The 132422-nt window shown below is 38.9% G+C and overlaps 1 protein-coding gene across 2 annotated transcripts; it reads right to left on the bottom strand.

The window, feature by feature from the left end:
* Nucleotides 1-19456: 19456 nt before the first annotated feature.
* Rnaseh2b (ribonuclease H2 subunit B) lies at nucleotides 19457-98607 on the bottom strand. Of its 2 annotated transcripts, XM_076872165.1 has the most exons (11): nucleotides 98261-98607; nucleotides 78620-78691; nucleotides 76544-76651; nucleotides 71928-72004; nucleotides 69253-69367; nucleotides 61162-61226; nucleotides 59586-59691; nucleotides 57116-57197; nucleotides 55422-55464; nucleotides 32921-33001; nucleotides 30684-30833 (listed from the first exon to the last, which is right to left on the bottom strand). In XM_076872165.1, exons 1-11 carry the CDS (start codon nucleotides 98322-98324, stop codon nucleotides 30702-30704), a joined length of 945 nt encoding a protein of 314 aa, XP_076728280.1. In that variant the 5' UTR covers nucleotides 98325-98607; the 3' UTR covers nucleotides 30684-30701. The 2 variants fall into 2 exon arrangements, with proteins under 2 accessions (XP_076728281.1, XP_076728280.1); XM_076872166.2 differs by lacking the exons at nucleotides 30684-30833; nucleotides 32921-33001 and adding an exon at nucleotides 19457-20043.
* Nucleotides 98608-132422: the final 33815 nt, after the last annotated feature.

Raw genomic sequence — 132422 nt, 5'->3', positions numbered from 1 at the left:
TGAGCCGGGTGCTCGTTCTGTGCACAGTGAGCGCCACTGTGGACTCAGTCTGTTTGCTTCCCACAGGAGCCAGGGGCTCAGACTCTCAGCCAGGGCTCCCCAGCAGGAGCTCTGGGGCTGACTTCAGAGGACACCTTGACCTTGGAGACTCACTGTGTGCAATGCCTTACTTTAAGGGGTGATCAGAGGGAGAGGAGAAAGGAAGGAGGCAGGGAAAGGAGGAAAAGGGGGAGGAAAGAGACCCAGATCCTGCAGTTTAGAAATCACTCTGTCACAGCCGAGATGTGAAAGGCGCCCAGCCAGGGGTTGAGAAAGGAAATCATTTTCATTCCCAGCCCTGGGAAATATGCAAAGCCATAGAACAAAAGCTGCATTCCCCAGAGATTTTGTGAAAGGAAAATGTGAAGATCACTGAAAAGGCTGAGTTTGGAAAGATACAGAGACAAGTGGGGTGCAGCCTGACCGCAGGGCCCCCCCCCAGCTGGCTGCTCTGGATAGAGCTGCCTGCAGCAGAGGAGAGCAGGCAATGTCCTCAGAGCCTCCCCTCTGGCTCCAGGGCTGGGGAGACAGAGTTTTCTGTGGGCTACTTGTCTGCATTTGTGATGATGAGAAAAACATTTTTTGAACCTAGGTAATAAAAGAAAATCTAAGGGCACATGAGCTTGTTGTGACTCCTTCTTGCTCACCCCAAGAGGCATTGACTATCTCTCTGCATCTCCCAGGAGGGCCTGGGCAAGACCTGACTCTGTCCCCAGCCAATCTCAGGAGCAGGTGAATAAGGCAAGGTGACAAGGGCTAAAATTCTTGCTCTGAATTTTCTAGGTGGCAATCAGGTTTTATGTCTAGAAATAGACAGGTGTGGCCCATAGTCCAGCAGGGCAGAGCAAATTTGGGTTAGAATAAATGGAGAGGGCAGTGTCATGAGATTTGTTCTTAAAACTCAGGATCTATATCCTTCAACAGATGAATGGATAAATGAATGGTGTATATCTACACAATGGAATATTACTTAGCCATAAAGAATAACTGGAGACTCTTTTGCTAAGTATAATAAGCCAGTCCCCCAAATCAAAGGCTGAATGTTCTCTCTGATATGTGGATGCTAACCCACAAGAAGGAAGAATTAATCAGACATAGCTTTCCTAGCCTTCTATTTGAATACACCACCACAAGAACAGGATCCTGATTAGAATAAGTCATGTTGCATGTATGTATAATATGGCAAAAGACACTCTACTGTCATGTATATCTAAAAAGAATAAATGAAAAAGGGAGAGAGGTCTGCTCTTGCCAGCTCCACCACTTCATGCCTTGTGTTTCAGTTTCGACAGGTGTAAGATGGGGTTCGTGACTGCTGCCTTGCTTACCTCACAGTGTTTTTGTGAGGATTCAGTGAAATATAAGAGCACAGAGATAATAGCAATACTCACACTAATAGTGACTAGTAACACTAATTGAGCATCAACTGTGTGCCCTGCATGCATGGATGTTACATGTTTGGCTCCTGGCAAAACCCTGTGAGATAGCTCCTCTAGTCCCAACTGGGTGGATGAGGAAATGGGAACTCGGGAAGATTCAGCAGATTAAGATGACAGTGCTGGTGAAGAGCCAAAGCAGGATGCCTTGTGCTCAGAGCGATTACAACATCAAGAGAGGCAGGACAACCTGAAGGTATGGACCCAGGAGCCAGATAGAGTTTTAATCCCGGCTCTACCACTTACCAACTGTGTGACTTTGGCAGAGTTGCTCAACATCTCCGTGCCTTGGCATCCCTTTTGCAACATGGGGATATCAGAAGATCTGCCCCACAGGGTTGTCATGCAGATTACATGAAATATATACAAGGTACTTAGATGAGTTACTGACACATCATAAACCCTCTCTAAATACCAGCATTTTAAAGTTTTTAAACATGCTTCTATTTAGCAAATGGATCTCCCTGCCCAAATGAGGGAAAGAAAGAGGGAACTCAATACTCTTACTTCCCCTATATGTTTTCCTTCAAAACCCCTAGCTCAGTTGTGAGAACCCCACCTAGAACAAGGAGTCCTGTTAGGCAGTGGCATTGCTGGGCAGAGGGAGAGCAAAGCAATTATTTGGTAGTGGGTGCCTTTGGGTTTATTTTTGAAAAAGAAAAAAAGCCAGAGCTGGTGGTCTCAACTCTCAGCAGGTAGCTTGTTTGCTTCCTGGGCTCTGAGAATATGGCAGTTCTGATGCTCAGTTATACCTAAAACTGCCAAGATGGGTGAAGCAGGTGCCCTAATCCTGGCTGAAAATGGAGAGGATTTTTGCTTAACGTTTATTAGGATTCAAATAATCATTTACAGATGCAAATGGATGATGAGATCTCCCTCCATTTGGTATCACCCTGGAGTGTGCTATTTATTCGGTTAAGTAAATCCTGCTGGAGACAAATTTCAGGTACTCTAGAAACCGAGTCCAGTGCTCCCAGGGCCCTGGTACTCCCCAGAGCACCTGCCTTCTTTCTTGGATCAGCCTCTCAGGAGGCAGACCTCCCGAACCCTCTGTACCCACGCCTGGTGCATAAACACCATTAGCTTATGGGAGGCTGGCACCTCTGTGCACATCTACAAATGTTATGCTCTAACACCAGCATCTGACAACCATCCGCTGGATGTTGGGCTGTCACTCAAAATCACAGACTTATTGAGGAGCAGCGAGTGCTTTGTTAGGCAGGGTGGACAGTGTGACTCCAGGGGGAACCCCTCCCAGGCTCAGAACACCCAAGAAGGGGAGTCCTCCCACGCCTACTACCTGCTAGGCTCACTTTTGTCCTGGGACCCTCCTCACCCTGGCCCCTCCAACTTCTTCTGCCTCCGGGCACCTGTCTGGGGACACGGCCTATCCAAGCTGATCTGCAGGCCAAAGACTGACAACTTGCACGCCTCTAGCAGAGGGAAGTGGACACTTTCATTGGGAAGAACTTGAAGACCCTGTCCACAGTCCCTCCCCTGTGGGGGACAGAGCTTAATCCCAGGGCTTGTCAGCCAGCCCCTGCCCTTCTTGTGACCTCTTGCACACCAAGCCCTCTGGACCACTCTGGGGTCGTGGAGGGAAAGTTCATGGCTGACATGATGTGCTGGGCCCTTGCCTGCTGCCTCCGCTCTCCCGCGTGGCATTTTCCTTTGGGGACATCTGAAGCATCCTTGAAGGCTCCAGCCTGGCGTCTCCCCACTCCTTGGGGCTGTGACTTACTCATTCTCTTCAGCCAGCTGATTTCCCCTTCTTTTTTCACCTTTTCTCTCTTTCCCAACTTTCCTTCAGCTCAAGTTTGTGTGTGAGAGAAACAAGGAGAATCACTGGTGGCTGAGGAATGAGATCATTTCTCTCCCCTCTGAGCCGGCTCCCTGTTTGCTCGCTGGGGTGACACCAGCTCGCTCTGCAGAGAGCCATCTGGCTCCACCAGACTCACGCGGATGCTAATCTCTGGGTTCTCTTTCTTTCTTTTGTTTTGTTTTTGTTTGTTTGTTCCTGGGACACACTGCATCTGCAGCTGTAAATTCAGACCTGGTCCCTGTGAAGGCGGGTGTTCATTTGGCCTAAGTGTCTGTTCCCCCATTATGCCCCGCCTCCCACCGCCAGCCCCCACTTTCCTCTTGTAGGTGTCAGGAAGCCATTGTTACCATCGGTGGGTCTATGTGGTTTTAATGTCAGGGCTGCACTTTCAAATGGAAATCAGGCAATTATGTGCCACATGGAGAAATCTGACAGATGCAGAGGTTTTACACCACTGGTCCTGTCTCAGGGACAAAGGCACCCAGTGTTCCCAAGGGACCGTTAAATAAATAGAATATGTTTCAAGAGCCGTGGAAAAATTCAGGAATAATTAACTGTGTGATGAGAGTTCATAGATCCTGTGGCGATTCAACTTCAAAATGTGATAATGATATGTCGACCAGCCACTTAGCTCATCCTGGTAAAGCCGGCATGAGGAAAACGATTACCATGTGCATTGAAACAGAGGCAGCGGTGGCTCTGGGCATCTGCTTTCTGGGCTCCAAATACAAACTGTCAGAGGATTTCCCCCGACAGGGGCCCCACCAGGTGTGAGGGTAGGAGGGATGCTAGCAGGTATTCGATGGAGTGCCTCATGTCTATATTCGGTGCTCTCCTTAGTGATCTGTATAGATTAGTGGTCGCTACTACCCCTGGTGATATAGCCCCGTGGCTACTTATTTCTGGTGCCAGGTTGGGGTTGGAGCCCAGGACCTTGTGCATGCTAGGCAAGCTCAGTCACTGAGCCATGCCCCAGCCCTTCACTGTGACTACTATTAATTGACACTTTTAGGTGTCCAGTGCCCAGCCAAGTGCTCTCCACACTGGCCTTCGGCAGTCCTGTGAGAGTGGAGTAGGTAGTTATTATCCACATTTCACAGGGGAAAAACTGACGCTCGGGGGTAAGTGGAAGAACTGACCTTCAGACCTATCCCTGCTCAATTCTGGCCTTGGCTCTCAACCACTGGCTGGATCCCCTTCTGATGTTCCATCGGAGAGTAGGAAGAAAGACACCTACTCACACACTCTTTTTGAAGCACCTCATGTCCGACACAGATCACCTGTATCTCTCAGAGAAAGTATTTTTTAAACTGAGCATAAATAAAATAGGTTTATAGGAATCTGTAATCTTTTCTCAGATCAAGAAGTGTGATTTTAAAAGCTCACCAGGCCCCTTTGTAGAGTGAATGCATTAGTCAAATAAAGTTAAGGTACCAGGAGCAAAAGACTTACTCATTTGCTACCGACAAACAAACAAATCATACCTACAATACCCTCCCATGAGACTTATTCTATCTTATCAATGGCAGAGAAACATTTGAGGAGATTTAACACCTTTTACAACATCAGATTTGTCTTACTTTAGAAAAAAAAATAGTTTCTAGTTAGGGAGGAATTTGCTTTACTTTTAAAAATCTCTATTGAATGCATTGGCTTTGCAATATTAGTACAATAAGCTTGCATTGTAAATTTTAAAGTATGATTAAAGTGTCCTTCTAGGGCTCAGAAAATGATACCCCAAAATACCATGCATTGGTATGCTGATTATTTTAAATTAAAAGCAAATGCTTTTCTCTGAAGTGACCTTATCTTCTTAAAGAGGAGACAATTAAAGAAGAACACCATTGCCTTCAATCTTCTTACTGAAATTTCATTAACCAAGGAAGATTAAAATCATATCACAGAAAAAGAGACCAAATCAACCACCACACCTAAAGCACAGGCCATTGTCTGTTTTTTGGGCACACAATCTCCCCTAAAAATGATTCGCCCCATCCCTCTATAATAGCCTACAGTGCCCCAGTTTCCTCTGGCCTGGGAAGAGGTATTTAAGCTTCAACCATCTGGCCTTTCTTTGAGTCTCATATTTTATGTGGCTCATGCACATGTTAATAAATTTGTAGGCCTTTTCTCCTATTAATCGGTTTATTGTCATTTTATTTCCACTGACTCAATTATTGAACTTTTGGAGGGCAAGTCTGAACTTCCCTTCCTTCTCAATAAATCCCTTTATTAAAAAGGATTGAAAAGATCAGTGACACAAGAGATCGGTCCAGAACACATTGGTTTGAAAATATTAGTATAATAAGCTTGCATTGCAAATTTTAAAATATTATTAAAGTGTTCTGTTAGGGCTTAGGTCACTCATGGATCACTGGGGGGGCTTAGGAAAGAAACAGGAACATCATCATGTGGCCTCTTGTTGCCCAGATGAGACCACTTTTGCCCCACAGCTACTCACTGCCAAAGATGAAGAGAGAACAAGTTGGAGAGAAGAAAATGGGAAAACCAAGTTCTAAAGTGATCGAACATTTAAAAATCAGGAAGAACTAAAATTGAAATCTATAGTCCTCAAATTATATAGCTAATGTCATTCAGTCGGTTAATGGCCATGATCAATTATTAGCATACCATATATCTCCACAAATAACTTTGTTTAGTATCTTCATTACAATTTCTTTACACATCAAAAGATAATTAAATTTTTTTGTTTCAATTTTTTCAAAAAATATTTTTGAGTGAGCATTTGATTTAAAAATCATTTTACAGAGCCATCTCTAACTCTTTTCTGGATTTAAAAAATCACCGTTTTGAAGTTTAAACTGTACAACTGCAGGGAGATGACTTATTAATTCTACAAAACCCAAGGTGACAACTAATTTGTCTGTGATTAATAAAGATCAGAAACTCACACACACACACAAACACACACACTTAATAATTTGTCACTTAAACTTCTTGAGTATAAGAAATCATTTAGAAAATCATCCAAAAGTTTTTTGACCAACAAGTAATGATATTAAAATTTTTTAAATTTTTGATTAAAAATGAATTGTTTTCCCTTTTTTCTTTGGCACATTTATTTGAAAATACTATTTTAATGATCTTGTAGTTGGGATGTTTTCCAGTGTGAATGTGGTTTACAAAATCAAAACTTATCCAGCTCTTCAAGAGTGTGTGTGTGTGTGTGTGTGTGTGTGTGTGTGTGTGTATTTTAATAGTAACCAGCCTCTTGAGTAATGTATGTATTTTGACTATGTAGGTGATTGTATATGCATATCACCATGAAACCTCAGCATCTTAAGAAAAGTAAAGCACATGTCTGCAAGAGAGGGTCCAGATAAATCATTAGTTTTGCAACAGAGCAGGAAAGGTTTCCATTCGTCATTCCAATAAAAAGCATATCAAACCCATACCTGGTCATGGGCATTGTGAACTCTGAAAAACCATTCCTTTTATTAGAAGAATAAAATCAGTCAGTATACAGCACATATAAAAACACACATGGGATTTTGCAGAATGTACCCTTCACATCCTGAGAACATCATTTCAGAATATCACAGTTAGTCATGGAAGTGAGTCACAGGGCTTAGATGGATTCGGGTGGAGAAATGGTAGAAAGCCTCTGATTTAGATTAAAAGTGAACAGTGGAGCTAGAATCATGAATAATATTACTTTTCTTCTTCATGCTTCTCTGTGATGGTGTTTCAACATGGTGCAGAAATGAGTAGCACTGGAGCCAAACCACGGGGTATAGAGTTTGGCTCTGCAGCTCTTTGGCTTCTGCAAACCGTTTTCTACCTTTGGCCCCTCAGTGTTATCCCTGTATCAGGGAAAACAACGTAGTTTCAAAAAGTTGTTATTATCAGTGAGGTAATACTGGCAAAGCACGGGGTGCCTTGCACATATAACAGCAATAAATCCTTATGGCGTCCATGTCTGCATAGAAGTAGAAAAAGTAGACATTCTCAATCTCACTGAAGTCGGTGCAACTTTCCAATGCCACATTGCCTGATTGCTTGGTATATGTGAGCACTCCCCTCTCATTCCTTCTCTGCAGTGTTTTCCATTCAATGCACACATCGCAACCTGAAATTATTTTGTTTATGTACTTGCGTCTGCCACCATGGCTGATTTTTAAGCTACCAGTGGTTTAACAAATGGCTTGCAGAACTCTTGAATATTTAATAAACCGATTTCATGAGACAGCACACCACTGGCTGATCTTCTGTTTTGACATTTTCAACATTTTAAATTGCATGTTAAATGGTAATTTTGATTTGACAATAAAGGGACATAAACTCCTTTCCATACCCTCAGGCAAACACAAATATGGCAATTAATTTACAGGCCATATTACCAGTGGGGCCATTAGCTGGTAATATGGCCATATAAACATATGACCAAATGGACCGTTTTCTAGGCTAATTTTTATTACTCTGGTTGCAAAATGTAAGATTCCTTGGAAACGAATGAAATTGTAAAAACAGGACCTAGCATTACTTCTCCAAATAACTTCATCACCCTAAGGAAATGAGCAAGTTGGAGAATCTTTGGGTTTTTTAAGATGCAATATTTTATTTATTCAATTCATTGTAAAAGATGAAAAGATTAAAAAGGCACATATTAAGTGTTCTCACTCCTACCCTCATCCCTATTCGCCATCGTTCACTAGCAATAATAATTTTTATTGATTTACTCATATTTTCATTATGAAAATAGAAGACATACATAGGTATTCTTATTACCCATTTCTACTTTTCTTACTCAAAAGATATAGTGGTTACCCCTTTATCCATGACAGATACATTTCAAGATCCTCAGCAGATGCCTGAACCATGGATAGTACAGACACTTATGCATACTTTGATTTTTCCTATACATACATACCTTTTCACTTAAAAGAAGCATTTACAGCTTCTCTTTGGCATATCTGCATTGACATCATGATCCTTTCAGGCTGTTATTAAGTAAAATAAGGGCTACTTGAACACAAGCATTGTGATACTGCAAGAGTAGACATGATAACTAAAATGACTACTAATGGGTGGGTAGTGTATATAGCATGGATACACTGGACAAGAGAGTGACTCATGTCCCTGGCAGGACAGGGCAGAATGGTGAGATATTTCATTGGGCTACTCAGAATAGCATGGAGTTTAAAACTGCAGGACGCAATGGCGTATGCCTATAATCCCAGAGGCTCGGGAGGCTGAGGCAGGAGGATTGCAAGTTCAAAGCCAGCCTCAGCAACTAAGTGAGACCCTGTCTCAAAATAAAATATTAAAAAGGAGTGGGGATGTTACTCAGTGGTTAATCATCCCTGGGTGCAATCCCTGGTATCAAACAAACAAACTTAGAAGCTATTTACTTCTGAAAATTTTTCCATTGAATAATTTTTAAAATTTAGTTTTTAGTTGTTGATGGACCTTTATTCATTTTTGTATGTGTGGTGCTGAGAATCGAATCCAGTGCCTCACACATATTATGCAAGCACTCTATCACAGAGCCACAACCCCAGCCCCTCTATTTAATATTTTTGAACTTCAATTGACTCTGGGTAACTGAAGCTGAGGAATGAGAAACTATAGGATGGGAGGGGGCAGCTCCCTTACTTGATTGTTTGTACTGTTCTGCACTCAACTGTTTTCATTTAATAATAAAGCCTCACTTTCTCCATGTTAGTGTATAGAAATCTTCCTTTTTCTTTTTTTTAACTGTGTATTTTTGCATTCTATGCTACATGAAATATGGCTTCCAATTCTTAGCTCCTCTTCTTTTTGACAGGAGGTTCTGGTTCCCCTAGTTCCCCTCCCTTGAGTGTGCACCAGCCTTAGTGGTTAGTTCAACCTCCAGAACCCAGTGCGAGTGAGAGGCTGTGCCAGTTCAGGCACAAGGAGTGGTTGTTTCCTCCCCCTGCCACTGGGCACACTTGCTCATGGTGCAGCAAGGTGTTAGGAAAGAAGGCTGACCCCCTGACACCATCATTTCATGAGGAAGCCCAAGCTAGCCATGTTTAAAGTCAATGTGGAGAGAGATGGTCAGTCAGTCCCAAACTGATTCAGCCCTGCCCGCTCACACAGCTCTGTGCTTTCTTTATCATCCTTTCCTCCCCGGCACCTTTAATTGCATGCTTATTTCTTTGATGGCTTACTTTTTCTCCAATGTCTACTCTGCAACCTCACTAGTTCCAATCTCATCTCTTGCCTTTCTATTGCTTCCACGGACTCCTACACCTCTGCTTTGTGCTCAAGCATTGTAGAGGTCACAGTGTCATTAAATAATGTGTGCTTGCAGTTAAATACTCCATTTTCAACTGCTTTCTGACCATATTTTGTCTACCATTTTTCCTGAATTTTTTCTTTTTTAATGTCTTGCAACTTTGAAACAAATTGAGTTGGCGCTTTTTGATTTCTCACTTTTGGGGCAGACAAGGTTTGGAGTGGGGATGGGTAGATATTTGCAGGAGCACATCTAGGAATTTTCTTTGTGAACCAAGTTTTGCATGTGAGTTCTCGGTCTATTTCTCCCTTATAAGTACAGAGGGGGAGCTATGGAGTTCTGCAAAAGCACTGTCTCTTCTTTCTTGCTGGCATGGAGATAGAACCTTCCCTGCAAATGTGGTATGTACATGTACCTTTTTTTTTTTTTAACACCATCAAACTAAATAACAGAGTGAGATTCTCCAAAGATTCATAAGTTTATTTGGGAGTGCATTACAATGGGAACACACATGTCGCTGTAAACTACAAGGAGGTAGGGGCTAGAGGAGGTTTGTATTAGCAAAAAGAAAGAAAGTCAAGTAAGCTGCTTCGATACAGCAGCCAAAGGACTTGGAGACTTGGGGCAGAAGTTGGCATTAGCTTTGGCGACTGCTGATCCCCCCATTCGTTTTTTGTTTTTTTTTTTTTTAATTTTTTAAAAACATTTTTTTAGTTGTATGGACACAATATCTTTCTTTCTTTATTTTTATGTGGTGCTGAGGATCAAACCCAGTGCCTCACACGTGCGTGGCAAGTGCTCTACTACTGAGCTACCGCCCCAGCCCCCACCGTTCGTTTTTGTGGTAATCAGTGTTGTAGATGTCATAGTAGGTGCTGGGTATTTCATATACATTTTATATAATGTTTTAATATGCATTTCACATATATTTTGTACATTACATATATAAAGTACTTGGCTTCAGATTATTGGTAGAGGTGCCATTCTTGGACCAGTATTCTGTCAAGGACGTTTTATCTGGATTGCTGCAGTCTTAAAGAATATTAAAGATAAACTCTGTTACAGAAATCTGTGCAGACGTGCGAGGCGTGCAAAACATGGGGTGTGTATAGAATGTGCAAGAGTTTCTCGTAGGGATTTTAGAAAGTCCTTCAGATAGTCATTATCTCAGACAGGCAGGCAGGAACTCTCCTCCTTCATTTCCCGGCTCCAGTTTTGTCTGGGTCCAACAAAAATGATTTCATCTTGGTGTCAGCAATATTTATATCCCATCATCTCTGCTTTTCATGACGGAATTGGGCGCTGGGGAGTTCTTGCTACCCTGACGGGTATGTTGCTCTCTCTGGTGTAAACGTGGGGCTTAGAATCAGCTCCTTGCCTCGCCCCTCCCTGTTTATGAGTGTGCATTTGCTGACATGGTGTGATTCTGCAGCCATGTGATCTCCCTTCTTCTGTCTCCTCAATGCTCCTTGCTTTGTGTTTCTAGTTGTTGTCTGTGGTTTTTAACTGCCTCCTAGTTTTGCCAAAAATGAAAATTTTATTTTCATTTCATCTTTAAAAAATCTCAAGGAAGAGAAGGGGAAGGACAGACTTCCTACATCCATTTCCAAACAGACACATGGGTGTGAACATTTTTAAATTTCAGTGTGCATAGTCTAAAGGGCTGGAGGCAGCTGATTTCAAAAATCTTGTATAGGAAAACAATATGGGATTCACCTTCCAGAACATATGGATATTTTGGATGGGTTTACAGTGTTTGAGGTACTGTCTTTGCCTATCACTTGAGCAACTATCGAGTTCCTCTGGACCTCATTTTCCCATTGCATGGGTTTAATGAGAGGATTGCTAAAGACTTAAGGCAAAGTGGACAACCCCAGGTTTAACTCCAAGAGATGAATCCCTGGGGGTGGAATTTAGGTTTGGAATTCTTGGCTCGGGGAGAAGTTAAGGGCCTTGGAATAGAAAGAGAAATAACTTGAATTGAGCAATTACTATGTGCCTGGCTCTGTTCATATTCTTGGAAGACAGGGGTTATTATGAGCTCCATTTTAGGATCATAGAAAATGACTCTAAGAGTGTATTAGTTAGCTGTTCATTGCTCTGACGAAAACACCTGAAAAGAATAACTTAGAGGAGGAAAAGTTTACTTTGGTTCCCAGTTTCAGAGACCTCAGTCCATGGTCAGCTGACTCTGTTGCTGTAAGCCAAAGGTGAGGCAGAACATCATAGCAGAAGGGTGCAGTGGAGGAAAGTTGCTCTGCTCTGGTGGCCAGGAAGCAGAGAGAGAAGGTGGAGCCAGGAGTACAGGCCAAGGGCACGCCCCCAGTGACCTCACTTCCTCCAGCCGCACCTCACCTACCTAGAATTACCAGCCAGTTAGTCCATTCAAAGTGGGATGGGCTGATTAGGTTCTGGCTCTCATAATCTAATCATTTCTCCTTCTGCATTAACACATGGAGCTTTGGGGGACATCTCATGTGCAAAGAGATTAAAGGACTTTCTCAAGATGGCAGAGCCAGAATTGAAATCCTGGCCATTCTGGGTCTGGAGCCAAGAGTTCTTTCCAGAGGGATATGCAGAGGTGTTCAGGCCCCTCCTGCCTGAAATCCACCAGCAGTGTTCATGTTTCCAGCTACTACTGCCTCTGTCCCCCGGCCTTCCACCCATCTTCATGGCAATTATTTTAACAGCAAGCTTTCTAATACTCAACATATCAATTTAGCCTCTGATCATGGGTTGAGCTATTGTCTTTGCTTATCACTTCAGCAACTCATCTAATTCCTCTGGACCTCGTTTTCCCATTGCATGGGTTTAATGAGAGGATTGCAAAAGACTTAAGGCAAAGTGGACAACCCAAGGTTTAACTCCAAGAGATGAATCCCTGGTGGTAGAATTTAGACTTGGAATTCTTGGCTTGGGGAGAAGTTAAGGGTCTTGGAATAGAAAGAGGAGAAGTAATTAAGAGGACTGGATCACTTTGTTACGACTTCCTGGTAATCAGATCCAGGCTGTGCTAAGGGTGACTGCGTTCAGCCTGCTCAGGACGGCGCTCTGGAAACCACACTCCAAATAGGAGGATATTTGTTTACTAAAACTTTAATAAAATAATTGCAGACAAACTATTTTTCGTTTTTTAAATAGACCGCATTGATACCTTTGAAGAGCCAAGGAATCTTTACCCAGATCATTTCCTTGAAACAAACAAACAAAAACACCCATGGGTACTTTTGTTCACTTTAAAAAAAATAAGATGTTAAAATTTACCACTTGTCATGCTCAGTAATGAAGCCAACGCAAATAGCCTTTCTATTAAAAAAATTAATAAAAAAGCATGCCAAAAATACATTGCTTGGAAATTCTTTTTACCTTTTGAACTTCCTTGGCCCTTATAAACCTGTCGGCAAAGGAAAGTAGGGGCCACTCTGTTATAGTCATAAACAACGCCACCCTTTTTATGAATCTTTATTCATTGGAAAGGTACACATGTGTGTTGAAAGGTGTTAACTGAGAAAATAAATGAGCAGAAAAATGATTAGTTTGCATTTAGTGATAAGCTGACCTGGTCCGCTTGTTAACAAAGGCCAAAACTTGATCGGCTTGGGAAGCTGACGCCTGTTTTCTCACCTGGGTAAAAGAAGTCTCCTGACTTTGCACTTGTTCTGCCTGGACTTGTCCAACCCAAGAGCCCCATATAATTGCTGCCCTACCAGGGTGTGTCCCTGTTGGCCTCTTTGCCAGCTCTTGTAGTTCTAATCCAATTTAAATTGGAATTTTCATGGTACCTTTAGACTCCAGCACCAGGTAGAGAAAAGGTGAAAATAAATCCCATTGAGTTCTCTAAACCCAAGTAGCCGAGGAGGCCTCCTGTCTGAATTCTCACTGCTTCTGACTCTGAGGGACAGGAAGGCCGGATGTGAACAGACTGTTCCTTCCCTTCCCTTCCTTGGCCTTGTCTTAGGTGGCACCTCCTATGTGCTCCAGTCTAGGTCCACCCTCTCCGTGGAGCCCTGCCTGTCTACACCTGGCAACTCTGGCAGGTGAATGGATTTACCTTCACTGGTGGAGAGGGCTTCCCCTTTAGAGTAGATGACATGCATCCTTGTCATGACAACCAGCCATTACCAAATATTCAAAATAAATCAACTAACTTCATTTTATATGAAAGTGAAGTGTATATTTTCCAAGTCAACTGATAATGGTCAGCTGATAATGTAGACGATTGATCATTGAGGTCTATTCTGTACCACAGTGATGTCCTTGAGTGTGACTTTGAGCTTGTCCCAGGTGCTCCAGTCTTTTTATGCAGTTGAGGAACAGGGTGCAGAACAGGGTGCCTGCTTACTGACTGTGAACTAGGTGTGTCAGTCAGCTCATCATGGCTGGGAACAAAACACCTGACAAGAACAACTTAGAGGAGGATCATGTTTACTTTGGGCTCTTGTTTTCAGAGGTGTAGTCTACGTTCGGCTGGCTCCGTTGCTCTGGGTCTGAGGTGAGGCAAAACATCATAGCAGAAGGTCATGGCAGAGGAAAGCTGCTCAGCTCATGACAGAGAGGAAGGGGAGAGAGAGAGTAAGAGAGAGAGAGAGAGAGAGAGAGTGCGCACACGCGCAAGGGGAGCATATATAGCCTCCAAGGTCACACCCCCACGCCCATCTGCCTGTAGTTATCACTTTGTACAGTTGTCCTTTGATTTATTAATCCATCAACTGGACTAATTCACGGATCAGGTTTCAACTCTCATGATCTAATCATTTCAGCTCTGAACATGCTGCATTAACACATGAGCTTTTGGGGGCCATACTTCATATTCAAATCCTAAGACTCGGCAACTAGAAAATTGAAATTTTATGAAGCATTTGTAAAGTAAGAATAAACTGGACTTGGTGGAAGTGTGGACCTCACCTTGTGAAGTCTGATGGTCAGAGATGGGGTGGAGGAGAAAAGGATGGGGGTGGTGTCAGGAGGGAATGCCAGTGAACATCTGGACCACACCTCAAACCAGTGATGGCGGCACGTCCAGGGGTGGGCCCCCGCGTGGGGGTTTCCTCAAGCTTTCCAGACCCTTCCCAATGTGCAGCCATGTTGAGAAGCACTTGCTCTCTTTGCCCTCATCACCCATACTGAAGTGTCACTCTCGGTGACCAAATTGACCAACAGTGCCAACACATGGTACGGAGGGAGGTGACGGCAAGCTGGGGAAATAGCTTCCATGCCAGTGGAAGCCCCTGGCTCTGCTCTTCCCACGGCCACTTCAAATACAGAAAGTCCATCTTCACGAGAAAGGCTTTGCCTGAGCTAAACATTCAGAATCATATCTTAACTCCGCCCTTTCCAGAGGGTGTACATTTTCCATTGGGGTCCTCAGGATGTCATCGATGCGTTGTAGTACTTCTTGGTTTGTTTGAGAATTTTTCAGAGGACAGATTTAGTCCTCGATCTCTGAGTCATTTTCATTTCCATTTCAGAAAACATGTAGTAAGCCACTTACTAAATGCCCAATGCTGGGCATGGTTGTGGGGACATGTGGCATGTGGAGGGTCCTCAAGACACTCCCATCACTAAGCATGTGCTATAAGGAGTTGCAATACAAAGTCGTGTTCACAGCTAAGATTAATTCCAGTGGTGCGGTGGAGACGCCTAGCCAGATGGGAAAAGGACTGGGGCAGTGTCTGGGGAATCCATGCACAGGTTTCCTTAAGCTCCCTCCCTCCCGTGAGGGCCAGGCAGAGTGCCTGCAGGTGAGTGACAATTCAGTGTCATGCCTGTGATGCTTCTGCCCAGGGAAGCCCATTGTAGACTCCATGCCTAAGGCCGTTTGGGGGGCTGCTGGTTGTAGGCACTCTCTGCTTGCCTTGTACCAAAATTTTAGACCCCAGAAGGAAAGCACATGGTCAGCATAAACCATGCTGCTTGTCCCAACAGGATGGGTACAGGGAGTCACTCTGATCTTCTCAGTATTTCATTTCAGTGTGAGGAACTGTTTACCAGATGCCAGCTGAAGACCAACTTTGCAAGCAGACCTTTCTAAGGACCCTACCCCCGTCCTGCCATGATAATCATCTGCAATAAAAGGACACTAAAATGGACCCTGCCTTCACGAAGCTCTGTGTAACTGGGAGATAAACATTAATCTAATTGTTAGACCTACAAATAGAACAATGTCTTCGATAGTCCCATGAAGGGGAGGTCGAGGGTGCAATGACAGACTGGTTTGTCTTGGGCTGTGCTGTTAATAAAAAGCTATTCTAAATATTGTGACTATCACCTGTGCTAGCATGGATGCAAGGGAGGTGCCAGGGAGGTCCCCAAAGGGGAACCCTGGTTTATCAAGACACTTAAAGGGACAAAGGATTCGTTAGTAAAACACGGTGACGGATGCTGAAAAGAGTGGGCACTTCTAGGAGTTTTATAGTGTCTGTTAAGATTTGTGCTCCAAAGTCAATCAGGAAAGAACTTTATTGAATTTAGCACAGCCCACGACTCTGCCACGGCCCCTCTGCCTTTTCACAGGATACTTAAGGCTACCTGGCCTTTTGGCAATAATGATACAAAGAAAAACGTGTCTCAGTCTCCTAAAAATGCCTCAGCAATAATAAAGTTTTATAATCTCCTTCATTAAGTTATCTAATCAGGAAAAGGATGAGGGTGGAATGAGAGACACTAAGACAAAATTCTAGAATTTTACAGAATTCTAGAAGTGGCCTAGACAACTTCAAAACCACTAATGCTCCATCTTGATTCATTTCAATAAAGTTTTTTGGAAAAATTGACCACTAGTGCTTAGGAATTGAATCTAAAGTTCTTGCTATGAAGTCGAGCACTTTGGCTAAGGTTATGGTTTGGGCCTGGAATGTCCCCCCAAGACCCCTGTTTTAGTGGCTTGGCCTGTGGTGCAATTGGGAGGTGATGGAGCCTTTAGGGGGTGGGGCCTAGTAGAAGGAAGTTAGATCAGTGGTGTCTGTGTACTTCAAGCTGCTTCCTGTCTTTCTCTCTGATGAACAGGCCTCCTTGGCCTCACACCTCCACCATGATGTACTGTGCCATCACAGGCCCAAAGCAATAAGACCAAAGTGACCATGGACCCAAACCTCTGAAACCACAAACCAAAATGAACCTTTCTTCTAAGGTGCTTGTCTCAGCTATTGTGTCATAGCGACAGAAAGCTGACTAATAGTTACTGTCTGCTAAGGGGAAAACTATAAAAGCTGAACATGAGCTAATTTGAAACATTCTCTTTTGTGCCCTCCTCAGTTGGTTGTATGTTTTCCTGTCTCCTCAGTTTTGTGGATCAGAATAGTCACTCTCAGGCCTGCTTGTGATATACCCTAGAGTATCTCCTATTATTTCTAGGGCTCTAAGGAGACCTTCAAAGCAAAATTAATTGATTTCAGCAGCCATGTTCATGTCCCAAACACACCATTAAAAACAAATCATATATTTTTGACTAGATAAGGGGGAAGGGATCAGAGAATCACATAGTAGGTATCTGAAACCTTGGAAGCTATGGGGATGGAAGAAGAACCACTATTTGATTATTGGTAGCTAAGCATCCTTTTATTATTTACTAATCTTCCACTTGAAGACAAAACATAGAATAGTGAAATATATGTACCATGATTCTCCAAAAAAACTTATTAAATGAGACACAACCCTTTTAAAAAGATTATAATCGCAAGAGAGAAAAAATTTTAAGGAACTAATGGTATGACTTAGAATAGTCATATTTTAAGATTGTTTTTGTATTAATGCAATAGTATCATAGAAAATTGCTAAAAGAAGGAGGGAAAGAGAGCAAGCAAGCAAGAGAGAGGGAGGAAGAAAGAGAAAAAGAAGAAAAACTGAGAAAGGTTGGGCAAGGGAAAGTGGAAGGAAGGAAGAAAAGAAGGAATGAAGGGAGACAAAGGGGAGAGGAGGGTCCTTGTATTTTCAGAACTGAATTTTAAATACAAATTTTCTCAGCCCTCCCATTTCAGGGTTTTTCCTCCCCATTATTTGCTATTTTAACAATCCCACAATGAACGTTCTTGTAGCTCACTCTTTGCACACATTTATGACTCTTCCTGAGACTGTTCTTTTAGCAGTGGGTATTGCTGAGGCTCGGGGGAGCAGAATCTCCAGGCTGTTGACACTTATTTCCAAGTTGGCCTCCAGAAGTCGGGCCAACTTGGAAATAAGCCTGGCCAGCAGTGCCCGTTTCCCACTTCCTCTCTAGCTCTGAGCACGACTGCTTTCTAAAAGTCCTTGACAAGTTGTGGGAAAGAGGATCTGACTGTGTCCATCGTGACTCACGCTCTGAGCGTGGGGCCCACACCGCGTGCTCATCGCTGTGGGCAAGACTCTATTTGAGACCCGAGCCATATGGTCTCTGGACTCCCGGGAGCTGGCCATCCAGCTGGAGTGGCTTCCTTTTGGAAGCAGTGGGCGTGGAGAGGAAAGGACTTGAGAGAGGGCTAGGGTTTTATATCTGTTATAATTTTCATTTTCCCATGAGACATTTCTGAAGGATAACTCAATAGGATTTGATTCTGAAATAAAATGACAAAGTGAATTCCAGGCACAGTAACTCTAGGACTGCTAGTTAGAAGAAGGACAGACAATGGACCTTGGATTGGGTAGCTAAGAGAAGGACCTGATTTAGGGCCAAGAATGTAGTTAGCAAGAGGGGCCTGAGCAGTGCTGGTAAGAGGCAGGGTACCTTTTGCTTTTTCTTTTAGTTGCAATGTGTCATGAATTACTTCTCCAATTAAAAAAAAAAAGGACATAAATTTTTGTCATTTTAATTGTTTTAAATTTGAAGTGTTGGTAGTTTTTCAAAGTTCAGAGGCCAATGGAAGGTGAACTTGGGGCACAAGTAAAAGAGCAGGGCTTCTAGTGACCACCTGGGCATCATCATGTCCAGTGGCTTTGGGGTGTGTGCATGGAGACAATAAGAGAGACTGGGGAGAGGGGAGGAAGGCACAGAAGCAGAGGGTCAAACACATGGTTGGTAAGTGAAGACACTGGTAGAAAGAGACGTCTTTCAGAAACTGGGGGAGCCTTATACTTCGGGGACCATGGAGTCCACCCAGAAATCTACCAACAGTAAGTCTCTCCAGAGGAAGGAGAGATAAGGGCAGGGGTCTACCTGCATCTGACAGCCATTGTATTAGGAGGCTTTCTGTCCCTGGGATGAAGTTCTGAGAGGATAAACGATTTGCTCAGCCACAGAACCTACTCAACCTACCTAATTGCCTACCATAGAGTTGGCAATTGCTTTGGGCCAAAATGTACACTGACCTCCAATGACAGTGTGCGGGACTGTACAAGAAGAGGGTGGGAAAAGCCTCATTTTAAACTCCTCGGCTATGTGCAGAACCACACATCAGGCTCTTGATCCTTACCCTAGACGGCCTGGGTTTCAAGCAGCTCTTTTTATAGCGCGCCCCCTCCTGGAAGCCAGAATTCTACATTGACTTTCTGGAGCTGGGGCTCTGGAGAGGAAGATTGACTTCTCCACTCTGGAAGCACCGGAGTGTTAAAAGTTCCTTGAGGTGAACGGAAAATTTTCAACATATGAAAGGAGGCATTGAAAAAATATAGACTACTTGCCAGAACTACATTCAACTAACCTGATGGAGTCAGAAATTCAGAAAAGAATTATTTCCTGCAAAGGAGGTTGGGGGTCCCATTAGAATACAGGAAGATGAACTGAACCGTAGCAACCCCATTCCTTCTGCACGTCTAGTGAATGAGCCTGCTTGAACCCCCAGACACGTTCATTCGAACGCCCATCCCCCGCCTCCTGAAACTCATTCACTAGGCACTAGAATTTCCCACTAAATTACTTTTTGGCACTGACTTCTCTCTTTCTCTCATATCCTATGCCCTTGCTCTAAGAAAATAATAATACACATACCAAACAAATCTTTTAAAAATGAAGCAATGTTTATGACTCCATAACTCTAAGCCATCATAAAATGCACATGTTTAGATATTGTTCGGAACCAGAAGCTGCCAAGTTGGTAAGGAGTAAGGAAAGTTCAGGTTTTGGGTAAGTATTTAAAGAAAGGGTTGAAACCTGGTTTGCTAGTGCTGCTAGCGTAGAATCCAGTGTTTCCATCACCACGTACACACCTAAAACATGCTGATCTGACCCAAGTGGAACAAGCCGATGTGGTCAGAGGCCTAAGAATGACCGTGAAAAAGAGTTGTACCCTCAACATTTTGATATGTGATGCACCATACTGGAAAGAGCCACATTGTTATGGGGATAGGCCTGGGCAGAGGTGAGGTGGCTTGAATTCCTCAAATCCACTCTGGGGATCCTCCATCTTGAGGGCAAATGTCATGGCCTGTTATTGATCAAATAAATGAAGCTTTCATCATTGGCCCCTTAAAATGCATCTATTGGCAATTGGTGGTTTTCTAGAAAGGTGGGAGACAAAGTCTTAGCTTTTAGGGGTGTCTGAAGTTGTACAGGAAGCAGCCAAGCCTCATGTGGAACTGTGTCACTTGTCCCTTTTCACTCTTCGCGCTGCCATCTAGAGAGGAAAAGAAAATAGTCACCTGATAACTCGCGCACCATCTGCAATCTCTAGAACAGAGGAGCAAGGCAGACTGGTTTAGTACTGAGTTGGTAGCTGTGCATTTTCCCTTCCAAGAGAGGCCCTCAGGTGGAGCACGGGGTTCCCATGGTGACCGGCACTGGTGATGTCACCCTAGGGCTAATATCAGGCTCCTGGACAACTGGCCAAGGAGCACATTTCCCCCGCCCCCACAGTGTTCAAAGGCATTATAAAATAATGCAAAAAATACAAAATAGTGTTAGCATTACCCAAACTTCTGGCCCAAACCATCATTTTAGAAAAAAAAAATACATACACACACAAAAATAACATGAACATAAGCTTCTGAGATGAATAATTCTTAAACCATTTTTATATTTTTGGCTTTTATTTTTCAGATCCTGTTTTAAAAAGCATGAAGCATTATGTAGACTCCAATGTCGAACAAAATAGAGGGGCATAGACTTATAGTAGACTTAGAAATCCCTAATGTTTCTCTGAAGAATGTAATTGGACAAGTGTAATTACTACAAGTTTTAAAAAATTTTTTTTAGTACAATGTTAAAATTAATTCATTGTGGAACTGTAAGTCACGAAAAAAATGTGGATGGAAATCAGATTTCTATGTTATAAGGTGGATAAGATACAAAGGCAGCAAGCCTTCCTCGACTCCCTCTCCCCAGACCCTGTCCTTAACCTGCTCAGCTTTTCCCAGAGCCCCCACCCTACCTGATACGCCATCTGGCCACCCACCCTGGAACCGAAACTTCGCAGAACAGGGATTTTTGTCTGCCATGTTGACAGCTTCATATTCAGTACCTAGAACATTTGGCATGTAGCAGGTGCTCCGTGCAAATTCTCAGAGGAACGAAAGGATCTAAGCTTATTCCTTGGCTTCTTTTTTTCTTCAGCAAGAACTAACAACACAACTTTAATTTTATACACATTCTGATCAAGACCCACGTGTAACGTAACATTTCCTTCATTGTTTATGAAGGTGCTCTGATTCCTTGTGTAAATCTCATTGGGCGCCTGCTCCCTTCGCACAAGGGCTTCATTAGGGTCAGACCATCAAATGAATGAATGAAAGTACAGTAACCGCTAAAAAGCTGACAGCTGAAGGATTGATTGGACATGCAAATGCACCAGCTAAGGACTTAAAATTCTGGCTTGCCACTCTGCCGAAGATCAGTTGACCTGTAGAATTCATTAAGAATACAGCTAGAAGATGAAGCAGAATAAATCTGAGATTTTTTCCTTCCTTAAAATGAGATTTGTAATTAGGACAGCCTACTTAAGGATGAATGGCCATAACCCAGACAAACATGAATAAGAACCTTGGGTAAAAAACCAAAGGGAAAGCAGCCTGGGCTTGTAGGGAGGACACGTGGGCTCTGGCACCTACAGTCTGGAAGACTTTAACCACCTGTACAACAAGGGTACCACCCCTTTTCTTGTGTACCTTGAAGAGTTGTAAAAATTAATTTAAATTCAGATCAGAGATTGCTGTGAAAGATGTAAAATACTGTTGCACATTGCAAGAAAACCTTTTGGTCGGTCTATGGCCCCAAGGAATGCCGAAACCTGAGGAGTTTATAAAGAGGTACAAACATCAACTCAGTTCTGATTATTCAGACAAGATCAAAGCCACAGGACATCTTCCAAGTACACTAAGACAACCCCCTCCTGCCTCCCTGGGCCTGGGCTCTCTTCCAAGGGAGAGGCTTTGCTGCATCATGCATCTAACTCCCAGGATCACTGAATTTGGGGTTAGTCCTGTAGAAAGGAGTGATTGGGAGAAATAACTCCTTGTGATACAAGATGGCTAGTCAAATTAGACTGATTTAAGAACAGGGAGAGAGGGTTAATCCCTAAGCTATATATATGAAGAAGCTATCGCTCAAATCTGGTGTTCTGGTTTGTAGCAGGTGCTCACCTGTGAGACAATGCAAGAAGGTGTAGGAGAAATGATTGGGTTATAGGAGTCTTAACCTAATCAATGAATTAATCCCTGGTGGGATTAACTGAGTGGTAATTGGAGGCAGGTGGGTGTGGCTGGAGGAAGTGGTTCATGGAGGGCATGGCTATGTATCTGGCAAATGGAGTCTCTCTGCTTTCTGATCACCGTGTGAGCTGCTTCCCCCTGCCACACTCTTGCTCCATGATGTTCAGCCTCACGTCCAGCCCTGAGGAATGGAGTTGGCCTTCTATGGATTAAGACCTCTGAAACTGTGAGTTCTCAAATAAACCTTTCCTCCCCTACAATTGTTCTGGTCGGGCTTTTTAGTCACAGGAGTGAAAAAGTTGACTAAAACATCTAGTGAGATGGACTTCCTAGGATGTGGGAGCAATCTAGGGAAAGGGAGTTTGGGGTGGTGGAAAGTCCACAGTCAGAGGTCCCAAATTCAAGTTCTGGCTCCTTATTTGTTAGCTGAGTGATCTTGGGCAAATAAGTTGGTTTCACCTTGTTCGACTGTAAAATGGGAGAGATAATACCACTTGTGCCACGTTTCTATATGGATTAAGCACATAAAATCCTAGGAAAGGTGCTTTAAAAATTACAAAGCACCTTGCTAGACTTTGTGATTACTTTTCAGTAATTGTGCTCTTTGGAAACTGAAGGCAAGAAAAACAAACACACAGAGACTATAATAGTCAGTATTTGTTGTATTCCCTTCAGACTTTCTTCCAGCAAAACAGATGATCTTTCTAAGGGGCTTAGGGAAGTGCTGCGTGCACTGTCCCATGTCATGAATGCTCACTCTAAAAGCACCTTCCTCCCAGGCGAGAAGGAAATGAGGCACCCCAAGAACCAGCGATTGTAGGAAAGGTCATAAGATGGCTTTGTGAGTTAATACCATGTCACAGAGCAGGTGGCTGCAGGCCAGCAATACCAGTGATTTGGCCAAAGCTCAGAGTTAAGGCAGGATGGAGACTTCAACCAGGAACAATTCAGCTACTTTAAATTCACCAGTCCTTTTGGTACTGAAACATGGTATTGCTCATTTAAAGTCTCTTTTTCACTTCATTTACCCTTAAAATTTAAGATATGTGTACTGTTGTTATGAATTGGCCTAAAACATTACATTTAGTAAGTAAATGGACATGTCGACGGACCTACTTCCAGATTGCTTTCATGTGTATGAAGGTCCCCTCCAAAAAGATACATAATGTCTACATGTAGACATTATGAAATAGACAAGAAACAGCAAAGGACAAATTCCCCCTTGACATCTGCCTTAAGCCTACAGAGAAGAATCTCCCTGGGAGTGTGGAATCAAAGTATAAACCTTGAAAGATCAAAAGAGCCGAGGACTGAAAATACAAGGAACAATTAAATTGAAGATATTAGAGACATACAAAAGGAAAGAATGTAGGTAACCTGGGATCAGTTTCAAAAACATGTATGGTCTGATGAAAACAACAGAAGCCCTGGTGTGTGTATGCAAGTGGTTTTATAGTTTGCAGAAATTTTTTGAAGCTTTCCCAAACTCATAATAATAATAATAATAATAAAATGATGCAAGAAAAAAAAGGGGCCAAAGAACTTGAGTAAGCTAAAGTATCCTAATGTTTGGTATAAAAAGTACAAAATAACTCTTATTTGAAATTCCTTTAAAAGTTTGAAAGAAGGGTAGGTTATACATGAATGTGCACAGGTGTACATGTATGGTAGATTCATACTACCCATACATGCTTTCATATAAGCCCAGATTGATTTGTTCTTAATATTATTTCCCCATGTGGCACCTGGCATGTGTAACATCTTTCGTCTTTCATTTTTCAAGCATTATCCAACTCTTGATTAATGTTGCACATTGCAATTAAGATTAGAATCTTCATCTTGGTGTCAGAGGTTGCTACGGTTTAGTTAGGAGGTTTTGCCCACAAAGCTCCTGTGTTCACGTTCAGAGGTAAAATGATGAAATCATGACAGCTGTAAGCTAATCGGTGATTAATTCAGTTGATGGACTAGTAATTTGAAAGGACTACTGTAGAGGGTGCCAACTGTAGGCAGGCAGGGTGTGCAGGCAGGATATGGCTGGAAGTAGGTCACTGGGGACAGGTCCTTTTGGATTACATCTTGTCCCTCTGGCTCCTCCCTCTCTTTCTGCTTCTGGGCTGCCATGAGCTGAGCAGCATTTCTCCGCCATGCCCTTCTGCCATGGGGTTCTACCATGGGCTCACAGCGATGAAGGTGGCCAACCGTGGATTAAGACTTCTGAAACCATGAGTCAAAATACAGTTTTGCTGTCCTAAGTCGTTCCTGTCAGGTTTTTGCTCACAGAAATGAAAAGTGGACTAACACAAAGGTGAAGTCAAATATGCAAGAAAACAAAGTTGCTTATTTCCCAAATTCCCATTTAATTTGTGGCTAAGCCATGATGTAAGCTCCTGTTTAAAACTCCTGGGGAGACAAGGATTTTATAAACTTACATATATTCTCAAACTTTAATAATTGAGGTTGTGGGCTCAGTAGAAATCTCTAAATGCCACGTGAAAGCAAATTTATTAGCATTGGCACAGTCACACTTGGATATAATGTCTTGGCTGCAGGTCTTGAGAAGTAAAATGACTGCAGCAAATGTCTAATTCACAGCTCTTAATCCAGAGAGATTAATGATTCTATTTCACTTAATGACCAGCATCATTAGCATACAACTTTAAGGCCCATGCAAGTTTTGCATGAGTTTATGAATACGTCATCCTTGGAATTCAAATACTAGAGCACCACAGAAAACCCATTCACAGTATGAACCCTGAAGTTCAAGTTTCAGCCAGGAGGCTGTTGAGAACTTCAACGTACTGCAGAATACTTGCCTGGGTATTCAGCAGCAGGTTAATCCCTAATGCAACACCCACCTCTGTTTGCTATCCCCAGCTGAGTGTGTATTTGTGCAGTAGTCAGGCAGGGGTCTCTGGAGAGAGGAAGGCAGGAAAATGGGATGGAGGGTGTCTGAGTAGAAGCATGATGGAGGCAGGCAAGGAGGGTTAGTTAGGATTGCTTCTCTGATTTTGGAGTGATAATGACTAGACAGAACAAATCACGTGAAGAGCTGGAGAAGAGATAGAAAGAAATTAGTCATACAAAGGCACCAGTGTGGGGGGAGTGCGGTGTATTCAAGACTAAAACAAAGGGCAGAAAATAGCTTAGGCGCTCTGAAGAGCCACAGTGGATAAAGATCTTGACTTTGTCCCTTAGGAAAAAACAGTCCTCTCAACTAGTGAGGATACTGGTTAGGTTGTTCAATCGTCTGCTTATCATATATGTGCCTAGCATTGTGAAACATGCAAACTTGAATAGTCCCTGCTGCTAGGAGCTGACCTCCAATAAGGATGATAATGCAAATGTTTCAGTGGCCTTTCCTTTTGTCCTTTGCTCTCTGGGTTGGTGTCACTATTCTGGCTCCTATCACATCTCGTCCTGCCACCAGAGGGATTAAATGAGTTTTTACATGCAAAGTGTGTAGATTAGTGCCAAGCACATCAATGTTATCCAGTGTCTGTTACTATTGGTTGTTAGTAGTGCTATGAAATGATTACACGAGAAACAGCATATTAGCACAGTTCCTAACTATCTAAAAAATTGAGGATCATTTTTACAAAATAACCAATCAATACTCTCAAAAGTGTCAAGGTCACTGAAAGACAAAGAAATATTAAAAGACTCTCATAAATCAGAAAATACTGAGGAGATATGACAACTAAATACACTTTGAGATCAGGGATTGGATTCTGGAACAAACAAGTGACAATAGTATAAAGATAGGTGAAATTCCAATAAGGTCATGAGTTAGCTAATAGTATAATTGTAAATTCCCTGGTTTTGATAATTGTACTGTGGTTATGTAAAGGGTTAATATTGGGGGAAGCCAAGGGAAGGGTAGACTCTCTTTAGTATTCTTGCAACTTTTCTATAAGTCTAAAGTTATTTCAAAGTAAAAAATAATAATAAAGGGAGAGAAAGAAACAAATCGACACAGAAATGACCAACTAGCAGACATCTATGTAGCTACCTAAAAAGCTATAAAGTATCTAAAGGAAAACACAAATATATGAGCAGAAAAGTGAGAAGACATAAAAAAGGTCCAAATAGAACAACTAGAACCAAAAATTATAATATTTGAAATAAAAATTCACTACTGGAGGTTAATGGAAGATGAAATCCTATATCCAAAATAAACTTGAAAATACGTTAAGAGAAATCGCTGTCTACAAATGGAACAAGGAAAAAAAAATCAGAAGTTCCATGTCAGGACTGCTATCAAGAGGCCCAGTATACATGTAACTGAGGTCCCAGAAACCAAGGAAGTGGAGAGGAAGGAGGGAAAATAACTGAAAAATATCTGAAGAAATGTTGGCCAGAAGTTTTCCAAATTCGTTGAAAACTATAAACTCAAAGATACAAGAAGCTTAACTGACTCCAAAGGAATATCAAGAAAACCACACCAACATGCTGGAAACTATTAGGACACATTATAGGAAGTAGGAGAAATGTAAGAATTAAAACAGATGTCTTATCAGACATGATGCAAGCCAGAAGAAAATGGTTCTTCAAATGGATAAAAGGAATTGGTAAGCTTTGCTTGAGCTAATGAAGAAAACCAAAAAGACACAAATGAAAAATATCAGGTATGAAAAAAGAAACTTTGTTATAGAAACACAAACAGTAAGAGGATAATATAAAATATGCTCTTACTGTTACTATATTACCACAATATTTATGCCAAGAAATTTGACAACTGACATGAAATATAGACATTTCTTAAAGCATATAAATTACCAAAACTGGCGCAAGAAAAAGGAAAAGACTGGAATAGCTCTATTTTGACTACAAAAATTGGAATAGTAATTAAAAACTTTCCAGAAAGAAAATTACTGGCCCAAATGGCTTTGAAACAGCTTCTTCCTCTAACAGCTGCTCCTATAAACTTGACAAATTTGACACAGTACTAATCATTGTCCTGCTAATCTGTTCTTCATTTCTGCATCTTAGCTTCCAACAAGTTTTCATGCTAAGAACAAAAGCAGAATGCACCCCAAAGCCCTGGTCCCTGCAGCCAAAAGGATGCCACTGAGATCCAAAGAACCCGAATTACAACATACCTCTGGCCCATAAAACTAACTGAATATACATGTGCAAGTCTCTCCCGACACTCTCCACACTCCCCTGACTACTTACTTATATTCTTCCCCTATTTAATCGGACCCTCAGTACCATCTTCACAAGTGAATTCTGTTCAACACATAAAGTAAGAAACAAAATGAATCTCACACAACTTCTTCAGAAGATAGGTTATGTAAAGGTATTTCCCCACTCATATTATAAGGCTGGTTTTACTGACATCAAAATCAAATAAAATCATTACAAGTAAAGAAATCTACAAACCAATATTTATTAACAGAAGATATAAAAATCCATAACAAAATATTAGTAATAAAACCCAACTGTTAATGAAAAGAATAGTGCACTATGACAAAATAGGGTCTAGTCTAGGAATGCAAGGTTAGTTTAACATTAAACAATCATTATGGGGCTGGGGTTGTGGCTCAGCAGTAGAGCACTCGCCTAGCACATGCAAGGCCCTGTGTTCGATCCTTAGCACCACATAAAAATAAATAAAATAAAGGTATTGTGTCCAACTACAACTAAAAAATAAATTTAAAAAATCATTATAACTCAAATATTAAAAGGTACTCTCCTTTATTAAAGGAAAACTGCCAGGCAGGGTGGCACCTGACTATAATCCCAGCAATTTGGGAGGCTGAGGCGGGATGATCACATGTTCGAGGTTAGCCTCAGCAACTTAGCAAGGCCTTAAACAACTTAGTGAGAACCTGTCTCAAAATAAAAAATTAAAAAGGCTGAGGATATGGCTCAGTAGTAACCACCCCCTCCCCTATTCAATCCCTAGTATCAAAAAGGGGAAAATTCTGATCATCTCAATAGATACGAAAATTATTTGATAAAAGTCAATAACTAGGATACAAACTCTCATACTGGTAAGAATAGAAAAAAGCTTCTTTACCCTGATAAAGTAAATCTACATCACCATCTAAAGTGAATCTACTATCACACATATACATAGCTGTTGATAAACAGTTAGCTCTAGAAATGTTGATATGAGTACATAGTTATATATGTACGCATGCACACACACACTTTCTGGCTTTCGACACTTAGCAATGTTGTATCAGTAATGGCACAGCTACTGCCTAGATGTTGGTTTCTAAACACCATTCTCCAATTAAAGGAATAGGGCTCCTTGGAAAAAAGGCTGATTCAGGCTTTGGGTAGGGAAAGTGCAAAAAGAGCCTGGAATTCCCTGCTGCAGAAATAAGAAAGTACTAAAGAACAACAACAACAACAACAACAACAACAAAAAAAAACATTAAAAAGATGTAGGAGCAAGCTTAAAGGGTCTCCTTCTAGCCATTTTGGAACATTATGAGCATCAAAATTACTACTACTAGTACTACTACTACTACTACTATAATTCCCTAGATAAAATGAAAATCTAAAAATTCATACTGATATAAAATCATTAATGAATAAATAAATGGAGAAGGGAAGGCTCTTCATTACCAAAGGATGCCAAACAATGCAAAATACATGCTAGAGTTAGAAAAATCATTGGTAGATCCTAAAAATAGTGAGTCAACATTTGATGTAGAATAGGATATTTAAGAGTTTCAGGATATTTACCCCCAAATACTAATTAATTACAAACATAATCAATAATAATTTACAGTGAATAAGCTTATGCACACCACTCTGAGTGAGGAAGTCAACAAGATTGGTATGGGGCAAACTGTGACTCCTGATAGTTCAGTAAGAAAGACACGACACTCCTTCTGTGGGTGTCTCAAGTGTATAGTTTGGATTTAATCAAGAGGAAAGTTAGACAACCCCAAAGTGAGAAATATTATACCAAAAAAAAGTGGCTTGTATTCTTAAAAAATGTCAAATAAGACAAAGGAACAGGTAAGAAATTCTTCCTGTTTAAAGAAAGCTAACAATAAATAAAGACTCCAGTGCTAGACAATTTTACTTCTGATAATCTTTTCAGAAATAGAAACATGGAAATCGTCAAAAGATTAAGAATGGAACCATCTAACAAAGTGGCTAAAACACATCTCTTTTGCATAACAATTAAAACCAGCATCCTTGAGAGACACATGCATACCCCTGTTTATCACAGCACAATTCACACTAGCCAAGTATGGAATCAATCTAGGTGTCCGCCAACAGATGACTGGACAAAGAAAATGTGGTGCTTATAACACAAAGGAGAGTTATTTGGTTATAAGGGAGCAAAATTATGTCATTTTCAGGAAGAAGGTTGGAACTGGAGAGCATTATATTAAGCAAAATAAGCCAGACACAGAAAGTCAAGGGTCATGCTTTCTCTATATATGGAAGCTTGAGATAAAAATGTAAAAAAAGAGGAGATCTTATGAAAATAGAGTAGATAGAGGCAGGGGCTCAGGGGAAGAGAGAAGGAGAGGAAAGGGAAGTTAGCAGGGAATTAAACTGATCAGATTATATGTATGTACAAATGTCCGGCCCACCATTTGTTAGAGTGCAAATTTCTGACAACTTTTTTGGAATATATTTCCATAAGTATATATTTGAAAAACTTATTTTTGAACCAGTAAACTCACATCTAAAAATCCATTCTAAGGAAGCAATAACATATCTAAACAAATATTTACATACAATCTGATTCTTCAAAACATGAACATATGTAAAGAAATGTAAGAATATTTATTAAATAATCAAATGTTGAATAATTAAAAGGGATATTGTCATTTAAAAATCATGTTTGTGAAAAATACCTAGTAGCCTGGGAAAAATCTCACAAAATTATGTTACAAAAATTGAGGTTATAGGGGCTGAGGTTGTAGCTCAGCGGTAGAGCGCTTGCCTTGCACATGTGAGGACCTGGGTTCGATCCTCAGCACAACATAAAAATAAATAAATAAAATAGGTATTGTGTCCAACTAAAAACAAAAATAAATATTTTTAAAGATGGTTATAAAATTGCTATTATAATTCCTTTAACTTTTTTTATTGTAAGAACATGCACCAAATTATTTCTGGGTAATGAAAAGATAGATTACAATTTTAGCTTTATTCTTTTCTCTCCCCCCCTTTTTTTTTTTAACCAAAAACATGTATTTGTAAGAACAGAAAAATTCCAATAAGATTTACAAAAACTAGTCAATTAAAAAGTAGCAATTTACCTGACAGTTTTGTTAGCTAGTTTCTCTCAGTATACTGGAAACCATGTTGTTAAAGCTACTGTGTAGCAAAATTACATAAAATAACAATAACTCAAATATTGTCATAGGTCAGTTAGCAGAGGGCACTGTGATGCTACATGTTAAATTCTGTTCACTTGATTACTTTCTCAAAGACACCAAAGGCCACCGTCATGAAATCACACAATAACTTTCCCATATTTTGTTCAGAGACACAAATATCAAATCCTAAAAAATGTTCAAGAGAACCTGAACATTGCCATCTTTCTCCAAAAGGTGGTAATCAAGGGTCAGGAAGTACCGCGGCATGGAGGAAGAATGAAAATGGAACATGTAAAAAGAAAAGATGCTTTTTGCTTTATTAGGCTTTATTTTTTAGAGTTTTGAAGGTTTCCAATTTTTTTAGAATTTTTTGCACCAAAAAAGGCATCAATACTTTTCATTCCACTCTTGTCAACTTTAGCCAAAGCCTTCTGAGCTGCAGTCATTTTGCTTGTTTTCTGTTTTCGAAAATAAGAGAGAAATATATGTTATGAATATAACATTAGTAAGTCATGCATGCAAATCAGACAATATTGTGTATGTCTCAAGGTTCGTCAAGGGAGGAAAGCTCTGCTATTAACGTGCTTCCCAAGAGAATGAATAAAATTCGGATATCAATTCATAATTCAGACCCAGAATATGTTAAGATAAGACTGCTGCCTTCTAAGGAGTGGACGGTTACAGCCAATGATCTACTGCAGGGGGAATAATTCTGGAGGGTGCATTAGTGCAATAACACAAACAATAGAACTGACACAGGCAGAGATTGGAATTATAGCCTTATATTACCACACGATGAATAATTCACATCAACTTACCATCTGATTTTATTCATTTGCTCTATGGGAAATCAAGCACAACTCTATTATATTCAAAAGATGACCTGTATTACAAAACATCCACTGGTCTTCAGCTAGTACTGAAAAGTACTTCTTCAACAAAGAAATACTCTCCAAAAAGCTGACTCCAAATAACTCTGCCCTTTAAATTTTTCTCTTTCCTGGTTACTGTATTGTTCTCCCCTTTCACCTGAACTATGTCCTTTAAAAAGCACTAGAAGATGGTAAATAGCAGCTGATTTTGCTACAATGCATCAAAACTTGTTGAAAAGAAGCACAAATAATGGGAACCAGTAAAGAAAAAAAAAATCATCTATCTCCCTGGGAACTGTAAGATTAGTTCAAAGGCAGAGCATATGATTCCTGCAATCTCGCTTCCCACATTCTATCACACTTCATGTAGGAGGTTTAATTCTTGACTGGATAGTGAAAAGTGGCCATCTCATCCAGACAAGTTGTTCTGGGTATTTACGCCTCAATAAATGACACATAAACTCTAAGGGGACCTATATACTGTTAAAATCTAAATGAAGTTAAGCATGGAAACAATAGGGAAAAGGAAACATACATTCTTCAGAAAAAAACTTAAAACAACTAAAAAATCAAATAAAAAGGCTAAAAACATTCTGGAAAATTTATCTGTACCCTGTATCATAAAAAGTGTTAATAATCTCAATTTAGAATAAATTCTTACAAATAAATAGAAAACATTATTATTACAACATGAAAACAGAAAAGGGACGCAACTTTGCAAAAATTGTAAATTAACAATAAACAATTGGGAAAACAAATCTTTCCAGTTAAAGAAACTTGACAGGCAAATATTTTCAAGAATAAAAATAATGCTATCCAGAATGCAAGATAAACAGTCATTGGCAACCATGTTTGGGATTACAAATTTTTGTTAGATCTTTGGAAAACAATTTAGCTATATATTTTATGAAAGAGTTCATGTTCTCTAAGCATTTACTCTTAGTTCTAAATTGTGTCTAATAAAATAAACTGATATAGACTGGAAATGTCTATAACTTCATTAAAACAAACAAAAACCCCAAAATTTAAAAGCCAGAAATAACCCATAAATCCAAGACCAGGGGACGTATTACATTATATTCAATATGATGAAGTAAATTAACACTCATGATTGGATATGAAAGGATGATCAAAACTTCAGAGTGTTTAATGATATGTGAACATTTTCACAACACAATGATAAAAGGGCAGAACCAAAAACTATGTAAGCATTATAATGCCAATTTTAAAAGCTACATGCTATTTATAATATGTGTCAGATAAAACTTAGTACGAAATGTTACCCAAATAACATTTATGGGTAAATGCTGAATGGTCGAGTTATTAAAAATTTTTGTTATCATAATTTCTGGGAAGATTCTGGGCAGTAATATTGACCAAAAATTTACCTGTAGAGGCTTCTTCCCTTACCACCCATCATCGCTCTATGAACACATGGCTAAGTGTAGGCACATTCTTGCCAAGCATATTGCTCTTCTCTGTTTTGTAAAAAGTTTAAATTGCTTAACATTTTCATTGTCATGCACAATTTTATATAAATTAAGCCACAGAGCTAGAAATTAATAATTTTCCATAATCAAAAACTAATCACAATCAAGTGTGCAATTGTTTCTGATGTCTATACAGGTCACCCATTGCAAACGTATAATATGCCACTACACCTGGACACGTACCTTTTCAGTCTTGAAATCTTTTGTGTTAAACTTAGTGTAATCTTCTTTTGCTTCTACAGGCTCATCTGATAACTTTAGTTTCTGCAACGTTAGAGCAGTGAAGTGGTGTCAAATGTCACCTTGCCACTTATATGATGCATTAAAAACAAACAAATGTGCAATTTGGACTCACACTGGACAAATGGAGCACAGCCCTGGCAATGGATTTGCTTTTTACAAACTCCCTACATTTTGACAACTATCTAGTGAACTAAGCCACGTACCACTTCCAAGAAGCAGCCGGGGTGATGGGATTAGGTAGATACAAGACTCAATCTCTCATCCTGTGTAGCAATAGAAGCAAACTCTCACTTTGTGTGTGCCAGGTACAGTGAGAACCTAGGTGGCATAAGACTTCAAGGACAGTCTGGGGCTAAACACAATGCATGGATGTCAAAGACAAGAATTCCTTTAAAATGGATCAGGCATCCAATTGTAACTAGGCTTCCGTCACCTCCTAGGCTGATTAATATTCACTGAGGAATACAGGAGCAATATTATTCTATTATTACCATAGTTGCAAAGCTTTATCTCCTTACTTCCTTTCAATTTAATTATCTTATCCACACAAGAACAACTGCACAACAAGCAGCAGGAGAGGGAAGCGAAATGAATAGCTTTAGAGGATGTGGGGTGAGATTTCTATTTTTAGACAAGTGTTCTTCCCATTAGGTCCAATGCAGCTAAGCTGAACCTTCCTTAAATATTTTCGCCTTTCACATGGGTGTTTTGCAGCAATGCGTGTGAAAATTCTGTCAGGAGCTAGACTGTGACCTTAATGACCATTAAAAAAAAAAAAAAAAAGAAGAAGAAAAAGAAAGCATGTCATTCTTATGGTAAAAAGGTGCAAAGGTGGGCAGACGAGTCTTGATTGACATGGTGGATTACTGTACAAGACCACTGCATGTCTTCAAGCTCTTTGTGGAGATACCATGTGGGTGAAAGCCAACATGGGTGTCCCCTAGGTAAACAGACTTATCATCAGCTTCATTCTTCACACCCCTGCTTTTCCTAAGCAATGAACTGTATTAGTTAGTTTAGTGCTAACATATGCCACCACATGAACCACACGGGGGCGTAAAACTAAACAAAATTCTTAAATTCTTTGCTGTAAAGAACAGATGAGCATCCTGAGACTATATCACATATTGTGGGAAAATCTTCTCTTGACCACACAACAATCTATAGCAAATGAGCTGTCAAAAGCAAGACCACTGATTCTCAGCAGAAGGAAAAACAGGAACAAAGACCCTGAGGGGACTCTGCAAATGACAGACTTGAGGGACCCAGTGAACAGTGGCTGCTTTTGAGATTGCAGCTGCAGGATGAGGTGGGAGAGCTGAGGGAAACCCCTGAGGTGCAACCGGTGAGTCAGCAGTCACCAGGTGAAACCCAGAAATAATGGTTCTTGGAATAAGAGGACTGATCAAAGAAACGGTGTGCACCAGGGAGGGGAACTCCTCTCTGTGGAGCTGAAGCAAACCCTCATGGTTCAAAAAATGCAGACTCAGGCAAACATGGAGTCTTGGCAGCAAGGAGATTTCGAGTCTGCGAAAGGAGCCAGTCTGGGAATGGGGTTGCCTCACTGTCCCCAGAATTTCAGTGACAATTGGGAAAGGGGCTTCATTGTCCAGATGAACTATGCCAGAGATCACAACTTCTGTGGTTTTTTTTCCTTTCGTCTTCAAAACCCAATGGCCACTGCTTTTCTTTCACTGGGTCAGCAGACACCTAACTTGAGTCTCAAGCTGGGATCAGGAGGGAGACTGTGGCACTGACCTGCTGACAGCTCTGAGAGCATAAAGTGGAGCAGCGTTCCCTTTGAAATTGGTGTCTAAGCTGGGTGACAAGAGGCAAACCGGTGGGGTGTGGATTGGGGATGAGATTCAGAATGGAAGAGATGAGACTGGATCTGGTGAAAAGCTTGCTGCTTACAGCGCACCCCAGCACCCGTCACCACTGTGAGCTGGACACTTTCACACACACACACACACACACACATGCACACACACATTTTGAGACATTCAGGATGTGCAGTGCCAGATAATCCAGATCAGTTCACACACATACTGTAGCTATGCCCATCCTCTCCTCTGATACAAAAACCAGGGATATGTGAATTTAGCTCTGAGCAGACCACGTTTCCTCAATGCTTGCTGGTTGGTGGGCAAGGAGAGGCAGAGCCCAGCATACAGGTTTGGCCTCCTTGAGCCAGAGTTGAGAAGGAACCAACTGAATGGCCAATGGGAACTGTGAGAAAATTTAATCTTTTTATACTTATTTTTACATTCACTTTCTTGGTCAATTTTGTTGTTATCCATTATTGGGTTTTTATAGTTCTAACTTTAAATATTTTTATCAATGAATTAATTTGTTCTCAATCTCTTTTCTTCTTTATCATTTTAATTTTCTTCCCTTCTCTTTTTTCTTTCTTTCTCTCATTTCTTCTTTTCATTCCCATTTTAATTGTTCTTTTTAGATATACATGACTGTAGAGTGTATTTTCATATATGATATATGCATGGAGTATATCCTAATTAGGATCCCATTCTTGTAGTTGCACATGATGTGGAGAGTCACTGTGGTGTATTTATATATGAACATTGGAAAGTAATGACTTATTCCATTGTCTTCCTATTCCCTTTGAAACTGGCGGTCTAAGCTTCATAATTAGGGACAAACAAGTTGGGTGTGGATTTGGAATGGGAATCAGAACAAGAGAGATAAGATTGAATCTGGTAAAAATTTTGCTTTTCTTCATTAACCTTTGTCTAATCTACTGAACTTGAAGTCCCTCCACCCCACCCCCATTGTGAGTTAGCATCCATATATCAAAGAGAACATTCAACATTTGTTTTTGGGGGACTGGCTATTTCACTTAGAATGATAGTCTCTAGATCCATCCATTTACTGGTAAAAGTCATTTTTTTATAATCGAGTAATATTCCATTATATAGGGTATTCCACATTTTCTTTATCCATTCATCTGTTAAAGGGCACCTAGGTTAGTTCTATAGCTTAGCTATTATGAATTGAACTGCTATAAACGTTGATGTGGATGTGTCACTGAAGTATGCTGATTTTAAATTCTTTGGATATATATCAAGAAATGGTATAACTGGGTCAAATAGGTGGTTCCATTCCCAGTTTTTTGAGGAATCTCCATACTGCTTTCTTTCCATAATGGTTGTACCAATTTCCAGTCCCACCAGCAATGTATGAGTATACTCTTTCCCCCACATCCTCACCAACATTTATTGCTGTTTGTATTCTGTCCGGAGTGAGATGAAATCTCGGTATAGTTTTATTTTACATTTCTCTACTTGCTAGAGATGTTGAACATTTTTTTCATAAATTGTCGGCCATCAGTATTTCTTTGGTAAAGTACTTCTTCAGTTGATTTGTCCATTAATTGATTGGGTTATTTGTGGGGTTTTTTGGTGGTAAGTTTTTAGAGTTCTTAATATAGAGATGTTAATGTTATGACGGGCAGGTGGCAAAGATTTTCTCCCATTCTATAGGTTCTCCCTGCACATTCTTGATTGTTTCCTTTGCTGTGAATAAGTTTTCTAGTTTGATACCATCCCATTTATTGATTCTTTACTTCTTGAGCTTTAGGAGTCTTGTTGAGGAAGTCAGTTCCTATGTCAACATAACAGAATATTGGGCCTACATTTTCTTCTATTAGGTTCAGGGTCTCTGATCTAATGCTTATGTCCTTGATCCACTTTGAGTTTTGTGCAGGATGAGAGATAGAGGTTAAATTTCATTCTGTTTCATACGGATTTCCACTTTTTCCAGCACTATTTGTTGAAGAGGCTATCTTTTTTCCAATGTATGTTTATGGTGCCTTTGTCTAACATGATACCTGAATTTATATAGGTTTGTCTCTGTCTTCTCTTCTGTTCCACTGTTCTTCATGTATGATTTTTGTGCGAAATCATGCTGTTTTGGCTACTATAGCTCTGTAGTATAATTTAAGGTCTGGTATTCTGATGTCTTCTGTTTCACTTTTCTTGCTAAGGATTGCTTTCACTATTCTGAGCCTCTTATCTTTCCAAATAAATTTCATGTCTGCCTTTTTTATTTCTATGAAGAACATCATTGGAATTTTACAGGAATTGCATTAAATCTATATAGCACTTTTGGTAGTATGGCCATTTTGACAATATTAATTCTAACCATGAATATGGGAGATCTTTCCATCTTCTAAGGTCTCAATTTCTTTCTTTACTTTTAATAGTGGTCTTTCACCTCTTTTGCTAGATAGAATCCCAAATATTTTATTTTCTGAGGCTATTGTGAATGGGATAGTTTTCCTAAATTCTCTTTTGGTCGATTCATCATTGGTATAGGAATGCAATTGATTTTTAGGTGTTAATCTTATATTCTGCTACATTGCTGAATTTGTTTATAAGTTTTAGAAGTTTTGGGGTAGAGTTTTTTGGGTCTTCTAAATACAGGATCATGTTGTGGGCAAATAGGGGTAGTTTGAGCTCTCCTTTTCCTATTTGTATTTCTTTCTTTCTTTTGTCTAATTTTTCTGGCTTGAGTTTCAAGGACTATGTTGAATAGAAGTGGTGAAAGAGGGCATCCCTGTCTTGTTCTGGTTTTTAGAAGGAATGCTTTAAACTATTTTCCGCTGAGTCACAATCCCAGCCCTGATCCTGGGTTTTTCTTTGTTAGTAGGCTATTGATAATGTCTTCAATTTCATTGTTTGAAATTGATCTATTTACATTTACTGTGTATTCCTGATTCAATTTGGGTAGGTCATATGTCTCCAGAAATCTATTAATGACTTCAAAAATTTCTATTTTATTGGAGTATAAATGTTCAAAATAGTTTGATTATTGTATGTATTTCAGTAGTGCCCATGGTGATATTTCCTTTTCCATTGTGGAATATAGTAATTTGAATTTTTCCTCCTCTTTTTCTTAGTTAGTCTGGCTAAGAGTTATCAATTTTATTTATTTTTTGAAAGAACCAAGTTTTTGTTTTGTTGATTTTTGTTGTATTGTTTTCTTCTTCTTCTTCTTTTCAATTTCATTGATTTCAGCTCTGATTTTAATTATGTTCCATCCTCTTTTGCTATTAATGTTGATTTGTTCTTCTTTTTCTAGAGCTTTGAGCTATAATGTTAGGTTATTTTTTGGTGACTTTCTATTCTTTTAATGAATGAACTCAATGCAATGAACTTTCCTCTTAGAACCTTGTTCATAATGTTCCAGAGATTTTGATATGTTGTGTCACTATTCTCATTTACCTCTAAGTATTTTTTTTATATTTTACCTGATTTCTTATGGTCATTCAACAGCAAATTATTTAGTCTACATGTTAGAGTAGCTTCTATTTTTTATTTTATTGTTGTTTTCTAATTTCATTCCATTAGAATGCAAGGTATTATCTCTATTTTTTATTTGCAAAGAATTGCTTTGTGGCCTAATATCGTCTATTTTAGAGAAGGATCTGTGTGCTGCTGAGAAGAAAGCGTATTCAATCATTGATGGATAAAATATTCTATATGTGCCTGAAAAGTCTAAATTATTAACTGTATTTTTTAGTTCTATAGTTTCTTTATTTGGTGTTTGTTTGGAGGATCTATCTAGTGGTGAGATAGAGTGTTAAAGTTACCAAGTATTATTGTCTATTTATTCTTGAAATTGAGAAGAATTTGTTGATGTGTATAGATATTGCATTGTTTGGGGCATAAATATTTACAATTATTATATCTTGTTGGTGTATAATTCCATTAAGCAGTAAAAAATAAACTTCTTTGTCCCTTCTTATTTACTTTGGCTTGAAGTTCACTTTATCTGATATGATGACAGAAACCCCTGCTTGTTTACAATATCTATGTGAATGTCATTTTCCCATCCTGTATTTTCAGTCTGTAGATATTTTTGAGTCGCTTGGTGACAGCTTATTGTTGGGTCTTGTTTTTAATCCAATCTACCAGTCTATGCCTTTTGATTGATGAGTTTAGACTATTTATAGTCAATGTTATTATTGAAAAATGATTTATTCCCTGTCATTCTGATTTCTGGTTTTTAACTTGAATTAGTTTATCCTTTGATTGACTATTCTAGTAGTTCCTCCCTTTGCTGCTTTTCAATTGTATTTTTCATTAAATATTTATTATATTTTGTAGCGCAGACTTCCTAGTTGCAAATTTTTTAAACTATTGTTTTATCACGGAAGATTGCTATTTTATCATCAATTCTAAAGCTAAATTTGCTGGATAGAGTATTCTTGGTTGCAATTAATTTCAGAGCTTAGTATATATTATTCCAAGACTTCTTAGCTTCTAGGATCTGGGTTGAGAAATCAGCTAAGAAATGGACTCATTTACCTCTTAATGTAACCATTGTTTTCCCTCTATCAGCCTTTAATATTCTGCCTTTATTCTGAATGTTAGGCATTTTCATAATAATGTGCGTTGGTATGGGTCTGGTGTAATTTTGTGTATTTTGTGCCTTGTAAGCCTCCTTTATTGATTTTTCCATTTCATTCTTAAGTCTTGAGAAACATTCAGATATTATTTTATTGAAAAGATTGTGCATTCCTTTGGTCTGCATCTCTGAGCCTTCGTCTATCCTGATAAATCTTATATTTGGTCTTTTCATGTTATCCCATATTTCTTGGAAGTTCTGTTCATGGTCTCTTAAAATCTTTTCTCCATGGTCATTTATTTTCAAGATTATATATTTTGTCTTCATTGACTGAAATTCTATCTTCCAAGTGGTCTAGTCTGTTGATGATGCTTTCCACTGAATTTTTTATTTGGTTTATTGATTTTTTTCATTTTGAGGATTTCCACTTGATTTTTTTCCCCCCAGAATTTCTCTTTATTGAAGTGATCTTTCACTTCCTATATTTTCTGATTTCGCTCCTTACATCATCCTTTCTAACCTCCTTCTCTGACATTTCTTCCACTGTGGTGTCAATGGACTCTGTTATTGAATTATTTGTTTGTATGAGGTGATTTGTTCCCTTGCGTTTTTTCATATTGTTTTTGTGTCTACTCATCTAAAAGTATGGATCTGTGGATTTATAGTGTCCCTGGAAGTTTCTAGTACCTCATAGTTTAGGGGGAGGCAAATAATAATAACCAAAGCCAAAAATATACAGTATTAAACCAAATAGTTCCTACTATGGCATCTACAATGTTAATTGTAACAATAAACAGAAATGACGTGATCCGTTATTGCCCACATGAAAATAGTAAGTTTGTGAAAGGATTTACAATTTTGAGTGGAAAGTGGGGAGAGAACAGAAGAGATGTAGAATGTCATGATTCTGAAAGAGGAGGTGAGAAAATAGAATTTAAAAATTAAAGGAAGAGTGAAAGAGAGAACCAGAGAGGTTGGCTGTTAGCAGAAGAAAAAAGAATGAGAATCACGGGAAATAGATAAGTGAGAGAAAAAATATATAAAATAAAAAACATAATAAATAAAAATAGAAAAATACAAAACAAAACTGAAATATACTAATTAAAAATCCTAGCCCTCAAGAGATGGAGCCATGAAAAATAACCATCTTCAAAAAATGCTAGAAATGAGAAAAAAGAGACAAATACGCATAAGTGTCCTTGAACTATTCAGCTCACAATTAAACAGAGGGGGAAAAAAGTACTGATGAAAAGTTAAAGAGACCAAGAATTTAAAAAGCTGATCATTATATAAATGATCATAAATGATCAGAGAATTAAAAGAAGAACTAAGGAATGAGCTAAGGAAGTAAATATAGGAAAGAAAAATGCATTTCAATAGATACTCTGAAAAAGAATCGAACAAACCTTGCAAATAAAACTCAATAAATCAAACCAAAAAAGAAAAAAAAAAAACATATCAATAGTGAGTCTTACCAAAAGACTAAGCAGAAGAAAGACTATCAGGGCTCAAAGACTAGGCAGATGAATTAGAACACTCAAACAGTAACAAAGAAAAAAGAAAAACTACGGGTAGAATATATGAGAACTTTGGGACAGTGGTAAAAGGCCGAACTTAAAGACTCATAGGTCTTAAAGAAAGTAGAGACAGACAAATGGTATAGAAAACTTATACAGTGAAATAACAGCAGGAAATTGTCCTAATTTGGGGTATGAGATGGACACGCAGATACTGAAAGCATTTACAACTCCATATAGGAACAGAAAAGGACCTCTCTACAACATAGTTATAATGTAAAAAAAATTCAGAACAAAGAATCAATTTCAAAAGTTGCAAAAGAGGGCTGGGGTTGTAGCTCAGTGGTAGAGTGCCTGGCTAGCACGTGTGAGGAACTAGGTTTGATCTTCAGCACCACATAAAAATAAATAAATAAGAGTACTGTGTCTATGTACAATTAAAAAAAAAAAAAAAGCTGCAAGACAGAAGCACCAAGTCATTTATAAAGTCAAACCCATGAGAAAACAGATTCCTCAGAAGAAACTCTAAGGGTGAGAAGGATATGAAATTATACATTTCAAGTCCTAAAAGACAATAACTGCCAACCTGGACTACTATATCCAGGAAAGCTACTGTTCAGAATTGAAGGAGACATAAAAACCTTCCAAGATAAGCATAAACTAAAGGAATCTATGATCAAGCCAGCACCACAGAAACAGCCTAAAGGACCACTACACATAGAAGAAAAAGTTAAAAATAACCAAGAGAGCTTGGAAAAGAATATATTTCACTAGCAGTAATAGATAAACAAATGAGAATTAAGAATGATTCAAATATTAGAAATAAAGCAAATGACAGGAAGTTACACATACTTCTCCATAATAATACTGAAGGTAAATGGTCTTAATTCTGATTAAAAGACAGATTGGCAGATTGGGTTAAACTCAAATATGTTATCTCCAAGAAACACACCTCACAGACAAAATCCTTCATAGACTGAAAGTGAATGACTGGAATATGAGATTCCATGCAAGTAGAATTCAAAAGCAAACAGTACAAGTAGCTACTCTCTCTCATAACAGACAAAGCAGGCTTCAGGCTGAATATTAAGAGGAAAGAAAGTCATTACACATTGGTAAAGGGAACAATTCAACAAGAAGATATAATGATCATAAATATTTAAGCTTTAGATGTTTGTGCACCCTATTTCATAAAACAAACATCAAATATACCATTCTTACTACTAGGTCATTCAGATAGGGGAGGTAAAGGAGTAAAAACACAATAGATTTAAACTATTCTATAAATGAAATGGACTTAACAGACACCTACTGAATATTCCATCCAATGACAATGAATATACTTTCTTTTCATTCACTCAGAACTTTCTCCAAAATTGATAAAATATATATATTAAGCCATTAAGCGATCTGAGTAAATACAAAAGGAATGAAGAAATCCCCTGTATCTTTTCAAATCATAATAGGATGAAATTATAAATTAATAGCCAGGAAAGTTACAGAACTACATAAATACACAGAGAATGAATAATGCACTTTTGTTGTTGTTTCTTGTTTTTTGGCTTTTTGGTACCAGGGATTGAACCCAGGGGTGTTAACCACTGAGCTATACCCATTTTTACAACATTTTTTATTTTGAGACAAGATCTTGCTAAATTGTTGAAGGCCTTGTTAAGTTGCTGAGGCTGGCTTTGAACTTGTAATTCTCCTGTCTCAGCCTTTTAAATCACTGGGATTACAGGTGTGTGCCACCATACTCAGCTGAACAATGCACTTTTGGATGATGAGTGAGTCATTGAAGAAATCAGGAGAGAAATTTAAAAAAATTTTAGAAGCAAATAAAAACACAACACACCAGAATCTATGGGATACACCAAAGGCAGATCTAAGAGAGAAATTTATAGTTATGAGTGCCTATATTTAGAGAGAGAGAGAGAGATCTTAAATAACCTAATGATGCATCTCAAGGTCTTAGAAAACAAGAGTAAACCAATCCCCAAACTAGTAGAAGAAAAGAAATAACAAAGATCTAAGCTGAAATGAATGAAATAGAGATTAAAAGAACAATACAAATAATCAACAAAACAGGGTTGATTCTTTGAAAGGAGAAACAGGACTTATGAGCCCTTAGCCAAACTAACTAAAAGAAAGAGCAAAGAGACAAATTAACAAAATTAGAGACAAAAATGGGAATATTACAATAGACACAATTGAAATCCAGAGGATCGTTACGGACTATTTTGAAAACTTAGAAAATAGAAAAATAGAAACATAAAATATAAAAATATAAAATATAAATATATAAAATATATAAAAATATATAAAATATAAAAAAATAAAATATAAAAATATAAAAAAATAAAAAATACAAAAATAGAAACTCTAGAAGAAATGAATAAATTTTGAGAAACACAACCTACAAGAGTTGACTCGAAAGGATATGTAAAATAACAAGCAATGAGATTGAAGCAGTAATAAAATATCTCCCAACAAGAAGAGCCCAGGATGAGACGAATTCACAGCTGAATTTTACCAGATCTTAAAGAACTAACATCAATGCTCCTCAAATTATTTCATGGAATAGAAAGGAAGGAATTGCTTTAAAATCCATTCCTTGAGGCCATTCTCACCCAGATATCAAAACCAGATCAGGACACATTAAGAAAAGAAAATTACAGATCAATATCTTTGATGAACATAGACACAAAAATACTTATTTTATTATACAAGCAAACTGAATTCATTTTATTATATGAGCCAACTGAATTCATTTTATTATATGAGCAAATTGAATTCAATAATCCATCAAAAAGACGATCCATCATGATCAAGTTGGATGCGTAACTTATGCAAATCAATAAACATCACCAATAACCATATAAATAGAACCAACCAAGGACAAAAATCACATGATCATGTTGATGATGCAGAATAAGCCTTCCACAAAATTCAATACTCCTTCATAACAAAAACCCTGAAAAAACTAGTGGTAGAAGGAACTTAGCTCAACATCATAAAGGCGATGTAACAAACCTAAAGTCAATATCATTCTGAATGGGGAAAAAAACCATAAGAAACTTTTTTTTTTTTTTTTGTAGATGCACTTCCTCTGAAGTCGGGAACAAGACATTGATGTATACTCTAACCACTCCTACTCAGTATAGAACTTGAAATTTTAGCCATAGAAATTAGGCAAGAAATTGAACTAAAAGGGATACAAATAAGAAAGAAGTCAGATTATCCCTATTTGCAGATGATATGATCCAATACTAAGACCCTAAATGTTCAAGAAGACTTCTTTAGCTAATGAACAAATTCAGCAAAGAAACAGTATAAAACAAACCAACATAAAAAAAAAAAAACAATAGCTTTTCTATATACCAATAATGAATCTGTTGAGAAAAAAATCAGAAAAACAATTTCATTCACAAGAGCTTAAAACACACACACACACACACACACACACACACACACAAAACCAACAACAACAACAACAAAACCCCCAAACACTTAGGCATAAATTTAACAAGGTGAAAGACCTCTACAATAAAAATCATAGAAAAATGAAAATAGAAAACACTATTAGATGGAAAGACCTCCCATGTTCCCCATATTCATGGATAGGTAAAATTAGTAACATTAAAATGGCCTTATTCAAAAGTAATCTACATACTCAATGCACTTCTCATAAAAATACCAGCAATATTCTTCACAGATCTTGACAAACCATTTTTAATATTCATACGGAAAAGCAAAAGATCCAGAATAGCCAATGTAATCATGAAGATTGCGGGAGGCATCACATTATCAGATTTCAAATAGCTTTGAAATGGTGGTTGAAAAATTGGTTGTGTTGGAGCTGTGGCTGTGGCTGTGGCTCAGCGGCCCTGAGTTCGATCCTCAGCACTACATAAAAATAAAATAAAATAAATGTATTTGTGTCCAACTACTACTAAAAAATAAATATTAAAAAAATCGGTTGTTTTTTCTCTCATATGTAGAAGATAGTGGGGGTAGTTATTATACTACAGAGACATAGTAACTAAAACAACAGTACCGGCATAAAACAGGCACATAGGCAAATGGGTCAGAATAGAAGATACAGAAACAAACCCACATACATGGCTACAGTCATTTGATCCTTGACAAAGTTTCCAAAAACATACTTTTAAGAACAGAGAGCTTCTTTCAACAGAAGGTGCAGAAGAATGAAACTAGATCCCTCTCTCTTGCTCTGTATAAATGTTAACTCAAAATGAACCAAAGACCTAAGTATAAGAGTAGGAACTGTGCAGCCATTACAAGAAAACAAGAGAACCACTTCAACATATAGGCACAGGCAAAAACTCCCTCAATAGGACTCCTGTATCTCAGGAAGTAATAGCAAGAATCAATAAATGGGAAGGCATCATCTACAGCAAAGAAAACCAAACCACAGAATGGGAGAAAATCTTTGCTAGCTACTCTTCCAATAGACACCTAATACAGAATACATAAAGAACTCAAAAATTCAGGGGGCATAGGGTTAGAAATCATGGTGGAATGTGATGGACATTATTATCCAAAGTACATGTATGAAGACACCAATTGGTGTGAATATACTCTGTATACAACCAGAGATATGAAAAATTGGGCTCTATATGTGTAGTAAGAATTGTAATGCATTCTGCTGTCATGTAAATTTTTTTAAAAAGTAATTAAAAAATAAAATGAATAATAGGGAAAAAAAGAACTAAAAAATTCAACACCCAAAACCAAATAACCCAGTCAATAATTGGGCCAATTAATTGAACAGACACTTCTCCAAAGAAGTAAAAATGACCAACAATTCTATGAAAAAAAAAGTTCAACATCTTTAGTCATTTGGGAAATGCAAATCAAAACTATCCAGATTCCATCTTATTAAAGTCAGAATGGTAATAATCAAGAATACAAATAATATTAAATGCCAGTGAGGAAGCTGGGAAATGTGCACTAGTACAGCCACCAAGAAAGTCAGTATGGAGGTTCCTCAACCAACTAAAAATAGAACTATGATACACTCTTGGTATTTATCCAAAAGAATTAAAGTCAGCATACTTTAGAGATAGATGCATACCCATGTTTATCACAGCACAATTCACAATAGTAACGTTATGGAATCAGCCAAGGTATCCATCAACAGAGGAGTGGATGGAGAATATGTGGTTTATATACACAACAGTGATTTATTCAGTCATAAGGAGTTACGTCATTTTCAGGAAAATGGATGGAAACGGAAAAGCACCATATTGAGTGAAATAAGCCAGATTCAGAAAGTCAAGGATTGTATGTTTTCTCTCAAGTGTAGAAGGTAATAAGGAAAAAGGAAAAACAACGGAACATCATGAAAGTAGAAGGGAAGCCAATAGGGATAAAGACAGGGGATGGGGGGCAGGGTAGACAGGAGCGAAGGGGTGAAACTGATGAAATCATGTTATGTGCATGTATAAATATACTATACTGAAAGCCACATTCTACAAAAGCCACCCCCCCAAACATATTGCAGAGGGGGAAAAAATAGGCTCCTTCACCACATATGAACTACCTACCACTACAAAGTGCATGGATACATGCAACTTTCTTAATACATGTTTCTTTAAATTGAGACAGTAAAGGGTGGTCAGGCTATGTATATTTTTACTGGAAAGGAGTCTTCTTGTGGTTCATAATGCTGAAGGTTATTATTTTCAAAACTCAAAGAGCACAAGGTCAGGAGGATGTTTGTGTTCCTTATCTGTGGTGCAATGTTTCTAACACAGATGTCATTATAAACATTGGGACATTATTCACTTCTCTGATGATTCAAATAAAAAATATCCATGGCTAGAACTTAAAATAAATAAAAGTACTTCTGTCATCATACAGGGATCTGAGATTTATAGGAGCAGAGATCTCTACCTGCATCTTCCAGATTCTTGACCATGTTGCAGAAAATAATTTAAGAACATAACAGGTGCAAGATAACAGTGCAAGAGATTTATTAAAAAGCGGAAGTACACACACAGGAATGGAAATGCAGGAAGGGAGCCCGAGGCAAGCCTCCCTCTTTAAGCTGCCAATGTTACTCTATCATATGCTAAGTGACCATCACATATCTGTGGATATGAGGGAATGTGGGAAGTCCAAGTAGAAACCAGTCACTTGATTAGCAGCTCATATCTATCTCCTGCCATGTGGGTTAAAACTATTACAGTGGGAGATCTGGTCACATCTTGGTCAAAGATGTGCATGCTACAAGGAGTTGTGTGTTCCTCCAGCTGCCTTGGAGCTATCCAGCCACGGTGTCTTAGCCACTGTTTTATTGGCTAATTATTAAGTGGTGGTGAGGGCTTAAGGTGACAGAATGCAGGTAGGTCTGCTCACAGGTTGTTGTTCTGTACATCAATGGTTTCACAGGCATTCCTTTGTTGAGACTGAGTACTCTATGTACTCCTCAATTTACCTATCTTATCTCCTGCACCAGACTTAGATCCCTATTCTTAATGGGTTGCAGAAGGAAGGTGGTCTATCTTCCATAGCTGCTTCAAGCTGGAATGGGATGTCGTCCCTACCTATCCAGGGATCTAAAGTCTCTTCCTCCCTATCTGGAAGAGTCAGAGAGAGGCTAGTCTCAGTTGCTGGAAAAGGTCAAAATCCATTCACCACCATCATTCTGGCTACCTGCCTAGGAAAACAAGTAGATAGTTGAGGTAGTATCCCAAAGCAACAAAATAATCCGTGGCACAAAAGAACCCAATACTTATAAGGGTCATAAGGAATATTAATAATTTTTCCTAGCAATTTCCTTTATTCTGCCAAGAGAGCCAAGCATTTAGGCTAAGGGCAGAATCATCAGCCATCACCTTCACCTGGGCATGAAGATCTTGCAGAGCTAAATTAATGCTGCCACAATTATTAGGGATACATATACAACATCAGTTTTAATAATGGCACAGACCCCTGACTGGGCAGCTGTTAAGATGTCAAATGCCATATGATTCTGGAGCACTGCTTTTCTCATTAAGGTTACCTCAATACTTAATAGGATTAATCCAACATGGGGATAACACGCTGTCATTTAAAGTTCTTTGAGTAAAATTTAAAGGTGTCTATGTGCCACATTACATCTTCCAGTCATATCTGGATTTCAAAGATGGAAGCTAAATGGTCGTACCAGTAAAGAACAATTTGTGACCATCTTTCATGAAAATCTGGGAGATTAGTAGGCTCACCTGTGGTTTTAATCCAACATCTATGATCCAGGGATATCCTAGGGTATATCTAACCAACCACCAAAGGGGAAGCCATGGCCCATAGATTAGTTCCACACAACCACTGAGTTCCACTTGATGCTAGCCATCTTATTTTCAACCTCTCTATCCAATTGGTAGCATACTAATCACTTTCTTATAGTATTATATTTTATCTTCTGTTGGGATATCTGGGCCTTTCATGGAGATACTCAGAACCCAGGAAACCCCAAGAAATTAAGAACTGTGACAGTATTTTTGTCAGCATCTTGTTTTGTGGGGCTGCAGTTAAGACCAATCATATATTTGAACACAGCTCCATATTCTGAAGTTTGAGGACTTAATTCCCCTTTGCTAGGGCATTTCTAAACAGGTGCAAGCTGTCTCTAATTCCTTGAGGCAGCACCTTCTAAGTACATTGAGCAATTTCTAATATGCCAGGGTCAGTCCATTCAAAAGCAAACTGTTACTGTGACTCAGGGTGTAATGGGATGCAAAGAAAGCATCCTTGAGATTAAGGACAGTGTACTATGCAGATCAACTCAGTATTTAAGTCAAAACAGTGTATAGGTTTAGGATTATGGGATGAAGGGGGATTAAAGCCTTATTAATTGCCTGCAAATCTTGGACCAGTCAACATTCCCCGTTAGGTTTTAGCACTGAGAGAATGGGAGTATGGCATGCTCTGGGATACCATGCTTAAGATAGAAATAAGGGGTTGGAACCCTTGGCAGGCCTCAGGCTGCTAGAGGATTATTGTTTATGGGGCCATGTTTTTTGGGTCTTTTAGAAAAATTAAGATTGTCTGGGCATTTATTGCCTTTCCTGATATCTGAATGTCCCAAACTTGAGGAATTATTTTGGTCAAAGCATCCACAGGCAGAACTCCAATCTCTTTCTAGATATTATCAATGCCCCAGTGAAGGGGGAGGTGAATGTTTAGGTGCTAAATGAAGAGTTACATACAGAGAGCCTAAGAATTTCTAACCTAACAGGGGAGTGGGGCTTTCTGGGAAAACCAGGAAGGCTTGAGTCATAATTAGTTCTCCAAATCTGCAAGTCAGAGATACTACAAATCTTTTAACTTTAGAGATTCTGTCAAGACCAATCACAAAACAGGTTTGATTATAAAGTAGTGTAAGAGGTTCAAGTAAGGCAAAATATGAAGTCCCCATGTCCCATATTTTTTTACCTGCCGTGTCAAGAGTCACCTGAGACTCTTCCTGAGTGAAGTCCAGCTGGCCAATGGGGACAATATGAAACCTTGGATACATTCAGTCTTCAAGGGCAGTCATCATAGGAGAGGATGTCCATCCCCATTTCCCTTTGGAGGCAAGGGCCGTCTCACTCCCATTGCTTTCCCCCCATGACACAGGGGACAAAACCAGGTTGAGGCGGTCACCGTTTAGGACAATTTTTCCTCCAGTGTCCAGATTCTCCATACCTGAAACAACTGTCAGGTCTCCAGTTTTTCCCCTTTGGGCTACATCTGCCTCTAGGGTCACCTTGAGATTGCAAGGTGCTTCTCGTACCAAATGAAATTAGTTGGGCTTGTTCTCTAGCCTGCTGCCATCTCCTCTGGGACCTCCTAGACTCTTCCTTTCTTTCTCTGTGGAATGCCAGATGGGCCAAATCTTTCAGCTCCTTCAAGGACAAGAACTGGTTCAAGGCCTTCTTTTGAATCTCTTTTTTGATGTATGGGGTTGACTGGTAGGTGAAAAGTATCCCTAATACTCAGGATCAACAGAAGAATATTTCTGGAAGGCCTCAGTTAGCTGATTTAAAAACAATAAAGGATTTTCATCTTTTTCCTGTTTTACCTTCCAAACATTATCAAATTTTTCCTTTTCCTTATACTTTTTCATTCCTTCGATAAGACAAGTTATCATGTGGTTACGCCCAACAAGGCTTAGGTGTTCTGGTTGATGATTCCAGTTAGGGTCCTCACGGGGTATGGCTATATCTGCATGTGCCCGAGCTTCATACAAAATACTATCCTTTTCTTCAAGACTGCAGCAGGTGGACAACACTACCTGTAGGTCAGACCAACTGAGATTAAAGGTCAGAGTCAGGGCCTGAAATTCATCTATAAATCGGTTTGGATCCTCTGAAAAATCTCCTAACTTCTGTTTGCGTTGAGCCAAGTTTGACAGAACAAAATGATCATATACTCCCATGATTTCTCCTTCTCCATTTGAGACTTCCTCAAGTGGATGAAGACTGGAGAGCTGGGGGCCCTCATGAAGGGCTAAGGTTCTGCTACAGCACTCCCCTGCAGGGCCGTTCCCCTTGGATAGAGTGGGGTTTGAGAGTTGATGAGAAGGTGGGCTGACAGGTAGACCAGATGGGGCAGATAGGGCTGAGAAACCCATGGGATTATAGTCTGGGGAGAGTAGCAGGCTTTCAATGGGTTTGTTAGATCCCTTTGCTTGTAACTGAAGGGAGGGCCCACGTGGCATTCTAGGGCCACCGCTCAAAAGTGCATCCTCTAGAGGAGCACTTTCTTCCTGGGCTTTAGTTAAAGGAAAATGGTCATTGTGTATTTTACAGAGACCCTTAAGTTTTGGGTCCTGGTATAAGACCATAAAGGCCTGTCCATTTCTCTTCTCATTTGCAAAAGAGATCCAGCTGCAAGATAGTGTTCAATTTTAAGATCCCATTTTCTGGCCAAATCTCCCTACTTCCCAATTTGTATTGAGGCCATGCCATGTTGCAAAGAAAAGTTAGTCTGCTTTTATTTAGACTGTCAGCCTTAAAAGCATCCCAATTATTTAAGATGCAGCCCAAAGAAGAATTGGTGGGCACAGATGTGGTATTATCCATTTGGAGAGGTGACATTATCTTGTTTAGTGATGAATGTGCCTCTCTGTTCTGGAAAAAGAAAAGAGAAATTGAAATAAACAAAGTCCTGTCCACAGGTATGACCTTATGTCATTTTAACTGGTGTCTTACAACAGAAAAGTTAGGCATTCTTGCCTCCAGCTGACACCTGTGCTTCTAGTTATCCCTGGAGCCCCAGGATTCTTCAAGCCTGCCTGAGGCCCTATATGAGAAGACAGAAAGGACTCCAGAGGCTAGGTATGGTGGTGCATGCCTGTAATCCCAGTGGTTTAGGAGGCTGAGGCAAGAGGATCACCAGTTCAAAGCAACTTAGGGACACCCTGTCTCAAATTAAACAATATATAAAATGGGCAATGAATGTGGCTCAGTAGCTGAGCACCACTGGGATTGATCCTGTACCCCCCCCCCCAAAAAAAAAAAATGTCTACAGAGGTCTGAGGATGTCTTTAATGATGAAAAATGGTCCACTCTCCTTTTATTGCCCCCAATGAGCCCTATCAAGGATAAGGTTTAAAATGACTATAGGATCCTTGTGAGCAATCTCAAATCTCATAATCCATATCTCTCCCATAAGCCCAGAGCATGTGAATAGCATTTACATTATGATCCCAAAACAAGTGATTCTGGGGTCTGCACTTATATCAAAGGAGGAACAAAACATCTGGACTGCTGGTACAAAGGAGTTTGGCAGTTGGAAAGATTATGAGAAAGAATTAAAGGAGGGTCACTCAAATCCCAGATCACACAGAGGATAATTCGTACTAGATGAACACAGCAAGCAGCAGTGATGAAGACACTGTAAAAGGGCAGCAGAGCACCAAAAAGGAAATTTACCAGTGCCTGGAAACAATGCAGGAATGAAGCTTTCCACAGCAAAGGGGAAAAAAAGAAGAAATAAAAAGAGCAAGGCTGGAAGGGAGATTGCCTGCCATCCTCTGCACTATGTAAGGTTCTGCAAGGTTTGGATTACTGTGTTGATTTTGGAGGTTGCTTCTGAGGCTGTCATGCCAAGGCCAATTTCCTCTGCTGTGCCTCAGGTGTGACTTACTTGTTTTATGAAACCTGAGGGTGCTGAAAACACTGAGTGATCGGCCCTTATGAGTGTCTCCCCACGTGAGCTTGTTAAGTTCCATCTGACCCAGTGCCTCTTATCTTTGACATCTTTATGATCTGATACTCATGTTTCCCTAAAGAGGGAAGGAATCTGAAGACATTTCAGAGGCAGAGAAAGAATGAGAGAGAGAGAGAGAGAGAGAGAGAGAGGCCAATGAACTCCCATTCAGCTTGGCACGGTACTTCCTAAACCCAAAGATTGGTGTTAGGAGTCACCTGTGTGGTCCTTGCACCTGCTTAATATTACAAACTAGTTCTGAAGAGGAGAGCCACAATCAGGCAAGTTGAGATTATGTTCTGTGGCTCATGAAAATGGAACAGGATGGAAAAAAAATCAGCTGAACTTTTTTAAGAGTGCAAGAAAAGCATGGCAGGTCACTCACTAGGGGTAGGTTGTTGTCACTTTACCTCCTAGCTGGCTCACCAGAACAATGTTTACTGCACAGAGGTCCAAGAGATCTCCAGTAGTGAAGGAGACCTCTACCTTGATTTTGCAGATTACACGACAATGTCACAGAAAATAATTTAAGGATGCATTTGGTGAGTAACAAAACAAAAGATTTATTAAAAAGGGAAAGTACACACACAGGAATGGGAGTGCAGGAGATTGCAGAGAGCCTGAGGAAAGTCTCCTCGCTTATACGGACAACATTACTATCATACTGAGCCATCATTACATATCTGTGGGTATAAGGGAATGTGGGAAATGCAAGCAGACTCATATCTCTTCCCATCTGGGTTTTACTATTACAATGGGAGATGCGGTTGGGGAAGAGGGTCTGGTCACATCTTGGTCAAAGTTCCTGATGTGCACGTGACAAGGAGTTGTGTGTTCCTCCGGCTGCATTGGAGCTATCCTGCCATGGTGTATTAGCTGTTGTTTTATTGGCTAATCAGTAAGTGGTGGTGAGGGCTTAAGGTGACAGAATGCAGGTAGGTTTGCTCATGATTTGCTTGTTCTGTAACATGTCAATGGTTTCAGAGGCATTCTTTTGTTGAGACTCAGTACTCTCTGTACCCCTCAATTTACCTACCTCACTTTCATCTGATTATAAAACATTTAATTTAATAAGCAAAATGATTTGAATCGTGTGTTTTAAAAGCTCACATCCAAACAATATACCAGTTATAAATTCTTCTTATAAAAAAATAAAAATTATTGTGGTACATCTCTGCACATGTTATTTCTAGCACATGTTGAATACTTTGGGGGGAAAATTTATTGATAAATTTTTGTTATTTAAAAGACCAAATCAGGATGGAGTGAGAAGATGCTTCAGCAGAAATGGTAAAGTAGCTCAGAAAGACAGTACCAAGGATGTGACTAAATGGGTACAATTCTGGGAAGAGAGGAACAAACACTACACTAACATGAGGATTTATGTTAGGCCTGGTCTTCTCACTATTACAAAAGATTTGCAAAAAGGGAACTTGGGAACATCTCCAAACACTGATTACATCCAACTTTGTCAGTTGATAGTGACAAATTCAAAAGATGGCAGGGGATGAGGGTAGGGGGCTGAGCTCAACAAAAGCAGAGATGTGACAGTAAGGGAAAATGAGGCAAAAAAATTTAGATGCAGACTCCATGCTTGCATTACAACTGATACAAGGACGCGTAGTGGCTGCTGGGAGGTATTTCCTGAAAATGATCACGTATACTCCTATAAAAAAAAATCAATCAAACCCTTGGCACAGACAGGAAAGCTAGTAGAAGATATAGTCTATGCTTGTTTGAACTATGGTACATTATCCAGTATAGTTTGTAATGTGCATGCCTCATCTAGGAGATAAGGCTGAGGTGCAGAAAGGTCAAGATGCTGAAATCCAAATCAGAGTTTGGCAAACTATGGCCCACAGGCCAAATCCAGCTGGCCCTCGATTTCATAAATAAAATTTTATTGGAACCTAGCCATACTAATCACTTACGTATTGTCTATAGCTGTTTCTGCCCTCCAACAACACAGCCCCTGTGCTGTAACACAGACTGTCTATGCTGGGAGCCTAAAACATTTATTATATATCCTTTACAGAAAAAGTTTGCTGACCCTAGATCTAAATCAAAAATGACAAGACCACAAATGACTTAAATTTTGGAAATTAAGAAACAGAAAACTGGAATGGAGAAGAATAAATTTATGAGATATATTATTCTAAAAGATATCAAAGGCTAGCACTTTCAAGGCTAAGTTTGTATCAATTCATGAAGTACATCTAAGTTTCTAAGGAAGACAGACATGTGGGAGAAAGAAATACGCTTTATTTTTTGAGGTAGAAAAATAAGAAACAAATACTTTCAGAGCACCTATTATTTTACTCTTTGTCCCCCGGATACTGTCAGAGATTAACTACGGAACTGGAAGAAGCATGTGGCTGACCTAGGATGTCCTTAGATCTTACAGAAACTGACTTCTGCCCAGTGCTCTTCTTCAAAGGAAGCAAAAGATGCACCTTCTTTGACAACTGCTGAATGTGGCCCCAAATGAACACTGATGCACTTTCAATTTTCAGTCCTTTTCTAAAAATCAAAGAAAGCTCAACAAAAGCAGCTTTTTAAACTGCTAACCCCAACTCCAAATAGGACTTGATAGGAGAAAATTCCTGAGCACGCTTCACTACCTTGAAGGCCAAGCAATGAATGCAGGGGGAAGGAAAGCTGTTTTGTATCTGTGAGGTGTCCACTGCACATGCTCAAAGCTTCAAGTCCTCTGCTGGCTGGAGAATGAGCTCATCCACAGCAGTGCATGTGTTTATTCCCCTGCCTCAGAGCAACACTTACTCATCTGAGATCTGGCCTAGACTAAGGGATGCTACAGTTTAGGCATGGGTAATGATTGGCTTTTCTAGTCAATGGATCTAGGAAATAAACACCAGCTATAGAGGAGCTAGGGAGAGCTGTTTGAGGATGTTTGGAAAAGGAGGATTCTCAATAACAGATGGCAACTACAACTAATTTTGTTAATCATTTCAGATTCAGAATAGAAACATGGTCATCCTTATTCATCTTTGAGTTACAAAACTCATGCTCGATGTGCCTCTGGGCTATTTATAATTAGATTTGGCAAAATGAGTTTTAGTTGTATGGTTCTGGGTCATTAATGAAAGTAATTAAATGGCTTAGCCTACTAAAAGGCTTCATTTTAATTATATATCTATAATATTTTTATAGAGGTGCCTTCTAAAATGAACTTGGTTTTCACTTTGGGTAAAATCTACAATTAAAAATACTCATGGAGAACCCAGAATAATATATATTCCATATTGCACCACTCCATAAGAGATGGATTTTGTATGCTTTAATATATACTAGAACAAATTAAACTCAAAAATATCTTGGTCCCAGTTTCTTACCTTTGATGGAGGGTTTGGCAATGGAGCTGAAGGTTCTGGAAGCCTAAGGAAGTTAAGAAAGATCACAGCCATGAGTTTTCATTGAAAGGCAAATAGAAACTGGGCCAACTTAAGACTTAAGAGAGTCCTGCTTTTCATATAGCTTTGCCACTATAGATCCTCCTATTCAATCCCCTCAAAGTAAAGAATGGAATCTCTCTAAATTAATGCATCTTCATTTTGCTACTTAATCCCTCATATTAAAACTGTTTAAACAGAAAAATACTAAACCCATTTGTTGAAACACAGTGGGTTTTTGTTGACCTCCACAGATTAGAGTTTTGGCACTGGAGTGTTTTTTCTTCATAAATTATGATGCTACCATTTATTTAAAAGTGAATAGCATTGTAACTGTTGACAAAAGCCACACAAACTTTTCTCCCATTAAAAAGAAGTTTAACTGGCATGCTCTGTCTTCCAAAGTCTTTAAACCAAACTTGAAATTTTAGGGAAAGAAAAAAAAAATCTAAACAAATAATGGAATACAAAGATATAGTCTCTAATAAAACAAGCAACTAAGAAATCCAAGGGAATGTTAAACAGAAGGATGGTTATCAATTTAAAACAATATGCTTTAACTACTATAGGGACCAATTTCCACTGACTGTTTTTAAAGCAGGATCTGTGGAATTTGCTGAAAACAACAACTCTATTATTATCTATTATGGATTTTTAAAAAATAACCATATTATTCCCTCTCATGGATTAAAGAAGCAAAACGATTTAATAAGAATTGGGAAAAGCTATTAAATCATCATAAACATAAGCTCTTAATAATGGCTAAAATCTTGAAAATAAGCACATACTTTTCAACAAAAGTATGGTCTCTATATTATATTAAAGATCTTTAGGGGTTGTGGCTCAGCAGTAGAGCGCTCTCCTAGCACGTGCGAGGCCCTGGGTTCAATCCTCAGCACCATATAAAAATAAATAAAATAAAGGTGTGTCCAACCAATTACAACTAAAAAATAAATATTAAAAAAAAAAATCTTTAAAAAGGAAGGAATGAAAATAAACTCATTCTTAAAACTGTTCTTCCATCTCTAAAGTACAGAGATTATTTTCCACGTGACTTTCAATTTGAAGTACTCAGCATTATAAAGGTAGTTAGTGAACATCTAATGGTAGTGAAATGGTATAAAACCTTTAAATACAATTTTCAAAAAATTCTATATGCCATCTACCCTTTCCTTTCCTATCTCTTTCTTTAAATGATCACAAAAATCAAGTTAGTTAAGTCTCACTGGGGATAAAAACTCTAAACACATTTGTCCTCTAATACAAAAAACAAAAATTCTAATCTCTAAACTCGCTAGTTGCTGCAATCAGTTTCTTCCAAATCAGTTTGTTCCATTCAATGTCTATTAAAAATGCTCTCCAGGGCTGGGGTTGTGGCTCAGTGGTAGAGTGCTTGCCTAGCATGTGTGAGGCACTGGGTTCAATTCTCAGCACCATGTATCAATAAATAAAATAAAGGTCCATTGACAACTAAAAAAATACTTTCAAAAAAATCCTCCCCAATCCATACAGTATAAGACAAAGCTCAAGAATAATCTCTTATCACACAGTGATATCATATGCCACAGAGAAACCTATTGCTGGGGAAACCAAGAAGCACAAAAGTCCTTGTTCATTAGGACTACACCAACACTTACTTTAGATATTTGGATAAGTCATCACTTAATTCTTTAGGGATATAATCAGATATCAGACCATGGGCATAACGAATGTAATCCTCTGAAATAAATGAAAGAGAGCGAAATAAAACAATTAGGAATAATTACAGTGATTTTAGAGTCAAATTGACCAGAGTTCAAATTCTTGGTCTATATGGATTTAGGAAACTCATTAGGCTCTAGCCTCAGATTCCTTGTTGGTAAATGGCGATACTAACAGGATGTGTCAGAGCAGAGACGTGATGATGATATATGATATAGCATGATACCAAAGATGTGATAATATAACATAGCAGACATGTACTAAATTAAGGACAGGAAAAGCAAAAACTCAGGGTTGCTTTGTTAGTTGAAGCCTTTGAATACAAATAAAATTTAAAAATCAGATGTGATAATGTTAAATATTAATGTCTCTTTTTTCTAAGGCTAATCTCTTCTAAATCTGCTCCAAATAACAAATATAATCATTGAATAGTAGTGATAATATTCATTTAAGGTAAATAAAATAACATGATTTATCTCTATTAGGTATTTGCTTCATAAGAACACTACATATACTTCGAACACTACATATACTTCCAAATAAAATGCCTTTTAAAACCTGAAACACAACTCACACAGCAGAATATAATATTAGTTCAGGGTATCTGAAGTCATAGTACTAAAATGCAGCTCTGCCATTGATTAAAAACAGCCAATAAAATCTGTTTCCAAATGCCGCTCTTTAACTAGGCACTATGAGCAGATTATGTGGGGCAATCAAACTCAATCAGGAAATGGAATGACCACAGGGGGAGATGAACTGTCAAAAAGGAAAGCCCGGGTCTGCTGCAGAGATGTTTACTTGCTTCCTTGCTTTCCTTCTTTTCTGCCTTCAAAATAAGGCAACAATATACCCCAGTATTACTTAGTAAATGACTGCAGTCTGGTAGTTACTCAATCTTGAAAATCTTTAGTAGAAGATTTTCATGGCTGATGTAGAACACAAAGTTATCATTGGACCCTTCTTAAAATGTGCTCAGGGTTCTGGGCTAGTAATTTATCCAGTTAGTCATGAAGAGACAAAGAAAACTATTTTAAGAAAGTCAGTTTACAGGTCATTCATTTTATGCTTTTGGTACCATACCCCAAGCTAAAGATCTAAAAGTATGTAAAGCTTACTTTATGGCTGGAACACGAACCAGCAATATAACCCATGCCCAGAAACTTAGATGTAGAGTCTTGATGAAATCCCTGGACTCAGAGCACAAGACCTTATTTATCAGCTAGAATAAACCATTCATCTCTCTCAGACTATAGTTGTCAATTTTTAAAGTAAGAAGACCTCTCTAAAAAACTCTCTAATATCCCTTCTTCTAAAAAAAAAAAAGAAGAAAGAAAAAGAAAAATAAATAAACCACATATATATGGTTTCATTGGTCAACTCTCCATCCATCTCCCCTTGTGATTCACTACTTCCTCCTCTTCTGTTAAGGCCAATTAAAGACACTGACAGTTCATGAATTTGGTATGGCAAGCATGCTGTTCACCACCCCCAAAATGGCAGTGGCCAGCTATATCAATAAGTAATGAGTTGTAAAAAAGATTTCTGCACATCAAAGACCGTCTGAATAATCCATCACAAAAAGGTCTCTATTCCTCATATTAATTTTTTTTAATGGCTAAAGTCAGGTATTGAAAACTGTATAGCCAGAACAGGGGAACACAGAACCTTGAAGCTGAAGGTTAGAATAATTTCTGTCTCACCCTTTCCGAATGTTAATTGCACTATATAATTGTTTTTATTTTTAAACAATGCACATATACACACATACACTATACTGGAAAAAGCAAAAGAATGTAGTACCTTAATAACCTAAGAAAATTGCTAAGTGAGTCAATTTTCATCTAAAATCAAAACATTTAAAGCTACCTTAGGAATTATGCTTTATGGCAGTAAGATGCAAAAAGAAGCAGCCCATTAGAAACCCTGAGCCAGAGGAAAGGTACAAGAAAAGGGCAAAAAGCATGGGCTTGAGAGTGAGATAAGCTCCACGAGTAGCTCGGTTTTGCCATTTGCTGGTGGGTAACTGTGGACTGAACCTTGATTCTCATGGGACTTCCTGGGGTGATCAGGAGACGATGTTTGTATGCTGGCAACCTAGCCAAGGATCTGGCACATAACATACCCTTAAGAAGTGACAGCCAGGCTTCTCAGGGTTGCTATTACTGTTGGTGCAAAATAATTATTTGCTGAATGAATGATTCAAGTGCCTCTCAGTGAGAGAACTGATCTGTTAGAAACAGTCTTTGATTCTGAAATAGGATGTACAATTGCCCTGATCTATGAAAAACATTGGCAAGAATGATGCTTCAGTGACATTAAAGATTTTTAAATTCTCAGATATGCATTTGCACATAAGCAACTTACTCCAGACAAAAATTATTTCTAATGAAGTGGTTTACTTACCTTCCTTGTCACTCAAAACCTGGTTACCAGAGAAAAATGCAGATGACTGCACCCGAGCACTGACAGTGACATTACTGGTTTTTAATGCTGCCACAGTTTGTTTAACCTAGGAAGCAAACATAGGGCAGAAATCGGAGGAATCTTCAACATAACTTTAGAAATGCATGACTTTCCAGATGACCCTCCTTCCACTTAAGATCTAGGAAGAAGTATTTGAGAACCTAGCAATATCTCCACCAAATATTACATACTTGGAGAGTGGCTGAGGGCAGACACATTTCTGGATGACCTCAATAAGTGGACTTCCTGAGCCTATGCAATATGAGAAGCAACATAATGTGGTGACTGAAGTACTGACTCTGGAAACAGGATGCTTTGGTTTGCTCTGTGACCAATCACTCAACCTCTCTGTATTTCTATCTGTGCATTAGGCATAAAGAGTAACCACCCCATTGGACTGCTGTGAGACAATGAGTTAATGCATGTAGAACCCTTAGAACAGAACCGGGTACAAAGCTTCAATGTTAGTAATTTCTAAACAGAACAAAAAATATAAAATTTCCCAGTAAGCATAAACTTCACTTTATGGTCATATCATTATCACTTGCTAAAAGCAAAAATGAAATGCCAAGATTTTGCTCAGCATTTTCACCTATATATAATATGCTACGACGTAGCACATGACAAGTGGAACATGATGGCACTTACTAAATTTTTGTTACTTTGTACAATAGGAGCCTAACTAATTCTACAGTGTTCATTTGCATGTTTCCAGACTCCAGTGTGTTCAGTGATATAGTATGACAAATGAGCATGGCTTTCACATGTAAGATCCAAGGGAACCTTAGGAAACAGAATTATAACTACTGGTACGCACTGATCTTGTAAAAACTAAGATTCTTAATCCATGTGAAAGTAATGATACTTTCCTTAGACCAGTGGCAATTTTTTTTTAACTACAACCCACAGTAAGAAATATACAGCAATTTAACATCAAACACATACATAAGAATACATTTCATAGGTCATCCTTAACATTTACTTGTACTCTGGGCTATATATATGAACCCATTCTGTCCTGTCCTAATTCATACTGTCCTGCTCCATTCCAAGAGAAATACTTGTTGGGATGTTCTAAATCAATTTTAAAAATACTGCCCTGGACCTTAGATTAGGTCAAAATCACTAAGACATACGGTTTGCCTAGAAGATGATCCTTCTTCAGCATTTGGACACTTAGAGTGGACTAACTTTCTCTAAGCTTGAACAGCTTTCTCCTGCCATCTCTTGCCTGGCTATGTGAGCAACACCACTCTGGAGATACCTGTGCAGCTAACAGCAGTGAAGAGCCTCAGGCTTGGCACTGTCTGGCTTGGAAGATTCAAACCTGTACTAATTGACAGCAAGAAACTCTTTCATTTAGGACTAGGAAGAAATGAGGATTCTTCAGTCTTGGATATCTTTATACAGTTTTCCCATTTTCACTACATATATAGGATGGTCTTCGGATTCGATTTTATTGCCTATATAGTTTTTTTTTTTTTTTAAATCATAAGACACTAAAGAGGTACTATACCTTTTTTTCCAGCCACTTCAATGTCTTCTCTTTGCTATACTTGTAATATTTCTTGTTGCCTATTTCTGGATTAATGGGGGGAAAAACCCTTAGTACAGTGAGTTAAAAAACAAACAAACAACAAAAAAGCTCAAGGTAACATCATATACAATAATTTAAAATTTTTCATAATACATTGTTAAAAAGCCCAACCTATAAACCAGAGAACATACTTGAGACATTTTTTTAAAAACTCCCAGAGTTTAGGTTCCTCAGAAGTGATGTCATCACAGAATGAGTATGAACTTTTAAAAACCCTCAAGTTATACAAACAACACTGTAGAAAAGGTAATTTTTAAAACGTAGCAATCTAACATGCTAAATAATCTCAATTTTTCTGAATTAATTTTAAGTTCACCTCAATGTTTTCAAAGAAAGACTTTCCTTTCTAAAATAAAAAACCTGTGGGGGGTGGGGGGATAAAAACACTAAAATCAGGCAGATGCCTGTGAAGGTCCATGTTCAGGGGCAAAAGAAACAAAAACATCTTAACTACTCAGTGCTGCCCTGGTAGAACTGGTGCAGCAACGGATATATTCTTCTTTTAATGTATTACTAATATAGTCATAGATATTTCAGGGGAATTTAGATTTATGGTGGGCTCAACCTGGCCCTTTATGGATATAAAAGTTCTGTTAGAAATTATACTTCTCCTCACAATCCACCTAGCTTCATACGCTACGTCATTAAACCAGGATTTCCTCCATAACACGGTTAGTCCGTGGGATTTCTTCTTCCTGTGTGGTTAGCAAGGGCAGCACTCCCACTCCAGCCTCCTTTATGACCATATAGGAGTCATCTTTATGGCTACTGGAAACCTTAAGGCTAGTGTAAACCCACCATATCACGGGAAATGGAAACTGCTTATTCAGGGGTAGTTTTCTGCAATCCAAATGGTTTGAATGGAAGAAAGGCTGGAGGACCCTGCCCTAGTCTCTGTGCATTTCCTCCCCATTTCTGCCTGGAGTGGTCAACGTGGAAGGCAAAATGAAGCAGGATGGAGTGGGAGCTGGACCTTTGCACCCATCTCCTGAGTATGTGTCACTGGAAAAAGAAGGAGGGAAAGTTGCATATGACATTCCATCAGAAGTAGGAGGATTTCTGCTCTCCTGGAGCCAGGATAGCCTAGAAAAACAGCCCACTGCAGAAGCAAGACTGGATTTAGTTTTCCTGGAGACAATATCCCATCAGGACATCAGGGGAAATTTAACAGGACACAGCTCACACAATAAGTGTACACTGTTGAATGGCCTTTAGAAGTTCCATTCACCACCTGCATCACTAACAAAATTCAGTGCTCAAGTCTGTCCTAAGAAATCCCACCTGTCTCTGCTCTTTACCTCTCTTGTTCCTACCTCCAAAATGCTACAAGAACTACAACTTACATAGCTTTTGTTCTTGGCTCACACTCCCTGAATCACCTAGGCAGACCTCTCCTGTACCTCTTGGAAATGGTCTCTCAGAAGAAGTCAAAAATACAGACTAAGCCATACATACTTCCAGGGCTCACACAAACCCCAGTGTGTGTTGTTACCTTGAGAAGCCACTTCATTCTCAAAACCTGTTTTCTCAAGGAGTAAAGCAAGGGTTATTTTGAGCGTGCAATGGAATAGTCCCTACAAATCCTATGGCACAATGCCTGCCGAATAGAAAATAGTTGATATCAGCTAAGCAAAAATGATGACATTTGATATTTGTCAATTATGTGTCAGAAAACTAACATTTATTCAGGCTCTTCACATACATTTTCTCATTGATGGGCAGAGTGGATTTCAAGTGAAAAGCTTTATTTGTACTCATCAAAGAAAACCAGGCTTGCGTGACCTAAAGTAAATTGTCTAAAGTCACTAGCAATTAAGAAGCGGCACTGCATTCCCATCCAAGCTGACCTTTCAGCTATGGATCTGATGCTCATTTTACCAAGGACAATGAGGTCTACATGCTCCCCTAGGAACTTCTGTCCTCCCTATTCTCTGTGGGAAAGACCTCTCCAGAAGGGTAGCCACAAAACTGCTTTCCTTTGGTTTTCTCTGATGATTTCTCTAAATCTTTTTCCAGCTCTCCTTTGCCCTTCTCCAAGGTCAACTGCACCGTTCTCTGGAGAGGCTTTATATCCTAGTTCAACAAGACTTTAAACAAGCTCAGCTAGCAAATAGCAAACATAAAGCCCTGAGCCAAGGCTCAACATGTCTGAAACTAAACTGGTCATCTTCCCAAACTAGCCTCCTGGCTGCCCAGGCTGCAGTCCCTCCTGCCTTGCCTCCCACACTACAGCACCTGATCCCAAGGCGACGGGAAGTGTGGAGAATGAAGGAGTCAATCTTATCTTGACATGGGGGAGGGAAAAAAATTACTGAGTCAGAAATCAGGAGGTCTGGCTTCTAGTGCTGAATTAGTAAGTACATTTTGAAAAAAAATCAACTTTATTTATATAATGAACATACCCACTTTAAGTGTACAATGGGACGCGTGTTGAGAAATAAATGCAGTCATGTACTCATCATGTCCATAAGTTCCCTTGAACCTTTATGTAATCAATTCTCCCAGCCCTCCCCAGACCACCGGGAACCACTGAGCTATCTTCATAGATTGATTCTTGCTTTATTCTGAAACTTCTTAGAAATGGAATCATATAGTGTGTACTTTTTTGTGTTCATCTTCTTTTGCTCAACAAAATTTCTGTGAGATTCATCCCTTTTATTGTTATTCTAGTGTATTTTGGATTGTTTTTTAAAAAAAAAAAGTTAATTGTACATAGCCACAGGCAAGTCCTTTAGAGGGATTCCAAAAGGACTGCTGTCACAGGAGCCTGGCAATCTGTGTTATGCCCCTGAAGAAGTTCCAGTGGGCCCAAATGTAGAGGTGGCAGAAAGTGATACTGATGATCATGACCCTAAGTAGGCCTACGCTAGTGGTGTTTGCATCTTAATTTTTAACACAATTAAAAAAGAAGAAGAAGAGAACAAGAACAACTTCTAAGAAAACTCACAGAACAAGGATGCAAAGAAAGATCCTTTTTTTTTTTTTTTGAGGCTATATGATAGGTTTGTATTTTCAGATATTATAAGTAAAAAGTTAAAAAATTAAGAAGTTTATAAAGTAATTACAGTAAGCTAAGACTAATATATTATTGGAAAAATAAAATGATTTAAAAATAAATTTAGCGTAGCCTAAGTATACAGTATCAATAAAGTCTCAACAATGTACAGGGACGTCCTAGGTTTTCACATTCAGTCACCATTCACTGACTCACTGACTCACCCGGAGCACCCTCCAGGCCTGCAAGTTCCATGCAGAGTTAGTGCCCGATAGAAGTGTAACAGTTTTTAAAAATTTATACTATATTTTTACTGTACTTGATTTATATTTCTATATACCAATACTTACCATCCTGTTACTACTGCTTACAGCAGTCACTACAGTAACATGGTGTACAGATTTGTAGCCTGGAATCAACAGGGTATACCAGTAGCCCAAGTGTACAGCCGGCTACACCACCTGTTTGTGTAAGTGAGCTCTACGATGTCCATGCAAAAATGAAATCAACTAATGGCATATTTTTCAGAACATACCCCCCCAGTGAAGTGATTAATGACTATACATATAATAAAATTGATGTTTTATGTTGAACTTGTATTCTGAAACCTTGCTTAATAAGTTCTAGAACTTTTGTTTTTGGTAGATTCCCAAGAACTTTTTACATACATGATGATATTGTCCATGAACAAGGACAGTTTTACTACTCACTGTCCCATCTCTGTGCCTTTCCCTTTTTCCAGTTCCAGCGGAAAGGCAGGTTCAGTTTTTCACAGTGATGATGTCAGAAGTCTGCCATAGATGCCCTTGACCACATGAAGGAAGTACCTTCTATTCCTAATTCACTGGGAATTTACTTCATGCCTGAATTTTGTCAAATGCCTTTTCTGCATCCATTGAGATGACCATGCACTTTTCTTTTGACTATGTAAATTTGTGAATTATCTAATTGATTTTTCTAATGCCCAACCAACTTTGCATTCTTGTAATAAGACTCACTTGGGTCTTACATATTGGATTTTCTAATATTTTGTTAAGGATTTTTCAGTTTGTGAGGGCAAAGAATATTGGTCCAATTTTCTTTTTGTAACAATTTTTAGTCTAGTATTGGAACATTTCTGGTATCACAAATTGCATTTCATAAAATTCCTTCCTCACCTGAAAGGTATTCAACAAGTACTATTTCTTTGAATATTATTTCTTTCTTAAAGTAGAGTAGAATTCATCAGCAAAGCTAGGCCTGGATTTTTCTTTCCAAGAAGTTTTTAAATTATAAATCTATTTCTAAATAAAATATTCCCTGGATAAGATGATCACTCTGTCCCAGAATACTATACAGATCCAATGTATAAACTACAGCTTAATTTTGAAATTTATAAATTTCTAAAAACAAGGAGACCTCAGATATTCATGAAGACCACAGGCGGCCCATAATTATGAAAAATAGCATAGCATGTTCATCCGTGTCCCAAACTTAATATTTGTGAGAGTTAGAAAGTTGGACAGTATGTGCACACACTGGATGGGTTTTTTCCCTTATGTGTCTGGTACTTATAAAACTGGCCTCAAACATCTGGAAATACTGCATTTACAAAATAAAGATGGAATAAAAATGAGTCTACAATTAAATAACATGTTCAGCAATTGGGTAATCAGTTCACAAACCTGAATTTCCCTGATGTATTGTTGAACAAACTGCCTAGAGCAGATTTTCACTTCTGCTTTCTCAATGTTTTCCATAACTGAGAAACTCAGCCCGCTTCTTCTCCTCTGTCTTCTGGGGATAGAAACTTGGCAACTGCACTTGGGGAATTTTAATCAGGTAAGTTTTCCTGGCTCTTCCCATTAATTGCATCAGACAGTGCAATGCAGCTCTGGCTTGCAACATGAAGCAGAGTGTTACGTTCAAGGCAAAGTCCATGACCCCGTATTAGTCCTCTCCCGTGTCATCTCTCCACTGAATGTGAGCTTCTTTGGCAAGAAACGTGCTCTGGGCCCTAGAGCGAGCAAGTAGAGCCTTTCCATTACTAATGAAGCAGGCTAGGCTAAGGTCACGGCCTTCATCATTCAGAGCACCAGCAGCAGTGGCTGCGCTTCTTTATCAGGGGGAACCAATCTTTAAGCAGCCAGTCCTCAATACAATCACTATGATGACCTGGAGGGCAGTGCGTGAAAATAAGAAAGATCACTGCAGGGGTGAGGACTGTCTGCTCCTTAAGCTATTCCAGTTCTGTCTCCTTTCTTATCTTTTTGCCATACAAAGCAAAATCATTAAGAGGGGATACAAAGATTTTAAAAGAAAAAAATGTGTTTTCTGTTTTTACAAGAGACACTCTCTAAAGCCTCTAGCAGAGTATCCTGGAAGCACTTCACAGCTCTAAGAAAGAACAGCAAGTGTCACTATCAGTTCTTTAATTTATTAATACATAAGTTTATCTTTAATCCTGGTTCTGCTACTTCATGTTCCGTGATGTCAGGCAAGTTACTTAACTCTCTAACACTTAGTTTCCTTATTTTTAAAAATGCAGATTATAATAACAATGAAAGGGCCTTATTGCGATGATTAAGTAATATATGGAAAACCATAAGCACCCACCTCCTGCTGTAGTGCAGATCCTCTACCCTTCTCTCTGTGGACAGCCTATAACAACCAGTGGTAAACCTCAGAATGCTGGGCTTTCCCCTGCTGATCTTCATGGAAAAACACATTCATCTGAGTACACTGTCCTGTACACAGACCTCACATAAAGAAAAATATTTCATATATTTATATTTTGGATGAAGGGATGAAGAAAATGTTGTAGGGTTGCTTATACTCAAGTATTCTGATGGATGAGGCATGGAGAATCTCACTTCTTTTTAATTTTTCCTCCCTATTCTTAATTTTTTTTTTTTTTTGGTTTTGCTTTTAAACTTTCCATTATTTCAAATGTATAAAATGGAGTTCAATAAAGGTAGAATCGTATTATAAGTAAACTGCCAAACCTCTGGGCACTGCACGTATCACTTACTGTAGGGCATTTAATCTGAAAATATTTTGCTTTCCCTTACCATGACTTAATAACAAAGAAAGAAAAACTTGAGGACTGGGACTTTAGAAATCTGACTTACATACTTATATAAAGGCTAATAATATAGCCACTTTGAAAAATGGAAGTGCAAATCTTTTAAAAGTCAGGCAAAATTGAGAAGAGACGGAGATTGGGACAGAAGTCCACACAGCGATGCAGCTAATGCCCAGGCTGGGAGAGGGAGAGACTGGAAGTGAACAAATGCAGAGGCATTGATACTGTTTCAGAATCTAGTTTCTGGGTATTGCTTTAAGTTGATTGCTTTTACACAGCCCATGGCAGAATCCTGGATAACAACTTCATTGCATCTTCAACTCATGTTAAAGTAACAAAAATTAAAATGACTTGTAATTCTATTTTCTTTATTACTTTAGTTTTCAAAAATGGTTATGGTCTACTTCATTTGTCACCCACAAAAAGATGCTGTCCCCTGCCAAGCTCAGCATCAGGAACGCCTTTGATGGGGCTGCTTTGATAAAACATTGGCTCCATGTAGCCCTCAGATCCAAACTGGATCCCCAAACATTTGCCAAGTAAGAATCAGTAACCTCTCAAACATGAAATGCAACCAGTGAGGCATTCCCCTTCCCACTGTAAGCTTACACTTCTTGGAATCATCACTTTCTTGGTCCCAGAAGAACTGCCATTGTTAACAAACCATCTATGACCCCAGATGGCCACAGCCTCTTGGCCTGTTGTTCTGGTTCTCACCTTATGTTTCCAGATTAACCCTGAAACTACTTGGATGATTATTTGAAACACTGATGCTAAGTGTGTATAGTGTTTTTTAACCCATTAAAACACAAAACTTGTTTAACCTGACACACAATGCCTCACCTCCTCTTCTCAAAATTCAAGAGTAATATCTAGAATTCACCTCTTTGTTCCCCCGCCTGCTCCTCCAGCCCCTGTTCCCTGCCTCCAGGATGCCAGCACTGTACATCCTCTGGGTCAAGACATAAACCTAGAAGCCATTCTTACTCCTTCTTTTCCCTGACCACCATTCAGTCACCTGATGTGGCTAGTTTTCCCCCTAAATTGCTGTTCCTCCTAAGCTCATGCTCTTATGACATTCTGTCTAGATCTCACTGCAACAGCCCCTGTGGACCTGGCCTTGGCTTTTGAATATATTCTCCACACGGTAGCACTGTCTTGGTGAAAAGTTCAGAGATGGGCCACCACCAGATGCATACAACGTTCCCTCCCATCTGAACCCGTGCCCAGCATTCCTACCCCATTCCTTACAGCCCCAAACCTCCCCAGATGCAATGAATTTCATGGAACCGCCAAAACAGGATGTTTTCCATATATCCATGCCTTTGCTATACTGCTGCTCTGACTCATCCTTCGGGACTCCACTTAGGTCACCTCCCCCTGGAAAGCAACACGGTATTCACCCACCTGCACCCCACCCAACCCCAGACCGGGCCTGTGCATCCCCAGGAAACACACGGTTACTTCCATCACCTGTCTTTACTGCCCTGCTTGTTGCTTGCCCCATCAGAGTCAAAGAAAAGTGAGGGAAGGGACAGTGTCTTATCTGTCCCCAAAGCCCAGCACTAATGTTCAACATTTGCTTCTCATTAGGTACTCAAATACCGGATCACTAACAGTCGTTTTATATAATTTAACAAATGAAAAATCTGAAGCAGAAAGCAGTTGACTTGCCTTTAGTCACAAAGCTACTTCAAAGAACTGAGACTAAAGCCATATTTTGTGATTTCTGACTGTGGAAGAGGCCAGAAGATTTCAGTAGGCATAATTCTAGAGAATGAACAATCCGATGGGACCCAGGAGGGATACTGACTACTGGAAGCCCATCTGAGTAACACTTCGTCTTCCACTGACACAGAATGGGCATTACAGCTAGGGAGGCTTTAAGCAGCTACATGTTCTGAGAAAGGCCCAGTCTTTCTGCCTGACTTGCAAGGCCCACATATCATACCTTTTTCCTCTGTCACGTGGTGAAGTACTTTCTCAAGTTCAGGAAGTTTCAGCAACAAGACACAATTCGGAAATGCATCATCCACCACCACCTGATCTAGAGGCTGAAACTTTCCCTGGAAAAAACACTTTGGTCAGTTAGAATGCAAGCATCCCAGCCAAAACACACACGAAAAGAGAAAAAGACATATCTCAAGGTCTGTCCCTGCAACTTAGTTCAGAGCCTCTGTTCCATCTAAGAAACCCCTAAATAGGGACAGGGTTCTAGGACTGATGCAGGGCTCCCTTTAAGAAGCTCTTTTGAGCACTTGGTTTCCAAGCAGCAAGCACCCTACCCCACGGGTACAGTCACCATACAAAACAAGGAACAAAATTCTAGAAAAGTACATGAAACCACAGAAACTTGCAAAGATGATAGTGATTGCCCAGGGCTGATCCAACCACTCAACTTGAAGAAGAGCCCCAGAGCAGGAGTTCCGACCATCACACAGGCCTGGAACCAGCCCAGACGGGCCCAGAACATTCCTCGGCCTCTCCATCCTCATTCCATGGCTGAAGAAAGAAAACCCAGCCACTTAAAGAAAAATTCAAAAGTAAGTCCACTCCTGTCAGAGCTGTCAGATAATGCTTCCAAATTAAGAGGAGAATTAGAGAGAGAGAGAGAGAGAGAGAGAGAGAGAGAGAATGCTAGAGGGATACATAAATGAAGGTGTACTCAGGCTAAGCCAGGCTCAGCTAGTTAAGTCCATAAAGCCTGGGTACCAAAAGAAGAAAACTGTAGACCATAAGAATCCAGAACACACACACACACACACAAAGAATCCAGACCACTATTCTTCTCAGTTAAGTTTAATTCTTCTTAGCTTTACTAATTACAAAACTAACCATTTACTCATGGATATTACTTATACTTGAAAACCCACTATAAGTCAGTTTGGACTCAGGTATTGAGCAGATGAACATGAGTGATGCAAGTTCATCACTTCAAGGGAAAGAAAGCACTTGTAGCCTATAATAAAACTTGAACTTTCAGGCAAAAATCAGAACTGTGGAAAACTTGTATCTCCCACTATCACAGCTTCTCAATACTTCAAGGATTTTTTTGATGATAGTAACTGATATGATATGAATATAGAATCTGCTTGCCATTGGGGCTCATGGGAGCTGTTTGGGGGTAGAGCCCTCATGAACAGATTAATCCTTTCTCACATGAGTGAGTTCAAAGGACTAGATTAGTTAATACAAGAGCAAGTTTATCCCTCATGTTCTTTCTTCTGAAAATATGTTTGCCTTTCTATTTTTCACCATGAGTTGAAGGAACATAAGACCTTGACTAGTGCCATGCTCTTTGAATTCCCAACCTTGAGAACCCTAAACCAAAGTAAACCTCTTCTGCTTATAAATTATCCACTTTCAGGTGTTACAGAAACCAAATTGAAGTAAGACATTTACAAAGGGTGGGTATGTATAAACTGGGATGTATTAACATTTGAAAGATTTATATAATTCAGTGAACCAATATTTTTCAAATAAACCAAAACATGATGTTATAAAAAAAGATCCATGCTAAGTGAAAAACAAACCAGTGGATTTTAATGTAAGACAGCATGGAAGGATCATTGACAAGGGTTCAGATTTCACTTTAGGACAAACCTTTAAGAAACTACTCCTGGAGCTGGGGATGTGGCTCAAGCCGTAAAGCGCTTGCCTGGCATGGGCGGGGCGCTGGGTTCGATCCTCAGCACCACATAAAATAAAATAAAGATGTTGTGTCCACCGAAAACTAAAAAATAAATATTAAAAAAATTCTCTCTCTTTAAAAAAAAATAAAAGAAACTACTCCTTATTGATTTTTGAATAAGAAAAATATCCACAATTATCTTAAAAGGCTACTATACCCTTTCCTCCCTGTTCTGATTATCTCTGTGTGAGGCCACATATTCTTCACACAATTCCACCAAAACAATAAACAGGCTGAATGTGTAAACAGATATGAGAATTCAGTGATCTTCTTTTAAGCCAGCCATTAAAAACACTGCCACATGCCTTATTAAATTTTGTTGTTTGTTTCATTAAAAATGTGTTATTTATGTCAGTTTTAATTCCTAATATAGTAAATATTGATAATTAGAGCTCATAAAAACATAAGCTTTTGGGAACCCTTAATAAGTGTGAACATATTATGAGACCAAAATGTTTCAGAACTTTAGGTTGAAACTAAGATTTTTTTGTAAACTCCGTCTTTCTATTACAAGGGTAAATTTTATCTATCTGGAATTTCTTAAGTCTCAACTATATCTTCCTCAATATGATTTTATTAGATATATCCCTATTTCACAGTCTCACAGAAGATAAACCCTTCTTCTCCTAAAGCTGGTGGTCAATTTTTTATGTGTATCTGGGCACTTAATGATAAATGTTTTCAGTGTCAGGCTTTGCCAACCAGTAAGGCACTGTGAGCTAACAATTCAGAAGTGATGGGCAAGCTAATATCAAACTGGATCAAGATTGCAGTGCTGCTTCTAGGCCTGTGTGTGGGTGCTCTGACCTGTCCTAGCACACAGGATACACACCCTTCACAATTACCAAATTAAATCAGAAGTGCAGGGAATCTACATTTGAAAAGGAGAGTAGGAAATCAAGGTCATTGTAGATGACCCCCACTGGGAAACTCACCTGTTTGTTGGCCAGTATGAGGTAGTGGAGGAGCAAAAACAGGGGATCCATGGGTGTGGCAAAGTGCAGGAGACCTCCTAGAGGTTAAAAGAACAGTAGGGCTCAGGAAGGCAAGCTGGTGAATTCCTGCTGACCTCAAGGTGAGAATCATTCACTGACAAATACATGTGAAATCCTCAATCCAAAAGCTCTTCTTATACAGGTCAAAGAAATTTACTGATCTAGTAACACGTGTGACAGCTCATCCTACCAAGCCTTAGTGCACAAGTGGTAAGAAATGCCCAAATTTGAAGGCTGTCATTTTTTTCAAATCACAGATTTCACAAATTTCTTATCATCTTTACATCTCTACCTTAAATCTTGCTTCTTTCACGTTCAAACAGTCTCAAAAGGCAGAATATGCTCCACCAGATTTTACTTCAAAAAGTTGCAAATCCCTGTGTGAAGAACGGAGCTAAGACACTGAAATCTGATTTTAACTTTCCATTTCTTTTTTAGAATTCATATTTTATAAAGCCTTCCATCCCCAAAGAAAGTAGAGGTGGGGGTAGCACAGAGGGAATCTAAACCAGGCAAACATTGGGAAACTCATATAAGTCTATCTATAAAGCTGCAGTAAAAAGTAATTTCCTGTGCTTTTGAAAAGGAAGCCCTGGGAAAGCACTGTTATTCTCTTGGGACAGCTTCTTCTGGGCCTGGGGGCTCAAAGCTCATCAGGCACTTCACTAACCCAGATCCAATACCAACCCCTGTCCCCAAAGCAAAAGGCAAAAGGGTAGCAATCGGCTTGAACAAACCCCCAAATCCCACTCTCTGGCTGAAGGAAACAGGCAATCACAAAAAAGGCTCCTGCTTCTCTTTCCTCTGTTGAACTCCCCTCCAAGGATCCCAGACAACCCCCTCCTGCCCTTCCACAGAACTGCTTTGGAGGAGGTATTTTCATCAAAATAAACAAATTCAAAACAATAAACGATTCACTTACCCCTGCCCAGTGTTTTATTTTGGTTTCAGGAAACATATGTACTTACATTTATTTTCTAATTGAGCAACCTACCTATAAAGACAAGAAATCCTAACCCTAAACCATGAATATATATTTATAGTTTAGATCAAAAATATATATAAATATACATATATTTATAATTTAAGGTAAGGATTCATATATATGTATATATACATACACATATATCTACACATATATCTATATACATGCACACACATATATATATGTGAGAGTCCATTTCATAGTAAGGAAAAAAATTCATAGTAAATTTTCCCCATGTCCTTTCATGGTACGGAACAAAAAAATTCAAAGAAGCAGTTTTATGTTATGACACTATTTAATTATTTTGTAAAGTGAACGCTCATGAAAATAAACCTACCATAAGTTTTAAGCTAACCTAATATGAGATATCCATTATATGCAGAGATTATTAACAGGTTTCCAGATCAAACAGTAACATCTTGGCGGCTATTCTTAAAAACAGTTCTTTTCTTTAGAATTAAGTTTAAAAAGAAGACAATGGTAAAAAAAAAAAAAAAAAAAAAATGCATGTACTTTTGATATGAAGATAAATTTGTTGTAAAGAAAAAAAAAACAGTCTATTAAAAATAAAGGAAAGAAAAAAGTGAGAACCAACTCAGACAGTCCAAGATAGATGAGCAATCACTGCTGCCCAATATTTTCCTGTGTTCTGTGTCTCTCAGCTACATTTGACGGCAAGTGTGTTACATTAGAAACCCTAACTCTCACATACTGCTAGATGAATATACACATCAACAACAATGAAAAGGGAGTACTCTCCACCCTCTAGGCTACACACAAACTACCACTGCATTTGCTCAATTAAAAACTGCTTCAATTTCCTCATGGAAATAGGTATGCAAAACTAATCAAAGCAACAAATCCTTCTTTGGGAATGTCTTAGAAGGTGGACAAAAATGGCCTGTGTATCTTAGCACTCAGTGGCAACACAGAGCCAACAGAAAGCACTCTTAAAAAGCAGTCAGAGTACCCAAACAGGCAGAAGAGCAATGGAACAGACCAGAAGACAGAGACAAACCCACATAAATGCAGTTATCTCATACTAGACTAAGATGCCAAAAACATACATTGGTGAAAAGATAGCCTATTAACAAACGGTGTTGGAAAAACTGGAAATTCATATGTAGCAGAATAAAATTTAACCCCATCTCTCACCCCGCACAAAAATTCGATTCAAATTGGATCAAACACCTAGAAATTAAACCAGAAATCTTGGACCTGCTAGAAGAAAATGCAGGAACACTCTAACACGTCAGCTCAGAAACTGACTTCCTTAACAAGACTCCTAAAGTACAAGAAGTAAATCAATAAGTGGGATGGCATCAAATTAAAAAGCTTTTTCATAGCAAAGAAAACAATCAAGAGTGTGCAGAGAAAGCTACAGAATGGGAGAAAATCTTTGCTACCTGCTCTTCAGAGCATTAATATCCAGGATGTACAAAGAACTAAAAAAAATCTAACACAAAAAAAACAAAAAACATGATCGATAAATAGGCAAAGGAATTAAACAGACACTGCTCAACAGGAAATATACTAATGGTCAACAAATATATGAAAAAAATGTTCACTATCTCTAGAAATTAGAAAAATGCAAATTAAAACTACACTGAGATTCCACCTCACTCCAATCAGAATGGCAATTATCAAGAATAGAAGTAACAATAAATGTTAGTGAGCATGTGGGGGAAAAGGTACACTCACACATTGTTGGTGGGATTGCAAATTGGTGCAAACTACTCTGGAAAGCAGTATGGAGATTCCTCAAAAAACTAGGAATGGAACCACTATTTGACGCACTATCCCACTCCTTGGTTTATATCTAAAAAATTTAAAATGAACATACAACAGTGACACAGCCACATCGATGTTTATAGAAGCACAATTCATAACAGCCAAACTAGGGAACCAACCTAAGTGCCCTTTAACAGATGAATGGTAAAGAAAATGGTATACATACACACAATGTATGTATAGCCATAAAAAAAAATGGTATTATGGCATTTGCCAGTAAATGGATGTAACTGGAGTCTATCATGCTAAGTGAAATAAGCTAGTCCCTGAAGGTCAAAAGTCAAATGTTTTCTCTGCTATGTGGAAGCTAATCCAAAATAAGTTGAGAGGGATTAAAAAAAAAAAAAGAATAAAGATCAGTGGAGTCAACAAATGAGAATGAAAGGAAGGGAGAAAGGATGGGATAGGGAAAGACAGTGGGATGACTCTGACCTAACTTTCCTCTGTACATATATAAATACACCAAAATGAATCTCACCATGTGTATCTTGAAGATATCAGTTTAAAAAAGAAAACAAGATCAATGGAGTAGAGGGAGGTGAACAAGAGGTGGGAGGAAGGGAGCGGAAGGACTGGGGACTGAATTAGAACAAACTGTATTTCATGCTTCTATAATTATGTCAAAATAAATTCTATTTTCATGTTTAACTAAAAATAAATAATTAGGGGGTAAAAAAAAAGAAGCAATGAAAGTGGGCAGAGGAAATGCACAATGCCTCATAAACCCAACCACTGCTGAACCCCAACCCGCCCCAGAACAGGGGTCAGAACACGGCTCTCTTGGTACCCTATCTCCCTCTGAATCTAGAGCTTGGTGGTGAGGTGTGTGTGGGGGGAGGGGGGGCATCCTATCGTTTGAATCTGCAATGTCCCCTAAAGGCCCATGTGTTAAAGGCTTGATCCCCAGAGTGCCACTACTGGGAAATTACAGAACCTTCCAGGGGACCTTGTGGGCAGTCTTGGGTTATTGCGGGTGTTCCCTCAAAGGGAACTGTGGGAACTCAGCCTCCGCTTCTTCCAATTTCTGTTTTGTTTCTGTCCATGAGCCGAGCAGTTTTGTCATATGCTATTACCATGATGTTCTGCCTTGTCAAAGGCCCCAAAGCAACAGGGCCAACCAATCATGGATGGAAACTTCCAAAACTGAGCCAAAATAAACCTTCTCTTTTTATGAGCTGATTATCTCAGGTACTCATTACAGTAATGGAAACCTGAGTAACACAAGGGGACAGTAATTTATATGAAAAGTATTTTTTAAGGTTGCTATATTCTAGTGTCTAGAAGCTATACCAGTATCCAGTTTCAAAGAAATGATGTTAAAAACTTGAAGATCCTCAAAAGAAAGTCTACAGTCAATGAGATAGGCACTCCATGGTACAAAGGTAATCTAACTTCTGCCTGAGTATATGGTAGTGTTTTAGGAGACAACACTGGTTAGTTTGAACTTTCCAAGCATCAAAGACACAAGTAATAGGAGTTGGGATTGGGGTTGGGGTTCAGTGTAGAGTGCTTGCCTAGCACACGTGAGGCACTAGGTTCAATCCTCAGCACCACGTAAAAATGAAATAGAGATATTGTGTCCACCTACAACTAAAAAATAAAACATTAAAATATATATATAAGACACACTCTTTGATTAAACCCTACTCTGCTGCCAAGGAAGGATATGCCACTGACCAGACTCCCAACCAGGTGGATGGACCCATAAACCCAGGTGTGAAGAGTGGAAAAGCAAGAGTCCATACTTAGTTACTGGAAAATATTCACATTAGTCACTTACCTGATTGAACTGACTGATTTATAAACCAAGAGTGGTGCTTTTCCTTGAAAACTTTGATTTCAAACAGCTGGTGTAGACACATATTGAACAAGTAAATGGCTCCTTCCCCTGTAAGACAAATCTGGTTTTTATATGTAAGTTTCTCTCTCTCTCTCTCTCTCTCACACACACACACACACACACACACACACACACACACACATACACCACTCATACACATATCAAAATATTGCCCTACAGTTCTGAGGACTGCTGCTAATATGAGCGTAAACATACATAGATACATCCTATACACACTGACTCCCAGAAAAATCTTAGAGCTATTATATGCAAGTGCTTATTTTCCAGCTCTATAATCTTTACTGAACTTAAATCAAAAAAAGCAAAAGTGTAAGTTATTTATCTTAATCACTACAAAGACTTTCTGCATCAGATCAGGGAGAAGGAAAGCCATAACTAAATTAGCAAACCCTAAGAGTTCAGCTAGATGGTCTGAGCTGCCATATGGGTCCCTGTCTCCAGGGCAACGTGTGCCCCCCGCCCACCCCAACACACAGGGATCAAGACAGGAACCAAGTTCTCTTACCCCACAAGTCAATCCAAATCCAAATAGGGAATACAAGGATATGCTTCAAGATACAGGGAGTAATTAAAGCCCCACTCAACTGAAAAGCTGAAAGGATTTTCGTTTATTTCTCAAAAGAGGGTGGAGCCCATTCATATATTCATGTTTGATATGTTCAACTAATGAAAAGAAGAAAAAAAATCTTTCCAACTGGAGTACCATCTCTGGAGTCAAGAACCCTGAGCCTGAACTTGTCTCCACCAAGAACTGGGCATGCGCTCTTAGGGAATTACATAAACCTTTTTGTGCCTCTCCTTCTACATCTATAAAATGGGGCAATATTGCACTTATCTCAGTTTTTTAAATAAGGGCTAAAAAACCCAGAAAACATAAATAACACAGTACTTAGCATATAGTATGTGCTCAGCAAATGCTGGCCAGTGTAGCAAATAAAAACATTTGTTCCTCTATTCCTATGATAATTAGACAAAACCAAATTTTTAGAAGAAATCTGGCTTTTGTTAAATGCTTTAGAATCTGTACTGCTACCCAAAACTTCTCTTGAACAAACATTTCTCACCTCAACTTAGGCTTAAATATGACACCAATTACATTCAATTTCATTTTAGGGAAAAGAACATTGGAAGACGTCATGAATGTTTTCACCTCTCTTGTTGCTTCTATTGATCACGTCTCTCCAACAATAAGGCACTACCCATTTGCTTTCCCTCATTTCACTATCCAGCATTATGGACACCAGGAGAACGCTCTCATCTGCTAAGAATCAGATATCTACTCAAAAAAACACCACCAATATCACTATACTACATACGTACAGAATATTTTAATATTTTTGCCTAAAAATCAGAAGATAAAACTGAAAATATGCTGAATGTAAAGTTAAAATAAAACACATATCCAAGAAAATATGAATCTCTTCAATATACAATACTTTTAATTAAAATGAAAATCATCCCTGACAGGAGAAAAAACAACGCACTACTTTTTGGTAGGAATAAAATAAGGGAAGTACAGTTAAAAATGAAACTAATCAAAATCTTGGCATGTCAAGTAAAAGCCTTCTGCTTTTTTACTTTGGTTGTTTATTTTACTTTGTAATATAAAATGAATATAAATGAAGGCTAACATTGAATAACTACTAAGAAAAGTTGGCTTAAGAAAGCCAAAGAAAATTCATCTGTTTTCAGAAAGAACTCAAACATGCTACTTTTTTGTTTTGCCAACATTTCTGATGACCTTAAAGTTCTGTGGATTAAAGCTATAAGAAGAAATTTTTTAAAACATGTCGAGGGGAAATTATCTGGGAAAACTAGGAAATGTCATCAGCTTGCTTTTGTGACCTCATGATGCCATCTTAACTTTAAAAGCTGTTTGGGAAGAAGACGCACCAGTACCAAATTCGTCCATGCACTCATCAGTCACACCAGCCACAGGGAGAAGGACATTCAGGACACCAGCATCTGAGGAACAGGGAGGGGGGGAGAGCTCACCTGAACAAGGGTTAACCAACTTTACAAACATCAGGCCACTTTTCGTCTTCTTTGAAGCATCTTTTAAATATTCTGAAAAGAAATGGGGGTCATAAAATTAAGAGATGCTTGATCTGTTGCTTACTTGACCTACTTCACTGTTTTCCTTCCTAAATTTTAACTTAATTTATCGCTTACAAGCTGATGACCGGTTTCTCCAGGAGTTGCAGTGGAATTTCAGGGAGTTTTAATTTATCTGTTTGGGAAGTGATGAGGCTCAGGCTCTGGTGTCACATGGCCTGGGTTATGTATAACTTTTGTCACCTTGGGCAAGTGACTTACTCTCCTGGTTCAAATGCCTTTTCTAAGATAGTGATAATAGGACACGTGCTTTTTAAAGAATTAACCTAGGTAATCTATAGAAACCACTTATCATAATAAACAGAAATAAGTGACAGCTATTATTATTATTATTATTATTATTATGAAGCAGAACATTCTTAAAATAAATATTTATTGGACATTTATATTTTTTACTCCCATCATTACTGAATCGTGTCTTTTGGCCATTTTTCTAGTAAAATATTCACCTTTTCTCCCCCCCTTACTTTATGAGGAATCTTAAAAGGAGTCTTTATAAGGATATTAACTCTGTTTTTAATGGTTCATAATGAATCCTTTCTGCCATATAAAAATATGAAATCTTCTTGCAATCAGATCGTTATTTTTCAATATGCTTATACCTTTTGTGTCATACTTAAAAGGCTTTCTCTTCCTCAAAAGCATGTGAATTACCTGTATTTTCTTCTAATATTTTTAAATAATATCTCTAACCTATCTGGGTATAAGATAGAGGGGGGAAATCAAGCATTCTTTTTTCAGAGTTGGCCAGATGTATCAACACCATCTACTGAATAAACTCATCATAAAAATATTACCATTATGCAAAAATATTTAAAATACATCTCTAGGTCTGTTAAAAGACATTCAATTTTGATCTACTAAGTATCTCAAATTCTTATTGATTATGGATTTAATTTTAATATCTGGTAAGACAAGTCCCCTCATTTTGTTTCCTTTACAATATTTGACTGTCAAAGCTTTAATCATGTAGATTAAAACAGAAAGATAAGACAATGTCACTGATAACATCTTTCATACACTGTGAATGGCACACTAGGAGAACTCTTTTTTAATTCTGATTAGAAAGGCAATATAGCAACAGTTTACCAAAAGAGTAAAACAGAAAGGTATGGGGAGGGAAGGGAGCTTTTATTCTCTATGGTCTGTACTCCCTTTGCTCCATTTTGAATCTATATACACTTAGATATAGCAAGCACATTGAGGAAGTGGCTTACCCATACATGACTAAAACACCACTCTTTCCCAAAACTAACATTGCTATTAAATATGTAAAGAAAAAGGACAACCTGATTTTGAGATTTCTACTTTCAACTGAGATACAGTAGCTAGAATTCCATTTACTCTCCCACTTGAAATAACTCAAAACAAGCACCACACAAAACATAGGAAACCACTATTCTCAAGACACTGATCAGTGTGTGCATGTGATGAAACTACCCAAGGGACAGGTGAAAACCATCTGAACAGATTAGGGGAAACAGCACCTCACACTCGTACCTCAAGTTGCCCTTATTCCTGTTCCTCATAATTCACAGGGCATTAGGCAGAGTACGCAAAAGGGTGTTAACTCAGTAGTAGGGAACGAGGAGACCTAAATTAAATGCTGCTCTGGTCTCCCCGAACTAATTTTAAAAGCAACACCTAAATGGATCAAACTCTTCCCAAGTAACTTAACTTATTCCTGAAGTTAAAGAATATTTATAGAACTGAAAAAGGTAAAATTCACAATGCCTGACACTGAATCAAATTCATTCAACAAAGTGAAAAAAATATGGCTGATGGTGAGGAACAAACCTCAATTATTGAAAGAGGGGTACTGATATTATACACCACGTATGAGAATTTACAAAGGCATTGGAAACAGCATTTCTCATGCACAAAAAGTTAAGTATAGATAGGAGATTTTTTTAAAAAAACAAACTGAATTTTTAGAGATGAAAAATACATCAGTTAGGATTAATGGCAGAAGATTAATAAATTTGAAAACAGAGAAACAAAGTCTAAAATGAAAACACACAAAGAAAATTTTTAAAAGAGGAGGATCAGTGACCTATGGGACAAATTCAAGCATTTATCATAATAAACATCTAATATACACCTAATTAGACCTAATTAAAGTTTTCAAAAGAAAGGAAAAGGAGAACAGAAAATATTTGAAGAAAGTATGCCTGAAATGTTTCCAAATTATAAAAATTGTAACCACACACATCCAAGAAGCTCAGTGATTTCAACCACAAAAGAACCAGAATAAAACTATACATCATAATTAGTAGTTTGAAAACAGCAATAAAAAGAAAAATCTTAAAAGCAGCCAAAAAGGGAAAAAAAGACATATTTTGTTCAGAAGACCAAAACAAGGAATGACAGCAATTTTTTTGTGAAAACAATGCAAACCTAAAGACAATGGAGAAACATCTGCGAAGTACTCAAATAAAACACCACAATCCCAAGAAAACACCCCTGAAAATCAAGGGTAGAAAATAGACTTTTTCAGAAATATAAGAGCTGAAGGAAATCAGCAACATACCCACACTACAAGGAATGCTAAAAGAATCCTCTGGCAAAGACTATGATACCAGATGAAAATCAGAATCTAAACAAAGAAACCAGGAAAGTGGGTAATGGTAACTGCAGAGGTAAATAAATAATAGTCTTTAAAGATTACTCTTTAAACAAAAAGAACAATTTACTGTGGGGTTTATAACATATGTATTCATAAAATGTATGACAACGATAGTATCAAGGCCAGGAGGGAAGAAGCATAAGGATACCCCTCTAAGTGTCTTATACCATGTGTGAAGTGGTAGAATATCACTTGATATCAAATATCAAATCACTTGAAGGCAGATGTGATGATTTAAAGGTGTGTACAATAAACTCAAAGGCAATCACAAACATAAAACAAAAAATGCTGTTACTAATAAGACAACAAAGGAGATAAAATAGAACTAAAAAAAAAAAAGACATATTTAATCTAAAAGAAGGTAGAAAAAGAGTAAAAGGCACAAAGAACAGATGAGACAAACAGGAAACAAACAGCAGGAGGACAGACTCACCCCCAACCATATCAATGTGCCTGGTCTAAACATCCCAACTAAACGCAGACATGGTCAGCCTGGATTTTAAAAGGTGAGATAAAACTATATGCTGCTTGCAAGAAACACACTTGAGTCACAGACACAAATAGAATAAAAGTAAAAAGAAGATTTTATTGTGCTTATCATGCTAATACCAACCAAAGGAAAGTGACTAAATTGATATCAGAAGACTACTACCAGGGATAAAGAAGGCCATTTTATAATGATAGAAGGGATTAGCTCAGAGGACATAACACTTCTAAATATGCACCCAATACAAGGCTTCAAAATGCACAAAGCAAAAACTGATGGGGCTTTCTACTCTATCCCTCCCCCCTAGACCATTAATCTGTTTTCTCTATTTATTTTGCCATTTTAACAATATTATATAAATGGAACCATACAGATTTAATTTTAAGAATCTTTTAAGATTTTCCTTTCTGTAACTTATTTCCAGATAAAGTTGAGCACTGTTTAATATTTTTCCAACAAACTAAAGAGTAGTTTTCCTCCCTTCCTCTCCTGCTGATTCTCAAACTCACCCCCAGTATCATGAACCCTTCATATATATCTTAAGATCCAGGTGACCTCTTTCTGTGTTAGCTTCACTATAGCAGTAGACCTTTCAATTTTAACTTGATGAATTATCGTTGACTTTTTGTTTCAAAGTTACTGGATCTAGTAAGCCTGACACATTCTCCTTCAGTTGTCCCCATTCCTCCTGAGCCTACACTAATCAAGAAATTTAAATACTAAAAGTCTAAAAAATATGTTTCTAATAATTCTCCAAGGGTTGTAGTGTTTTTATTTTTCTCAAGAAAAGCAGTAAGAAAAGAGGATTAGTTATAGCCTAAAATGTCAAGCTATAAGAACTTCTGAAATTACTAACTATAAATAAACACGGACACTAATGTATTATGCTGCAAATGCCAATGTTCTCTGAAATATGCTTTGGGATCTTCTCTCACGTGGCGCAGACAAAACAACTTGCTGTTGGACTGAATCTTTCAACATGGAATTGCTTGTGAGATGCTGTACTCAGATGGTTTGCCCCTCTTCACTAGAGAAAACATTTATGTCACTTATTAATTCATCCATTATTGATAAGTAAAAGTAGACCCAGCCCCTATCCACATGGAGCTCATGCAAATCCCATGAAAGAAATGGGTTTTAAATCAAATAATCACTGAAATGTAAGCTGTTAGTGTAACAACGGCTAAGAAGAAAAACAATACAAGGAATATGAAACCTTATGATAGAAGATCTAGATGGGGAGGTCTGGCAAGGCTTCCTGTGCCTTGGAATTGCTTAGTTCTCTGCTTTTATGGTTAAGGGGTCAAGGGAATTATATATTCACTTTACCAACTAAATCTTTAGCTAGTTCCTGGGCCAAAACCAATGCAGAGAATTTTTTTTTTAATTGATACTCAATAATTGTACATGTTTATGGGCTACACAGAGTATGATATTTTGATATATGTATACAATGTTTGATGATCAAATCAGGGTAATTAGCATTCCTTTCACCTCAAACATTTTGAGCTATTTTAAAACACTCAATAAATTATTTTTAATGTTGCCACCTTACTGTGCTATAAAAATGCTAGGATTTATTTATCTTATGTAATGGTAATTTTGTATCCCACTAAATAACCTCTCCTTACCCACCCCACCCCTCAGTTTCTGGGGACCACAATTCTACTCTCTGTTTCTAGGAGATCAATTTTTTGAGAACATGCAGCCAACCTATTTTTGACAAAGGAGTCACAAACATATGCTGGGAAAAGGACAGTATTTTCAATAAATGGTGTTGGGAAAACTGGATATTCACAGGCAAAAGAATGAAACTACACCCACCCCTATCTCTTAATATATAAGGTCAACTCAAAATGGATTAAAGACTTAAATGTAAGACTTGAACTATGAAACTACTAGAAGAAAACAAAAGAGTTTTTGCTCTGATCAAAGATTATTTTGGATGTGAACCCAAAAGCACAACAAAACCAAAAACAGACAAATGACACTGTATCGAACTAAAAGTTTCTCCATAGCAAAGGGAACAATCAACAAAGAGACAATCATTAGACTGAGAGATTGGTTTTATTTGATAAGCTCATTTTTTAAAACTTGACTTAATACCAATTTTTGAAAACTGAGTAATTTTACATAAAATGCAGGTTTTAAATATAAATACTTCCCTAAACATGGAAAAAAAAGTCATTAGATAAAAATTTCACCTTGCACAATCAAAAAACCCTGGCAACAAGCAGCTCCCGTCAATGGATGGCACTACCATGCCCTGGTTCCTTGACACCCCTTAGCATCCTGAACCTCATGACTGGACAATTACCAAATGCCACACCTGCCCTCACTAAACTGCCTTCTCATTCGCACTCACGGCAGGACACGGTAAATATAAGGAGCTAAAAAAACCCACTAAGCCATGAAACTGCACCCTCTTATTGGACCTTCTTATTCTACCAATTTTATGCTACCAGGTCAGGCACTGGGCATCTAGCTGGGAAACCAAGCTCCTGCCCAATGTATCTCTTTTTGTCTTAAACTCTATTTCCTCTGATATTAGTATGACCATTCCAGCTCTCCTTGAGCTACTGTTTGTAGGGAATATCTTTTTCATCCTTTTACTTTCAACCTGTTTGAGTCTAAACCAAGTTGTCTTATAAATAGCATATAGCTGTATCATAGACCCCCACCCCCGATTCTGCAAATCTTTGCTTTTTAATAGGAGTGTTTAATGCATTCCCATTCAATATAATTACTGAAAAAGTAGGGTTTATGTCTGCCATCTATCTATTTGTTTCCATACATTCTGTAATTGTTCCTCTGTTCCTGAATCACTGCCTTCTTTTATATTTAATAGATACTTTCTAGGGCACCATTTTAATTCCTTTATTTTTGGGAAAGTTGTTTTCTTAGTGGTTGTTCTGGGAATCTTAATTAGCATTTTAACTTAAAACAATATAGTTCAGATTAATACTAATTTAGCTTAACAGTATTTAGAAACATTCCTGAAATATATTCCTTTTCCTTCCTGCTGCTTTGAGCTATTATTGTCATTCATACCCATTGTCATGTATACCCATTGACAGTTCTGTATTTATTGCTTTATATAGGTGTCTATTAGATGGAAGAATTACAAACAAAAATGCATTTATACTTTTATACAAATTCTGTTTTCATATGGTAGGTACCCATTTACAGTTATCTTTACCAGTGTTCTTCACTCTTCCTGTGAATCTAAGTAACTATCTAGTGTCGTTTCCATTCAATCTGAAGAACTCCTCTTGATTCTTTGTGGGATGGTTTTTCTCTCTCTCTTATGCCTCTTACGTTCATATTTAATCACTACTATATTAGGACATGCCTGCTTGTAATGAATTTTTATTTTTGTTTATCAGGGAACATCTTAGTTTCTTCCTCATTTTTGAAGGATTAGACGAACATAGAATTCTTTGTTGAGAATCTTTTCCTTTCAGCATCTTGAGTATGTGACCCTACTTACTTCTAGACTCTGGTTTTCAATGAGAAGTCAGCTCTTAGTTTGAGGATAGCTTCAACTTCTTTTGTCTTTTTTTGACAGTCCCACTATGATGCATGTAGGCCTAGAGCTCCTTGAGTTTATCCTATTTAGATAGCAAATGATTTTTAAAATCAAATTTGGAAAGTGTTTGGTCATAAATTTTTCAAATAATCCCCCCACTCACCTCAGGTTCCATTAAGCATATACTGGTATGCTTGATAGTGTCCTAGGAGTCCCTAGGATTTTACGGTTATGCTTCCCCCCAACCCACCCCCATTCTTTAGTCTGGATAATTCCAATTATGTCCAAGTTTTCTGATTCCTTTCTCTACCAGCTCAAATCTGCTACTGAAAGCACTGGTGAGTTTTTCATTTTAGTTACTATACTTTTCAACTCCAGAAATGACATATTCTTTTATAATTTTTTTCTTTTAACATGCTCTATTTGGTAAAATTCCATTATCAAACTTTCATTCTTTAGACATGGTTTGCTTTAGTTCTTTGAATATATTTATAATACCTGATTAAAATCTTTTTTTGGGGGGGGGCGTGTACCAGGGATTGAACTCAAGGGCATTCAACCACTGAGTCACACCCCAGCCCTATTTTGTAGTTTATTTAGAGACAGGGTCTCACTGAATTGCTTAGTGCCTCGCTTTTGCTGAGGCTGGCTTTGAACTCCCAATCCTCCTGCCTCCGCCTCCCAAGTCACTGGGATTACAGGCATGTGCGACAGTGCCTGGCTGATTAAAATCTTTATAGAATAAATCCAACACCTCAAGCCCTTCAGGGACAGTTTCTATTGACTACTTTACCCCTCTGTTTATAGACCATATTTTCCTCTTTGTGTGTGTGTCTTACATAGTTTTTAAACTGGACATGTTGAATCAGATACAGTAAATGTGACAGTTCTGGAAATTCAATTCCCACTCAGATACCTACAGCCCTACATACAGGTGTAGCCTTCTAAGTCCCTAGGAAAGTGTCAGAGATTTCCAAGCCCCTTATGAACATCTTATTCCCTATAGTCTCTCTTTAAGTTTTTGGCCAGGTTATTATTTGCCCAACTGTTATAGCCCCATCAGAAGCTACAATGTTATATAATTGCCACTGCTTGTTTCTGACAATAGTCCTAGGGATAGGGCTTTTCCCAAAGAACAGACTCTGAACTCCAAGTCAGGCCAAATAATTGTGCCCTGCAAATGGGACTTTTCTAGGGAACTGTGAGACAGGTCAAATACAGACAATGCTCCAGGAATCGGACTTTTTGAAGAGCTTCAAACCAGGTCTATCCTGTCCAACAGTTGAAAGATTTGGGGTTGAGCGCTTGCCTAGCATGTGTGAAACTTTCATTCTCAGCATTGCACATAAATAAATAAAAAGATCCGCTGACAACTAATAACAAATAAAAAAAAGTAAAAAAAAAAAAAAGATTGCTAGCTTTTACAAGTACCATGTTTGCAAGACTGCTACTTTTCTCTGCTCAGTTCCAGGCTACTATAGAACTGAACAGAGAAAAATGGGAGTAGTTCAAGTTACAATGCCACAAACCCTGCTTGCTGTTCCTAATGAGTTTCAGCAGTTTTTCTTGAGTAAACACTCGTTAGACTGTTGGAAATCTTTGGCTAATTTTAAGAGTTCTAAAAAAGTTGATTTTGAACTCTCCTTGTCAGGATTTTCATTGCTTTTATGGAGGTGTTGGTTTACTCTCACTGCATTTTAAAGGCGTAGTATGAAAAAAAAGAACTGTACTACTATAAGACCTTTGATTTAAGTCCTTAGTCTGTACCTGGTATTTTTGGCCATGCAAAATTATTTGTGACCACAGGTCAAAGGTTCTATCAAAGTTAAAGAGTTTTCATTTAACTATTAAATATAGGCTAGTCCTCACTCACCAGGTGAAGCTGAATTCTTTTTTAATGTCTACTCTCTCCCCTGCACCTAGCACAGATGAGTAACTGCTAAATTACTTAGGAAGAAAAAAATCCTGCTTTTTAAAATTATGAGAGAGAATCAGAAAAGTAAGAAAGAGGGACTATCAAGAGGGCCCTCATCTATAAACCTGTTTTTAACTGGCAACTATTTCTTCAACAATCTTAGCACAAAACGATCCATGGATCAGACAGGGCCATTTCCGAACCCCCCAGCACCTCTTCTTACACAGCAGTGAGACCACAGGCAAGATACTCAACATTTGTTGTGCCTCAGTTGTTTCAATTATAAAATGGGCATAATCATAATTAGTATATAGGTTTTTGTTAGATTTAAATGAAATGTATATGAAAGTGCCTAGAACATGTAATGACTACTCATTAAGAATCAGTTTCCCTTCCCTCAACTATATGAAAAAGTAAAGAATAGGTAGGGAATTGAAGACCAAAAGTTAAATACAAATTCCAAGCAAAGAGTTCCTAAAGGTCTAACAACTAGACTTCCTAGAAAAGTTTAAACTAGAATCAGTATATCTTGCTTAAAAAGCCAGAACAATGTACATTGTGTGTGTGTAAAATAAAAAAAAAAAAATCAAGAAAATGTATATTAAGTACCCAGTAGCTCTTTGCACATGAAATGTGCTTGAAAACTATAATGTGTTCAATTTTATAAAAAGTTCAATAAGAAATAATACAAGCAAATCTTGATACTTATAGAATCAAACTTTTCTTATGTAGAAATATTTATTCTTGTGAAACACTTCCTTCAAATTGTACTGAAAAAAATGAGAATTCACACTATTTTTAAGAGCAAGCTTTGGCCTTTTGACTCTCCCTATTTAAGATGATGTACGCCCTCAAGCTCAATAAATAGCTTAAGAAGTATTTTTTGCTAAAAAAGGAAAGAAAGAAAAATTTAGACAGATCAGAAGCACATATCAGTCTTGTTAGCCATTTCAAATTCCATAATCATCTCAAGCCTGCCACTCTGGTGCCTTATAGCTGACGGATTTCACAGTAGTTTCCTCTCATGGACTTTGGAAAGATCCAGTTATGCCCCACTGGTCACCAGTAACTGGCAGCAGATCTTCTACCTATTTATCATCCTACTCTAATCACTCTGTAATTTTGAAAAGTTAGTTTCGTAATTTCTCACAGCCCAAACAGTCCATTCTTTCTCACCTACGGACCATACATCATGGGCTGCTGCACAGTTGATATAAAGCTATTCATCAAAGAGTTTTTAAAACTTGGCAGCTCTTTTTTTATCCCTCTCTTGTTTAAGACAAGTTTCTTCGTATTATTTAAAGTTCAAAGACACGAGACTGGAGAGAGAGAATCACCTTTTTGCCAAGTGCTTTTATGACTTGGAAGCAATGGACATTTGTTCAAGATCCTGTCTCATTTTTGGCACATAAGAGATAAGCTCTGAGAAACCCACACCTATGTTACCCAGAGAAGAAAGGAGAGACACCAAAGCACCATTGGTTCCATTTTTAGATACCATATCAGGGCTATTCAGCTTTTTAAAGAAGATCCAATATAAAAAAAAAAAATGAGATTATCACTCCCATGCTCTTGTAATATGAGTCCTAAATGGCTCCAGTTTAACCACTGGAACATATTCAGACCCCCTGTGTCCCTCCTGCCTGGTTGCCAGAGAGCCTTCCTTGGAAACACTTCTCTAGCACACAAAGATAATGCATGCAAGGCAAATCAACACACTTTTCAAGTTCTTTACAGCTTCTAAGAATGCTAATTTCAGTAATAAGTGTACGCCTTTCCCTTCCCAAGATGTTAGCACCACCATCAAAGAGATATGGGTCATTTTCTGGGCTTTGAGGCTCTGTTTCTTCAAAGGCTACAGAGGCAAATCCAGAAGGAGGGAGGGAGAGGGAAAAGGGAGGGAGGGAGAAGGTGGGGGTGGAGGACAGAGGCAGACACTAGGAAAATGATTTCCAAGTGATAGGTTCCTCAAAATATAACTTTCTTTTGAGGCTTTAGGGAAAAAAGTAAAAATTGGCCTTCACCAAGACCATGAAAAACAAAGCCTCCAATCTTTCAGGGCTACCCCCTATTGACAGCCATGTTCTAGGAATCACCTGGAGAATGCACTGTAGAAAAAGCTGGTGATAAAATTCAAGTTCACAACTAGCTCAGAACCACAAATGCCACCAACTTACAGAGATGGGGCTTGAAATATCTAGGAAGGAGGAAAATTCTGGAGAGGCAAAAAGGACAGACCTGATTGGGGTATCTGACAGCAGCAAGGGCCGGCTCCAGAAGAGGAGGTGTGCCTGAGCCCAGGTCATCAAACCCAGAGCAAAGGGAGCCTCAGCCCTTCCGTGTCCCCAGTCTCTGCCACATGCTGGGATGCCACCTTGCAGGCGGAAGGATGGCCCATGGAGTAAAGCAGGAGTCCTAGAGAATCTGAGAGAGCCGACGTGTCGCTGAAATCCTACTGCCTCCTGGACAGATACTTGACTTCTGAGTCTTGGTTCCTGATGTATAAAAAAACAGTGACATAAAGCTTGCCTGAACTGCTACCCAAGGTCACTGTGAGGGTCAAATATAATAACATACATGAAAGTGTACTACAGAGTTATAAGAGATATAAGATCCAAAGACAAGAGATGTTTCCTAAAAATTACATAAATTGGGGAAATGAAGGCAAGTAAAATCAGTTCTCCATATCCACAGATTCCACATTATGGACTCAACTAATATTGGATCAAAAATAACCTGATGGAAAAAATCTATACTGAACAGAGACTTCTTTCCTTGTCATTATTCCCTAAGCAATACAATAACTATATATATAGTACCTACATTATATTAGGTATTTTAGAAAATCCAGAAATGATCCAAAGTAAAGGAGACTGCCTAGGTTATATGCAAATACTACACCATTCTATATAAAGGGATTTGAACACTTACAGATTTTGGTATCTTGGAGGTCCCAGAACCAATATCCCTTGAATACCAAGGGATAACCATAAAAGCTGCAGTCAGATTCCAATTCACCATAACCAATTCTCTATACAAATAAACCTCTGCCATCTATGTAGGCATAAGCCGGTCAGAGAGAGGGCCAACAACTGAGATGTTCCAAATGCTGGCTAAGGCTTCTGAGTCCCACTGGTAAGGAAGGCAGCAGCTAGTTCTTGTGCTGTCCTTCCATCCTTTTCTTCCAGAAAAGCACCTCACTCTCAAGTCCCCTTTGTCTTCCTCTCCCACCTTGTGCCTGCAGTGGAATCTACCCTCCTAGCCACATTCAACAGCCGGTGGAGGATGGGGATGTCTGGATCACAGGGGGCCCAGTCAAAGGGCTGACTTGAAAAGTTTCATACCAGGAGACCTGAGGCCTGGGTACAGGGTGCAGCCTGTTTTCCACTCTGTGGAGGAAGTTGGTTTGAGCAGAGGAAGTTACCAATCAGGCAGAAACCCAGGGCCTCCTGCTGCCATGACACCCTGTTTCCAGATGTCCTCACATGTTCCACACTCCATTGCCCTGCCCCAGCACACAGCTGGCCTTTCCTAGGAAAATGGGAACCTGCTCAGGAACTCCTGGAGGAGTTCAAGTCAGGCTTTGCAATATGCAACCCAGATGCACTGACGCCACAGGGAGAAACAGCATATAGTTCATATAAGACAGATTCGGGCACCATTCAAACAGTCCTCCAGCTTATGCCCAGTGCACAGAGCAAGGTATGCAGGAGGCTGTCCTCAAAAATTCATCCCGTTTTGGTGGCTTTGAAAACATCCTAGTTTGCCAGTGTATCCATTAGGGCTCTGAGTTTATCTTTATCTCTCCTGCACCCATTTGTATTTTCAATCTTTATCCATTTTTAAAGATAATATATTCAAAATGTATATCATCTATTGTGTGAACATAAACTCATGCCTCTTCAATACTCAAAAGTATGATATACAAATTCCCTTTGTCAGCTTTGTTCATATTACAAGTTTTTCTTTTTCTTTTTAATATTGTGTGTGTGTGTTGTTGTTGTTGTTGTTGAGACAGGGGTCTCACTATGTTGCCTAGGCTAGTTTTAAACTCCTGGGCTCAAGTGATCCTCCCACCTTAGTTTCCCAAGTAGCTGGGACTATAGGGACAGGTCATTAACAGAAAAATATTCAACCCCTCAGTTCTTTGTTAAATCAATGCAATTGCTTTCTCTAATTCTATGTAGAAGTAAACAGTGCCATATAGCACTCTTCTAGAATCCCAACTCCACTGAGTGTTTTAGTTTTGTTGTACGTAAAAAGTAAGAGTAAAAAATGAAAGAAAGGCCTAAATAGAAATATAAAGAAAAAATTAAAAACACTGAAATCCCTTTTGTTTTACAAATAGCACACACACACAAAAAATGGAAATAAACATCTCCATACAAATATTTGATATTTTTATTTCTGGGTGGCAGATTGACAAATTATTTCCTTCTTTATTTTTCTTTGCATTACTAAAATTTCCATCCTGGGTACTACCATTCTAATTTTTTAAAAGTTAATTAAAAAATACTAGGCAAATAAAAATGTGTAAATGTAGAGTTAATGAGTCAAAAACTGATATTTAAAGAACAACAACAACAAGTTTAAAAAGAAGGTAAATCTGACAATCACTGCAGAGCCTTGGCAAACTTGGGCCCTCATGGGGTTAGCTCTGGTGGGAGGCAGCTCGGCCAGACTCCAGCCTAGCCGTTTCAGGGGAAGATAATGAAAGAGGCACCAGGTCATACAGATCTGAGTCCCTTACGTGTCTTTTCATCAGTGGCCCATTCCACTTAACAGAGTCATCCCTAGAAAAGAAAATCACAAAGGAAGTTCTGAACAAAAGTCCAGAAGTTTTAAGTGGCATGCTCTGCTCATTACAGGCACTAGGAATGACTGTGGTCTGAAACTGAAGGCCAAAGGGCCCACCATTGAGAAGCCTCTGGCTGCTCAGAGAGAACGCGCCTGGACCCTCCCCAGCTCCTGGCATGTGTTAGGTGTTCAACACATATTTAAACAAAATGACAATGGATAATCATGATGACGTGTAGGTGACCAGAGGTACCACTAACTTGTACACTAACAGGAAGACAGGCCCAGTGGGAAGGCTTCTGGTGGAGGTGACCCTTGAGCTGGGTTTAAAGGAAGCAGAAATTTGACAGGCAGAGAAAGTGGAGAAGAGCAGGCAGAGCTGCGAGGAGATAGAACACTGTGGGTATTCAGAGAGAAGGTGGGGTCCAGCAAATGGCTTGGCTCTGTGGAAAATGAAGTTGAACCAAGCCTTGAAGAATGGGTAGAATTTGGATAGAAGTGGAAAGGGGGGGAAAAGGTCAGTGTAAGCAAAGGTACTGCAGGAAGAAATAGAAGGAGAGACATTCTTTCAGAAAATACCTATCAAATACCTACTGTATCCCAGGCCTAGTTAAGCTGGAGAGGACTTGGGCGTAAATTGAGCCACAGACAACTACAGCATTAGACTGGTTCTGGTCTCCCCACTGCAGTAATGAGGAATAGACACTTCACAATAAGGAATCTATTAGTTCAAGGACATAGAGCTACCGAATGGCACAAATTTAGTATGTAGGTGTCTTTCATTATAGCCAGGCTTTAGAAAGCATTAAGTGCTTTCTAAAAGCACTTAACTCTCAAGTTAAGTGGAACCCAGAGCCACCAGCATACTAGGTAAATGCTCTATCACTGAGCTACATCCCAGCGCCAGAGTTGTTTGCTTTTAACATCACAGATAAAGCTCAGAGGATGTGGGAGAACTCCTGAAGTCCCACTGCTTGCTTACTTTTCTTTTTTTTTTTTTTTTTAAAGAGAGAGAGAGAGAGAGAGAGAGAGAGAGAGAGAAAGAATTTTAATATTTATTTTTCAGTTTTCAGCAGACACAACATCTTTGTTTGTATGTGGTGCTGAGGATCGAACCCGGGCCGCACACATGCCAGGCGAGTGTGCTACCACTTGAGCCACATCCCCAGCCCTACTTTTCTTAATAAATTTTTTCCTCATAGAGGAAAAATATGTGGGAGCCATGAGTTCTTGTGCCAGGTCTTTTGGAACAATACTAAGAAGACACGATCAGGTTCCAGGAACAGCCTGATTACACCAACTGGCAACTGATTTAGTCCATCCATTTCAGAACATGCTCAGATAGCCAGGGGAGCAGATCCACTGGCCATCTGAGATAGGTCAGATGAGCACTATCAAAAAATGTTTTCTAAAGGCAAAGGCAGACTCAGAATCCCTGTGGAAAATGTTAAACGCACTCCATACTGGAAAATCCAAACACCCACACAGAGTAAATGACATATCTTCCAAGAAGCCTGGGGCTGTCTGAAGTCGGCACTTACACTGGCCAGGTTCCTACCTCTGCCAAGGGAAGGGCAACTTCTGGCCCACAAGGCATATTTCTAAACACAAACATATATACATGCATGCACATATGCAAACAGTTTTTGACAAAGGGCAAAAAACCTGATTCAACTTTTCTAACATATGCCCACCCTTAGGCAAAAGAGGAGAAAAAGTTGTTTTTTGTTTTGTAGTAGCACAGAAAAGTCAATGAGGTCTATGATAGTTCATCTGTTGTCATACACACTTTTACTTTCTTTCTCCCCTCATCCCTAACAAGACATGTGTCTTCCAGGACTTACAAAAAGCTATGAGACAGACCATCAGAGTCGACAGCGTTAGGATAAACTTCAACCATCAGTACATAACAAATTAACCTTTGCTTTAAAGTTGATTTATTTTTTAATCTTTGAAGAGGACACAGCTCTAAAGGGTGAGTTCACACAATACTTTCACTTCTAATTTTGCTCTCCATTTTGAGAGGCAACTCTGATACTATTTATTGTTATCGTGATGCCCAATTAAAAAGCTCTTATTGTACTTGAAATGTCTAAGGTAGGCAGGCTTGGGATTCTTTTCTCTCAAAAACTTACCCATCTTCCACCCACAAGAAACTGGCTCTCACCTGTAGAGAAATGACCCATACAACCTTTCCTAAAATAAACTTTTAACATTTATTTTCATGAAATAAAGGGGGGAAAGTCCTTTAGCAATATGAAAAGTAATACTGTAAGTGAAGATTCGATCTGAGGTCCATTTTGGTCTGGAAACCTTTTACTCAAGGGGACTCATGTAGAAATTTTAATCAGGCTAAGTAGACCCAGATGAGTTCTAGCTTTGCTTTTTTTTTTTTTTTTTTGTGGTGCTGGGGATTTAACCCAGGGCCTTGTGCATGTGAGGCAAGCACTCTACCAACTGAGCTATATCCCCAGCCCAAGTTCTGGGCTTTTAAAAATTGTCTTGAAATAATTTCTGTTCTTCCCATTTTTCCTTACAAAAACATTGGGTTTTTCCAAATGTTTTAATAGTTAATGGGAGGTGAATCCTGTTAAAGATTCAGCCACAACAGCAATAATAAACTTGTCTGTCCCACTCAGCCAGTGTGTTCCCAGTTGATCCTCATCCCTGGGCCATCCCAGATTAATAGAACTGATGAGTCTACAAAACTTGGACTAAAGAGAAATACTAAAAATATAAAACTCTTAGGGAAGCAGAGAGGGGCAAAACTTCTAACATGTTCTTAAAAGCAAAGATGTTAACGTTCTCTTAGAGAAACTACAACTGCCAATAACCTAGTAGGCCTAGATAATTGTAGAGAAACATTAAGAACACCCTGAACTAAAAGAAGTGCTTACCTTTGCTGAAATGAGAAGCAGTTCTGTCTCTACCTGCCTATTAAAATGCAGGTGCTAAATCTGAATATATTAAGTATCCCTCCCAAGTTCCAGCTTTTATCTGGGATATTTGAGTTTTGCCAACCAAAATTGCAAACTAGAAGCCAACACTGTTAGGGTACCTGGCACAAATATCCACGAGAGACACAGCTCTGAATTCAAGCCAAGGTTTACTGACAGTATCTTCCAGGCTGCTCTTCTATAAGGTGCAGCCAGCCGTCTAGGGACCTAATAAAAGTGGGTCCAACTTTTTAATATCTCCTTCATGATATAACAGTACAATAGTCAACTCAGAAAATACAAACTAACTGTTGGACATGTGTCATCACAAAGGTTAGGTGGCTTTATATTGCCTCGTGGACAAATTCCTTAAAAGTTCTGTTGTTCTGATGGATAATGTGTTCATTGTTGAAAACATAAGGGTTCTCCAGATCCCAGAAGTTTTCTACAACTGAATACACACTGTCTCTACCAAAATTTTTGAAAATTTTCATAAGATCTTATTAAGGGCCTAACCTCACTATAGCTAAGATGCTCATTCAGCAAAGGGTATACAGTTTCCTGCTCCTGGATGCATAACTAACTGCACTGTCCCCATCTCCTGGAAAAAACAAACAGCATGAAGACAGGCCTGGTACACTGAACTTCTCTGCATACTTGATGACTATGTAAACTTTGGCCCATTGCAAAACCAGCTCTAAGCTTGAAGCTCGAACTCCTATATCTCCATCTAGCTCACAAGGGCTGGACCTCACTGAAGTGGTTCTCAGCAGGGGTCCCTGGACCACCAGCAATAGCACCTGGGAACTTATGAGAAATGCACATTCTCAGGCCCCAGGACTTCTGGAGGTGAGGCCTGGCCTCCAGGTGACTGATTCCTCCAAATTTTAGAACCACTGTGGCAAGTTATAGCTATCAAACTGTTTGTACCCTCAGAGCCTGAAGGTGGCACTAAAGGCCAGCTGGAAGAAGGAAGGGAGGGAGCTCCAGTTTTAAGTGTTCCAGAAACCAGGCCTTCCTCTTCTCCTCCCACCTGACCACACAGCACCATCAGTTCCCTAACAGTTGTTCAGCCTCCCCAGTGCTTAAAAGGTGACAGTACAGCTCATCTGTGAACAGGAACTGAGACAAAATTCTTCACCACCCGTCAGTAGGTATTTTAAATCTTCAACCTTCAGGGATACGTTCAATATTTAATTATTGGGGGGGGGGGGGGGGGGTTCAATATAATGAAGGCACAAATATACTTTAAGAATGAAAATGTCAATACTCAGTAAACAGAAAACAAAATAAGAAATTGGAATTATTATCAGCAATTGCATTGTCATAACAATAACAATGCACTTGATTCTGAAAGATTAGAGTTCTTATCCAAAAAATCTAATTGTACTGATGTGACAAAAGTGAAATGAAAGTAGGATTTTTTTCTTTCTTTCTTTCTTTTTTTAAATGAAAAGCATGTATATACATCTAACCCTTTGCTAGATTCAGTCAAAATCCTGAATTTTACAGCAGTAACTTTGATGCTCTGCTGGTGGGAGTGCAGATCGGTACAACCACTTTGGAAAACCATTGGGCAGTGACTACTAAAGCCAAATAAATATGCAAGTACCTAGATCCAGCCATTCCACTCCAAAGTATATACCCTAGAGAAATGAGTCTCCATGTCCACCAAGGGTCTCACAAGTATAGTCTTAGAAGTACAACTTACACAAGTTACAAATTGGAAACAATCCAAATGTCATCCTCAGTAAAGGAGACAAATAGCATGGATATTTATATCATGAACCAGAAGCAGCAATGAAAAAAACCAACCAACCAACCAAAAAACTAATGCATGGTACCCACAACACAGGCACATCTGATAGATACAATGGTGAGCAAAAGAAGCCAAAAGACGGAAGGGTACGCTAGTATCCAAACAGGCAAAACTAATCTCTGGTGAGAGAGGTCAGCACAGAGACAACTGTGGATATCTAGAGGAGGCACCTAGAGAAGTTCTACTTCTTTTTTTTTTTTTTTTTTTTTTTTAAGGGTTTCAACTTAGAGAGAGAGAGAGAGAGAGAGAGAGAGAGAGAGAGAGAGAGAGAGAGAGAGAGAGAGAATTTTCCAACATTTATTTTTTAGTTTTCGGCTGACACAACATCTTTGTATGTGGTGCTGAGGATCGAACCCGGGCCGCACGCATGCCAGGCGAGCGCGCTACCGCTTGAGCCACATCCCCAGCCCGAAGTTCTACTTCTTGACTTGGGGCACAACAGATGAAAGGTTGGGTGAATCACACACTTAAAATCCCTATATTTTACTGCATGTACATTATAACTATTTACAAAGGGGTGGGAGAATTAAGCATATATGCAAAATATATTTACATACTGCCATGTAATTTTCGAAAAAATCTAGATTAGTGGGTAACTGTGTTATATCAGTGTATATTTACTGCAAAAATATAATGCACTTGCTAGTCTAAATCTCGACATTAAACATAATGATCAAGGGACTTTCCTTCTTTCCAAAGTCATTCTATCATACGTATGTGGCATTTGTATGCGTAATTTACTCTGCTGCTTAAAGGGTCCCTCTTCCTGTGGCACCAACTATCCACCCTTCCATCCCTTCTCCACCCACTTCCCTGCATACCCTGGATGTCTGGTCATCGTGCACAGAGAGGACGAAGGGCCTGGCTCTGGGGCTACTGCGGTCATTATCCTGCAGAGCTAGGACCATCCTTGGCCTAACCATCACCCCCAACCAGCTTCCCTCTTGCTCGGCCATGCCAGGACAGTTCGAGGGAAGAGGCCCAGTAAAAACAGCAGTATCTGAGGCCACTCCGGGCGTACTGGATCCCTGTCTCCGATGCACTAGGATGGAAGATGCTATTCCAGCTGCTCAACTGGGGAAACGTGCAGGAACCTCCAGGGTACCACAGGCATGGAGACTTGGAACCCACTGCCCCTCTGCAGGCGGGGTCGGCTCCCGCCAGCTCACTCGATCCAGCAGGGTCAGAGCGCGTCCCTGGAGCGCTCCCGCGATTGAAAACCGCGGGTGGCTATAACACGTGACCAAGACGCGGCGCGGGATGTTGGGGAGAAGTCCTTCCGGCCCCCTGGGCAGGGTTGGGAGCCGCGGGACTTGGCGCGGGGAGTTTGCGCACAGCGGGCCGTCGTTCCGTAATAGGAGCGCGTCCCCGCGCCCTCCCCTCCCGCCGCCGCACTGGGCGGCCGCATTTACCTGGAACCAGGAATACGTGCTGCCGGGCGCGAGCTCCGTCCCCGCAGTCCACGCGCGTGGCCATGGCGCCCGCCTCCTCCGGGACGCGCGCGCGGCCACAAACCCTTAGCCACAGGCCTCAGCCCCCGCGCCCCGCCGGAAATGGCGGGAGGAGGGTCGACTCCGGGTGGCGCGGCTTGCTAAGGGACTGGCCGAGCCCTGGAGACGACCCACCGGTTGAATTTGGTTTCGTTTCCGGGACCAAACTGCGCTCGCTCGCGGTACGTTTTTAAATTTAGCGCCAGGCCGAGGCGCCCGGATCAGCGGCGCGAGGCCGGGAAGAGACGCTCGCCTCACCCCTGCGCTTCTCCACCAGTGGTAGGTGCTCGCCGCGCCCCCCAGGGACGAGTGACGCGGCGGAGAGGGCGGCGACCCGGGGACGCTGTGGCGACGGGCGGAGTCGCACAGCCCGACTGTCAGGGCGCTCTTGCGAGGTGGTGCAGCTGCCAGGGTCCCTGCAATGTTGGGCCTGGAGGACAAATGACGCCCGCCGCACTCGAAGGATCCGGAGACTCCTAGAGCAACAGCTCTCTAAGGACAACAGTTGACACCTCCAAATCTTATTGTAACCCAGGGACTTGGCCTCTAAGTCTTGGTTAAACGTGTCTTGATATCAGTTAGGTCTGCTTTGGAATTAATGTCAGAATGTTGTGTGCGCGGTGGTTTATAATGCACCCCACAGCCCTCAAATCGGGCTTGCACCTCATAACTTAAAAAAAAAAAAAAAAAGTGCCATGCACAAGGCCCTGGATTCAATCCCCAGCACCACAAAAAAAAAAAAAAAAAAAAAAAATGGTGCACAGTTTGGGGCTCAAAATATGATTTTTTTTATTTTAAAGAACTCTTTGTAATGAGTTAAAAATGATTTTTTATGAAAAAATTATGTTTAAAGAAGTCGTGGTCATGAAATGGGGGTTAAACTTTTAATTGAAAATTAGTACCCGGCACAGGGTTTTTAGAAAGCAGTAAATATTTGTGTGCCCCACTTGCAGATCCCCAACATTTCCTTGTTTTTCCAGAATTTTCTCTTGCCAATACAAGTTCACGTTTATTTTTGCACAAATGGGAGAATAATATGCATAATTCTTATGTATTTTGCTTTTCTTGTTTAATCTTGAAGATACTTGGATTCTGTACCACTTAGATCTAACTGAGTCATTTGAAAATATTTTTAACTTTAAGCTTGTTTCTCACAGGCTGACAAACGCAGCTCAGATGGACTTACAGGACACCAGTGAAAAGGAGCAGCATTCTAATGCAGATTCTGGAACAGATAGCAGATTAGTACTGCTGTGACCTTCCCTGACACTGTAGTATAAACCCAAATCCCCATGGTGATTACTAAAACAGCTAAGGGAGAAATGCTATCCATGGTTCCCTTGCTCCACCATGTGTAGCTGGTTTCATTTTTCTCTCATCCTTTCCAGCCCTTGGCTGTTTGAGTATGTATTTTTATGTGGTTGTTTTCACAGTATAAAGACAATTTCATCTGCTTTTCTCACTTAACATTGTCATAAAAATGTTTTGCATTGTATCCAGCACTGTCATTGTTAATGGAGGCATGTGATCTCACACTACTAATCTAAAGTTAGCCGTTCTCTAGTGTACAATATTAAGATTATCTCAAACTTACTATAAATAATGTTTCAATATGGACTATGCAGTAGTTTGAAAAAATTATGTTTAAGAAGTCGTGATCATGAAATGGGGGTTAAACTTTTAATTGAAAAATTAGTACCAGGCACAAACTAGATGCACCTATACAATATGAATGCTTTATTAGCAAAGGGGAAAAAAATAGATGCAGGAAATTATTTATAGCAAAGTACTATGTAGGTAAATTTAAAACATACATAAAACCAGTACTGTATGTTTTACAAGGATACATGCATACTTAAGGCCATGTGTAAAACATAAAAATGGGTGTCTTTAAAGTGGAGGTGAATGAGACAAGAAAAGAAGGCCCAGGCTCACATGGGCCACATTCATGTGGCATAAGAGTACAGTGAACTCTCTGCACCTTCTCTAAACAATTTCCTTTGTCTCTTGTTATGATTTGAATACACACACCCCCCCCCAAAAAAAAATGTGTTGGAAACTTACTTCCCAATGTTAAAGTGTTGGGAAGTGGGACTGATGGGAGGTGTTTAGATCATGAGGTCTTAAAGGCCCTCACCAGATGCTGAGCCCCTATTTTGTACTTGGAGCTTCCTGAATCCAGAGCCAAATAAGTTTTTGTTCATTATGAATTACTCAGTCTTGCGTATTCTTTTATAGCAACACAAAACAGACTTAAGAAAGTGCCCCCCTCACTTAATACATATCAAGTACCTTCTTGAAAGGGAGACCAGTAGTAGTGTGTGTACTGACTCTAGGTCCCTGTCATCCTCAAGGTAAAGTTCAAGGTACTAAGCTTTGAACACAACCCTTAAGATCTGGTCCTTGCTGGACTCTGCAGCCACAATTCCACATACCTCAGTCCTCTTCTATCCACATTCTGCCACAAAGAACTGACTTTTATTTCTGCCTTCTGTCCCACCCAGCACTTGACGTTGTGTTCCCAATGCTGAGGGCCCCAGCTCTCCACTAACCTCTTTGCTAGTTCTCCCTTACCCATACATCACCACCGGGGTGGCTTTAACTTATCCATCAAGTATCACTTAGATATGCCTTTTCCATATCCCCTCTCCCCTTCTGCTAACAATGACCCCAAGAATAAGTGAGAAGTCTTGGTCGTCCTATTTATCTCATGAGGTAGTAAGAGCCCCTTACTTCCTTGAAGGAAAGAGAGCATCTAGTAACTCACCACTTTATCTTCCAAAAATTTACAGTGGTTCTCTTTGAATACTCATTGCCAAGCCCTGCACTAATCTCTGACTGTTTCAACTCTTGAAACAGCCCTAAGGTCAAGTATTACTGTGGTCACCCACATTGTACAAAGGACACAGTTCAGAGAAATGGATAATTATGATAGGACACCTAAAAAGTACCTCAGCTGGGCTGGGGATGTGGCTCAAGAGGTAATGTGCTCGTCTGGCATGCACGGGGTGCTGGGTTCGATCCTCTGCACCACATAAAAATAAAATAAAGATGTTGTGATCACTGAAAACTAAAAAATAAATATTAAAAAATTCCCTCTCTCTCTCTCTCTTTAAAAAAAAAAAAAAAAAAAAAAGTACCTGAGCTAAGACTGGACCTTTAACCTTCCTTCCTCCCTCTCTGTTGTCCCAATGTCTATGGACACATATGTGGTGGGCAAATATTATTTTAATAAATATGCCAACAGACTGCAGATGGGTAGTCATGACAATGGTCAATAACTTGTGGTATTCCCAGATTTTATAAATAAGAACAAGCTGATTATATCCAGTATGTGATAAAATACTCCATAAATGAATATTTATACTAGTCTGTACTAGTCACACTAACATACAAAGAGACAGGTAAGTCACTCTTCAGAGAATAAGAGGGAGCAGCAACCTTAACATCTCTGAGTAGAATCACAGGTGTCTGAATGCTGGGATTAATAACCAGAATATAGGAAAAAACTCAATACCAAAAAAACCCAATACACAATAATTGGGCAAATATCTTAAGAGAGACTAGTCAAAAGAAGAAATACAAATGGCCAACAAACACATAGTAAAAAGGTTAAACATCCTTAGCAATCAGGAAGATGAAAATCACCTCAGGCAGAATGGCAATCATCAAGAATACAAATAATGATAATTACTGGGAAAACAAACATTTATTCATTGTTGGTAAGACCCCAAATGAGTATAACCACTTTGGAAAGCAGTATGGAGATTCCTCAAAAGACTAGGAATGGGCCCATATGACCCAGCTATCCTACCCCTTGATATATATTCGAAAAAAAAATCAACGTATTATAGAAATACATGCATACCGAGGTTGATGGCACCACAATCCACGATAGTCAAGTTATGGAACCAGCCTAGGTGCTCATCAATAGACTAGTGGATTAAGAGAATGTGGTATATGTACGTATACAATGGAATTCTACTCAGCCATAAAGAAGAATGAAATTATGTCATTGGCGAGTAAATGGATGAAACTGGAGAATATCATGCTTAGTGAAATAAGCAAGACCCAGGAAGCCAAGGGTAGAATGTTTTCTCTCATGTGGAAGTTGGAAAAAAAGGAACTTTAAAAGGGGGATTTCACAAAAATAGATGACCTAAGATCTTCCTTACATCAGTAAAGTAGAAGCACAGGGGATGGGGGACCAAAGGAAAGGACTTTGAGGGAGGGAAAGAGGAAGAACTGGTGAATGAAGTTGACTAAATTATAATTTGTGCATATATGAATATATCACAATGCATTCTAATTTTATATGTAACTATAATGAACAAATTAAAAAATTAGAAGACCAATAGAATAGAGGGAGGGGTTGGGGGAGAGGGGAATGGAGGAAAAAGGAAGTACTGGGGATTGAATTGGAGCAAACTACATTTTATGCATTAATGAGTATGTCAAAACGAATCCCACAGTTACATATAAATACAATTCACTAATTTTAAAAAAGGGAACAATAGATTAATTTTTTAGTGGGGAAGGAATTGTGGGCAGGGGAGTAGTTAAGTGTCAAATGACCTTTAGCAATGCTTACTGGTGATCAGAGAGAAATAGAACTAAAGGTAGTGGAAGAATTTTTTTTCTTCTACAGATTATTGAAAAGTTAATACTTCTTTCAAAATAAGATTTTAAAAAAATCCAATTTATTGGGGGAAAAGTTGCTATCTTGTTTTTGTCCTGTTACTAAATGCTCCTCTAATGACAATGGAGAAAACAAACATGATCCTAAAGCGTGAGATGGAAAGCCGATCAGCCCTCCAAAAGGCAACTCTTTAGCCAGGGGACCAATAAGTAATAATTGTTTTTCTGGGGAGAATATCATCTTCATGTTCTTTCTTTTCTAATTCAACTGCTGTGGTTTGGATCTTAAATGTCCACCAAAGGCTCATGCATTCAAAGCTTGGTCCCAAAGCTGATGGCACTATTGGAAGATGGAGGAACTTTTAGAAGGTAGGGCCTAATGAAAGGAAGTAAGTCACCAGAAATGAGCCCTTCAAGGAAATATTGGGACCTCTTTTTGCTCTTTTCTTCCCAGCTTCCATGAAGTAAGCAACTTTCCTTTGTTAACCATTTCCTGCCATGATGTTCTGCTTTACCACAGACCCAAAGGCAATGGGGCCAAACAACTATGGATCGAAACCTCTAAAACTGTGAGCCAAAATAAATATTTTTTCTTTTTAAAGTCATTATCTCAGGTATTTTGTCATAGCAATGGAGAGCTAACACACCTACTTGAAGCTGAATTATTCTTGTAGCAAAAGAGGCAATTTAACACATGGAAACACAATGATCATGAGGTCTGCCAGTTACAGAATAAGGATGAAGCTATTGAGAAAGAATGAAGACCATCCCTTGATGTTAGAAGCAGGCTTGACTTTCATGACTAGGTTCTCCTCTCAGACTTCAGCCATTTCAGAATACCTACCTCTGATAAGGCTACTCTGAGACCTTGAAAAAATAAGACCAAGCAGGTTCACTGCATAAGTTTTTCTAAGCACAGATTAAAAATAACGTCACTGTGTTACCCATAAAATGCCAAACAACCTATTTCTTAGCCCACATGAGAACTGCTATCCGTTAACTAATCATAGCTTTATCCTCACCAGAGTGAGGGGTGGCTCTCACTATGGGTTAGAGCCATCGAAATGCTCTCAGACTACTCTGCTTTCTAACAGCATCCAATCTAGAGTGAATCCCTGCTTCCTCAGACCTTCCCTCAAACTGCCCAATCAGAGCTTCAATCCTATAAAGTTTCTTTCTAACGTCTTTCTGAGATGCCTAGGATTCAGTAAGTTGTATGCTCCTTCACTGCAGTGAGTTTCAAACCAAACTTGCTCTACCAAAAGAGATTTTTTAGCTTATGTCGCTATGCTTACACATTTCCATGTGCATATGTGTTTATGTGTGTATACAGATATACACAATACATATATGTTCATATAAAATCAAGGTAGCTAGAAAACTCAGACAATTCAAACTCCAAAGTACACTTTTGTGCCTGAACTCTATGTACAGGGAGGCTACCAAACTCAAATCAATTGGATTACCAGATAATTACATGTTTTGCTGCACGGTAGGCTAGGCAATCACCACATACTTCATATAATCTTAATATCCTGACGTTTTAGTTATTTTCACTTAGTTTATTCTTATATATGCTCTTAATATTTTCTACAGCACAATACATTGGAATTGTGTTTTTTTCAAGCAATGCCAACAAGTTAATAAATTGATAATTACTAAAATATTGGCTGTTTTGCATTTAAATATCTATTTTTCAGAAGCCAGATGCAAATTTGCATAGTGACTATGCTCATAGCTTAAAAGAAAAAGTTAATAAAATAAAAGACTGTCAACTAAAATATAACCATAGTTCCTCTTCAATCATTTTTCTACTTTGAGATATATTTTCTAAAATTGTTCCATTAATATTTAATTTGATAATGGAAATAGTATTAGTTCCTAGTTTCATTTTACTCTGTGCTTTTTCCTATGAACCTAGACAATAACATCCTGGTTCTCTTTTGGCATATCCTGTTCACTTTTACCAATTCTCTCTAAAATAAAGAGGCAGAAGGAGAGAAATGCATTGGTAACACTGAAGCACCCATGTCTGCTGCTTCTTCCCTATAATTAAAATACTCTTCAAATACTAGTAAGACACAATATTTTATTAACCCATTATAACAGAGCATCTGAGAACAGGAATTATAACTGTTAAATATGACTAATGTAGTGTCAAAAATGAAAACATTTTCCAGTAATGTGAGAGTTTCACAATGTCTTGTTCAAAGCAAAAATAAGAAATATTGGTTAAATATTTAAAGAGGAATTATTGTGACTTCTACAGGATAATAGCCAATTTCATGTTGACTCTTGTAATTTGATTACGCAAGAGCAACAAGCCTAAAAACTTCATTAGCTCATCAAATAGCTCTAAGTCTTTGTGAATGTAATTCAATTAATAAAAGGATTATCCTTAAAAGTTCTTATGATTTTTCTATTTTTTAGCATGAACATGAAACATACTTTTTTTATGTCTTTATCAAAACTTCAAGCCCAGAGCAAATGAATAACATAAGTATTTCTTATTAAGATCATACCAGAGGTGAAGAATGTGTAACAAATCAAGCATCCTTTGTTGCTGGAGTTGGGAAGAAACCAAAGAGATTTAAAAATGATTTAATAGTTAAAATGTGGAAGAATTGCACTGGACTTCAGCACGATATTTATTTCATAGCTTTGGCAACAATAAACTAAATTGTGACTCAATTAACTAAAAAGTGACAGGCCTCTAATGACACAAACTCTTTGTTGTCTTCTTTGTGATCCCAATCAGGCAGGTTTCTCAAATGCATCTCAAGATTTGAAAAGGAGAAGAAAGAAAAAGAGAAGAAGAGGAGGAGGAAGAAGAATATGAGCAAACTGTGGTGCAATATTCAGAATTAAACACTGAGCTAAAGGGAACTTCTTACAGTTGAATTTATGTTCAAATTACTCAGACTATCAGCACAGACTGGGGGAAAGGAAGTATAAATTTATGGAGAAAGGAAAAATATATTGCTTTCAGTTTTTCATGTAATTCTAACAGTATGTTAAATAAATGAGCATAGATTAAGGCACTATTAAAAGGAAGGGTTACATCTTTAGACATGCCTGCTGAGCTTCTGTGAGTCTTTCCATTTTTTTGACATTAATATGATATCCATCTTCTTGAAATTGCCTCCTTTTTTTTCCAACTTCTAACATCAGATGTGTCACGATCCATCCTACAAATGACATTCCTACAGCAGCCATACAACTCAAAAGTGATTTTCTACCAATTTTCCAGAAGTGATTTATTCTGTAATAATCTAATTCTCATTCAAAACCAGAAACTACTTCATAGTGCTCCTCCTAACAAAGTCTGGCCCAAGCTACCTTTTGTGAAGGTCTCACACAAAGTCACTATAGACGACATTAAACCAGGTGTGGTGGTACATGCCTGTAATCCCAGCAACTAGGGAGATTGAGACAGGAGGGTCACAAGTTCAAGGCCAACCTCGGCAAGTATAGACATTTAGTTGCAGGGAGCAGCTTCTCTCTCTAAACAAGTGGAAATTTTCAAGTGGAAAATAAATGAGATGTCCAAGCACATGGTCCTCCTCCTTAGGAGCAGAGCCAACCCAACTGCTTACTGTATTCACCAAACTGGTTAGCTCCGACGGCGGGTGAGGGGGAGAATCCAGGCCCATTACATGGATGCTGTTACTTTTCTCCCTTAGTTTCATGTTATAAACCAACCAACCCAAGATTTATCTTCTGAACTCCTTTACTATTTCCTTTTCTATATTAGATAAATAAGTTCAGCAGAGGCACATGTTTTGCTGATTTTGCCTAGGTTCACTGTATTAAGACTATAAATTGTAACCATTTTTTTAACTTTCAATGCACTCCTCAAGGATAATTTCCTAAGAGGAATTGATTGAAGATCTTGCTCTAGTCTTATACAGCCAGATGAAGATTGGGCCCTGGAAGGACAAAAGTGCAATATAGAGGAGCTACTTTCAAGAAGAGTTTGAAGTTTTTTGATAAAAGACAGGAAACACCCTAAGAATGCAAAATGAACATTCCATTAATTTGTATTTAATACTTACGTGTGTCTCCCCGCCCCCCACTTATCCCCCTCTCTCTTTTCTCTTCCTCATGATTTAGGCCAATCTGAATTGGCACCTAGTCTGTGCCAGACACTGTTCTGGTGGCTTGGGTTAAGTCAGTAAACTAAATATGATACCTACCCTCCAGGATTTTGCATCCAGTAGAGAGAGAGAGAGAGAGAGAGAGAGAGAGAGAGAGAGAGAAACAATCCACACAATACATAAATTCTGGAGGATGGTGAAGGTGGTTAGTGGTGTGCAATCAAAAAAATACAACAGGAAATGGGGGGGGGTTCATGTGTATGAGGAAGGTTATAATTTTAAATATTGTAACATGATCAGCATGGGCCCCAAACAGAAGGTAACACTGAGCAAAGACATGAAGGAAGGAAAGAGTCAGACATGTGAATGTCAGAAGGAAGGGTGTTCATAGAGGGAAGAGCAAGAGCAAGGCCTCTGTGGGTGCTGCTTTCTTTGTATGTTCAAGGTCAGCTAAGGAGGCTGTGGAATGAGCAAGAGGTGAGCCTGGAGAAGTGAGGACCTAGTACCCATCAATGGGACTAAAATGGGACCCATCATGGGCTGACTAGGGAGGGGCAAAGGAGCATAATCATTTATTGAAAAAAAAATCACTTTGAACATTATGTGGCCAAGAGGGGAAAAAAAAAACTATTTTAGTTTCAACGAAACACCCAAAGGAAGCCCTGTGTTTCTCAAAATATTTTCACTGTAGAACACAATAAAAAGTACATCTTCCAGCAGACTCAGAAGTCCCTCAAAAGACACACAGGATTAAAACAGAGATTTCACACACCAGTATCTACACATTGTGTTCAATGTAGTCTGGTATTTTGGGGGCTGTTCTAATCTATTAGTTTCTTTCCTTTATTCAATGCTAATAAAATTGACTAAATTGATTTCACAATCTAGTAATGGGTTGTGATCTGCCGTTTAAAAAGCATTGCCACAAGCAATGTGGTCATTTTGGCTACGCCCTAACACGTGGATAATATAATCAAAATCATTGTCAACTCTGAGTGTGCTTTGGCTAAAAACCATGTAGGGGCCAATGACTTTAAATAGGGAACCACCATTAGTTCATTAATCAAAATCCAATGTGTATTATAAGATATCCCACTTTCACGACAGCTGTCATTATATAAAGATATTGTGTGGGCTGGGTCACTATTAGAAAATGTAAAACATGTGAAATCTGGGTACATCATTTCTGACAGACAGCCAATATTTATGGTAGTCAGCCAGAGATTTTACTACAAATAAACAAATGTTTGATGTGTTCATTAAAGCATTGACATGACCTTAATGAGTAAATTTGCAAGTAGATTTTTCTTCATTATCTGCAGACCAGTCTCTAGATATATTTGCTTTTAGAAAACAGTGCAAATTTTAGAACTGCATCTCAAAATGTTCTGAGAGTTTTTAAAAATGTTTGAGAGCAGGGGCTGGTGTGGTGGTTCAGTGGTAGAGCACTTGCCTAGCATGTGTGAGGCACTGGGTTCGATTCTCAGCACCACATATAAAATAAAATAAATAAAATAAAGGTCCATCAGCAACTAAAACATAAAATAAAATAATTTAGAAAGAAATGTTAGAGAGAAGCACAGTTTTACGAGTTTACTAGAATGGGTACTTTCCTGAACTGTTAAACTGCCCTTTCAAAACTCAGCATTTATTTTCAGCTAGATTACAGCTTTAAAGGTTTTTTAAATTTTTTTATTTTATTTTTTTGTTGCTGCAAAATATTCTTAGATTTGCCACTGGATGGTTTTAAGTGTTACATATGATACACTGAATCATCCTTTCAACCCACTTTCTACACAGCCTCAGTGCCTACTGTTCTCTATGGGATCTTTCTGCAGTGATGGAAATTCTCTGTAATCTGGGCTGTCTCTTAGTAAGGGAGCCACTAGCCACCTGGGAGCTTTTGAACACTTGAAATGTACATGCTTGTGACCAAGAAAGGAATTGTTCACTTTAGTTTATTTTCAATTAATTTGAATTTGAATACCCATATGGAACTAGTGGCTACCCATATTGGACAGCATTTTAAAAATGAAAAATGGAGATAGTAGTTACATCTTTGCTTTAACCCCTTCAGAGGCTTCCAGCCACCTTCCAAGTAAAATTGAAAAATCTTCAGTTTGTCCCAGCAGCTTGGGAGGCTGAGGTAGGAGGAACTCAAATTCAAAGCCAGCCTCAGCAACTTAACAAGACCCTACACAACTTAGTGACATCCTGTCTCAATGATAAAAATGAAAAGCGCTGGGGATTTGACTCAGTGGTTAAGTGCCTCTGGGTTCAATTCCTGATAGAAAGGAAGGAAGGAAGGAAGGAAGGAAGGAAGGAAGGAAGGAAGGAAGGAAGGAAGGAAGGAAGGAAGGAAGGAAGGAAGGAAGAAAAAGAAAAAGAAATCCTCAATTTGGCATTCTCGGTCATCACAAATAGAGTAGATGCCTGCAGCCACTTGGTCACTGTGCCACATCCCTCCCACCCTCAAGGACTTAGCACAGATTGGTCCCACTGCATGCCCTTCTCCCTTTTAGGTCTTCTCTTAATAGTTCACTTATTCAGATTCACTCAGTAAATATTTGCTAAGTTTCAGCTATGAGCAAGGCATTGTGTAGGGGCTGAGGACGGCAAAGACGAGAAACAAAGTAAAATAGACAGGCTCCATGTAGATCTCGTAGTGTAGTTGGGATAATAGACTTTTAAAAGTAAATAATTGTGGTAAGTATCCTGACCTGGGATGCTGCTCTGAACCACAGAATGATGGCAGCTGGGGAGAAGGTGACATGCTCAGTGAGAGCCTGAAGGAGGTACAAATGTAGCTTTTTGTGAATTTAAAACAAGGCTCAAAAAGAAAAAAGCTGTAGAAGATTGGTGAATTTGAGTACATCAAAAAATTTTTAAAAATATATAAATTATGCCACGTCAGCTAAAACATAACCACAGACTGGAAGAAGACATGGTAAGGTCTATGACTGGAAACAAATGGAAAGAAGGGTCTGAGGAACACTTATCCTAGCTATGCAAAGCTGCCCTGTGATCACGTATTTAGTTAATTTCTATAAGCTCCACAAGGACAGGACCCTGAATATCTTGAGTTTTTTCTCCTTATACAGTGACTGGCACATAATCAAAGCTCAGTACATTCTTGTTCATAGGACATACATAATTTTTTGAAATCTAATAATTGCTTCAGAATAATTATAAAAGGAAAAATATGCATAATTAAAGTTATCATTTATTTTTGCTTATAAAGATTACTTTATTCAAAGGTTTTGAACCTTCAAAATACAACCTGTGAAGTTCAAACAAGAATTCCCCGACCATCAAGATTTTGTTGATATTCCACCAATTCTCAGCTCATCTTAATGAGGCAATAATTCCTTGACTCTCCCATCTTCAATGCCCAAGTTCCTACTAGTTGTTAAATGAAGGACTAAATTAGACCATTCCTTTCATTCCCTCTTGGCAATTCAAAACAAAGGACATGCCAGCTCAAGATTGCCTACCCACAGTAATCCATACAAGCAACGTTTGTAGACGTGACATAAAAGTTGAAAAGGCACATATCTCCCATTATCAAGCACAGGAACATCTTCATAGACCGTCAATGGAGAGGAAACACAGTCAATTGGGGCTGGCATGGCAGTTCTGTGAGCCTGTTGGTCCAGAATCAGGCAGAGACGGCTGGGCACTCTATTCCAGTGAGTCAGGAGGACTCCAACACATAAGTAAATTTTAGAGAGATACATATTTAGTAGAAAAGAATATGAACACTCAAAAATAGTACATAGTATAAGTGGAACATATGAATATATAGTCTATGAATAATATATGTATATATCATATACATACATAATCATATGCACATGTATTGATAAGTAATAAACAATGATGTTAATAATCAATAAGCTTATTGATATGATAACAATGAGCAATGCATGTCAATAAGAACAGACATGTACATGTCACGTGTGTATATGATTGATGTATATTATAAACGTGTGTGTGTACGTGTAATTTTAAAACTAGCCAGGAAGAATATGCACCTAGCTTCACCAGAATAGTCATTATCTTTGAGGAGGAGGAACATGCAATGGTATGAAGGCAGTATCACCTATATCTATAATATCTTCTCTTTGTGTGAGGTTTTGGGGATTGAACCCAGGGCCTTGTGCATGCATGGCAAGCACTCTACCAACTGAGCTATATCCCCAGCCCTATAATATCTTTATTTTAAAAAATAAAATATTCAAAGCAAATATGCCAAAATTTCTCTGTATGTTCTGTATGTTTGAAGGTTTAAAGGACTGGCCTCTTTATAATCAGCACCACAGATGGCCACTTATTTTAAAACTGAGGCCAGATATAAAAAATGACACCACATCTTTAACTTGGTAAAGAAAACAAGCTGGTCAATATATTTTTAAAAGAACAGTTGTGTGATGAGGACATGATTTTCAGCAAAGAAAGCCCTAGTTTTTGTTTTCACTCAGGGTTGTAATAAAGGGAAGAGTCTTGAGTTGCAGCCAGAGACATTTAGATTAGACATTAAAACTAACTGTGTGCACAAGATGCTTGGCGCTGCCTGGAGACTTGAGAGAACAAGAATTCTGCTGAGTCAGTATAGGTCCTATCCTACTTGGAACTAGAAGTATCATGGATGTGCTTTGAAGTTTGAGATTCCGTCTTCCCACTCTATGAGTATGAAGGTCATTGCTGTTCTGCTCTGAAGCTACAGCAAGACAGAAAGCAAGCCATGGAAGAGACCAAGAAAGCCTAGTGCTCAGTCCTCCAGAGCCCATCCAATGTGAGCAGCAAGTGGTACCCAGTGGCAACAAAGGCGTGGGGAGGGCAGGGATGCAGGGAAGGGCCCCCTTTCACCTGTATTCCAGTTATTTCTATTCACCAATTGATAAGCATTTATAAGGGAGCTTTGAATTTCCATGCTGCACAAAAATGCTCCGTAGAATGAATATAAGAAAGAAAAATTAGTATTGCTTATTCTTAAAAAGCTTATAATCCCAGTTTAAGAAGATCCACACACATGAAATAGTTAGAAACACATAAGGGAACCACGGATAGTATAGTAGTGATAACTCTAAACTATGGAATAGTAACAGCTTAATTCCAAATCCCAATACAATGCTTATATAATGTTCACACACTACTGGGAGAGGGTACTGCAATGGAGCCTGTGGCCTCAGTGGACCAGGGCAGTAGACTGAGCACAGAACCTTGGGCTCTTCCTGTCCCTGTCTTCAGTCCATTCTTTCCTTGGTCAAGTCACATCCCCATTCTAGGGGATTAAGCTGGATTTTTTAAAAAATTGACTTGCTTAAACACAAATAAAAGCACATTTCTTCATGAATCTGGGTTCTAGCTTGATCCCAGCCTGGCACTTTAGGGCACATCAGGGCCTATTTGATAGGCAAAGTTAAGTGGCATGAAGCTAGACTTCTCTTGGAAAATAACCCGTTCTAAGAGAGTGGAGCACGTGTGCTTGGGTCAAGCACGGTTCCCCAGCGCTAGTGAACATATGCATATGTTGTCCATTACTGAGAGCCTGTTCTGGGCTAGTCCTTGTGGACAAATGGCTGAATTTGAGGGAAAATTCAGAGACATTGGAATATACGTTGCTCATGAAATCACTAAAATTAGTTGGCTAATTTCAACTGCAAGGAATTAAAATCCTTGACTCAAGCTGAGATCAGCAATGAAAATGTTTATATATACAAACTGGATTCCAGAGGTCTTCTTGTGCTCCCAGTGTAACTGCCAGTAGCAATGGGAGCGTCATCCTTCCTGGTTTACATGAAATATAAATCTTCCTTTTTTAATTTCTCCTGTGCTGAGGATTGAACCCAGGGCCTCATGCATGCTAGGCAAGAGCTCTACCACTGAGCGACACCCTCAGCCCTTGAGTCTTTTTTTTTTTTTAACTTGTTCTAATTAGCTATTCATGGCATTAGAATGCATTTTGATTCATTGTATACAATTTTTCATTTCTCTGACTGTACCCAATGTAGAATCACACCATTTGTGCAATCATATGTGCACCTAGGCTAATGATATCCTTCTCATTCCACCATCTTTCCTATTGTGTCTGTATCATCTCTGATAAAGTGCCCACCCTTGCCCTAATCTCAGTGAATTGAGACTGGCCTTTAGTTTAAACTAATCAAGTTCCATCCTTGGTGATTTGATGAAGTTGAATCTTCCTTAGATCTGTGGAATAAGAGGTAGCTTCTCAAAAGGCAGACATTTGTAAAAGCATCTTGCCTTGATTCATGGGATAATCACACTTTAAATCATGCATCTAACCTATTTCTTGATGAGTGGGTTTGAATTGAGAAATTCTAGTTGAACCTTTCCCTCTGCTATGACATTATTTTAATGTTAATGCCAGTTTACATATGGCTCCTTTCTTTAAATAATACGAATTACTTGAGCCTATTAGGGGATCTATCCCATCTGTGAAAACCCTGCCTCTTTGCATGTAAACAAGTAGGCCTGGCCATGGTCTAACTGAATTTCTACTCACAGAAGTGTGGTTTCCCGATAAAGAAAATGAAACCCTGTCTCCATGCCAGGATGAATCCAACAGGCAGGCTAACTTTTTTTTTTTTTTTTTCTTTCTAACTGTGCATCTGACTCACACTGAACAATCCTCTATTTCTATTCCAAGGGGTGGGGGCATTCAATTTATGTTACATGCCTGTAAGGCATTTTAAAGTTAATGGGGCCCTTTGGGTCTAATTTAATTTGTGTAAGATTGCCGTTGATGATTAGAATAGCTATTTAAGATTTTTGTTAACAGTCTGTTACGTGGACTTAATGGAAGCCCTCCAAAAGCAGGCTCTTCACTTTCCCCCTGTCAAATTCAGGTTCCAGAGCCTTTGCAGATGTGGCAAGCAGATATCAATATAGAAAGGGGATAGAACACAAATTAAAATCAGAAGTGTATCCTAACTGCCAGTGTTGGACTTTGCTTAAAAACATCTGTCACATAAAAGCAAACATCCAGATCTATTGCATCTTGTAATAATAGTCTTTATTTTTCATATCTTTGGCGTGTTCACCATTTTATGTTACTGCTCTCTGAAATGTTTCTTAGAAAAAAATTGCTTTCTTAACATCATCGATTTCTCTATATAAACCATATTTGTAAGGCTTTGGTAGCAACACCATCCAGTCGGACAGTCCAAGCGGAGACAGAATTCTGATGGGCTCATAGAATCTAAAAAGCCAACTCACCCTTGCAGGGCACTTTAATGAAGTGAATGTGTCTGACTCATACTGGCCAGTGTTAGATCCAACTCTCTCCTTTACAAGGTTATTTTTCATCATTTCAGAATTGATAGCAGCTATCCTTATTTCATAGATGTCAATGACCATGAGAACCCTTAGGCCAAGTCTCCCTTTGGCACAATTGAGGGGTTTCAGGAGGCTAGGGTCACTCTTCTGTTGTTATCAAATATGTTACAGTGGTTTGGGGATGAAAGCCCTTGCTCAGAAGGTTCCAAAAGACCAGGCTCTGTCACCAGTCCGAATATGCCAATCAAAGAGACAGGCAGTAATGAAGGGCAGGAAAGAAGCTTTAATCCGCGTGGCAATGTGGGAAAGGACAGATATAGGGGCTCAGTGACTAAAGAGCTGTCTTCAAAGTACTGAGAAAAACTTTGAGGCTTTATAGAAAAGGAGAACAAAGGCAAGAGTCGGGGGCTGGCATGACTGAGGGGTTTGCAGAGCTGGTAGAGTGAGTCATCCTGGTTGGACTACAATCTGGTCCATTATTATTTCAGGGCTGGGCCTGTGAGGTGGCTCTGGAGAAGCCCTTTTCACTTGAGGAGCCAATCTGGTTCCCACAGATGATTGCTCCTGCCTCCTGGGGGCTGCCTCGGTTCCGTCCGGGGATCACGGCTCCATTAGGGTTGTGATCTCATCAAGGGATGATATGCCTGTGAGACTGCACTGTTCCTGAAATCCAAGGTACTGGACGTTTAGGGCAATGACTGGAGGCTTGCAGGTACCCAAAGAGAGTTTGCACTAGGATGTGATGTTGTAAAGGCTGGCAGCTGGATGTCCCTGTAAATTTTTGAAAATGATGTAGTTACTCTTATCTCAGTCTTCAAGAGGGATGAGTTAGGTTAGTTAAATTTAGGGCTAATAAACCTCATATTGCATTCCTCAAGTGACGATGTCTACATTCAGAGCTGAGCAGGAATCCGTTTAAGGTAATAAAGGAGACAGATACAAGATGAAGGCAGAGATGCTAAACTTCATCCTGCTTTTAGTTATCCTCTGGGCATCTGCAGGCCCTAGTGAAGAGTCAGTGCCTCTGATAATTCTGTTATAATTAATGTTATAATTACACATTTTTTTCATATCTAAGACTTTATTTCTCTCATTACTTTGTTTCATAGCTTTTAACATTTTATTTCTTTTTCTGTTTTCATTTCCTGTTTTTCAGGCTTTGTGTGTCAAAACCACAGCCCCTCTGTTTTATCTTTCCTCTTCTTGGCTCTCTTTTCCTTGTCCTCTTTTGCCTTCATTTACTCTCATTTCTTTTACAGTGTGAGTGATTTCTCTAAATTAGGGATGTTTCTCACTGAGCCACATTCCCAGCCCTTTAGTTTTTTTTTTTTTTGTTTTGTTTTTTTTTTTAGAGACAGGGACTCACTAAGTTGCTTAGGGCCTTGCTAAGTTGCTGAGGCTGACCTCAAATCTGGCAATCCTCCTACCTCAGCCTCCTAAGTCACTGGGATTATAGTCTGAAAATATTTTAAGAGTCCTATGGGCTCCAACCAAGATCCAACCTGCAAAGACAAAACCAAGGGGACAAATGCATACAACCTTCCCCAACCCATACTCCCCTACCCAGAGAACTGGGCCTATTACTAAGAGATTATAGGCAAGTATTTTGAAAATAAAAATTTAAGTTTATTCATGTAAGTAGAGCAAAAGATTTAATTAATCCTATTCTTTAATTTAGAAAAGAAATCTCTTTATAGTGTTTTATGTAATGAAACTGACCTTAAGAAAACGGATTAAGCCAGGTACAGGCCCATGCCTGTAATCCCAGAGGCTCTGTATGCTGAGGCAGGAGGATCTCAAGTTCAAAGCCAGCCTCAGCAACTTGGCAAGGCCCTAAGCAACTCAGTGAGACCCTGTCTCTAAATAAAATATAAAAAGGGCTGGGGATGTGGCTTAGTGCTGAAGTGCCCCTGGGTCCAATCCCTGGTAAAAACAAAAATAAATAAAATAAATAAATAATAAAAAATTCTTAAAAAAAAAAGGATTAAAAAAGAGTGGAAATGGAAAAGACTGTGGATCATTTCACTTCAACCACTCTCTTTTTGACCCCTGGGTGCTCATCATGGTCCCTGCCTCCTTATACAGCCATTTGCACCAAGATGAGATTGTATCAGCTCTCACTTCCTCTTTGTCTAAAACAAAATCTCTTTTGTACTAAAATTGAGAAAAAAATGTCCAATATCATGAATGCTGAAATGTAAAAACTAAGGCCTTACAATCACATTTCCCTCATAACTAATTATGTAATTTAAAAGTTTTGTCAGGTCTTTATATGCCCCCTCAAACATACGCTGAAAGAATTTTTTTCTGTTTTTTGGGGAGCTACCGGGGAACTCAAGGGCACTCAACCACAGAGCCACATCCCCAGCCCTATTTTGTATTTTATGTAGAGACAGGGTCTCACTGAGTTGCTTAGTGCCTTGCTTTTGCTGAGGCTGGCTTTGAACTGGTGATCCTCCTGCTTCCACCTCCTGGGTTCAGCCTCTTGAGTCACTGGGAAGAATTTTTAAATTATTATTTTTTTGTAATACTCTGACAATAATGTACATCTATCTCCTTTGTGATACACTTGATGAAAACAGGAGGTCACTGACAGTGGAAAGGTCTGGTGGCTTTTTCATATTCATATAGCTTATAAAGATCTAATTGGAATATGGGCACCCTTTATAAAGCTTAATTCACCCTCCTTCATGGAGCTCTATTGGCTGTGACTTGTGTGTTAGGAATTGGGTTCACTTTTCCCCTTTGGTACATGGTGTGCTGGTAAATGTTACCAGTTGGTGGCAGGAGGAGGTGGGATTTGTAGCCATTGCTGACTTCTATGGTGTAAATACTCCCTACAATACCATATTTTTAGCTTTCACTTTGACATTGCAGAACCCAAAATGATGTGCCCACTTGGCCCTTGAGAGCAGGCAAAAGCTGCTCGGGGATTATCATACTACTCCACAGCCCTTACCTACTGCAAGCTCACTGATTTTGTCATGTCCTGTGGGAGGAAAGGGTATATCAGACAATGCTCCTGGCTTAAGGGTGAAAGACACCAAAAGCAATGGCCAGAGAAAGCTGTGTGCAATAGCGGTCCACAAACTCCACCCAAGAGACTCAGCAAAGCCTGCAAGAAAGGAGCTGAGTCCGGGAGTAAGCTTGAAGCATGCTGGGGGTTCCTGGCATGGAGGGCAGGAGGGTAGCATGCCAGGAGAAGAAAGGCCTGAAGGTCCCCAGAGACACGGAATATTCTTGGAAAAGACAGACCATATTCTCCATCACTGAGACTGCCTGGTGACCCCCAGTAGGAGTTTTTTGTACTATTAAAGGATATTCTTTTCCTACATATCAGGCAGGTTTATTTTATACACAGTGCTTCTTTTGATCCTACCTAATAATTTTGGGTAAAGGCAGAATAGAATAGTTATTATTATTATTATTAATTATTCTGACTTTATAAGTGAGGAAACTTAAAATAAGGGTATTTAAGAACTTCACAGGTTACTATAAGCTCAGGCCCAGAAGGCTTTATCCCACACCTTCACACCCCTGGCTGGCTCCCTGGCTCTGAGGTCTGATGGCACTCAGGACATGGTCCATGTGTTAGTCAGCTTTTCACTGCTGCGCCCCAAATACCTGACAAGGACAGCTTAGAAGAGAAAATATTAATTTTGACCAACAGTTTCAAGAGGTTTCACTCCATGGTTGGCTCGCTTCGTTTTTGAACCCGAGGTGAGGTAGGTCATGGTGGAAGGGCATAGTGGAGGAAAGCTTCTCAGCTCAGGGCAGCCAGGAAGTGGGGGTTCGAGTGGAGAAAGAGGCCAGAGAGAAGATAAAGCCTCTTCCAGGGCACGCCCCAGTGATCTGCTTCCTCCATCTATGTCCCACCTCCCAGGAGGCCATTTAGCCATCAGTGGATTAACCCACTGAAAAGGTCAGAGCTCTCAGGATCCACTCACTTCCCCAAATCCCCGCTTCTAACACACGAGACTTTGAAGGACATTTCAGATCCACAAACCATAATGCTACTCAGAGTATGGCACCTTGGCATTTGAGGACACAGTTAGGGCAAGGCGATAACTTTCTGATCTTTTCCTATTGCAGGGAACAGACGAGAAAAGACACCGAATAGGAACTGGAAGCTGATTTTAGTTGGCTGCAGCCAGGTTCAGAGGGCAGAGCTTTAGCTGTAATCAATCAATTCCACTGAACCCCGAATTCAGGCAGTTACAGAACTTTATACCCATCGTGTAAGGGGAGGGGCTCAGAAGTTCACAGTCTGCAGAAGTTCACATAAAAGCAGCTTTTTCTTTCACGGTTTGAGCAAGTTAACCCTTCAAGGACAACACCTGAGAAGGGGAGAGCTTCTTCTCCCCTTTCTTTTCTCCCCCTGCCAGCTGTGACCACGGAGCCCAATTGGTAACTTCTCTTATCTTAGAAATGTAGACATCTCTGTGAAGTCCCAGCTCAAGGTCAGAGGCCTTGTTAAAGGATTTGCCTTTTTAAAAAAAATTTTCTTATCACATTTTGCATTTGTAAACACACTTTTTACAAACTACTATACTGGATAAATGTTTGTGAAAAACTAGTAAAGGGGGCGTTTAGCACCTGGATTGCTAATATCTTCCAGGCCAGTGGCCAAGTAAAATAGAGCAACAGGAAAATAGGAAGTTTACCTACATTGAACTCTTTTGTAGAGATTCTTTTACTGATAATCTTAAAACCAATTATGGTGAAGATTTCTGGAGAAGCTTAGTTAAGATTTTCTGTGGAGAAGAGGGTGCCATTACACCTTTCTCTTCTGAAGCAGGCCATAAAAGAATTATCTGACTTTCCTTTAAAGTAGGTCCTGAGACCCTCATTCTGGTGGTATCCTTCCCATACCTGGAGGAGAGGAAAATCCCTATCTCTAAAGACACAGGGACACAAAAAAGAATCTGAACAAATAGGCCTTATCAAATTGCCCTGAGTTCAGTACCATTAGATCCTACCCTGTTGCGCTCCCTCTAGAATTCTGCATGACTGTCCATAAAAATTCTTAGTTCACCTTTTTCTCTGGGTCTTCTTTTCTGAAGCCTCCTGTATCATATAGAACTTACATTAAATACACTTGTATGCTTTTCTTTGGTTAATCTGTCTCTTACTGAAGGAGTCTCAGCCATGAATCTTGTGATGGGTGAGGAAAAGATATTGCTTTTTCTCTTTAACATTTCTCTTACTGGGGAGTACTTCCATTACCTTCCAGCAAAGTCAAGAGCTTCTTTTTCCCTATCCCAGAGTGCTTTATGTTACGATGGAATGTTAAAAGACCTTTAACTATTTTTCATCACCTTCTGTCACTAAACTGTGAGCCCTTGGGTGCAGATATTATTTTCTATTTATCTTTGTGTTCCTGGTTTCTAGCACAATGTGAGCAACATCAAGACTGGATGAATGAATGAGTCGTGTTGAAAGCATCTGTAGCTTTAAAGTAGCCTTCATCTAATCAATTCTTCCCCAAGCCCAGGAGACCTAACCACTGCAGTAGTCTGTTGAGAATCTATTTTCCCAACCACACCCAGGAGCAGGTTGTGTTGCACTAATATGAAGCTCACTCACAAATTCCACCATCTAGGTCTAAAATACTTCATAACAGTGTCATATTTTGCCCACAAACCAAGGCAGCCACCATTTCTACCTGTAGCCACACACATTTTCTGGAGAGTTGAATTACAGCTCCAACGCTCCCAACTCTCTTTTGAGGGTTGACAAACTGTGGCCCAAAGGTTAAATGCAGACTGCTACTTGCTTCTGTAAGTAAAGTTTGTTGGAACATAGCCACACTCATTTGCTTGCCTGCTGTCTATGGATGCTTTTATTCTGCAGCCACAGAGTCGAGTAGTTGCCACAGAAACTAAAGCCTAACTCATTTACCAAATGGACCGGTAGAGAAAGTTCGCTGACCCCTGCTTTGGTCAATAACCTAAAATGGGATAAGTAAACATGATGTCATGTCTTAGATGAATAGTATCATCCTTTGGTTTAAGCTCTCAATGTCATTCCCAAATTATATCTACCATAAAATGCATTCTTCCATTGTTCATAACCTCAGTGAGTGAAGTGGAAAAAATGAAGGCTACAGGGTCGTTCAGGATGTCCTGAATTTAGGTCAGCTCTTCACCCATTGTCCTCCCCTGTCATACATATGGCCCTCTTAAAATTACAGATGAAGGACTCATTTGAACTTCTGTTAAGTGATCCTGGACTGCTTATTGACTGAGCATTATTATCCACATTAAATCTGTCACAGATGAAAAAATTATACACAGAGAAGAGTGTAATCTCCTCATTAGCCAGAGGCCCCAGGGCTGCCTAAATGTGCACAGAGGACGATGAATGCTTGGTTTTCCATGTGGAGCTCTGATTTTGCTGAAAGAATGCTAAAAACTGATTGAGTCAGTCAGCTCCCTACTGGCTGCACATCTTTATAGAAGTCAGAAGCATTGTTTATTTCAGCAGAGGTCTGGAATAAATTATCCTTAATAATTTGGCTCCTGAAATGACTGTTTCAAACTCTAGACTGCAGTGAACTTGCATATTGTGCAGCACTCACAGCTAAGTCAGGATCCTTTCATTTTTCCAGAAGTCCACTAGAACGTAAGCTCCATGGGACCCTTGTCTCATATCTCCTTGTCCCGAAATGATCGTTAGCCCATAGTAGGTATGCAGTAAATGTTTGTCAAATAAACATATTAAGTGAGTATCTTGCAGGGGGTGGGGTTTGAAGACCAAAGCAAGTTTAAGCTCTTCCACATTTGGTATGGATGTTGAACTTAGAACTTTGAAGCATTGCTCAAACATTTTTAAAAATAAGTGTGTGCATGTGTGTGTGTGTGTGTGTGTGTGTGTGCACTCACATGCATTTAAGGTAACTTAGTGACACATGCACAACCTATAACCTGAGGACAGTGCACAAAATCTGAGGGAACAAGACTTTATTCCTATATAAAATGCAGAAAGTGGTGGAGCATCTCAACAAGAACAGGCCAGAAACACTACAAAACCCACAATTTTATTTGTTGTTTTATTTGTACCCTTTATATCCATCAGACAACCCAGCAACCAACCAACCAACCAACATACATACATACACACATAAATGTATGTAAAGGAAATAACTAAATTTCAGAAAGGATCAAACTTTTTTCCATGAAAACGGGTTTTCCTCCCTAGTATGTGTGAGAAGGATTGCAGAAAGGGAAGGGAGAAACCACCCTTTATTTAAGCAAATTTGGAATGATTGTATGTGGGCTGGCATAATTGATTAGAATCCCAAGGTGCTCCAGTGGGACAATCCATACCCACTCAGCCTCCACTGAGCGCATGGGGAGTCACACATTGCAAGTTGGTGCCAGGGTAGGTGGACTGAGAGACCCTGTAGATGTATGTACACCATGTGTCCCCAGAGGACAGGAAAGGAGACTGCTGAACACTGGAAGCAAGGCAGGAGTGAGTCTTTGTTCAGATTTGGGGGTGCTGGGCATGAAGACTGTAGGTTCAAAGCCAGCCTCAGTAACTTAGTAAGGACCTACACAACTTAGTAATACCCAGTATCATAAAAAAAATAAAAAGGACTGGGGATGTGGCTCAGTGGGTTCAATCTCTGGTACCAAAAATAAAGAAACAAATAGGGACGATGAGGCAGAAAAGCTGAGAGAAGCACTGGGCTCTCACCAAGTGCAAGGCAGCGGTCTGCAGAAGTTGGGGCAAAGCTGGGAGAAGGAAAGAAGTTCTTCCCGCCCTTCCCACCCTGCCACACCAGGTGTTTTTCTCAGCATGCTGTAGCCAGGTACTGAATGCTGAGACGGCATCACGATGAAAAGAGCCATCCGAAGGCTCTGAGATGTGGAGGCAGAGTCACAGAGCAAAGTCAAGGCCCCAGCAGCCCCCAAAGATGGTGACCAGGCTCCAAAGCATGAAGGGGTCTCCTGCAACTAAAAAAAGTGGGGGGCTGGGATATGAAGATCAGAGAAATTTCTAGAGACTTGCTGGCTGTCGGGCTCTAAGATAACTGAAAGAAAAGTCCCAACATCACTTTTAAAACACTGAAAACAGCCATGAAATGAATTCCAGTAAGGTGCAGTGAAGCCCAGACTCTGTCCACCCTTAAATCAAAGGGACTCTGTCTCCCAGTCAGAGGGCTGGAAGGGCAGAGGTGTCGAGAGCCACCATGGGCTGTGTGTGTTTTTTGAGCTAGCACATTTGAGTCTATGAGGGGGCTGGTCTGGCATTGAGTGCTGATTGGACTGAGCCACACAAATGTGCCTTTCCTCTGGCTCTCCCTGTGATCCCACACAGCACCTGAGATGAGTGTGACTTGCCAAGATGTCAATCAATTTGCTGACCACAAGACATCACCAAGCTAGCCTCCACTCTTCGAAACCCCACCCCTTGCCTTATTTGGGTGGAATATTCTATTGAATGTCTTCTCCCCAATAAATAGGAAGGTTTGGGTGTGTTCACTTGCTCTCTTTCCAGTGCTGCCCAGCGAGCTGACCCTTGGGGTCACAGAGCAGTCCCGCCCTCTACCTTAGAAACCATGTTTGTGTTTTGTGTGGTTTCTTAGCCGTTTTCTCAGTTTATTGCTGTAGCCAGCTCCTTTGAACCCAGCTCATCTCGTCAGCTGGCGACACAGGGGTCATGCCATTTTATAGGCATACTCATTATTTGCCTTAGTCACTGTTGTTGTTTTACACCATCACACAACAAAAACAAAAACTGTGAAATACTGAAAACAATAGAACAATGGGAGTCATCTAAAGAGAAAAGACTGTCATTAAAAACAGACCCACAGATGGTCCAGATATTAGAATCAGTAGCCAGGAAAATGCTAAATGATGATAAATTCATCAGATTATTTAGTGAGAAAGGTGGACGTCATGAGAGAAATATTTGTCAAATCCGTAAAGGCCATTATATACATAAGGGCAGTCTGAGAAGCGGTTATGGTCTGAAGGATCCCTGAGGGTGTAATGATCAAACATGATGTGCTATCCTGGATGGGACCCTGAAGCAGAGAAAGCACATGAAGCAAAAACCAGGGAAATGTGAATAAAGTGCAGACTTTAGTTAATAAGATATGTTAGTATTCATTATTGACAGTGGCAAATATACCACACTAGTGTAAGATTTAACAAGGGAAACTGGCAGTAGAGTATGTGGGAACAGTACTGTCTTTGCACTTTTCCTAGAATTAAAAACTATTCATTCAAAAATTTATTTTAAAACATGTAGGAAAAACCAAACTGTCTCATATATTTATAATAATGGGTCTAGAATAATATGTAAGGAAATGAAGCAGAAGAGGACAGGCATGGTGGTGCACAGCTGGAATCCCAGCTACTCGGGAGGCTGAGGCAGGAAGACTGCAAGTTCTAGGCCATTTGGGACAACTCAGTGAAACCTGCCTCAAAATAAAAAGTAAGAAATACTAGGAATGTAGTTCAGGGAAAGGGCATCCCTGGGTTCAGTCCTCAGTACAAAAGGAAGCAGAATATTTACCAAAAATTGACCAAAAATTATTAAAATTGTTTAAAGACACCAAGCCACACATTTAACAAATTCAGTGAACACCAATCAATCAGGATTAATGCAAAGCAGACCACATCTAGGCACATCTTAGTCAAACTGCTGTAAGCCAAAGGCAGAAAGAAAATCCTAAAAGCATCCCAAGAACAAACATACATTATATTTGAAACAACAGTAAGAATGTTGACTGCTTTTCTCTAAGAAAAAAAATGACAAAAAACAATGGAAAAATATATTTATTAAGTAGAATGGAAAGGAAAATGTCAATATATAGTTTGATACATATCTCTGCACAATTGCCTAGTTTTAACCATAATCAGAAAGGGTGGGATAGAGAGAAAAATGTGTGATTATGTTTCTACCTACTGCAGATATTTTTAACTAGTTGATAGTTTTAATAATGTTTAAGATAGACAGATAGATGATAGAAAGATACTGATACTATGTTCATGAGTTGAAGATTCAGTATAATTAAGATGTCAATTTTTTCCAAACTGATCTATAGATTCATCAGAATCCCAATTAAAATTCCAATAGGATTTTTTGTAGGAAAGAACAAACTTATTCTAAAGTGCATAAGAATGCAAAGGACAAAAAATAGACAAATGATTTTCAAAAAAAGAAGAACAAAATTGGAGGACTAAGATTACCTGGTTTCAAAGCTGAGCATGATTTCTCAGTAATCAAGGTAGTTTGGTATTGGCATAAAGATGTGTGTGTGTGTGTGTGTGTGTGTGTGTGTGTGTGTGAGAAAACTCAATATTAAGACAAGAAACAACCCAGTTAAAGATTGGGCAAAATATTGTAAGAGAAGACACTTTATCAAAGATAGCAAATTATATATATATATATATATATATATATATATATATATATATATATATATATATATATATATTATACACACACGCGTGCGCGTGTGCAGACACACACAGATATCAAACAAGTACATTAACAGATGCTCTACCTCATTAATCATTAGGGAAATGCAAATTAAAACTTGTATAAGTGAATATTCCACACCTATTAAAATGGCTAAAGTTAAAAAGACTCTCAGGTATGAGGGTGGGGGATGATGGAGAGGAAATATACTTCTATACACTACTGGTGTGAATATAAATTGGTCCAAGCACTTTGGATAATTTTTTATTTCTGAATAAAGGAAAGATGTACCTACTACATGACCAAATAATCATTCTACTCTATGTTAGTTTATTTTGCATGTGAACTTGACTGGGTCATGAGTTACCTAGATATTTGGTAAAACATTCTGAGTGTGCCTATAAGGGTGTTTCTGGATGAGGCCAACATTTGAATTGGTAGACTAAATAAAACATGCCCCTCCTCAATGTATATGGACCCTATACAATCCATTAGAGTATAAAATAAAAGGCTGAATAAGAAAGGATTCTCTTTCTCTCCTCAACTGTCTTCAAGATGGAACACTCCTGTTTTGGGTCTTGAACTCAGACCAGAGTTCACACCATTGGCTCTCCTGGGTTTCAGTTTGCCTTCTGCAGATCTTAGGCTTCTCAATTTTTTTTTTAAATACTCATATGAGCCAATTCCTTACATAAATATATGTATATCTCCATCCTATTGGTTCTACTTTTCTTGAGAACCTAGATTATTACACACTCCTAGGTGTTTACCCAAGAAAAATGAAAAATGAAAAATATCTACACAAATACCTGTATGCAAATGATTACAGCAGATCTATTCATAGTAGTGAAGCACCAGAGAAAACTCATGTTTCAGCGGGTGAGTGGATGAGCAGGATGTGTTGTCTCCACACAATTAAATACTATCCAGCAATAAAAAGAAGGAGTTATTTATATACACAACCAGATGATGACTCTCAAAACAATCATGAAGAGAAAAAGAAGCTAGATACAAAAGCCTATACACAGTATAGTTCTATTTATATAAAGTTCTAGAAAGAACAAATTAATCTACAGTAATAACTAATTAGTGGAAGGAGCAAGGGAGCATAAATGAACTGGGACTGCAAGGGGCATAAATGACCTTTGGGGAGCAATGGACTGTTCCATGCTTGGATTACGGTAGAGATTTAATAGGGATGCACATAATTCATTATATGGTCCATTTTAAATGGATGCAGAATATTTTATGTAGTTTATACTTCAATGAAGTCATTTTTTAAAAATGTATAAATGCTTTTATAAGCAAAGACATAGAAAATGGTTTGGATGATCACTGATACCAGGAAATAAACTGGGTGTTTTACTATTTTATGCTAGAGAGTTCAAGATTTTTATTTTTATTTTTTTTCCTTTTTCTTTTTCTTTTTCTTTTTTTTTCTTTTCTGGTTGTATCCAAAGTATATTCACACCAATTCGTGTCTTCATACATGTACTTTGGATAATGATGTCCATCACATTCCACCATCATTTCTAACCCCCTGCCCCCTCCCATTCCCTCCCACCCCTCTGCCCTATCCAGAGTTCGTCTAGTCAATATTTTTTTAAAAGAAATGTGTTATAACGAATATTTGTTTCTTTAAAAAATAAAATCTAAAATTTTAAAAGCCAATTTTATATCAAAGTTTAGGGAAGTTGACAAAGTTACTTTTCTTGACCAAACTTTAGATAGTCCCCTGAACCTTCTCCTAGGCCCCACTGTGTAGTTTCTCATGAAATCCCATTTTGCCAAGAACTCTGCTAACTCTGTTTAGCAGGAACCTTCACTCTTGATAGCTGATCGCTTTCAATATCTGATTAGGTTCCTCATCCTCTGCGAGCCTTCAGACTGCCTGGTCATTCTGGCCTGTTTTCAGCAAGAATTCTGCTAGGTCCATTTAGCCAGAATCCCTCTTTCCTGCAATGTTTCCTCTGGGTAATTTTCCACCCACTGACCCCCCACCCTGCTTCTTGGCTATAAAATCCCATTTTCCCGAGCTTGATTCAGAGCTCAGCCCAATTTTTTTCCCACCACTGCAAATCTTCTTCCTTGTGTGTTCCCTAAACCAATCTCAATGGTCCTGAATAAAAGTCTTCTTTATCATGATTTAACAAGCATCATTGAAATTTTTTTCTTTAACAAAGAAAAGCAATCTTTCAGAAAAATGATGAATTTTCCATAATCTCATCATTCGGAAAAAGTCTTAACATTTTGGTTCAACTTAAACTAGGGTCATGTGTGGATGATGTCCTTGGGAGCACACTTTTACACATGAACATAAAATTGAGATCATTCTGTTGGTGACTTGTATCCAGGGTTTTAAAATTTTTATTATTATTATTATTATTGAGTATTATATCATGAGCATTTCCAAATACTCTTACTTATTTTTTGAAAACATATTATATGGGAGCATAGTGTTCTACTATATAGAAACATAATTTACTTAACCAATTCCCTGTGGTTGGATATGTGGATTATTTCTCATTTTTACAATGATAAATAATTCTGTATGTTAATCTTTTTATACATCTTTATTATCTAAAAAATAGATTCTTAGAGGTGGAACTGTTGAAAATAAAACATTCTTCATTTTTTCATGGTTCTGCTATGATTGAGTTTCTAATAAACACAGCGCCATGCAAAGAGAGGCCTGCCTGCGTTTAAAGGTTATATGGATTCATATGACCATAGTGCTTTTCCAAAAACTGCTTAATTGCATTTCCACTAGCAACCTATGCTATACCCCAGCCAAAGCTGGATAATGTCACTTTAAACTTGTGAGAGGCAAAAGCATACTATTTAATTCTTAACTTATTTTTCTTTGATTACAAGAATGGTTTAATTTCTATCATATGCTTTTGTGGGTCATTTGTATTTCTCCCTTCCTGAACTGTAAATGACTTTAAATTTTGAAGCAAAACGTTCTGCCTCAGCGAAATGAGATTTTTAAATAAACTTTATATCTCTATAGTAATCCCTCTACTCTCCATAAAACTTTTAAACATTTAGAATACCACAATATAATTTTTAAGACAAATCTTAGATAATATCAGCAAGGGTAGATGCAGGGAATTAATGGTATATAGCAAACACAGGCTGCCAGAATTGAAATCAATGAAAAATAAAAATAGAATAAGCCAATATCTTCCTTCAGTTTAACTCAAAGCTTTCAAATCCATAAAGTTTGGGTGGACTCAGAATTCTAAATCAAACCATTCCTTGGACATACAATTTTCCATTTCCTATGGGGGGAAAAATCTTTTCAGTTTGTTTCTTATTAAGTTGTTGGAAATACAAATGTTCCAGGTTAATAGTTTATTTACAGTATATAACTTTCCACTATCAATGTAATAAAGATGTATTGGAAATGATGAAATTTGTCATTAAGAATAGGAATAATAGGACTGGTTTGAAACACATCTGTTAAGATAACTATTTAGGGGATATCAACCCACCATGGTCTTTCCAGCTTAAGGGTTTAGCAGGGGTTGGGCACACAGTAGGCACTTGTAATGAACTGCCTTGCCTATGGTAAATGATGGTTGAATACTGTTCCTACTTTCTTTGGATGTTTGTGTTTATTTTTTGGTGAGGTATGATTTACAGATAATATAATGCACCGTCTGCCATGCGACCAGCGCTGGCTTCGTGAAAGAAGGTTCGGTTCATAAGAAATTACTAGGGAGTTGTAAATTAAAGAGACAGACTCTCATTACCTTTAACACTAGCTCCAAGAAGGCTTCTCCTAGCTCCCACCTCCAGCCACCTAATGTGGTGGGGAGGTTTACAGAAGAGACTATGGAGAGAGGGAGAGCACACCAGGGAGTGAGCTTTTATTGGGGAACCAAAAATCCAGGGAAAATCCCTTCCAATGAAGGTTAAGGGGGGCAGCATCCCAAGGTCAAGGACGACAATTGGGTCTTCAGGTCAGTGGCCTGGCACGCCTCTGCATGAACAAGCCCTGGGACCTGGGAAAGGGTGGGGAAGGCTCAGACACAGCTGTGTCTAAGCGCCTCTCACCCAGCCAGGGAGGTAACTCACATCACTCAGAGGATGGCCTCCCACAGCACTGGATTCAAGCTTTCAGTCTAATGAGTTTTGATAATTACTTATTCCTCTGTCATCACCATCAAAACAAAATGCAGCATACTTCTATCACCCCCAAAAAGTTCCTCCAGGTCCCTTTCCCTTTACTTATCCACCCCTCTAATCCAGAGGCAACCATTCTCCAATTTCAACCACCACAGACAGTTTTTAACTGTTCAAGGACTTTATCTAAATCGAATCAACATTATGCATTCTTTCATGCAGAGATTATTTTGTTCAATGCAAAAATTTTAGGATTCATCCATTTTGTTGTGGGTATCATTCCTTTTTACCTCCAAGTTGTAATCTATGATATGGATCTTCTACACTTTGTTTATCTATCCTCCTGTCGATGACTATGAGGTTATTTTCAACTAGAGGTTATTATGAACATTGTTACACAAACATTTTGTGGACATAATTTTTCATTTTTTCTTAGATAAATTCCTGAGTGTAACTGCTGAATGATGGGAGAACATCTATTTTTTAACTTTGTAAGAAACTTCAAACACTTCTCCAAACTGGTTATACCATTTTATACCCTCATCAGTGATGCCTGAGACTTCTGGTTTCTCCTCATCCGTACAAGCACTTGTTGTTGGTCTTATTTTTATTTTTATTTAAAAATATAAAAGACATATAATAGGCTGGGGTTGTGGCTCAGTGCTTGCCTAATATGCATGAGGTACTAGATTCGATCCCCAGCATCACATAGAAATAAACAAATAAGTTATTGTGTCCATCTACAACTAAAAATATATTTTAAAAAGACACATAATGTTGTCTCATTGTATGTGTGTCTTTTAACAGAGACATAAAGTTTAAAAAGTTTTGACAATTTTTTAAAACCAGGTAATCACCATGTAAAACATAAAGAACTTTTCTATTAGCTCAGAAGTTTCCCTTGGGCATCTTAGTTTGTTTTCCCAATTGATAGCCTTTTTCACTTAGATCATCATGGAGTTTTGCCTGTTCTAGTAACTCAAATAAATGGAATCAGATGGTGTGTTAGTTATCTATTTCTGCATAACCAATTGCCACAAATTCAAAATAACAGCCATTGATTATCTCACAGTTTCTGTAGGTCAGATATCTGGCAGAGAGGGGCTGAATTCTCTGTTCAAGGTCTCAAGAGGCCAAAATCAAGGTGCTGTCTGAGTCTGAAGTTCTGTCAGGCAGGTCTCCTCTTCCAAGCATAGGTTGTTGATAGAATCGCTTTCTTTCTTGCACTATGCACTTGTACTCCTTCATCTTCCAGCTAGACAGTACTCTTCCTGGAATGCTTCTGACTGCCCCTTTGGCCTCGGCCTTGAAGAACTCTGGTGATTAATTGCCTGCTAGAATAATCCTGAATAATCTCCATCTTAAAGCCAACTGGTGGACCACCATCTGCAAAGCCCCTTTTGCCAGGTGGTATAGCATATTCACAGGCATCACATCTTAATGAATGTCCTACCGGCCAGTTTTGAAACCTAAAGTAATAGTAAGTACTTTGTTGTTGTTGTTGTTGTTGTTGTTCATTTGATGCAACCAGATAGATTTACACCTACCTGTAAGATTCAAACTTTTTTTCTTGCAATGCATTTCATTCTGTGAACGTATCGTGCTGTTTATCCACTCTCCCAGTGGATTGACATGTGTTTTTTGGCTATTGTGAATAAGAATGCTATGAACATTCTTTTATAAGTCTTTTGTTAACATACGTTTGCATTTCTCTTGGTGAGTACCTAGGAATGTTGTTGTTGAGTAATAGGGAACATGTATACTTAATTTTATAAGAATCTGCTAAACTTTCCTTCAAATTGTTTGTATCATTTTTTACACTCCCACCCTCAAAGTACAAGAGTCCTGACTGTTTCTTATCCTCCCCATTTTTGTAGTTGTCAATCTTTCAGTCACTCTGTTGTTTTTAAGCCTTTCTAGTGGGTGCGAAATTATTTCACATTGTGGTTTTAATTTGCCTTTTCTAGAGAGAAATGAAATTCAGTTGTTTTTCATTAAGTGACTGTGTTGTTGGCTGTTCATGTCTTCTTTTGTGAAAGCAAGTTATTTTTTACCCATTTTAAAAATTAAAATTTTAAAATTCTTAATTTGTACAAATCAAGATATAAGTCCTTTATCAGATATGTATATGAATATTTTCTCCATTCTGTGACCTGACTATTCAATGATGGCTCTTAAAAAGTTAAATTTTGATGAAATCTAATTTATCAATAGTTTTGCTAATACAGTTAGCATTTTTGGAATTTTATGGTTATTTTACCTCTCTTTGTAGAAACTGTATGATTATATGGTTTACAGCTATGATGAATCTCAAATTTTCTCTATAGAATGACACAGAGATTGAAGTTTATTTTAGTATATTCAGTTTTTTCCTAGCACAATTTTTAATTATTTTTATTTTTATGCTAAACAAATTCTAATAACTACAACACTTTCAGCACTATTTATTTAAAAATTTCCTTTCTCCTTTGAATTTGCAAAAGTCACTGGAATATATATGCCTAGTACAGGTTCTCTAGCTTTATTCTTCTTTTTCAGAATTGTTCTGGCTACTCTAAATATTTTGCAATTATTCCAGCATGATTTGTTAAAAAGATTTTCTTTTCCTGTTTAATTGCCTTAGCACTTTGTCAAAAGTCAATTGACCATAAGTGTGTAGGCCTGTTCCTGGCCTCGCTTCAGATCTGTCCTTGATCTGTTTGCCTCACTCATTCAATAACGATCTGCCTTGATTACTAGGTTTATGGACGTCTTGAAACAAGCACCATTCTTCTGCAAAGCTGTGTTGGATATTCTGGGTTGTTTCCATTTCCACATGAATTTTAGTGTCACTTTGTGAATTTATGTGAAAAAGTCTGCCAATATTTTGAGTGAGTTCATGTTGGATCTGTATATTCATTTGGGAAGAACTGAGATCTTAACAATATTTGATTCTTTTGATTGATTGATACAATATATTTCTCCTTTTATTTCAGTCTTCTTTAATTTCTCTCAGCTATATTTTGTCATTTTCAGCAGGTAGGCATTGCACATATTTTGTCAAATCTAGTCCTAATTATTTCATATATTTTTGTATTCTTAACCGTACTTCCTTTTAAATTTCAATTCCTAAGAGTGTGTTATGAACATATAAAATTATGATTGATTTTCTGTATTGACCTCTATTCTGAAAACATTCTCTACTTATTTATTAGTCCTGATAGTTTTTATTTTTTGTAGATTTCCTTTAAATTTTCTATATGGATGATCATGTTATATGCAGATGAAGTTTGTTTTGGTACTTCCTTTCCAACTTGGGTGACTTTTATTTCTCTTGATTTATACCACTGACTAGAATCTTCTTGAACAATGTTGAATAGCAGGGATGCCAGGGGACATCTTGATCTTGTGCCCCCACCTTTGGGAATACTCACTCAGTCTTTGCCTTTGTATGGAGCATCTGTATGCTTTTCAATGAGATAACTTTTTAGACCGCAGAA

This window comes from Callospermophilus lateralis, chromosome 12 (genome assembly GCF_048772815.1).
Source record: "Callospermophilus lateralis isolate mCalLat2 chromosome 12, mCalLat2.hap1, whole genome shotgun sequence".
NCBI classification, from domain to species: domain Eukaryota; kingdom Metazoa; phylum Chordata; class Mammalia; order Rodentia; family Sciuridae; genus Callospermophilus; species Callospermophilus lateralis.
Note: the sequence above shows the minus strand (reverse complement) of the source record. Positions and strands in the feature narration are given on the sequence as shown.

Excerpts from the sequence above, each read along its gene's own strand:
- Rnaseh2b (XM_076872165.1), bottom strand. The coding sequence starts at position 98,324 with ATGGCCACGCGCGTGGACTGCGGGGACGGAGCTCGCGCCCGGCAGCAC. Across the intron at positions 76,652-78,619 it reads GTTGGTTAACCCTTGTTCAG|GGGAAGGAGCCATTTACTTG; the intron begins GTGAGCTCTCCC and ends TTTGTCTTACAG. Across the intron at positions 61,227-69,252 it reads CCACGTGACAGAGGAAAAAG|AAATAGGCAACAAGAAATAT; the intron begins GTATGATATGTG and ends CCATTAATCCAG.